Source organism: Pinus tabuliformis, chromosome Q, assembly GCF_031772625.1.
Source record: "Pinus tabuliformis cultivar Carrire ecotype Pingquan chromosome Q, CPIR1, whole genome shotgun sequence".
NCBI classification, from domain to species: domain Eukaryota; kingdom Viridiplantae; phylum Streptophyta; class Pinopsida; order Pinales; family Pinaceae; genus Pinus; species Pinus tabuliformis.
The window spans coordinates 1,214,901,987-1,215,046,165 of NC_142296.1; the positions used below are offsets into that span (position 1 = coordinate 1,214,901,987).

At 37.4% G+C, this 144,179-nt stretch overlaps 1 pseudogene; it reads right to left on the reverse strand.

The window, feature by feature from the left end:
* Window positions 1–5,250: 5,250 nt before the first annotated feature.
* On the reverse strand, window positions 5,251–119,343 carry LOC149224149 (bifunctional dTDP-4-dehydrorhamnose 3,5-epimerase/dTDP-4-dehydrorhamnose reductase pseudogene; annotated as a pseudogene).
* Window positions 119,344–144,179: the final 24,836 nt, after the last annotated feature.

The window sequence follows — 144,179 nt, forward strand, 5'->3', positions numbered from 1 at the left end:
TATTGAATCTCATTTTGAAGTGAAGTTCATATAATTATAACTAGAAATTGGATCAGACGTTGAAAAATAAATGTCGTGAGTCTGTAGCATATGGAAGAAGAGCATAGATGAAGAGACATGTGATATGTTATTTGATGCAAATGTTGCCTACTTTGGAACTGTTTCCTTTGTAACATAAATTTATGCCTCCACACTTAGCAATGTTGAGTGAGAAATAAACACCAACCTTACAATAGGTTTCCCAGGGCCTACATAAATGGAAGCTTGTTTCCCTCAACCTTGTTTTAAAATTTAAAATATTAAACCTTAAAATAATATTCCATGACATGTTGGCATAGGAAATAACAATTACTTGAATAAAATGAACATGAGACCATTTTTATTAGGAAAAGATACCATAATTAATTATTGAACAAATTGATTGAATTTATACCTATCTTCACACGATATTACATGATAAATCTTCTACCGTCATTTTATGAATCATTTAACCACACATGCACTCAATGGTATCAATATTGTTGGAAGCAGAACAATCCTATATTTCACATCAAATGAAAATTTAAGGTCAAAACAAATTTAGATTCTATCAGCTTTTCAATTTAGATGAGGATAAGGAAAGTTGTAATATAAATAATTACAAATGGTCAATATAATAGGTCTAATTGCATTTAATATAACTTTCACTATTTATCCAATATAACATTCATGCATATTGATCATGGGAAAAACATTGATCCATATTGGTCACTACATAGGATTTGACTCAACACATTTTACAGTTACAAAGAACATGTTCCTAGAGAACAAAAAATCACATGCAACTTGTACTTCATATATAATTTAGGAGCAGTGTTAAGAGCATAAATGAGCCATGGTCAAGGGTAATTTGCAAGGTGGATTGGAATGTCTATCTCAGATCATGCATGTAGTGAACCATGCTTACCTGAATAACCAATACAGAAGATAAATGGCTTTGATCAACATTATGTATGGTTCAATACGAGTTATAAATAGTAATATTTTGGATTTTTTTATTACTTAACATTTTATTTTGAGAAGAATCAAATAAAACAACAACATAATTAATTATTCAATACCCTTTTCAAGTTAACAGGACCAAAACTACAAGAAATAGTCATTCTCATTGTACTTATAAATTGGCAAACACAAAGAAAACAATATCTATGATAGGATATGAAAAGATTTTGTTATAAAGTGCCATCAACCATCCATAACTACAACCATGAATCCCCATAAGATTTATTATTTCACTAGCTTGTGCTGTATAGCTTTTGGTTAGCTTGTCCTGCTTGCTTGTTTGGCTTACAACTTGGTAACCATTATTTATATTATTAATAAACCTTAGCATGATGTTTCACTTAATACCTCATTTACTTCCTTATGCTTGGTTGGCTTACAAGTTGGTAACCATTCTTTATATTATTAATTAACCTTAGCATGATTTTTCACTTAATACCTCTTTTACTTCCTTATTATAAGTGTCTAATATTTTCATGCTGACTAGTTGTAATCAAGCATTTTAGCTATAAATGTAGACTCAAATTTTACCTTGCATTCTTATTTTGTAGAAAATTGTAGCTAGAATACTATTGGATATGAAGGTGTAGGATATTTTTTTATTGGTATTAGATGTACACTGGGAAATGAAACTGACATTTTTTCTAGCAAATGGTTTCCCAGTGAACTCAAACTCAAATTGTTGTATCAATAAATATATTAGTTGAGGGAGGTATACTTAACTATGGGAAACAAATGTAGATTAGGCAAATTGGTTATTTGGTTGATAAAGAGAATGTTATTTGAAATATTAGCCACTTCTATCCTACATGATGGCTACAATCCCTTTGGGGAGGAACCTTATTAAAAGTTATATTGCTAAGAATTGAGTAAATCCCCAATTTATTAATCTTCAATACCATAAAACATTTGTTGATATGTGGAAGTCAAGTAATCCACACTATCATAAAAAATAAGAGTTGTGATGAAAGAGGGAAAACTAATAATGAATGTATCAGCATGAATCCTTGAACATATAGTCTCACTCATTGATACAGTAATGTTCTACATAATAGTTGATGAAATATGTACTTCTTTTCAACTTCCCCAAATTGACAAGTTGATTGACCTTCATGGGACTATGTGGAACTCTAATGCCAGATCTCAGAGAAGAATTACCTAGACAGTAAACACCCTAGCATTTGGTGGCCTCATTATTGGAATATTTCATACATGGCAATGCGTATTAGGTTGTATTTAGCTTTTGACCTTCCATTTGGAGACAACCTAGAGAAGTGCAAACTTAACTAATCCTAGTCATATAAGTCATGGACAGAAGACGTACTTAATAGAAGAAAAATTCATGGAAGAAAGTCTATAATAATTATAAGATAAGATCATGACTAGATTGAAACCATAATGATTAAGAATATAGACTAAATGGACTTTTAATGTCAATCATAAGTTAAGCAATCTTTCCTCACCTTTTCAAAGGATCAAGAAAGCTAAGTAGATCGGATGTAATTTAAAGTGGGCTAGGGGTAAAAGCACAAGATCTATAGTAAGTTATTCAATAAAATCCAAATTCCATGTTTTCATGGAATATTCATACTTATATTAGCATATGAAAAAGCAAATTTCCCACCCCATAGGCATTCATTCAACTAACTTGTCCAACCAATTCAAAAATCAGAATGATATGTATCTTATCAGAAAGAAAGCAAAAATAAATGACTTGTGGGGAGCCAAGAACTATGAGTAATTTAAAAAACCAACTTCATGGTAGCATGATTCTGTAACACAAAATGTTGACCTATAATTAGCTGCAAGATGGAAATTCTCTAGCAACTGGGACAAAACACAAGAATCACAACTCATATGATTTATCCAAATCAATTTCCTTAACAATATTCTTCCTACCATTATTAAGACTATTAGAGTAAAATTATTCCTACCATTATTTAGACTGATAGAGTCAAATTATAGAACATATGCCTAAATAAAAAATCCCTTTAGATAATGCAGATACATAACTGATGTGTAGTTTTTGAGAGACAATTTAACCAATAAGAGTGATTTTCTTCAAAAGAACTAATGTATTCCAGTGAACTTAATAATGCTATTGCATTATGAACTTGAGATAAATTAATGTGAAGGTGATATTATTTGAATTTAAAATTTTCTCCAGGCAATGTAGGTACCTTTCACGAGAAAGGTGTTGGAAATAATACTTGGGGTGCGGGGGTGAATCAGTATTAGCAAATCAGTAATATTTCATTTCCATATTCTGATTCATATACACTACTTCAGTGAATGAAACTTGCGTGTATATGCAACTGTATATAAGGCAACTAAGGTATACCCATTAAACTTATAAATTAGTTAATTCTTCATATGCTGATCTTTAATCTGTGCATCAGAACCATATAGACAATAACCAGGAGCAGTAAAAACAAAAAATATATTCACACACATGAACACAAGATATAAGGTGGAAACCCAATGTGGGTGAAAACCACCTCCTGCAATTGTCTCTATCTTCCTTTTATTAAGAAATTTATTTTTACAATATTTTGTACTGGTACAATCTTATGCCAGTACGCATGCTTCTACCTACAGAAGGCTACAACCTTCTCTCGTCCTCCAGCTTCTCGTGGAAGAGAGCTACAACCCCATAGCTCTTGTACTAACTAATGTAGCAGTATGTAGGTGCTAACCTACAGAAACCTAAAAACCTTCTCTTTTCTTCCAGGGACCACGTTTCATAAATTTTCAGACTGGATCCACAATAACATCAATCAAACATCAAATATATATGCATCAACCAATCTCCTTTGCACCAATAAAAACTGAATCAAACAATCACTTCTCTAAATGTTGTAACTAGAATATAGTAATAGTAACCAGAACCCAAGCCAGAACCCAGAACACTGCAATAGCAATCAGAGGTGGCTAAAGCTTATTTTATGAGGTGTACTCTACTTCAATGTGACGAACCTGCATGCATATGCACTTGTATCAACGCAAACCTACATATACGCACTTTTGAAATGTCGAACGAGTGTGTATACGTGCCTTTGCTATAATGAAGTTGCGTACAGATCTGTAAATGATGATTTAACCTTTACAATTATTCAGACATCAGTTATACCCAGATCATCATATTTACAGATTACGACATTTGCCAATTATTCATATAAAAGATAAAAACCACACAAAGATACTTTTCTTCAAGCCTTAAGATCTTGACCCATCAATAGAACTTATCCTTCATCAAGCGCTCGGGTTCAACCTTGATTAAGATCTAGCTGTGCACCATAACCCAATAACATATAATCTAGATCTTTCTCTTCATTAGATATTCAATTCATGAGTTCCTTTACCTAATGATCTTCTCCTCCTTTTATAGTCTTAGGCCTTACTCAATACCATGGTCCAAAACCACTTAGAATCAATACCTTGGACCAAATACCTGGGGTCAACACATCGGACAAGATACCTTGGACCAATAACATGGATCACAATACCATGGACCAAATACCATAGACCAAAACCAAGTTTTCCAACATGTACACCTTTCCTTTTTTGAAAGTACGCGTGTACACTATACGTGCCCTTTGGTCTATGAACCCACCTATGCACACGGCTTGGTCAATGGGCACCTACGTATACCTCTCTTTCTTCATTATATGAGCCCGAACTGTGATCTGTGGTCTATGTGAGTTGCCATCAAGGACAACACCTATGTCATAGCACCAAATCTGTGTCATAATGCCAACAAAAGGGAATCCCTAGAAAGTCCACTAATGTAGAATTCACTGGAGCCCAAATAAAATTTATCAGAGAAAAACAAGTATAAAATAATATTTACACATACGAAGCTTGAGTAATTACTCTATAAAAATGTGAGAACTTATTTCATACAAGAGGAACAATATTGTAAAATATGAATATATTCCAAATAGTAGAATATATCTAGAATACCTTAGCTAGTCAGCCCCTCTGTTGGTCAAATAAAATGTAAAATAAGAAGAAGAATAATATAATATATCTATAATAACCTACCTAATATTATGCTACTTTTCCGAGCTAAAAAAATTAAAGTGCTAGACGACCTTGTGAATGGTCCCCAAATTAAGCATATGGATGCTTTGCCTACATAAGGCGAGTAAAAATCTACGACAACAAATGAAAAATTGTTCTTCGTGTTGGGCTCAAAGAATATTGATCTTAATATTTTAGTGATAGAAACCATGGAAATTCCTTCTTCAACTTTGGGGCATCTAGTCCATTACTACTTCAAGGAGAAATTACTAATTTTTCTTGTTCTTCAAGAGTGAATTTTGTCCACTTGAAAGCGGAATCAATATATTCTCTATATATCTACAAGATTTCCTTATGGCTCATAACACCTAGGTTTGAAAAGTTTCATATGCCAGTGCAATTCGTTTCTTCCATCTCAATCATGATTAACATCATCTCATGAAGGTATATCATATTGTTTGGTATAGTTACCACTTTCTCATATCGAGTGAATTTTGTGATGAAATTGTGAGGATTACTCATGTCCAAGGAGATGGGCATCCTAACCCTAAGAGTACAAACATTTTCAATATTTTGTAGGATATCTTCAACCTGAATTCAAAACCAAAAATTAGTTCATCAGCTATATAGTATACCTTTACTAAAGATTAACTTAAATACAAAAAGTGTACATATGAATAAAATATCAACATTGACATAGATATGTTCAAAATGGGCACATGAAAAATACAATAGAAGTAGAGGATCACGCCCTAAGAATACCATGAGAAATAAAAATAGACCAATCCCTAAGTATTCAACTAGAAAATCATACTAGATGCCAATGTAAAAAATAATGGAAAGGAGTTATAGCCACTATTGAATGAATACAAAACAATTAAAGAAAAACTCAATTCAAATGGAAATTTCATGTAGAATAACTAACCAAAGTGTCATTGTACTCTTCTAAAAAATTGATTGAAAATGGTTTCCATCAACGTTGACCCAAATTTGTCTAAAATCAGCTCATAAAAAATGAAATAAAAGCATAGGAGTTCTTGAGAAGACCATCAATAATACTCTTGATCATACCAAATGTTGATGCACATAGGGCGTGGTTCTCCTCACTACTGCATTGATGCAATGCCATAAAAAAATAACTTAAAAGATTGTGTCATGTAAAGAAAGTAATTGAAGAAAACAGTACTCATCGATACAAAATGCTGGAACAAAAAGACCAAGATTGACCTGGATTTGTTTAAAATAGGCACATGAGTAATGTGATAAAAGAAAAGTAGACGATGAGAAATACTCTTGAGCATACTTGATACCATTGCAATAAATATGGGATGGGATTCAATAAAATAGAATGCAACACAAACATCTAGGCCATAACTCCAGAAACATTTTCATATAGTAAACCAATTAAAGAAAACAAATTTCCTTTTATAAAATAGGTAGAAAAATGTTGAAACCTAAAGATTCCTAGATTGGGCGAAAATATTACCATGGTTTTGGTCTTCGAATAGAAGGACCCAATGAAGTTGGGTTTGTCTTCCTTGATAAATCCAATACCATTTCCTTCAAGATGAGAACAATCATATTCAAATAAAGCTAGTTGCAAAATTTACAAGAAAATACCATGCTTCTTGTAAATATAAGGTGCATAGCACAATACTGAATGTTATTATTATCCAAGATGGTTACACGAAATTACCTGAAGGCAAGGTAGACTCAGATATGAGACTTTTTGTAGGAAAAGCTGAAGAAAAAAAAAATGATCAACATGCACAAGTCATTTTACAACCACCTGAACAAATTTTCACTTGGAAACCATATATTGTACTCTACCTTGGAAAAAAAGGATTTATTAGGCAAAAATAAGGAAATCCCCTAAATTCTCTAAGAGAAAACACATCATTCACTATGAACCACAAACCAAGTAAAATCATACAGAAGGCTCCTTAAAACATATTGATTGTCATTAAAGCCATTAAAATTACATGTATAATAATCGCCATGCATTTGGAAACCATTCATTGTACCTTACCTTTGCCAAAAAAAGGTTTGTTCACTAAAAATATGGAAATCCCCTAAATTTTCTAAGAGAAAACTCGCGATCTGTTATGAAACTAGCTCACAAAAAGATAGAAAATAAATATCAACGCCTTAGAAATCAGCCTCTTTGAGTTGGAAACCTCCTTTACATTACACAAATGGAAAATTCTTGGATGATACAATGACAAGACCTCCTTTCTATATATAGGAGTCTAATGGGTCATAATATAATCAGAGCCAACATAACAATAATAATGTAAGGACACAATAATAACAATAGTGGGCTTCTATGGGGTAGAATAATGGCAATATGGGGACTACATGGGCACAAAAATATAATAAGGGGGTTGTAGTAATAACGATAAGGGGTTACACTAGTAGTATAGGGACCTAACATGCCTCTCTCCTTCAAAAAGTGTTGTCCTCAATGCTTGAGTAGTTCTTGATGCTTCTGTATAAAATTCTTGTCCTCCCATGTGGAATATTTAGTGGGTAAGTTCTTCCACTTTATAAGATAATATGAAATTGATCGATTTCATAGCTGTCGGGTTCTAGTTTGTGTGACTGCTCCAGGTTCCAATATGATTTTTCCTTCTTTGTCAAGTTCTGGAAATATTGTTTGAACTGGGACCTTCTGCAACTTTTGAATCAGTGGCCACACTTATTCATCCTTCTTCCATTCATCCCTTGATTCTTTTATCCAATCTGGTTGGATAATAGAAATATCACAAAACAATGTTTCCAAATCCTCATCCTTTCTTGAGAGTGCATCTGCAACAACATTTTGCTTCCTGTCTTTGTAGATGATTTGAAAGTGATAACCCAACATATTTGTGACCAATTTTTTCTATTCTTCTAAAGATAATCTTTGTTCTAAAAATTATTTCAGACTATCATGAGAAATTTTTACCTTCAAGTGCCTTCCCATTAGGTAAGGTTGCCATTTCTTAAGTGCATGTAGTATTCCCAATATCTCCTTCTCATAAGTAGCTTGCTTGATATGTAGCCATAAAAGTACCCAATCTCCTACATCAAAACTTCTTTCACTGCGATGTTGACCAGCCTCTTGTTTTATTTGATTCTACACCAAAGTGGTGTTATCCTTTAAAAGTTGGAGAACTTATTGTTGATGCTTGATTTGATCTTTCATTGCTTGAACCTTTTTCTTCTTGATATGTCCTCTATCTTGTGAGCTTTAGGAGTGGTAATTTCTTCCAGTGCATTATAAGATATGGTCGGATTCATTTCTTGATGCTCGATGTGATCTTTCACTTCTTGAACATTTTTCTTCCTGATACATCCTTCTATCTTGATAGTATGAGGAGTGGTAATTTCGTCCAATGCATTACAAGATATGGTCGGATTCATTTCTTCTTTCTCGATGTGATCTTTCACTTCTTGAACCTTTTTCTTCTTGATATGTCCTTCTATCTTGAGAGTTTGAGGAGTGGTAAGTCTTGCCAATTATTTACAAGATATGGTCGGATTCATTTCTTCTTTCTATAGGGTTGGTTCCTAGTGTATATCCCCTTCTTTTGATGTTTCTTGATGCTTTCCTTCCTCCTCTTCATAATATATGTAAAATAATTTCTTCTCAGCACACTTATGACCTTTAGTGTATTTTTTATCACAATTGTAACAAAGCCCTTTTTCTCTTTTCTCTTCCAACTGTTGTGGTGTCAACCTTGTAGGTTCTGGAAGGCTAGGATAAACAACACTTCCATATTTATAGTTGTTAGGGGTAGACTTCCTTGTTTCCATAATTTTTCTTTCCACCTTTCTTTCCAACTTGAATGCCCTCTCCAATGAATCAGGTTCCCAACGACGAACCTCATGTTGAATGTTATCCTTTAAAGTCCCTATGTAGACATCAATCCTCTACTTCTCTGGAATATCACTTTCCCTTACCTTCAATTTTTGAAATTCCTCAATGTGCTCTACCATTGAACACTTTTTTTTGAGATTTATCAATTAGCTAAAGAAGGTGTTTCTCTTTGTATCGTCATAATTTGCTATCATTTCCTCTATGAAAATTGACCATGTAACAATTGGTTTATGAGAACAAAGACCTTTATACAATAAAAATTGATTTGGATCTAAATATGAAGATGCAATATGTACCTTTTGTAAAAGTTGCACCTCATTTAGATCAAAATATTGGTCCATCTATAGTATCCAATTTACTAGATCCTTGCCATCACACTTCCTCATATTGCCTTTTCTTTATTTTAGGAGCTCGATCTTGAAACGATTGTAACTTTTTAATTTCAGATCTCCAAGTTCTGAAATTGCGTCCTACAGTAACCCTATGAGGCCTCTTTCTAACCCTACAAGTTGGATCGTACTTAGATTCCCGAAGGAAGAGTTATGTCTAATCTCCCACAGTGACATAGTTATGGAGTAGTTCAGTAGAGCGAATTTGTACGATGTGCCACGTGTCACTGTTTTGACCTTGGGTTCTAAAACTAATACCCAAGAAAATAAAGTCTGTTTCCTTTTTGTCAATTTTTACGAACATTGAATCAGATGCTTCGAGAGAGAGTTATGATGATTTTCCCGAGGTGACCTATTTGGTATGTAATTCGGGAGCCTGTAGAAACCCTAAATTTATTGAACTGTATCTCTGAAAATATAACGAAAAAACATCTAAAATTTGAGGCCGAGCTGCACCACGATTGCAGCTAAAAAGGTTTTTAATTTCAGAGTCTGAAACTTCGTAGAAAATAAATTATAGGGAAAATTCAATGATGACCTGTTTGAGATTGAATTTTAGAGCTTGCAAAAACCCTAACTTCCTCAGATCATATCTATGATAATATAGGGTGACAAGATCTAAAATTTGGACCCAAGGTCCAAAATGATTTTGGCTCAAATGAGTTTTTCTGTTAGCTTGTGAAACATTGTAGAGAAAACGTTATAGTGTAAATTCCACAGTGACCTATTTGTAGCAACGAAACCCTATAATCCAAAGCTCTGCTACCAAATGTTCTTAAACCAGCTCACAAAAAGATAGAAAAGAAAGATCAACACCTTATAAATAAACCTCTTCAAGGGGGAAACCTCCTTTACATTACACAAATGGAAAATTCTTGGATGATACAAATGACAAGACCTCGTTTCTATATATAGGAGTTTAAGGGGTCATAATATAATCATAGCTGACATAACAATAATAATGTAAGGGCACAATAATAAAAATAGTGGGCTTATATGGGGCACAGTAATAACAATATGGGGACTACATGGGCATAACAATGTAATAAGGGGGTTGTACTAATAACAATAAGGGGTTACACTAGTAGTATAGGTACCTAACGCCATCCACTCCAAACTGAAAACCATCTAAAAGAAAAAAAAATGCTCCTAAAAAGAACTTAGCCAACAATAAAACCCTTCATATTATAAGTATATCAATAGCCTTATCCAAGAGCTGGCTTGGAAACAAGAAAATCACATTTTTGTTTCTTCAGAAATTCTTCAAATTTAATGGAACTAAAAGAAAATCAACAAAATATTTATAAGATATAAATTCCACAACAATCCATCTTCAAATGCAACACTCCTAGACATAGATTGTTGCATTTCAGAAAACTAGTAATCATGAGACATGATAAAAAGGAAATATAAACATACATTTTGCAAGTAGAAAAAAGTTATCTGCAATAAAATAAGCAATATAAAACATTCTAGGTAAGGTAGATTGCCAAAACTTCCAAATTTTAGAACATTTGAGAGGCTTGGGAATTATACTAATCTCAAAGAGAATGAAATGAATAAAGAAAAAACATTAAAGCATGGAAACAAAGTCACCTTATTAATTCATCTTGAAGGGATTCGTCTTGTTATCTCCATCCATCATCTAAATTTAGTAAACTTTTGTCGAGAATGATAGCTTCCGGATCCAAAATTGTAACATCAGGTAAATGTGAAGATGGATCGCCATGATCAAGGGTTTCACACCTTATTGAACTATCCTCTTCAAGATGATGGATCATCAGCACTAGGGGTTCTAATGTAGGAAATCACTAATTTATGATTTTTCTTAGGTTAGCTTAAAATTGTAATTTATAAAACAAGCATATTGATATTGAATATTCTATGGAAGAAGTCAAAAAAATGGAATATTACTTCACCTTCCTTGGTCCACAACTACACTATACACAATCACTAGCAGTGATAGTGTAGCTCCAATTGGCAACAAGAAAGTGGGAATATGATGAATATTTTGATATGCTTGATGCACAATTTACTTGTAAAATTTGATCTAACAATGTGAGAACCATGCCATGAAGCATGGATACCCATGCCACACACACACCATTCCGTGAAGCATAAATAACCTTACCACATAAGAAAATATCTAGAAGCATGCCACGGTCAATATTTATATAGACTAGTAGAAGATCGACAAAGATCAATTGTGTTGAGTAGTAGCGGAAGGAGTTCTTCTCAAAAGGAACATCTTAGGATGTAAATATAATAAATTACTTAAATGTAATTAAAATATTAATGATTATAGATTATAATGGTTATATTTATTCTAAAAGAACATTATGATCATTGAATGATTGATAATACTCTCATCGAAATAAAAATCACTCTCAACTAATTTAAAGAATGGACCAATATAATATCGTGATAATCATACATAATATTTTGAAAAGATTAAAAATATAAAGCATTTCAACAATGTTTAGAGATAATTAAATAAATAACTTATTAATTAAATACTATTTTTATTTATTAAATAATATTATTAGTTTGGAAATGGATAATTATTGCATCCAGAGGTGTTGTCGAGTCTAGTGTGGTGGAGACGTTGTAATGTCTTGTAAACATTTTGATTTAGCTAGAATACAATAAAAATAAAAATAAAATAAAATAAAATAGTTGAAAATCATAATTATCGATAAAACATTTTGACTTGGTCAAATTATATAAAACTAAAATTAAAATAAAATATAAAACATACAATTAATAATTATAATTATAATTAATCAAGACTAATAATTAAGACAACCTGGATTCATGTTAACTCCTGATCTACCATGTTCCAAGAGGGATTAAATTTATTGATATGAAAATCTCTTTTGGAGGGAAAATAGATTTGATCCCTCTAGCTTGTTAGATCTAGAGGTAAGATGGATTTAGGTTGGTTTTGTGCCAAGTGGTGCTCTCCAACCCAGTATGGTAGAGATGTTGTAATGTAATGTAATGTCATGTAAACTTTTTGACTCGGTTAATAATAGTAGTAATAGTAAAAATAATAATGAATAATAATTATAATTATCAATAAACCATTTTGAATTGGCCAAATTACATATAGATAAAGAACATAGTAAATATATTTATAATTATAATTATGATTAATAAAAATTAATAATCAGTAATTAAACCATCCTACGTCCATCTTAACTCTAGATCTACGAAGAGTTGAAAGGGATCAAATATCGTGATATGCAAACCTATTTTAGAGTGAAAGGAGATTTTATCCCTCTAACATTTGGTAGCTATAGAGTTATTGTTATGAAACCAGCTCAAGAAAAGATAGAAAAGATAGATCAACGCCTTAGAATTCAGCCTCTTCGAGGGGGCAACCTCCTTTACATTACATAAATGAAAAATTCTTGGATGATTCAAATGACAAAACCTCCTTTCTATATATAGGAGTCTAAGGAGTCACAATATAATCCAGCCGACCTAACAATAATAATATAAAGCCACAAAAATAACAATAGAGGGATTCTATGGGGCACAGTAATAACAATATGGGGGAATAGGGGCACAACAATATTAATAAGGGGTATAACTACAATAGTAATGGGGTAATCACTAGTATTATAGGGACCCAACATGCCCCTCTCCTTCAAAAAAGTGTTGTCCTCAACGCTTGAGTAGTTCTGGATACTTCTGCATAAAATTCTCATCCTCCCATGTGGAATCTTCAGCGGATAAGTTCTTCCACTTGATAAGATACTCTGAAATTGATCGATTTCGTAGCTGTCGAGTTCTTGTTTCTGTGACTGCTTCCGGTTCCAATATAATTTTTCCTTCCTCGTCAAGTTCTGGCAATATTGTTTGAACTGGGAGCTTGTCACCTATAACCTTCTTTAAACATGAAACATGGAAAACTGGGTGCAATCGAGAAGCTGCAGGAAGCTCCAATTTGTATGCCATAGTACCAATCTTTTGCAACACCTTGTACGGACCATAATACTTTGGTGATAATTTATTATCCTTCTTAGCTTGCTTGAGGGACATTTGCTTATATGGTTGTAGCCGTAGGAATACCCAATCACCTACATCAAAACTTCTTTCACTGCGATGTTGATCTGCCTGTTGTTTCATTCTATTCTGTGCCAACACGAGGTTATCCTTTAAGAGTTGGAGGACTTGTTGTTGATGTTCGATGTGATGTTCCACTGCCTGAACCTTAGAATTTTCTCTTAAATATGATGTGATGGATGGTGGTTGATACCCATAAAGTGCCATAAATGGGGTCATTTTTGTTGCTGTATGGAAGGAAGTGTTATACCACCATTCAGCCAGAGGCAACCATTTGACCCATTGTGTCTGTTTATCAGATACAAAGCAACGAAGATATCCTTCCAAACATTTGTTTACTATCTCAGTTTCCCATCAGATTGAGGATGATAAGATGAGCTATGAGCTAACTGAGTACCAAGACAAGAAAATAATTCTGTCCAAAAATTTCCAGTGAAAATGGGATCTCTGTCACTTACAATAATCTTTGGGTTTCCATGTAGCTTTTGAATTGTTTCCATAAATGCAGTAGAAACTGTACTGGCTTTAAATGGATGTGATAATGCACAAAAGTGTGCATACTTGGTAAGTCTGTCAACTACCACCATGATGACACTCTTTCCCTCAGACTTGGGTAAACCTGTGATAAAATCCATTGAAACCTCCTCCCAACGTTGGCTTGGAATGGATAAAGGTTGTAATAGACCCGGTGTCTTAATTGTTTCAACTTTATTTTGTTGGCAAACCAAACATTCCGCCACAAACTTTTGAATATCTGATTTAAGGCCATCCCAAAAAAATTCCTTCTTAACCCTGTGGTAAGTTTTTAAAAATCCTGAGTGCCCTCCTAAGGGAGAAGTGTGCAATTCCATAAGAATCTTTTGTTTTAGCTGGGAATTCTTACAGAGGTATAAGCGATCTTTGTACCATAACGAATCATTTTTCCAGCTAAATGTATCAGAAGTACTGGAATCTTGTTGTAGCTTTCGAATAAGTGCCCACACTTCTTCGTCATTCTTCCATTCCTCCCTTGCTTCGTTTATCCAATCTGGTTGGATAATAGAAATGGCGCACAACAATGCTTCCACATCCTCATCCTTTCTTGAGAGTGCATCTGCCACCACATTTTGCTTCCCTTTTTTGTAGATGATTTCAAAGTCATAACCCAACATCTTTGTGACCCACTTTTGTTGCTCTTCAGAGGATAATCTTTGTTCTAAAAAGTATTTAAGGCTATCATGATCCGTTTTTACCTTGAAGTGTCTTCCCATTAGGTAGGGTCGCCATTTCTTAAGTGCATGGAGTATTGCCAACATTTCCTTCTCATAAATAGCTTTGCTTAAAAACTTTCCCTTGATTGGACGACTTTCAAAAGCAATGGGTCTTTCATCTTGCATTAGAACAGCACCAATTCCATTTCCTGAAGCATCACATTCCACAATAAAGGTTTTTGTGAAGTCGGTGTAGCTAAGACCGGTGCTTGGCACATTGCCTCTTTAAGATGTTCAAAGGCCTTTGTTGCTTCCGGAGTCCATGAAAATGCATCTTTCTTCAATAATGTTGTTAGAGGTGCTGCTATTCTCCCATAATTCTTAACAAACTTGCGATAATACCCTGTCAACCCAAGAAATCCTCGCAGATGCTTTATGGATGTGGGGATTTTCCATTCCTTAATGGCTTTAATTTTGCTAGGGTCTACCTTAACTCCTTCATGAGATACAATATGACCCAAATATTCCACCTCCTGGACTCCAAAGAAACATTTGGATCTTTTTGCATATAATTGTTTCTCCTCCAATAGTTGTAGCACCCTGTCAACATGTTCAACATGATCCTTCCAAGACTTGCTGTAGATTAGTATATCATCAAAAAATACTAACACAAATTTTCTAAGGAATGGTTTGAAAATTGAATTCATCAAACCTTGAAATGTTGAAGGTGCATTGGTAAGGCCAAAAGGCATGACCAAAAATTCATAATGACCCTCATGAGTTCTAAATGTTGTTTTCGGAATGTCTTCAATCTTCATTCTGATTTGATGATATCCTGAACGAAGATCCAACTTGGTGAAGTAAATTGATCCATGCAATTCATCCAGTAATTCATCAATGACAGGAATGGGGAACTTATCTTTAATAGTGAGCTTGTTGAGCTCCCTATAATCCGGACACATGCGCCATGATCCATCCTTCTTGTGCACCAATACTACTGGAGCAGAGAAAGAACTTTGACTCGGTTGAATTATACCAGCCTCTAGCATTTCTGCAACCATACGTTCAATTTCACTTTTTTGGACATAGGGATATCTGTACGGCCTGATGTTTGGAGGAACACTTCCTGGAATCAGATGAATAGCATGATCATGATCACGCATAGGTGGGAGACCTTTGGGAGTCTCAAATACCTTGGAATGATTGTCCAGGACTTTTTGGAGATCTGGAGAAATAGATGATTCCAATGTGGAAACATCTAGCGAACATAATTGTGCAATTACACCTCTTTGCTCCTTTTTTAGAAGCTTTGTCATACCATTAGAGCTGATTATCTTTCCTGGTTTCCCTGCAATACCCCTTAATTCAACTTCCTTTCCTTCCGTAGAAAATTTGATGAAAAGTTCTTGAAAATTAAAAGCTATTGTACCCAAGGATTGTAGCCATTGGACTCCTAGTACAACATCAGCACCTCCCATTGGAATGGAAAGCATTGGGCTAGTCAATACATATTCTCCCATGGATAGCTTGATATTATGGCACTTTCCAGAGCAATTTATTGTTCCTCCATTTGCAATCATCACTTGACACTCTGGTGCTGGATATAGGAAGCAATTCAATTCTTTTGCTACCTTACAATGAATAAAATTGTGGGTGCTTCCTGAATCAATCAACACTATTACCTTTTTCTTCTTGATTTGTCCTTCTATCTTGATGGTTTGAGGAGTGGTAATTCCCGCCAATGCATTACAAGATATGGTCGGATTTATTTGTTCTTCATCTAGGCTTTGTTCCTGGAGTATATCCTCTTCTTTTGACCTTTCTTGCTCCTTTTCTTCTTCCTCTTCACAATCTATGTAGAATAATTTCTTCTCAGCACACTTATGACCTTTAGTGTATTTGCTATCACAACTGTAACAAAGCCCTTTTGCTCTTTTTTCTTCCAATTGTTGTGGTGTCAACCTTATAGGTTGTGGAAGACTAGGGGCAACACTTCCGTCTTTATAGTTGTGAGTGGTATGCTTCCTGGTTGCCATAATTTTGCTTTCCATTTTTCTTGCTAACCTGAATGCCTTCTCTAATGAATCAGGTTCCCAAAGGCGAACATCATGTTGGATATTATCCTTTAAAGACCCTATGAACACATCAATCCTATGCTCCTCTGGAATATCTTTTACCCTTATGTTCAATTTTTGGAACTCCTCAATGTGCTCCATTATTGAACCCTTTTGTTTGAGACTTATCAATTGGCTAAAAAAAGTGTTGCTTTTTGTATCCTCATAATGTGCTATCAATTCTTCCGTAAAAATTGCCCAAGTGATAAATTGTTTACGAGAGCAAAGCCATTGATACCATACAAACTGATTTGGTTCCAAATATAAAGTTGCCATACGTACCTTTTGTGTGTTTTGCACATTATTGAGATCGAAGAATTGCTCCATCTGTAATATCCATGTGGCGGGATCCTTGCCATCAAACTTCCTCATATCGATTTTTGGAATATGGTGGGTCTTCGATCCAACATTAGAGTCTATGGAATCATGATTAACATTTCTTTTGTTCACATCATGAGTTTCCTTTACAACCTTTTCACCATTAGTAAGTATTTCTTGTAGAAAATTTGTCAAATCTGTCTTCAAATCTGCCATGTCTGTCTTCAAATCTGTCTTTGAATCATCCATCTTAGCTTCCATGCCCTTTATCTTAGATTCCACACCATTTATCTTAGCTTCTGTTAGCTTTTGTGAGCGTGACATTTGTTGCACTTGTTCTTGTAATTTTGATATATCATGTAGCATTTCTTCCTCTTCTTCATGAGTCATGCTAGAGCTTTCAGGTTCCTTACTAGGTGTTTGCATTTTCTTTCCTCGGGGCATCAGTTACCGATAATAATGCTTTACTATGCCCTTTGAATTCCTTCAAACCAAGCTTACACAAAAATTTAAAAAAAAAACTACACACCTTTTTTCACTTTGTAGAAGCCTGATATTGAATCTGATGTATCTCTGTAATTTCAGATCATCCAGTTCTGAAATTGCGACCTGTAGTAGCCTTCTGCGTCCTCTTTCCAATGCCACAAGTCTGACCCAAATTGGATTCTCCAAGGAAGAGTTATGCGAAATCTCCCACAGTGACTTGATTATAGACTAGTTCAGTAGAGCGAACTTGTACGACGTGCCACGAGTCACTGTTTCGACCTTTGGATCTGAAAAATGCATACAAGAAACTAAAGTCCGTCCTCTTTCTGTACCTTCTTACGAAATTTCAATCCGATCCCCAGAGAGAAAGTTATGACGATTTTCCCCAGGTCACCTGTTTGGAATGTAATTCAGGAGTCTGCAAAAAGACCAACTTCCTCAGATCATATCTCCGCAAATATAGCGCGAAAAGCTCTGAAATTTGGACCCAAGGTTCAGCGCGATTTCTTCTCAAATGGGTTTTTTTTTGCAACTTCTGAAACGTCACAGAAAAAAAGTTATAGCGAAAATTCCACGATGACCTGTTTGGAGCAGCGAAACCCTAGAATCCAAAGCTCTGATACCAAATGTTATGAAACCAGCTCAAGAAAAGATAGAAAAGATAGATCAACGCCTTAGAATTCAGCCTCTTCGAGGGGGAAACCTCCTTTACATTACATAAATGAACAATTCTTGGATGATTCAAATGACAAAACCTCCTTTCTATATATAGGAGTCTAAGGAGTCACAATATAATCCAGCCGACCTAACAATAATAATATAAAGCCACAAAAATAACAATAGAGGGATTCTATGGGGCACAATAATAACAATATGGGGGCAATAGGGGCACAACAATATTAATAAGGGGTATAACTACAATAGTAATGGGGTAATCACTAGTATTATAGGGACCCAACAGTTATGATGGATCTAGGTTGTTAATTTAATTACTAATCACCCCTTTTTAAATATAACTAGTATGATAATTAACTATCACTTAATTTATTCTTAAGAATTTAATATTACCAAATCACTTGGTTAAATGTGATTAATACAATAATTGACAATTACATGAATCCAATGGATATAATGATTTGATGTAGAGTATGTTTGACTTAACTATCACCAAGCTCCCTAGTTAAGTGTGGTTATCCTCTAAATGTAATATTAATACTACCAATTCACTTTTTTTAAATTTTATTTTATTTTCAATCACATTAAAAAAATAACATGAAGTATGATAAAAGTGATTTCATCTACCACGATGCGGGTGGAAAATTAAATTAATAGTGGGATTAGGGGAAGAGTGAGCCACCCCACTAAATCCCAAGGTCGTTAAAGGTAGTGGGGGGTGATGTGGCATTCTCCTCTAATGTAGAATGAACATGATCAACTTATATCAATCATTTCAAGCTAAGGAAGGTGATTGAAGGTCCTCCATTGTGGTTGTTTGTTGTTGATTGTGGGTTGGTGTTCGGAGGAGTGAATTTGTCAGACTTATGGGGGCCCTAGAAAATGATTAAGGTTCAGTGAAAATCCTATTTTCCTATTATACAGCCCATGTTGCATAGACTATCAAGGGGAAAAGGGGCATGTGAGTGAAACATGGGGCTGAATACCTATAAGGTTTAAGAATTTTAGGGAGGTACAATGAGATGAGTCCATCCTCCCTCTAGTGGTGATGGTATCGTAGTCATGTTTCTCTCCTCATAGACGAAGGCCTTGGAGGGAAGTTGGATTTCTTTCTCTACTTGTATCTGTTGTTCTATTTTGGTGTTCTCTAGATTTTGTGTTTAGTTGGACTCCCTAGAGTGGTTACCATTGTGGTATGGTTTCTTTGGCTCATTAAATTATTAGTCTTATGTGGTGGGAGAAAATTTATAGGTACAAGTTTGGGCCTTTAGGCCATCCTACCTGGGACATTTCTCTTAATGCGACTTGGTAAATATGAGAAGGGGATAGCCACTCATTCGTTATAGGTCACTGTAGAAGTCATAAATCTTGTGAACTCTGTTACTTTCCTAAGTTCTAAGTGTATCTGTGGGAATGGGACCATGACGCCCGTGATCCAGGTGGATATTGGTGGCCACCCACCAATTCCACTTGGACCACCGCCATTATTTCTTTCGTTTTTTTAGTTTCCTTAATTATAGCACAATTTACTATTTTTAGCAATTTTTCAGGTCCTAAACTTCCGAGCCATTTTGAGGCCCTAGACGACGTTTTTTTGGAAACTACCACCAACAATTTTTTTGTCTAAAATCTTCTTTTCTATCATAGTCCTTGATGAGATCTTTCCAATGGGTTATCATGCACGTCAAACGGAGATAATATGACCAAGTCATGACCCTAGGAACTTGGCTATCCAACTCACCCCAACGAGGCCCATAAACTCTTGGTGTTACATCTCCTCGGGTTAGGGTTTTGGCTATTTAGGGTTCGCTATTATTTTTCAATAATAAGGCCCTAGAGCCTCATTGTGAGGAATTTCAGAGAGATGTAGCCACCATATCTCTTCTCAGAGATAAGCTACCATCGCACTAGCTGGTTTATTTCCATTTCTGTTTGTAAGCATATTTCAGTATTTTACATTAATGAAGTGAAGTATTATTTTGCTTCATCTCTTTGTTTATTGTTATCTCTATAATTTGTTGCGTTCCTGTTTTAATCTGGATTAGTGGTATTAGAGCGGTCTACTTTTTTTCTTTGTTTTTCTTTGCATGTCCCCAATGAGATCAAGATATAAGGAGTTAGGGCTTGAACTGGTTGAACCTTTACAAGACCAGCCTCGCAAATCTTGACTGCCTCCCATGGTAGATGAAAATAAAGATGATGGGGTAGGATATCATATCAAAATCTTGCTCAAAGAAGCCCTTGAGTGACAAAGGAACACGATGATAGACAACTTTGTCCAGATCCTTCAGCTGCGACCCAGGGGCAACACATCGGCTTCCAACAGATACTCTAGAAATGCCACACCATTTAAGGTACATGTTAATTTTGAAATCCCCATATTCGAGGGTCAGATAGATGTAGATGCCATCGATAAATCGTTAAATCTAATTAGGGGTTATTTTTCTATTCATGATTTTTCCAGTGGGGAAAAGATTACCTTCTTTCTTCTCAAAGTAGCCCCCCACGTCAAGGACTTATGGCAATCCTATTGCGAGAAGAAGGATGAAAGGAAAGCCTCACTATTTTCAACCGCACCCACCTGGAATTCATTCTAGGATGCCATCAAGGAGCAGTACTACCCTGTCAGAAGCTATAATGATCAATACATAAAGTGGACCACACTGCGGTAGGGAAGGGACCAAGACGTGCCAGAGTTTACCAATATTTTCCATACCCTTCTTGCAAAGTTTTGGTATTAAGAATTCATAGAAGCATTTGATACTCAAATACTGCAGCTGCCTACACAAGTACATCCTGGAAGAAATAGAATTCCTGAACATCTCCTTGCTTCGCATGGCATACCGATATGCCGTCAAGGTTGAGCAAACTTTTAAATAGAAGAAGTGAGACTTTGGATTTGTGAATCTGAAGCAGGGGAAAGGTGCCACCAAACTACATAACAAAGGACAAAGCCAAGGTGAGGTGGCCCAAGACAACCTGCCAAAGCTACAAGCAAAGAACAATGCCGCAAAGCTAAAAGAGGACACAGAAAAGCGGTGTGAGTTCCAGAAGAGCTCCACTCACAACACGAGTGTTGGGCCAAGAAGTCACTGGTGGCCAAGCATAAGGTTTTAGAATCAAATTTATGTTCCAACTTTGATTCAGAACCCCACAAGGGGAATGACAAAGGGAAGAAGATTATCGATGCAAAGCCCAATGCCACCATTGCCACCACAAAGATCTAGAAGGAGTGACCCAGAGATCCAGAGGAGGAGGAGTGTCTCTTCCACTCCTAGATGTGCATAAAGGGCTCCTCACTATAGCTCATTGTTAATAGCGGGAGCCAAAAGAACCTCATTTCGGCAGATGTTGTCAAGTGGATATGCTTATTGACCACAGAACATCCATAGTCGTACACCATCGGGTGGCTTTACCAAGGACAAGATCTTCATGTGAGCCAGCAATGTCGCCTTCTATACAACATCAATACCTTAATAGATGAGGTATTGTGCGACATTTCCCCCCTTGAAGTTTGTGATGTATTATTAGGACAACCATACTTCTGGAAGTGACATGCTGTGTATGAATCAAGGCCCCGTGCTATTATTGTTACTTTGGGAAATAAGTTGTACAAGATATCGGAGGTAGCACCACTTACCGCCATCTCTTTGGTGACTACAAAACAATGCAGTAAGCTCATTTCCAAAATCGAGAAATTTGTTTTCCTGTTGATATGCCTTGAAGGAAAGAAGAAGACGGTGACCATGACCTCCAGACAGGGACCCTCCGCACGACAGCTACAAATGGACAAGGTCGTGGAGGAGTAAAATGACATCTTCACCTCCCCCACATGGGTTCCTCTACACTGTTAGGTCAAGCAATCCATCGATCTAACCCCAGGTGCATAGCTACCCAACGGACCAACCTATCAGTGCTCCATTCTGGAGAACGATGAAATCAAGAGGCAGATTCAAGAATTGTTGCAGAAAGGTCACATCCATCCGAGTTCATTGCCCTATGGGATCCCGATCATGTTGGTACAGAAGAAGGATGAGAATTGGAAACTCTGTATTGACTATCATGTGTTGAACAAGATAATTGTCCATAATAGGTAACCGATCCCATGGATTGATGATGTCTTGGGCCAATTGAAGGGGGGAAAATATTTAAGCAAGATTGGTTTGAAGCCAAGATATCACCAGGTACCAATCAAACCCTCCGATGTGTGGAAGACTACCTTCAAATCCAAGGAGAGCCTTTTTGGATGGTTGGTTATGCCCTTCGGATTTACAGATGCTCTTACAACCTTAATGAGGCTAATGGATGACATCTTGTGGCCATTCACCAACTCATTTGTAGTGGTATAATTGGATGACATCCTGCTCTTTAGCCAAAGCTAGGAAGAGCACCTCCACTACATCTGATAGGTTCTCCAAACACTGCATTCCCCCATTCCTTGGCCTGCACCCAGTGTTGAATGTGGACTGCCTTTAGCCATACTTTCCACCATTACTAGACACATTTGACATTGCAGAATAGCTCACACCCACAGAGTTGAATCCAGATTGCATGGAACAAGCTGTAACTGATTGGATTATGGACACACAGATCAAGCACATTTGCTAGCAGAATATCCAACTGTATCAAGTTGTCAAAGCAGGTCAACTCCTTCACTAGGGCAAGTGGCTCACGAGGGACCAAGTTCAGCAGAAGTTTCCTCATCTCATGGAGGAACTCAACGCAATGGGGACCATTTATTCTTAATGAGGGAGGAATGATCTAGGCGGTTATTGGTGGCCACACACTAATTCCACTTGGACCCCCACCATTCCTTCTTTCATTTTTTTCAGTTTCCTTAATTGTAGCACAGTTTACTATTTTTATCAATTTTTTGGGTCCTACACTTCTGGAGCCGTTTTGAGGCCCTAAACGACATTTTTTTGGAAATCTACCACCAGAAAAATTATTTCTAAAATCATCCTTTCAGTCGTAGACCTTGGAGATATCTTTCTAATGGGTTATTATGCATGTCAAAAAAAGATAATATGACCAAGTCATGACCCCAGGAAGTTGGTTGTCCAACTCACCCCAATGGGGCCCATAAACTCTTGGTCTTACATCTCCTCGGGTTAGGGGTTTGACTGTTTAGGGTTTCCTCTTATTGTTCAATAATAAAATGGCCCCTAAGCCTCATTGTAAGGGAGTTCAGAGGGATGTAGCCGCCACATCTCTTCTCAGAGATAAGCTACCATAATCTTAGCTAGTTTATTTCCATTTCTGTTTGTAAGCATATTTAAGTATTTCACATTAATGAAGTGAACTATTATTTTGGTGCATCTCTGTGTTTATGGTTATCTCTATAATTTGTTGCATTCTTATTTAAATCTGGATCAGCCCGTCTCGTAATTGATATTCATTGTTTAGTCTTTTTCTTTCGCTGGTGGATAGGGTTGAGATTTCTATTGTGATGTTTTCGACCATGACTTTGATGTGGCTAGCTTTGTTCTTACTAGTTCGAAATACATTCAACTACCCTACTTACCTGAGTTCCTCAGGTAGGTTAGCACGTTCATAATTAATGAATTCCCAAGGGCTATGGCTCCTAATCTATTATGGATACAAGTCTCTCATCTTAGTGAATAGTCTTACGTTCTCTTTGTACTTCTAGTTGTCTTAGAGTTTTGGCTAGTGAGGAAATGTCATGCCAACATGGCCTTGTCCACCATTGTGGTGAGGCTAGAGGTTAATCCAGTCAACCTCCTCTAGAGGTGAAAATTCCACTAGGTCTTGCCCCTACCTAGGATCTTGATCCTCCTAATTAACATGAAGAACAACATGGCTAAGAGCGATTTGTGTGCCACACTAGACATTATCAATAAACTTTTGAAGTGTTTATAGAAATTCTTACCATGAATATGAAACATCAAGTTTGCATTGAGTATATCACAAATGGTGTACATGATGATAGAAATGAACACATTTCCTTCATGAATAATCTCCAACAGAATCAATGGCACATGTGACATAACTTGGCTCATCTTCAACAAAATCAATGAATCTTAAAAGAAATCTTGGATTTCATGGATGGTTTCTTGAGTCATATGGAAAATCATGTACCTTGTGTTTTTCATCCACATCCCCCCTCATTCTTCATCCTAATGGTAATCTATTGTGTCTTAATCTTACTAGTTTTTTGGTACCATGTCCGCCTTAATTTTTGGATAGATAACTATCTATATCTCACAACTAACATTTTTGGCAATTTCCTAATATGCAAAAAATCTCATAGGAATGTGGCTAATAGCTTTTTGTTAATCTGTGGATTTAATTTTGCCTCATATATGAAAAAAATATGACTTACAAAAAAATTTGATATTGTTTATTTTATCTATCTACTATTATTATTTTTAAATTGGAAGAATTAGGAAACCTTATTTCATTAAAAAAAATTCAAAATCAAGATAGACACACTACCGCTATATTTCTGAATCATACTATAAATACCATTTAACTACGAAATCAACTAATATTCTCTTACAATAATTTTAATTATCTTTGAAATGAATTGATTTATTGATTTCTTAAATGTATGTAGTGTTAAAGTTAAATAGCACACTTATCAACTTATATTATTAAAGTATAAATTAAATTTATAATAGATGCCCACTTTATATTCAAGAATTTACATTGTACTAATGTTGGAGAGTTAGCTTTGTTAGGATGGTTCAAGGAATCCAATGTGTTGGCTTTGATGTCAAATAGGATAAAAATGATGTATACTATGCTAACAATGATGGGAACTAGGTCAAGATTGATGTGCATGGAGTATCAAGCTTAGGGGAGTTCCGTGGTTGCTACAAGAATTTGTAGAGAATCATCATAGTAGTAACATGTTTAAAGAGTGTGCCCATTTGGTTTACCTTAGTTTGTACAAAGAGCATGCAAGAGTGAAGGCCTAAGCTAAGGTATGGCCAGGCGAACATGGCAGAAAACGAAGAGGTGGAAAGCGTTTTATTGTCTATAATGAAGCCACCCATTAACAATTTAGCCTAGAGGCTCTACCCTCGAAGGTTTCAAAGGACGCATAAGAAGACCATGAGGGATCATGTAAGGAAAGTATGATATTAGCCTGATATGTTAGTACAAAGGACACATGGCATGTAGATTCAACAGTTCTAGGTACCAAATTAGGCCAACAATATGTGACACATGGACAAATCCTGAGGCATCATGTTGCAGTAGTGATTTAATCATGATGTCATTCTTGGGGCCTCATCTCAAAGGAAATAAAAGGGCGTAAGGGATAAAGTTGCAGGTTGAATGACTAAGGGGACATGTAGGAATTACAGTGGCTACAACAAGTTAGCTCGATGGGATATTGATTGGTCCATAAGGGAAGTGCATCCCCCAGTAGGGCATGTCATCCCTGAGGCCTAAGCCCATAATGATTTAAGGATCATATAGAGGAGGCATTAGGATATAGTGGTGGTTGTGTCAGAGAATAAGGCCAATGAAAGAGGTGTCGGTTAGGCCCACAAAGCACATAAGACCGTAAGATTTACTCTGGAGAAAAAAAAAAGGTGCGTTGGAAGATTTCACTAGGATTATAGAGCCCAGAGACTAGATGTACAAAGAGAAACTAAGACTTGGGCATGGAAATTTGCAGTGTTAAATAAATCCCTAGCGGGCTATAAAGAAATGAACAGGTCAACAACTACTTTGGTAGGAATCCTCCATTTTTGGCAGGTTTTCCAGATGTGATTTTGTGCCACACTTGTGGATTAGTTGGTAGTTGTTTAAAAAAAACTAAGATAGAGCATGAAGAACAATAGGGATAGATTATCGAAAACAAATGAGTTAATAGTTAGATCAGAAAAATTTTGTCAATGAAATTGAATTAATACATCAAAGGACCACAATTTGTAGGAGTAATTTATGAGCCTGATTTATACAGAACATGGTATACCTGAGCTTCCTTACACGACATAAAAGAATTCAATTGAAAAGAATGGTAAGTGGAAAAGCTAACCAGAGACCAAGAGAGCCATGCCTTGAGTACAATTTGAGTTTTTTGGGGAATTAGAAGAATGGAGAGCATTACTATGACACATATTTTTAACCATGAATTAATTCTCAACATGGAGAAATGTTGAGGTGCCCATTCTCATAATTAATGTAGCTACAATGGCCAATTAATTGGATGCATCAACAAGATGGACAACCATGTGCTTGAGTACACTCTGGGGAAGTGTGTGATTCATAGAAAGGACTTCTTCATTCCATGTGTTTTAGAGGAACAAAACCAAGGATTGTTGTTGTGGAGATGTGTGTGGGGGAATACAACATTATGAAGTGTATAGCTGAGTTGAGAGCTCTATGATTGTGCTACATAGAGAGGCTAAGCATTCCTTTGTAGAAGAATAGGGTTGAGAGATAGAGAATAACGTGTAGAATATGTTGCAAAAATGATGAAGGTAGAGATTTTAGTATGAGGGCCGAGAGTTGTCTATGTGTGCTGCTACAGAGTGAGTGAAATGTGTAGAGGAAAAAATGATACAAGGACATTGTAAAGTGAAGGTCGTAGAGGAGAACAAAGAGCTAGAATTAGGCAGAGTGGTTTCCCATAAACAATGAGCATTAAGTTGCTTGTTGAATGTGGGTTGGAGCCTATAAACTAGGGATTTGGTGTTTCCAGCTGGTGGTTGTCTAAGGAGATATCGGAGTTTGGCTCCCCTTGCAAGTGGGTTCTGGCATAAATCCATATGTTGGTGCTTCATGGTAATTTGACCAGGTGTTTGCAGAAGAAAGGAGTTGGTGCTCCCTGCTAATGACTATCAACAAATAATCAAATGGAGCTGGTGGTTCCTGCTGGTGGTGGCTCACAAACAAATTGATGTGTTAGAGTAGGAACTAATATTTACGTCATAATACAAATAATATTTGGTGGTTTTTCTCTCAGAAAGGTTTCCATGTTAAACCTTGTTATATGGTTCTCATAGTGTATGTGTTCATGTGTTGATTTGTATTTCGGGTATATGATATGTTGTTGATGGTCACACGAATAATTTCAAAGTTTAAATTTTGAATAAAAATTGGTAGAAAAATTTAAAGTTAGCTTAAATACTGATTCGACCCCCCTCTTAGTATTTGACATTGTTTTCAACAATTGGTATCAGAGGAAAGTTCCTTTAGGACCAACTTAATCACTTGAAGGTAGACCGAAAGGAAACCATGGCTAATTAAGATTGGATAAAATGAGAGGGAGTTGCATTTTTTAATGGATCATACTATGAGATATCGAGGATTATAATGGGTGCTTCCTTAATGGCCATCAATGAATTTATTTGGATACATGTAGAATATGGAAATAAGAGTAAGTCTAATGTACAAGCCAATGAGGTTATCATGAAAAGTATGTCAAATCTAGATGCTGATAAAGTGAGGCATTGTGAGAAAACAAAGGAAATGCTAAAAAAATTGCAATGTCTATATGGAGGAGTGAGGTACACAACAATAGAGGAAGTTTATCAAACTTGTTGTTCAAGAAATGAACTTGAATATGAAAAATATGGTACTAATGAGAGGAAGAGAAGGAAGGATAACAAGAAAGCGTCCCATAGAAGATATGATGAGAATATTGAGGATATTACTCCCAAGAGAGGAAAGAATCCCAAAGAGGAGATGCTGAGAAGATTGAGGATATTCCTCCCAAGAAGAAGAAAGCATCCTAGAGAAGAGATGCTGAGAAGATTGAGGATATTCCTCCCAATACAAAAGTTGTTGATCATCACTCCAAGTATTGTGAAGAAGAAGAATTGGATGAATGGCAAGGCTGTGTGCAAGGTAAGTTGTTTTTTGTAATAAATGATAATAAATAGGTCATTTATATTCTATATTGTCCTAGGCATTATCTGAAGAAAATGATAAAAATGAATATTGTATTGATGTAGATAGAACTACTTTAGTACAAACAGAAAATGTGAGATCCTCTAAAGAATAAGAGAGTATATCCCATGAAGACAATAGGAGTATCTCTAGTAGTGGTGAAGATGGAATACTTCTGATACATATGGAATATTCCATTCACATAGAGAGGAATTTAGATCCCTATGGTGGCCAAACTATCACCTCTTATAGTGAAAAAAATGATCTAGATGAAAGGATCTACTTTGGAAAGAAGATACGCTCTGATCTAAAAGAAACTGAGGACCTATCAAAGGAAAATCTCAAGCAAAAGGAGCAATGACATGAATATGAGCTAGGGAATGATAACTTAAGTAAAACAAGTATTTAACTAAATGCATAATAAGAAGAGACTATCAAACTAAATGGGGTGTTGACTAATCATTTGAATGAAACAGAAGCACACTTTGAGAGGCTATAAACTAAAGTAGTCTCATTGAGACATGACCTAGAAAGGGAAAATAAAGATTTTTATCAATATTAGAAGCTTGAATAGTTCATGAATGCTTTGGGTGAGATTCTTGCTATGCAAATATCCCCTCTCATAAAGGAATGTTTAGGCCTCAAATAGGATTCAAGCTCCAAGAATGAAAAGGTTGTAGGGTCAACTACCCAAGAAAGGGAGTTGAAGGTCCCAACAATGATAATAGAAAATAAGTTGTTGGACAACACGAGCACTAAGGACACTAGCAAAAGAGAGAAAAGCCACAATAAATAAGCATGGAAGCCAACAAACCAAGTGGCCATAGAAAGTGAATGAATAATATGTATAGGTCCTTACCCACTCATGGGCAAGTCCCTCATAGAAAAAATATTTTCAATTGTCAAAAGCATTTTCATGTCTATTTCTTTTATTTCAACAATCATGGGCATAGAGTTGTAGATTACAGATGGAAATAAAGAAAGAAAAGTATGATGGGAGGTAGTGACCCAATAAGGAAAAAATTCCCAGGTGCAAGCATGATAGTAGAAATAGTTCATTTGAAAAGCAGTTTGTCAGATATAGAAATTCGTTTGTCCCATTCCTAAGCTACATTGTATGCTACAATTGTGGTAATTTTCAGCACAATTGAGTAAATTGTAGGTATAGCAAGGTGAGGCACACATCTCATAATATGCATGTTCATGTGGAAACTCAATCATTAAGAATAAATTAGAAGAGTAGATGATTAATATTATGTCTTCAATGCTCTATGTCAAAAGGATATGCTAAAAATAGAACGAAATAATAAAGGAACAATTTTTTCTCTAAAGAAAAACTAGTGAAACATGAAAAGGGATAATCCTCATAGTTTAGTAATGAGTCCCTCTATAATTGCTATATGCAATCAGTGCAAGCCTCAAGTGATGAATGGGAGCAACAACCCAATCAATTTTCCCTTGGAGTCAAAGAAGAGAGTTAGTGAAAAGAAGACTTGAGTGAAGAAAGAGGAAATAAAGGAGGATTTCCCTTAAGACATGCGCAACTAAGATAAATCCTAAATGAAAGTAAATAAGAAGCTAGAAACTAATAATCCTATCAAGACTCGGTCAATGAATATGTGTCAGAAAATGGATTACTTTCTACTCAAGGTGAGTAGATGCTTTATTTGTCTTCAATGGAGGAAAAGAATGGCCTCAGAGGTGGCCAAGTAAGTTAGGTGAAGGAATAATAAAGCTTATACAAAGAGATGCATTTCAACCATAGAAGTGGATTTCACAATATTTTGTGTCTATATAAGAAGTGAAGTTGTAGTAGTGGAAATTTGGAGTATCAAGGGTGCCAGAGTTTAAATTAGGTCCACAGGATTAGTCCCCATGAAGAAGCAAGAAGGAAGATGCAATGACATTAAGAATGAGAGCGAGAATTAATGGCTTAGTGAGAGTTGATTTAATAGCATTAGCACACAATGATTTTTAGTCTTAGCAAGAAATATTGCTTAGGAAATGAGACATTTGCATCTTGGGTGAAATACCCTTATTTCATCTAAGTTGTGGTTTTGATTAATATTAACAACCTTATCTTTTTCTTGAAAGAAAATGGTACCTACTTTGCATGTGCCTTAGCTTTCAATTGGAATGATTATGTAAATTGTTGATCTTTGCTTTATGTGGAGTAAGGTTTCCATGCAAGCGGACATTTCTTTTTTAGATGGAGTCATAAGAGTTTTCCTAGTACATTGTCCAATTTTTATCAACCGTTTGGTGCAATTGATATTAGTTACACAGCAATCCCTCTCTATAGGATTATGATATCAGGGGGAGAAGTGAGTATGTTCCCTTTAGAAGAAACAACAATGAAGAGGAAGCCCAAATGAACCAATAATGGTTTTTATTTTCATGTAGTAGCAATACAATGTGCACTTGTAATTAGTATGAATTCCTTTTAATTTGTACAAAACATGTATTTGAAGGAAGAGTTTTTCAACCAACAACATAAGGTGTTCAAGGAAGAGGTAATATATGTTCAAGGAGAGCATATCATATATGTTCAGGTGCTAGAGTAGCAACAACAACTACAAGAAGAAATAATCACATATTTTGCTAATGTGTTGTTTTTAAGGTGTCTTTGTTTATGATATTTGTAGTTGACCTTCAATGGCATGGTTCAAGTGCCAAATCATGAAGATAACATCCCTTGAGAACATAAGTTTTCATAGAATAATTAACATTAGCAGCTAGACCCTTAATCATTAATTGAAAGGGGGAGAACAAGCAACTTGCAGCACTTTGTCATTGATGTCAAAGGGGGAGAGTAAGTTGTTGACGACTCATGCAAGGAGTAGTGTGGAAGTAGCTTGAGGATTGGCCATAAATCTGGAGAAGTTATGAGTTGTTTCCATAAATGCTAAAGAGGTAAATTGTTGGACAACTGACATTATCAGGATGGTTGGTGCCTTCCAGTGTGTCATTAATGTCAATGAGGTTAGAATTATTGTCAACTATGCTAATAATGATGAAAACTGGGCTGAAATTGATGTGCATAAAGTGTTAAGCTCTGGAGGAGTTTGATGGTTGTTGTAGGATTTTTTAGAGAATCGTCATAGTAGAAACATGTACAAAGAAGCTATGAAATATTATAGCTATCATGCTTTTTTCGTCTGATATTTAGATGAGTTTTTTCCTCAAGAGATCAACTTTGATGCTCTTAGAAGTGGGATAGTTGGATATGTAGAAAGAGATTTCCAATGGTATGTGAAATTTCACAAATGATAGGCTCATGGAGTGTAAGTCATTTCCAGTAAAGGTCAAGACCCCCAAAATCAAATGGCTAGAGCTAAGAGTAGTTGGAGGACACTTTGGAGCAAGTTTAATATTATTGGTGTCTCCAAACGTAGTGGGGAAATTTAACATAGTGGCTAAGCATTGAATTAGTAAAGGGTGGCCATACAACATAGCCTAAACATCATATTACATCGTTTGGCGGTGAAACCATCACTTTATACAATATTAGCAGATTTTTCCTTGGAATGAACATAAGTGCACATAAATATTTAAGGGTAGGGATGACATTAGTAAGGTGAACATGGTAGGAAATAGTGCATGTAGAAGGAGCATTGACTGGAAGTCTATATAGTGAGGAGGTCCCACTTCATAGCTCAGCTTGACGATTTTACCCTGGTTGGTTCAGAGAGTGCACAAGAGTGAAGGCTCAAGATTAGGTACAGTTAGATGAATGTGGTGGACAACGAAGAGGCTACAAACATTTTATTGGCCGTAGTGGAGCCCCTCCTTGGCACTTTATCCTAGAGGCTCTACCTTGGAATGTTTCAAAGGATACCTAAGAGGAGAATAAGGGATTATATAAACAATGGATTATCTTAGCATGACTTGGTAGTTCAAAGGATATGTGGTAGGAATATTCGACATTTTTGGTTAACAAAGTGGACCAACAATATGTGACACATGCAATAATCCTGAGGTGCAATGTGCAAATAGTGATATAAGCATGACGACATCCATGAGGCATTACCCTGAAGGAAAAAAAATGACACATGGGAGAAAGCTACGGGTTGATTGAGTAGCTAGACACATAGGCAACACAGTGGTTGTGACTGTCATTTCGACAGGATATTGATTGGTCCATAAGAGTAGCATAGTCCCCATGGGGACATTTCATCCCTGAAGAGTGAACCCATAAATATTTTAGGAGCATAGAGAGGGAGAAACAAGTTATCTAGGCATTAGGATACAATGGAAGTTGCATGAGAGAAGAAGGCCAATGAAAGAGGCATCGGTTGGACCCATAGAACACTAAGCACATAAGGCTTACCCCAGAGAAAAAAGAAGGTGTGCTGCGAGATTTGACCAAGATAACAATGCTAGGAGACAATATTTTTTCTAACATTGGATGGTCTTGTCAAATAAAATTAGCCACACCTAGGTCATGGTTTTGTGGTGATTTTGTGTATTAAGTGATGATGGGTCTTAGGGAAAAATACAAAGGAAAGGTGCGAGGAGGAGAAATTCAGAGGCTAAACTAGCCCATAACTCAATCTTGTGGGAAACATATGATAGAGGATATTTAAGGGTTGATGGATGTAGATTAAGCCCTCTGGATTGTAGCTCAATGGGATCCAAGAAGAACTTTGTCAATGGTTTTTTGAAATTTCTACAACATTTTTGTATGTAAAGTATCCATAGGCCTACAAGTTATTTGTAATGAAAAATGTTGTAGATTATGGATTTAAGCATAACAGGCTACACATGATGAAGAAAGGATTTGACTTCATGAGCATGTGAAGACCTTGGGCATGGAATTTTGCAGTGGTAAGTAAATCCCTAGAGGGATATAGAAAAATGAATGGGCTGGCAACTACTTTGGTTGGAATTTTCCATTTTTGGAAATTTTTCCGTACATGGGTTTGCACCACACTTGTGGATATGTTTGAAGCTATTTAACAAAAAAATAAGGTAGAGATTGAAGAAAATTAGGCACATGTTTAGAGAAAATCAATGAAATGACAACTAATTCTTCAAATTGGTGTCAATGGCATTGAATTAATACAATAGAGGACAAAGATTGGCAGGAGAACTTTATGGGTCTAATTTATAAAGAACAAGCAATCCTTGAGCTTCCTTACATGAAACAAAGAAACCAATTGAAAATAATGATACTTGTAGAATCTTTAACAACAAATCATGAGAGTCATGTCTAAAGTACAATATCAGGTTTGTGGGTAATTAAGAAGAATGGAGTTCCTTGTTATAACTCATAGTTTTGAATGTGAATTAATTCTCATCACATAGAAATGTTGAAGTGCCCATTCTCAAAATTAATGTAGGTATGATGGAAAATTAATTGGATGCATCTGCAGGATGAATAACCATGTCTTTGAGTACACTCTCAAATAGTGTGTGATTGATAATAGGGATTGCATCATTCCATGTGTTCCACAGGAACAAAACCAAGGATTGTTGTTGTGTAGAGGTGTGTGGGAGAATGAAACTTTTTGAAGTGTAGAGGTAAGTGGAGAGATTTGTGAGTGTACTGGAGAGAGAGGTTGAGCATGCCTATGTAGAATAAAAGGGTCGAGAGAAAAGAACAATTTTTGGAATATGTTTCAAACATGATGAATGTAGATAGCTAATATGAGGGTCGAGAGGTGTGTGTGTGTTCTTATACAGAGTGAGTAATATGTGTAGAAGACAAGAGTGATACAAGAACTATGTAAGTGAAGGCTACAAAGGATAACCAAGAGATAGAATGAGGCAGAGTAGGTTCCCATTAATAGTGATAATTAAAGTCCTTATTGAGTGTGGGTTGGACCCTACAAATGAGGGAGTTGTGGCTTCCATTTGGTGGGTGTCTAAGGAGATATTGGATGCTACTGCCTATTACAACTAGGTTATTTCATAATCCCATGAAGTTAGTACTTCATGGTAAGCCGATAAAATGTATAGATAGGAAGGGAGTTGGTGCTTGCTTCGAGTGGGTGCTCACAAACAATCAAAGGGGATTAATGCTCTCTGTGAAATGTGGCTCAAAAAAAAATTGTTGTAATAAAATGGGAGTTCATATTTACATCACGATACAAACAAGATTTAATGGTTTTCCTCCTAGAAAGGTTTCCAAATTAAACCTTGGTGTCCTATATGTGTATGTTGATCATGGTGTATGTGTTCTTGTGTTGATTTGTATTACTGCTATATGATATGTTGTTGATGGTCACATGAGTACTTGCCAAGTTTGAATGTTGAATATAAATTGATAGCAAAAACTAAGTTTAGCTTAAATACTGATTCACCCCCTTCTTGGTATTTAACATTGTTTCTAACAACTAAAAATATATATTTTATACTAGTTTGTTGAATTTATTTTTGATTTTATGAATCAACTCAATTATATGTATACACACACCCAAACACACACACACAGATATATATATATATATATATATATATATATATATATATATATATATATATATAAGAAATTAATTGAGTTAATAAAATGAAAACCTTATTTAGCAAAGGGAAAGAGTTGTCACATACAAAAATAATAAGCCACATACAAAAATAAAAATATATATAATAAAAAATATTATTTTCTTATTACTTTTTATTATTTAATACCATTGAATGGTAAAATAGATAATAAGTGATTCTTTTTATATATGTATGAGAGAAAAATATTATATCTCATTTTTTTATCCCATGTATAAATAATTATATTGTGTTTAGGGATGTGAAATTAAAATATTTTATATATTTTTTTGAAATGAAGATTTTTTTTTTTAGAATAAAGATATCATATTAATTTGAGATACAATATTGATAGTTTTTCTTGGCTTACCACTACAGAAACCAAACTAGTAGCATAAACTCAAAACTTTGATATTGTCTCTATTGTTCCTAAATTGATGATCAGATAACATACAACAATAAGTAAGAATTACATAAATAGCACTACACATACTATCAATTATGGCTAAGTTGAAAAAAAAATATGAATTCAATCATGAGCTATGAGAAGATTTATTTAGTTTTGTTGAGAGTGTAATCAGGTGGTGGTGGTTCCCCACTAGTATCTGATGATGAAGGGTTAGTTCCAATGATCTTCTTAATCAACAATTTGATCTTCACATCCACTCTTTCCATTTTATCCTAAAGGTTAACCATGCAGATGATAATCTCTTGCTAAGTATTTTCTCAGTCACTAAGAACCCTCCCCATGAGGGTTGTAACATGCCACTACAAATTAATTGTTTACATATAAGAGGATGTGCTAGCCCTGTTAACATTAATAACATTAAGGATCTAGTCCATAGGTTTTCATTGAACTTACGCATCAGGAACAAAACAACAATGCTGACTAATTTGGTGTTCAATATATGAGATTTCCCTTTGAACAAATTCAGGTGTATTTCTTTTGTACCTCTCTATAGCCCCTTTGGAAGAGGCTTGAGAATGGCTACCACATAGCTTAAAGGGGATAAGAATGCAGGGAGGGGGAGAACTAGGTTATCCTCTACGACCTCTTGTTGTAGGGTAGAAAAAGTGATGGTAAATGATTACAAAAAATAGTATTAAAGTAGAGTATATCTGGGGGAGAAGGAGGGGGAAAGATGAGGTTGATAAGGCTAGTATATAAGGTAGAAGGCAGAGAAAAACCCCCAAGTTATAGAGAGGGAAAGGCAGGATCACCAAGAGGTGGATGCAAGGCATCCCTCTAAGAACTCCAAGCCAATGTGAGGAATAAATAACCAAATTCCAAAGAAATGTATAAGAGAAAAATAGGAAAAAATAGAAAATTGCCAATCTTGTAATGAGTTGCAAGGTATTAGAAATAAGTGACTGAACATAAGCGCGATATATCCATGAGAAGGAAAAAACCATAACAATATTTATATTGTCCAAATACTTATATGTATTTCCGGAAGAAAACCTTAAGATTCAATGATTCCCCTAAATCCACTGTCATAATGAAAAATTGGTGCTTCAGAGAAGAAGGTTCCATGATTGTGAGGTTAAAAAAAAATTCTAGTTCCTTCACTATATTATGGCTCCAATCTTGCCATTCCATGACCATGATTATAACTCTCGGTTCTCAAGTGTGTGAAGCTTCACAAAGACATATATTAACATGAACTCGCACAAATGCAAACCTTGCAAATTGAAACTTGTCATATTTGAGAGGACCTTCACGATGGCAAGCTGGCCTTATAGGATGTCAAGTAAAGATGACATGTATTCCTTTATTAAACCATTGTTCTATCATTATTTCCCCATTTGTTCGACTAATAGGAACCCAGCATGGGGGGTGGTGGTGAAAATACATTATTTAAATGTGCAAGTAAAAATACTCTTCTCAATATGGTTTATAAGCAATCTCTTTCTTTTCCTCTATCACACATATAAAATCATGTATGTTCATTATTCTTTCAAAATAAGGATTTTTAATAGATTACTTGAATCTATTAGTAGAAAAGTACGTTTAGTGTGATTTTACGCAAATAACATATTATAAAATTCTTATACATACACATATAATATAAAATCAAAATATATTCTGTTATAAAATTGAAGTACATAACAATACTCCAGAGTTAGAAATATATTTTATCATAGTCTTTGAGATAAATGAAGCACAAACAAATATAAATTTGAACAATACAGACGTGTTAAAACATAATATAGAGGTTTTTGCATAAAAACAATATAGAGATGCTTTATATTTGTTTGTGATAAATATTTACCCCTATACCTAGTCATAATATAGTAGAAAATAATTAAATGAGGATCTCATAGTTTAAGTGGCATACATTTTGTGTATAAGGGATGACGTGGGTGATTACCAATATAGACTATTATTCCAATAGCTCTAGAGTTTCTGAATGTCAAGTATTTCTTAATAATGATGTTATGAGCTCAAAAAATGTTTCTTAATAACTGGGTTATGGGACATGCTTATATTACTATCTAGTGATTTTATTGAAGAATGAGTTAAAGGAGGTAGAATAATAAAAAAATGGGTATTTTATAAGCTACATCTCTATGATAATTATAAGGCAAAAGGAAGCACCTAAACAATTTCTTAGTTTATTTTTTTCTATTTCACTTTGATTGTTAAGAGAGGGTGTACCAATTTGCTAGGGGGTGAGTGCTTGTGGATGATTAAATGTTTTTTTAAGGAACGCATTTGTAAAGGTCACTTGTTCAAACCCCATGTGTGAGCCCGTTAGAGCTGTCACTGGCTTACCTTGTCTCGTATGGTTTGTGAGATCTTATTCCGATATAAGAGGCTGGACAGAATGTTTTCGAATGATGTGATTGTGGGTGGTAGGGCTAAGTGTATGTTATTAATTTCCCTCCACAAAAAAAAATAGAAAAATAAAGATATTCCAATAGAAAGTTTACTTGATATAATAAAGTTATGTTCATTTAAGTGATTAGTAAAACATTAATTAAATATATAAAAATAAATACAACTACTTGACCAATAATATAAAATGGAATCAACTTGACAATATTACTTGATTTAATTATAAACAACATATCTTTTATATGGGTCTATTAAAACCATTTCTAATTCTCTTTGATGTAATTGTAAACCATATATCTTTTATATGAGTCCATTAAAGCCATTTCTAATTCTCTTTACAAATAAACTTGTATATATAAAAAATAACAAAAATCAAAATAAGAAAATGATTATTATCTTTATTCGCTAATTGTTTTTAATAATAAAAATCAATTTATTATTAACAGTCAAATATTTCAAAATTAATCATATCTTTATTATAATGGTACACTCGATATCAAAATAATAGGAATGGAAGTACTTACTATATTTTTTAATTATAACAATCCCTTTATAATTAATAATAAAATATTTCAAAATTAAACATCGTATTCATTATTTATTATAATATAATTATATCCCTCGACTTTAAAATTCACCACCATCACATCATATAAAGTATAGTATAATAATAATGATATGAAATAATTTATTCCTTAAGAATTATTGATTTCAAACTGTTTATTCAATCAACTATGTTTACAACCATCACATCATATACAGTATAGTATAATAATAATGATATGAAATAATTTATTCCTTAAGAATTATTGATTTCAAACTGTTTATTCAATCAACTATGTTTACAACGAGATGGATAAAGGTGGACCAATGAGACATGCGGTAAATTTGATCATATACAATTATTTGAAGGTACAAAAGCGAGATTAAATTAATCTAATTATTTCTAGGCATTAAACTGAAATTAAATTGCACTTTCATTGTACCATTCTTATAATGGAGTTCACAAACACAAACCTCTTGCATGCAACAATTATTTTGGAGTTTCAACTCGTGTTTGTGCTAGTCAATTAAAGTGAAGTATAAACTAGAGGAAATCTTACTATTTAAGATCTCAGCAAAAGTTTCTTGAAGGCTCCACCCAAATATATAAACATAGGGAGAGTAAATTTCCCAATCAAACGTTTCATTAGTGCACGAATATGTACGTTCTCCAAAAAGGTGAAAGCATCCCACAAAACTAATCAAAAGTTTCAATAATAGATTACTCTGTAGTGCTCCATTGCGGGAAAAGCATTACACAAAACATGATTGTCCGAGAAACGTATGAATGACCCCACCTGATTAAAAGTGACACTCTATTCCAAATATAATGAGTAAAAGCAAGTTGGCAGATAATTAACTATTTTACTAAAGCTTATATTTTCAATATAGGCCTATGTTTGTTGTTTCTTTTTAAAGCTTTCTCTAGAAATTTATAGATTGATGTATATTTATAAATTTGTTTTCATTGTTTCATATTGAGGTGATTTTTAGATAAAAACCATATAGAATATTGACATGATTTTACATTTCATGCTTTATTTTTATGAAATTTTAATTTTTAAATAAATATCATAAAGTTTATTAAAGTGTAATTTAATTAATAGATAAAACTAAAATGATTTTTTAAAGTATTTTTAGGTTTGAAGAATAATGAGTTTAAGTTATTTAATTTGTAAAATTCTAGCGTTTCAAAGATTTTAAGAATATGCTGAAATTATTTATACATTCAAAACATATTTTAAATAATAAGAAATCAAATTTTAACCCAAAATTTCTAATAAAAAACCACTATATTCATTAATTAAACTATAATAAATTATTACAATTTAGTTTTTTATTAATTAAATTATACAATTAAGAACCTATTTATTTTATTAGTAACAATTCTATAATTTACTGGAAATATTACGAGTTACATTAAAATTTATTTGGGCTTTAATTTGAGTTTATATTTCTTTTGATAGTTAAAAGTTAAAGCACTTAAGTTTGAATAACATTTCTTCTTTAATATCGGGGGTTACTATTATAAGTTCTTTTTTTTTAATGAACTTGCATATTTATGAATGTCTCTTGTTTGGAAATCTATAAAACCTGTCACCTTTACAAATCCATCTAATTCCTGAGCAATAATTTTTTTTGAGAAAAGAAGAGTTCTAGACTAACTTTTCTTTGTAGGATGAAGCTAATAAGAATGCTCCATTTGAAGCAGTGCATGCAAGTATGTTTGGAATTGTTTAACAAAGTAAGTATTTTGTAATATATTATAATGTTAATTAAATTTTAATTAATATTAATAATGTGGATTATTTTATTATTAACGTTGTTTTTTTTCACAATGTTAATATGTTTCTTAAATTAATAGTTAAATATATTTATTAAAATAACAAATTTATATATAAAATATTTTAAATCTAAATATAAAAAGTAAATATATTTTAATAATTTGAAAATATCTATAAATTTATTTCTAATAAAATTCTTAAAACAAATTATATTATTAAAAATATATCTTTATTTTTAAATTAAGTTAAATTATTTTTTATTAATTTTATTTAAAAAAAATATAAATAACTATAACACACAAAATATTGTAATATATGTCAAAAATTCTATAATCCAATAGCCCATCCATTTTTCTTTTTAGACTTTCTAGCATTTCCTTTCAAACATTGTAATAAAAAAATTTATGCGTTAAAACATTTCCTTTAAAGATGTGTAATAAATAAAAATATTTTGATGTGTTAAAATTATTTGATAATATTTTAATACTTTAATTATTTTTATGGTCTATTTTAATGGGATAAATTAATATTTTTTATTTATTTAAATTAATAATTAATATTTAAAAATCCTAATTTAATTAAAATATAAATACATTGAATTTATATATATATATATATATATATATATATATATATATATATATATATATTAATTAGATTTAAACTCTGAAACAGGGTAGTCGGTCGGATAAGTCGTTTTTGTAGACAAGACCGACCTCCCTAGTATCTAATGATTTCTAGCGACAAGAAAACCAAACAAATTCTCTCTTTCTCTAAATATGCAATTTATAAATAAAGGCAAACATGTGTTTTAGGCCTACCTCGGGTCCAGTGCTAGTTTGTGGAAGCCATGCTCCGTTGATCCAAATGAGCTCCCTTGTAAAGAATTTACAAACACAAACAAGCACACACATTAAATAGCACCTGAAAAACCAATATAATAAAGCATATTTATCATGATGATAAAGGAATTCATGAAACAAACCATATAAGACAATTTATTGAGAAAAATAAATCTGATTGTATTAACTTTAATCAAAGAAGAACTTTACAACCTTAGTGCCTTGACGTTGTACAAGCTCCTCCTAGGGTCCAGCAAGAATCTCCTCTACTTTGACAAGTTTCACTCTCTTCCCAATGAAGCCAAAAGGTATGTAATCTCTCCTCTCAAGCTCAACTAGGAAGTCTCAATTCCAACAACATTTACCCTAAAAAATGTTCAGCTTCTAACCTCTCTAGCAACCAGCCCAGTGCCTTAATTTATAGTGCAATGGAGGGAAGTTACTAGGTCCACCTTCAAAGGGATAAAGCCCTCCTTCAAAGGGATAAGCTCCTCTCATCAAGGGATTAACTCCTTTACTTTTGGGATGCATTAACCACCTAGGAGCGAACCATCCACGTCAAGATTCCTTCTAGAATCATCTAGAATTAACCCAAAGTGATTTTTTAAGAATAAACTTGCGCCTTTTTGACTTTTACAGGGGTCCACACCCACTCCTTTAGAGACAGAGCGGGCAGGTCCGCAGGTAGCATGACCAAGGGGTGCCGGACCGCAGGCAATGGTAAGAGAAAGTGTAGAACCAGAGTTTTATAGATTTTCAAAGACTTTCTCTCATTTCTAAAGCTTGACATGAAGAGTTGAGGTTTGAGACCTACAAAGGAGGACAATATGAGTGGTGATAGACTCACACTGACTGCAGAAAATCATGGTGACACTATCTTGTGTAATAGATTGCCCCCTAAAGTGCGAAGTCTGTAGTAGATGAGGATTTCATTTATCATCTAAGAAGAGTGAATTAATTTATCATTTCGAGGATCATCTTGTGGAGAGCCTGGTTGGAACCTGTAAAAACATTCAATATAAAATATATATATGAGATCATATCATCGTTGAGGTAGGCATTCCCATACTCAGATCAAACCTGACTAGGAAACTAACTAAACTGCTATGATATAGGAATGATCTTGCAATACATCACAAGTATGGACACACGTAGACATAGTATGGGCACAACCATCTGTCTATGAATAGTCCACTGTATAATGAATACAAAATTCCTTGCAACCTGGATGGTGGAAACTAAATCCATGGTCTTGATTTTCACTTCCCGAAATAGTACGATTCTATCCATGTGAATGAATGTGTCGAAGTCGAACATGGAAGAAACCACTTGATTACCAGTCAATGATGTAAACTGTTAAAAAGTGTGAGAGAAACCACCATTAATGTCAATGGATCTCAAAGTACTGAGTACAATCCATGAAATGTGAATAGATGTGTTGATGTTTAACATGTCATGGAATCCTTTGATCGAAGATCAATGATGCAACCTATCGTCGAAGGCAATAAACCTGTCATTGAGGCATGCAGATCCCAAGGTACTGATGATTTCTAGATCATCTTTCTAGATAATGAACTGAAGTCGATAGAAAGCGATCCGTCGTAGGCAAGCCCACAACACGAAATCATAGATCAAGTTTGAAGAAATATAGTTGCAAGGACTAACTCAGGGATGGTCAAGATGGATGACAGATATTTTGTAGATGAATGGTTTATTTGCACTGACCTCTTGAACACATAACGACACTATAGATGGTTTGGTGACAATTGACCTAAAGTTAATACCTAGAAACCGGCTGAAGACTTTCAATATGGTTTGATTAACTATTAGGCAAAGGATTTCCCAACCCAGGTGAATAAAAAGTGTTGTGTTCAAGAGTGGTTAAATGTTTACTTTACTAAGGCACAAAGTATGAAAAACAGGCTCATTTTTCTCTCTTTTCCCCCACCATTTCTAGCAAGTACCTCTTCATTTTTAACAAGCTTGAGGAGGATAATGTTTGCTTGATTACAAGCTCATCCTTCGGACGAGTCCAAGTTAGTTTAAATTTGAACCCTAAGAAGGAGTGGTCCATTCCTGTTTGTAATTGAACAGGTCCTTTACTGTTAAATTTTAACAAGTCCAGTATAGGAGAAACTCGACGTTTTTCAATTTTAGAGAGTCTGAAAAAACTTAAGAAAACTCCATGGTTGTCCCTTTCGTAAATTTGTGTCTCCCAAGTCCGAAAAAGAATAAAATAATACTTGAGAGAACCGCTTGATCATTACGACCAAGGAGTACTTTCCATAATTAGTGTCTCTAATCCGAAAAAGTAAAAAAGTGATCAATGACATGTCGTTTTATAACCAATATCGGATTTGAAACGACAAAAATCCGGCAATCTTTTCATGTTTATACGGTCAGGAGAGAGATGTAAGTAGATCGTCCTTGTAATTCCATTTTAAAGAGTTTAAAAGAAAAAGCTCGACAATATTTTCATATTTTACGAGTCAGAAAAGAGCTTAAAGAGGACTCGTCCTAGGGGAACGAGTGGTATAAATGGTGGCAACTGGTTCCGGCAATGGAGGAACTGCTCAAAACATGTAATGGTTAAGAGGCTGGCTAATAAAACCACTCATAGATATGGTCCCTCAGGAAGGGTAAACAACCAAGTGAAAGCATATGATCAGCCAAAGAGATGGGGGCGATGGAATGAAAACAACCAAGGCTCATCTAATAGAATTTAGCAGAGAAAAATGGCAATCACGAGATGTAAAATGAGTATGAGTTCATTTTTACACAAGCTTGAACCATAAAGAACTCTGTTTGGATTTGGTTTCATGTTTACGCAAGCTTGAAACAAAAAACTATGCTTGTTATAAGTCCGCATGCCCCCAGCATAATGATGCAAAACGAGGTACATGCCCCCCAAGCTTCATTGCATTCAACCAGGTGGATGGAATGAAGCTTTACTTTCAATATCTCGAAAAGAATCGACTTGAAAAGGGAGTTGTTTCATTTTCTCATGAGGTTGACCCAGGAAAAGAAGTATCCTCAAAACCCTTGTTTCATTTTTTAAACGAGCTTGACACAAGATAAGGAACTATGCTCATGACTGCTTATTTCATTTTTTAACGAGCTTGACACAAGACAAAGAACTATGCTCATAACTACTCTCTACAATCTACCTAACAAGGAACTATGCTCTAAAATCCTTTATTTATTTTTTAACGAGCTTGACACAAGACAAGGAACTATGCTCTAAAATCCTTGATTCATTTTTTAACGAGCTTGACACAAGACAAGGAACTATGCTCAAGTCCACTCTCTACAATCTACTTATATAACCTACTGGTTCATTTTCTTTTAATGACGTTGACATAGGAAAAGAACTGTCCTCATACCTAATTCATTTTCTAATGAGGTTGACTCAGTAACAAGATAACGAGGTTGACACAGGAAAAGAACTCTCCTCATACTCACTGATTCATTTTTTAACGAGGTCGACACAGTAAAAGGAACTTTCCTCGAACTAACTAATTCATTTTTTAATGAGGTTGACACAGGAAAAGAACTATCCTCATACCTGATTCATTTTTTAACCAGGTTGACTCAGTAACAGGAACTATCGTCTGACCAACTGATTCATTTTTTAACGAGGTTGGCATAGGAAAAGGAACTATCCTCGCAGTCACTGATGATGGCTTCCAACTGGAAGAAAGACATGTCAATGGACACACCTTGATCATGGCTTCCAAGAGGTCTTCATCAGAAGGAAGAATAGATCTCTGGAAGGAACACATGTCAAGGGACTCAAAAGGGATAAGAACATCACGTTCGAGAAATCCCATAGAGTTTTACATGTCAATTACCGGATCTAAATCAAAGGAAGATGTGCAAACAGTGAGAGGCTCACTTACATCAGTAAGTAAAAACATGGGACTAGTTGCCACATAATTAACCCGTGGCGGGGTAGATACCACTTTAGAATCAGGAACATTTAGGGGTGTCATATTATTCGTAGTTGAAACAAGACTACGGAATGAAACTTGGTCTACAGTCACAATATTTCTATTGGGAAGGAAAGACATCACACGGAAGAGTGTCGATACGATAGCTTTCATTGCATAAACATGGTCTTGCCCAAGGAGTAAATTGAAATCCAAGGGACCTCGAACTACCATAATATCAATACAGACAGTTTTACCTTCCAAGGTAATAGAAAACTTAGGAAGGATCCCTAAAGGTTCACTAATGGTTGTGTTAAAAGCTTTCAGATTCTGCGTAATAGGCGCAAGCTGAGGGGAACCCAAAGATTTCCAAGCAGTTGAGGATAAAATACTAATAGAAGCACCTTCATCTACCTGTGCGTGATGTATGTCCCTACCACCAACCTTGAAAATTATTTGGAAAGGGATGGAGGAAGGAAGACGAGGTTCTGGCAATATATTCCAATCAAAGGAAAAGACCTCAGTACTTGGAGGGGGTCCTGTAGAAATAGGTGAAATGCCCGCCGGTATAGAAGAATCTGATGTAACAAGAAGAACCTAAGCGGTATGAAGTTCATTCTCTAAAGGGAGAGTGTGATCGACCCAATGTGAAATTGAATCGGCCACTTGATCAACTAATGGATCATCAACCTGAGTGATATGAGTTTCACTCTCCAATGGAAGAGTGGGATCGACTGTACTTGAAATTAGATCAATCACTCCGTTAGTTGGCGGTATGTTGGGAGAAAGTTTATGGTAACTAGTTGGAAATTCTTGCCATGGAAGAGTAAGGTTTTCCAACCAACTTGAGGCTTCATCCATGTGAGGGAAAATGTGAGTTTGATGACTCCCTTTGCATAGCTTACAAGGAAACCTAACTTTAACCTTTTTCCCTGGAACCCGACTATCACTGGTTGATGGATCAATGGAATGTTGATGAGATTTTTCTGGCCATACTTCCAAGACCTTTGCAATACCAAGACAATTGATAAGGAGGTGGTCACCCTTACAAAGCCTGCAAGGGTATTTTGGTTTACGATGCATGTTGGAGGATTCCTCAACACAACTAACACTTACAACCATGGTTGGTTGGTTGACTTATTTCTTATCATGCTTCTTCTTCTTCTTCTTCCCTTTCTTCTTCTTCTTAGCCACCTGGTTACTAGCATCAAGGCTTTTACCAAGCGAAGAGGAAGAAATGGATGATGAAAAATTAGGTGAAGAAGGTAAAGGGTCAACAGAAGGTTGGTGACGTTGAGATGATGAATTTTGTTGAGGTGAAGCATTTGGTTGAGGTGGAATAATTGGAGTATTTGAGGCCAACGAAGTTGAAAACAACCATATCGGTAAACCTATTGTAAATCCAGGTAATGAAAAAGTAGCCATATAAGGAGGACCAACATTTCCAAAGTAAGGAAAAGTAATAGTATTCTCATTAAGACGGGTTCCTTGATTGGTAAATTCCGGAACAGTTGCCATTATATTCAACTTCAGTGAATTTTATTAACAATTTAAAACTAAAATTAACAATTCACAATTCACACCTAACAATTAAAATTCACAATTCACACCTATGGTCTCTAAAAGTAAAAACAAACAAATTAACACGCACTATCAAATCTAGGAGTCAAACCACACAAAAACAGTAACTTTCCGTAATAAAAGCACTGGTTGATGATGAATTCCAACGTCGCAGAATTCAATACAAAAAGGGCGATTGGAACAGTTACCCCAACAACCTACTTAATGAAACAGACTGGCACAAGTTTCTTCACAAAACCGTCTCGAGTGAAGAGAACCCCCTAGAGAGTCCAAGTGAGTCTAGTCGACGTCTGTTCCAAGTACAGTGGGATCTACCCTCCATCTTCACCTTAGGAAAGAATCCTAAAGATTATGGTCACTATGGCTACCAACAAAAACAAATATACCTGGGGGAATAGTATATGATCTGATACACACGCAAGGGCAGAGTAGCGAAGCTCAATCCCCTTGAAGGCTCCTTGACATAATCCAAGTTTACCAACAAGTGACCCCAGGCTCCTCGACAATGGGTAATCCGATGTTTACCATTTTTAATACGTGTATATCTACTATCGTTCCCAATGGGGAAGGATTGATTGCCTCACTGGTTTAGATATGATCTCGTGCTTGATTCCTTTAAGAGGAGCTTCCCAGAGCATATATGTAACAATTGGAATTTCTTTCCTACTGCAAGATCGACTACTTGTTTGTTTTACTGTCTTGGAGAGTTAACTAAAACCTATTCCAAGACACTAGCCTAAGCTATATTGGTGGAAAGAGCCCTAAAAATGTAAAAATTACTAGATGAATTTTAATTAAGTGATGCATTATTTAGGTTGTTATTACTCAAAAGGATAAATGGATATGAAACCAATGGTGTTATGACCGACCCAAAACTGAATGAAATCGAATATGATAATATAATCTTTTCAGTTCGATGAATCCTAACTAAAGTAATGAGAGAGTTTCCATTCACTTCCAACAATGCAAAAAATTGACCACTAAGAGAAAATATAACAAATTCTCTAATGCACTAATTTCATCAAGAAAAACTAATGCAAATCAATTCCAAAATAGTTTTTATTTTTGTTTTTGTGTGTTAAAAACAAGCATAAAAATATGTAAATTCAAATCAAAGGAAACTGATCTAAATCTACAATTGATTTTTCAGAATGTAAACTATGCAATTGTAATCTATGCACAATTCACTTGAAAAGTATGAAAATGTCATCTATGCACATTTTTTATTCATATTCTGAAAATGAGAATTCTAATTATTCAAATGTGATCTATGCAAGAGAATTCTCAAACACAAGATGATTCTAATGTAATCTAAGAACCAATCAAGTGCAAGTCAAGAAAATTGGGTGAGAGTTCCAAAGATCAAAAAATAAAAACACTCAAAGGTGATTAACACTCATACACAATTTAGCGATTAACACTCATACACAAAAGCAAGAAGATGAAAAATTGTGAAAGGACTGATACAAACCTCCAAGTAATGACCAAAGGAAATCAAATTAATAATTTCTCAAAAAAGAGACTCAAAACACCCAATTAACTTAATGGAGATTGATGACATGAGGAATTTGTTGAAAGAAACTCATAAACAAGGCTTTTTGACAGAACACATGCAGATCTGGGTAGAGGCTAAAACACATAAACAAATCCTAAGCTTAACTGAATGAAAAGATTTTATGTTTTTTCAAAAATTTGACAGGGTCCGCATCCCCCCGGTATAAGTAGGTGCGGTACCGCTCTATGTGTAAAGCAAAAGTGCGGGTATGTCCGCACTGTGTTACAAGCAGAGGGTGCGGTCCTCTTCCAAAAGTAGGAAAAACAAAAAATAATTCAAGATCTACTTAACCTACCCAATCCCACACACATCAAGCCAAAAACAGAAACAAAGATACAGTTTCTCAAGTCAAAGTAAAAGCAAAGGAAAAGTCAAAAAATCAAGTCCCCAGTGGAGTCACCATTTTGTCAGCCGGATAAGTCGTTCTTGCAAACAAGACGAGCCTCCCTAGTATCTAATGATATCTAGCGACAAGAAAACCAAAGAAATTCTATCTTTCTCTAAATATGCAATTTATAAATAAAGGCAAACAGGTGTTTTAGGCCTACCCTGGGTCCAGTGCTAGTTTGTGGAAGCCACGCTCCATTGATCCAAATGAACTCCCTTGTAAGGAATCCGCAAACACAAACAAGCACACACATTGAATAGCACCTGAAAAACCAATATAATAAAGCATATTTATCATGATGATTAAGGAATTCATGAAGCAAACCATATAAGATAATTTATTGAGAAAAATGAATTTGATTGTATTAGCTTTAATCAAAGAAGAACTTTACAACCTTAGTGCCTTGATGCTGTACAAGCTCCTCGCAGGGTCTAGCAAGAATCTCCTCTACTTTTACAAGTTTCACTCTCTTCCCAATGAAGCCAAAAGGTATGTAATCTCTCCTCTCAAGCTCAACTAGGAAGTCTCAATTCCAACAGAATCTACCCTAAAAATTGTTCAGCTTCTAACCTCTCTAGCAACCAGCCCAATGCCTTAATTTATACTACAATGGAGGGAAGTTACTAGGTCCACCTTCGAAGGGATAAAGCCCTCCTTCAAAGGGATAAGCTCCTCTCATCAAGGGATTAGCTCCTTTAGTTTTGGGATGCGTGAACCACCTAGGAGCGAACCATCCACGTCAAGATTCCTTCTAGAATCATTTAGAATTAACCCAAAGTGAGTTTTTAAGAATAAACTTGTGCCTTTTTGACTTTCACAGGGGTCCGCACCCACTCCTTTAGAGACAGAGCGGGCAGGTCCACAGGTAACATGACCAAGGGGTGCGGGACCGCAGGTAATGGTAAGAGAAAGTGCGGAACTAGAGTTTTATAGATTTTCAAAGACTTTCTCTCATTTTTAAAGCTTGACATGAAGAGCTGAGGTTTGAGACTTGCAAAGGAGGACAGTATGAGTGGTGATAGACTCACACTGACTGCAAAAAGTCATGGTGACAATATTTTGTGTAACAAGGGTAATATGGAGAGATATTATTATACCTAGGGTGGGCATCAACACAGAAAAAATGAATAAATGTGAATGAACATGGGAAAGGATGAAGGCATTTCGATGGACACCATCCTGGAGATGAAATGACTAAATACAATGTGCTGATAATGAGATTAAATAAAGTGTGTTTTCAAATAAGTTGATACATACACATATATTTTCACCAAGATTCTCCATGTACATGCAACTGGCTCTCTCCCTCAATGTTTCGACCATTTATATTCATGAATTGTGTATATTTGTTGGGATTATTTTCCCATGCTTTGACCAATGAGGTTCTTTCTCTACAAGACTCATAGCGAAATTAATTGAATGTGTTGGATTCCAAATTCATTTAATCACTTTGTTAACGGACCTACAAAATCAAAGATCTCTATGAGGAAAAGAGAAGGGGAGAGTAAACATTGTTATATGTTGTTGAATCGAGTGCTCAATTCAACAACATATAAAAATGTTTACTCTCTCTTCTTTTCCTCATAGAGATATTTGATATTATAGATTATTTAACAAAGTGATTAGATGAATTTGGATCTTTTTTTGACCAAGTTTAATTGGCTTTTTTTATATTTTGAGTTTGGATTACTCTTCTACCCTATCAACCATATCCATGTGCATTAGAAACACTCTCCACTACAACTCTCTATGCTTGAATGTATAGAGTATTAAATTATTCTTGATATGCCTTTTGAAGCAATGCAACTCTTCTTTCTAATGTTCTAGGGGCATTGAAGGGGAAAAATTGATTTTTTCAAGGGTTTCCATGAAGTTGTTGTTTCATTCCAGCCTTATTTTTCTTCTTCTTCTCTAATGGATTTAGGGAATATTATTTTGAGCTATCATATACAATCCCTACTATACAGAGGGGGTGAAGTGTGTTGAACCTGTAAAGATATGAAACAATGACAATTAGATATATATGATATACATCAATGTGGTAGGCATACCCATACTTGGTATTAAAGGAATATAGGATCACCACCAACAATATAGAGTATATACAATCATGAAGGAGTTATAATGTGGCTCATTGTCACTATATATATACATATATATGGTTCTAAAAATATAGAATAAATTATTCACCATAACCTGCGTGAGGAAACATAAATGATCATGACAGTCAAAATACCCAAGGTTTTTGACTTGTCTCAATGGTACAAGCCTACTACATGAAAATGAATGAGATGATGTCGAGCATCTAGTGGGACAATATCATTAGTAGGCAATGATGTATCTTATCAATGGATGCAAGGGTGACCAATAACTAGTATAATGGTTCCTAAGTTACCTAATACATTCTAATGAGCATCAATAGATGATAACATCTTAAATGCTCATAGAATAAGTTGACAAGGGCTAATGAGGGAAATCCACTAATAACTGTGAGGAAGCCTTCCACTGAGGATTTCAAGCTCCAAAGCACTCACATTTTTCTATATATACATCCTAGATAATGATTTGATTTAAATTGGAAGATATATGGTGGAGGTGGGGCATAATGTATCTTCCACCATTCGACATGAAATTAACACCAATATGAGGATAGTGAAAATTGATAATGAAGTATGATACACAACTAACATATGGACGATTGAAAAAATAGGTTAAATGATACTATAGATGGATGAATTTTAAAAATACATAATGACATGATACAGGTTTGATCTTGGCATTTCGGACGAAAGAACACCTTGTAGGAATAATAGTGGCATAAGAGGCATCATCATAGTCGAGGGGACTCGAAGTGTAGCTTGTTGGTAAGATATTGAATCAATAAAGGAGTGACTCAATAAAAGAGTGACTCAATTCATGCTAATGGTTTGGTTCCAAATCTAGAATACCAATCGTAAGAGGTTGATTCAAATAGCGCCATATTCAGGGGAAATTCATAGCTACGTTGGTGAAGAAAAGATAAAATAAAATTCCCACCTCCCATTTTTTCTAGATGATCATCTTCATAGTGTTATGAGAACGAAAGATAAAATCAGTAGGATGGATGGTGTTTTTTATTTAGTTGTAATGAACCTCAAGATGAGTTAAAATTATATTGATATTTATGTCCTTTTCATGAGATATTTTAATGACTCAAAAAAAGAAATAAAAGTGTACTCATGTCGTTATCATAGACTAATGAATGTAGGAATGGGAAAAATGATTGATTATTGGCTTTAATCATTAATAAAAAGTAGGAAAGGGCATAAAGAACTTGGATTTTTCATAGGTTTAATCATCTTGAAAAGAAAAATAATAGAGGCTTACGAATTTCATTATTTAACAAGAATGAAATGATTACCAAAAGAAAGCTTATTCTAGATAGGAAAGTGGGCTAAATATATGATTCTAGATCCGAGGTTAATGGAACCAACATAATAAAATTAATTAGAAAGAGGTGAAGTGTCTCGCAAATGTAATCCCCTCATCCTAATGATGAACCCCATTATTATGCTTGAAACATCAATAATCATATGAGTAAGCTGTAGCTGTTTTGGACACATGGCGTATATAGGTTCTTAGAAGGGGTTTGCGTGATAGGGTAAATAAATTGGGTGAATTATACCATGGGAAGCAGTATGATAACATACAATAGTGATTAATGTGATTATTTATTATAGTAACAACATTTACACTATGTAATTGAAGTTACAATGGTTGCAGTTTGTGATTGTTGTGACAGGGATTGTTGGTTGTGTGGCAGAGTAATGGTTGTAAGTTCTATAATTATAAAGAGAATATTGGGATTATGTGTTGTGACATTCCTTTTGATACCAGATTAAGTGATATATGATGACAGTGGATCTGCTATGCAAATTATATGAAATAGAGGTCCACAAGGAAGTTGTAGAAGGAGGTGGGTGCTTTCACTGAGGTTTGAGCCTAGAGCAAGTTGGAGGTTAGTAATTATCTAGGTTATATACTTAGTGAGGTTGGAGCCTAAATCAGGTTGGATATCACTCATTGTCGAGGTTGGTGTCTCAATCACGTTGTATCCTACAACGAGCGTCTTCTTACATTTTTTAAGGTTGTTGCCTCAATCAGGTTGTAGGCTATTGCAAGTAGTAGCTTTCATGCCTTGGGGGAAGATTCCTCTAGTATGTCATATCCTATGAATTTATGTAATGAATAGAAGGTAAAGAAGAAGAAAAATTGCATTTTTCTTCCATATTATTTTCCATGTAAAATATTGTGTCCCTTTGATGTAATGGCCTCCTCATTCACTATAGATATGAGGATAGATTCAAGGTTTTTTATTGTGTTTATTGATATGTTACATGTGGTTATGATTGATTTATACTTTTCTAATTGATGAAATGTTGTAAATTGGTAAATAACTGAGATATTGGAACACCTCACCCCCTACCCCCCTTAGTGCACTCTTGGTTCTAAAAACTATTTATACTCACAAACATAAGGATTAGAAGTTATTACATGAGTACATTCAACCAATATTCCCTATAAAGGTTATCCCTTTTTGTTATAAGTGAATGAAAAATACATATGTAATTGGGAGATATAGACACCTCCACCAGGGCTATAGATATTTGCTAGTAACAAAGAAATTTTTATAGACTTAGGGCTAACCTAGTGTGTTAAAATACATTTACAAAGACAAATTGTGTTATATCATCTTCACATTATTCTAGTGGTAAATGTAGGTATACTTTCTAGGGCTATGGATGCCCATTGGGAGTGGAACAAGCCCTTTGATGTTAAGGTGACTATTACACCATGGGTTATGGAAACTCTTTAGTAGTGTTGTGAAAATGAAAAGGTGAGGGAGTGTAATAATATGAATATTTATTCTATTTCAAAAGCATTAAATCCATCCTTCGAATTAAGTCTATTATGCATTTTAAACTTGTCACGAGTAAATGAAGATACATCACACACTACTTTGAGTTAATATGATGAATAGTTGGAATTTGACCTTTAATATCTAACCATTTTGATTAATTACCTTAATTAATAATGTAGTAAACTGAAAATATCAAAAATAATGTCTTTGGTCTTTGTAATAACTAGAATCATCACTCATAAAAAACTAGGACCTTCTTTGATCAATTGCCATATTATTCTTGTTATTGATTTCTTAGTACATTGATAAATAAAAGATTTGCTCATGTACTGGGTTTCTATATTTATATTATTTTAAAAGAATAACATTTTCTACTTTTTACACATAGTTACCTTACATCTCTAAAAAAAATTAAGGTTTTGCCTCTTTATGCATTAGCATTTCATTCTTCTCCCTCTTTGCATTTAGAATATTTTGGAATATAAATGGAGTACTCTCACTCTTAATGATGGAATTGGAATTATTTATAATAGTCTTATTATTATTGATAGGATAAAATAATTTTCTTATGAAATAATATTTGCTAAAGATATGATTTTGTCTAAGGAAAAAACTTTTCTAGCATGATTGTAAAGCTTTTATCACTGTAGCTATATTTATGGAACAAGGTGGATCAACAATGTAGATATCCATGTTAGAATGGTTGTATTATATTAAGATCTATGATTATTTATATATTAGAAGCTTCAAAATCAATCTTTATTAATATCTAATATAAGAAAAGTATCTTTAGTTCTCAACTGTAATTTTCTATCAGTGATTATGAGATGGTATGAATAGGCTTTAGAAACAAGTAATTGTAGTGAAAAATATGGTCCCAAAATTACAATAACTCCATTGAAAATAACATAAAGGAACATGGTATACAATTCTTGGTGCTTAATGGGGAGACATCATCTCTAGTTGGAGCCAAATGTTGTAGCTCAATTTTATCCTCCTAAAATTTTAATTGAATTTCTATAAATTTTCCTAATATCAATATTAATATCAATATTTTCTCATTGCCCACTAAACCAATTCCATTTCACCTCATAGTTACAAAATTTTCCCTCTCACTAGATGAGTCTTCTCATCACTCTTGACATATTTAAGTGATTTATATACTTTACTTTCAAATATTATCTAGATTTTCGTACTTAATAAATACCTATAAAATTAAATGTACGATGTAATATTCTTTCATCGTTAATATCTTACCTTTATAAAAAAATTTGCGTTAAAACATTGAAGTATGAAAATATATTATTTTCTTCCCAATGATAAATTTAAGTTATTCTTTTTACACTCTTCGTGATCACTTACATACTTACCTCTTATATATAATTATGTGTATTAACACATTTACATATACACAGAAATAATTAATATGAGAAATAGTAACATAATACAAAATATACGTAAAGAAGCCAACTTAATTTTTAAGTATCCTTAGCACCATGTCACTTGCTAGTATTTATCAATATTAAAAAGTAAATCGGTACCTAATATCTTTTCCATTTTATTAAGTATATTTATGTTTACACTCCACCGTAGTTCCATTATATTTTTCTTAAAATATTAGTTAGATATTTTTTTATATATACACCATATATATTATAATACTAAAATTATATAATATAATACAGATTATAAAAAGTAAATACACACATACACATGCGAAAAGAAATGTTAATTTCTAATTCCTTAGAGATAATAAAAAGATATCAATATAATATAATATTATCTATATATATATAAAAGATAAACCTATCTCATTTTCTGTGTATAGTTAAACACTTTAATTTGGCGCTTGATAACCATACTATTATTTTGAGTATATTATTATTTAATCAAATTGATGTATTTTCAATATCGATGTGACCATTATCGATTCATAATTGACCATATCATTTTGGATTTTTCCCAGGCATTTATTTTATTCAAAGAACGTGAATCAAGTAAGTGAAAACTTATTAGCGAATATATCCTTTATTATAAGTGCAAAATAATAATTTATTTTGTAATATTAAGTTGATTTTGAATAACTATATGACAAAATAAAAAAAAATAAAAAACAAAAAATTAATAAAAATTTTGATAAATTTTAAATAAATATATTTCTCTTTTATTATAATTAATTTTTAATTAAAATATATAAAAATGATATATCATTATTAGTCATAATATGATAATTAATATTAAATTTTAATTTTTAATGATATTAAAATCCATCAATTTAATAGAATATGAATAAAGATGAAGCTACCTTGAAGTTCTTACCATGTTGGTATATTACTAAAATAATTAAAATTAATAAGAAAAATAAAATACTTATAATTATATTTTTAAAACGTAAATACTATCATTATCCTCTATTTTTAAAAAAATAGTCTATTTTATAATGGTCACCTAATGAGTAAAAAAATAACTTTCCAAAAATATATAAAAGAGATTCAAACAGGGAAAAAGGGTTGGGCCTAATCGTGAGGACACGATAAGAGGACCTATTTTTTAAGGATCATCGATTATCCAATGCATTCGATTTAGTTTCCTTATCATGTATTTGTAAAACCTTCCTATTATCAGACCACCTTTTATATTATAAAAAGTTCTTCTATGCAAACATAGAGTTTTTATATAATTTTTGTTACTGAATAACTTGTTTTCAAAGTCTCATTTTTTTATGAGTTTTCTTTCAATTTTTTTAAATTTCTTTTAATTTATAACAACAAAATATATAGTATTTTATGGGTCATGTTAAACGATTGTTTTAGGGTTTGAATAATGTGTTTCTTATATAGTATTTTATGGGTCATGTTAAATGATTGTTTTAGGGTTTGAATAATGTGTTTCTTAGAAGTTTTTTTTAGGTGTGATATGTATTATTTCTTAATAATATGATAAATATGTTTTCTAAAGGTTAGATTTTTTAAAAATTAAGATTTTATTTATGAGTTATTAATTTAATATGAAAAATTTTATTTTATTGTATTTTAAGTATATGATTAAATTTTTTCATATTGGCTTCATATATATTTGTTATTAATAGGTTCTAGGAGTGCATCCCTCCAAAATCTTCTTGATTTTGTATATCTTGATTTATAAGAATAGTAATGATATTCTTAGTAGCATTTTTTCTTCTTAATCTTCTACCTGATAAGTTTGAGGTGTTCACATTGTGGGATAATGGCGCCCATTGGAAGGGCATTGATCCAAAAATTAGTTTCAAGTGTACCATTGTCCCTAAACTATTCAAATATCCAAATTTATATTTTATAACCAATCTTGAATCTACCCATTTCAAATTTCTTTGAGAAGTTATTTTAAGGTAAATTAGAAAAACTATTAAGCATGGTAAATTTTCACCCCCTCTAGTCCACGCACCAACTTGAGGCCTAAAGTGGGGATGTTCTTCTAACCTCCATACAGTGTATTGGCATTATTCACTATAACACAAATTAGTTTGGGAAACAACACCAGGTACTAGAGGAACACCCCGGTTGTAGTCACCTATGAAAGCTCCCTAAAATAATGGCCACCAAGGTTACCACAGCCAACCAACTTGATGGGATAGTAATGGGTTGTGAATGGAGACCCCCATATGTGCATATTTGACGCCAAGAAAACCCAATGACATGGGTATATCACTCCATGGATTCTAGAATTACCTCATGCTTCACCGAGTTGTGTTACAAGGTTTTTCCATGCAATGTTTGATTATAAATAGGTTTTCAACCCCTAACTCAAGTTTATAGTGTTCTTTTCGTGATTTTGGAGAGTTTAATCTCCAATATATTCCAAGGACCTAAAATCTTAAGTCAATATGATTGTATTATTAAAGAAAATAAAATTATTTAGTAAATTTTATTATCGTTTATTTTAGTGGTTGTTGATTAAGTTAAGGGTAGTGTCATGAAACAGATGTTATTTTATTGACTCTTCAATGAAATATGTGTAAGTTATATGTATGCAAATTTTCACTTTTTAATGAAGCCTAACCAAAGTAGGCTTAGATTTTATTAATGCATACATGAAATAAGGTCCTCTCCACACCCTCATTTATCACTTTAAATACCTACCAGAAGATTTGAAATGAAACATACAAACAAACCCAAAAAATCCAAAAGAATGTAAAGAAAAATAGCACCAAAAATTTAGACACCATACCTACTAGAAAGAAAACATTTGAAATAGAAATCTAAATATTCAACTTACCAATCACAACAAAAATGGGTGTAAGAAAATGGTTCCAAATTTGGACAAAAACCCTAATGTCTATGTAGGAAATCAAACCTAAGACTAGATTTAAAATCTTTAATATGACTTCAAATACAGTAATTATAAGTAAATTTGAAATGAATTGACCTAGTGGAGACATTGATGGACAAAATGTAGAACTTACCTATGTTTTGGGATCAAAACATTTAGGGAGAGAAAATAACAAATCCATTAGGAACGCTTCAACGCTCTATCAAGGGATTGCTATAGAATTTAAATATTTTGTAATGAATGGTAGAGGTGATTGGAAAAGGCTTGAATTCCATTTCAAGGATCAACAAGAGAGTTGAAATGGTTTTAAACTTAGTTCTTTAATTTTCAAGATAAAATGTTTAGGCTTGGTCCTTAAAATATACTTAGTAAACACTCAAAGAGAGGAAAAAGTAAAGAAATAAAACATATGAGCAACTAAAGAAAAAAAAATAAAGCTATTAGAGCTTTCTTCACTATGGCCACCAATTCTATTTACCCATATTTTACTTTGTTGTTAGAGTACTAATCACACAACCCAACCCAAGGCCCATGTTAGATAGTGGCACTTAGAGTCACTATGACCCCTAATGACATACATTCAATCAAATAATAATAAATATGAATATATAGGTGGAGAATATTTTATTTTTGAAGGTTAGTCTTTGCTTCCTTTTTTGGGATGATAGCTCCAAACATATTTTTTGGTTTTCAACTACACTAAAACTTGTAGGCATCAGTAAACTACAAAAACCATACAATTAGATCGAGTGGGTGGTTACCTCCATGTTCCTACGCTATGATTTAGTCCACATGATAAACTCCTAGAAGTAAAATCCTTATTCCAACATCCCCCTTTTGATGTAACTTAAGGAAATAAAAAATTAGTCAAGCTTATCATACTATGTCACTACAAGGAAAACACCTTCTATCAGAGGTTATAAAAAAGGTTTTTAGTGTTATGAAATTGGAAAAATTTGTCAAAATAAACATCTGCCAAAACATTTTTTTTGTGATAACGAATGTGTTAGTGAAGATTTTAACAAAAAATTGTCACAACTGAAAAAATTTAGGCAACCGAAGATTTTAGGAGATGTTTTTTTCTTGTTGTGATTCATGGAACAAGTAGCACTAGTGTGTTACATATATAAATGCACTGGGTCGGATATATGACTAAAATAACCAATTTGTTGAATCCAAAGTACACTAGTGAGTTATATATACAACACCAATTCTTATAGATAAAAAATGTATGTGACATTCATGTAAGCAACAACCCTAGGGTACACAAAAAATAGTTGATGTGTCGATGCTTTAGAATAAAATTGCATTGTCAATGCGTATAGTTTGTATAAACACCTTGGTGTATTAGTAACATAAAAGAACTAATGCTTTTATGTTTCATAATGCTCCGGACGTAATAGAAAAAAAATTCAAGGGACATTCATGTAAAGAATGACACTGGGGCACACAAAAAATATTTCCAATCTCGGTGCTTTCATTTAAACTTAGAGCGTTGATGTGTATCATTTGTATAAATATACCAATGCATTTGTTATGTAAAAGAACCGATGTTAATCTTAATAATGCACTAGGGATGGAAATAACATTTTGTAGGACAAGGTGTTAGTTCTACAAAAGCACTTGTACGTTAAGAATTTCAATGCACTGCGTGTGTTAATTACAAAAAATACCTGTGCTTGAAGAGATAAATGCCCAAACCTTGTTGTTTCTCAAAATGACACCAGTCATGAAAAATGATGTCATCACAGTGATTTTATATAAAATAACACAATAGTGTATTTTTATTTTATGGGCACATGAGTTTTTTGTATGAGATAATATCTTTTTTGGAAACATCGACCTATGAAAATGGAAATATTATAATCTTTTAAATATGTTATTCATTGAAAAATTGACATATGTCTTATAGCAGTAGTTATATAAATTAAAATTTGATTAGTGCACTTGTATATGATGTTTGGATTAATTTGTTATATTACCATATTTCACATCTCTTCATTAGAATATTTAATCATCTATATATTTATTCAGTGGTGCAACATTTATATTACCAATTTTCACCAAATGCTTTCATTTTACCTTGTGGTTAACGATTAGTGATTTGTTGTATTTTTAATGATTAAATGAGTATTTAATATGGTTTTATAAACAATGGTTTACTAATTTTGTTATGTGGCCAAGAAGCATCTTCCACTATGAAAGTTTCTATCTATGTACCAGTTCAACAGTTTGGTACTTAATTCCACACTTGCACAAAGGGAGAGCAAAAAAATTCAAAATTATAAAATATTATTTTCTTTCTCAAAGCGTCGTAGATAGGGTGCTATATGGTCTTTATATGATGGTACATGCATTGGAATATACCCATATCACATTAGTGAGATCCTAGCACATGATATAAGCTACAACCAAAAATAGGTAACAATTTTGAAACTACCATGTTTGGCTTCGATGTTTGTGCGTCTCGTGGTGAATTGCAAGAATCCAGAAATTGGATTTTTGGAAAACATAGAAATTTACTCGGATCTCAATCCATTTTAAAAATGAAATACAGTTGCAGAGTTATAGTAGGTTCTTTCAAGAAGTTTGGTACAAAATTTGTATAAAACCTAGATTTGCAAAAGTATCTAAACAATCATATTTGGGCGTAGTTTCCAAGGCCATGGAAATGAATCAGCAAACTCAAAGAGAGTTAGTTGTTGATAATATGATACATTAGGCTCCCTTGAAACAATTCCTCAAAATACATCATGGTCAAGAAGATATGGTTGGTTCTTTAACACCGATTTGTATAAAATTACAAAAAAATAGATTTTATATAATGTTGTAGATTCGTTTTCTGAGTTTATGGGATTGGATATTATCCTTCCTCAATGGAGTTTATGTATAAAAAAGACTAAAATGGTAGAGAGGAGGAGGAGAGGATGCCAAGATTAATTTTATCGTCATTTTGATTTGATATTTTGTAATAGAGTTGAACTTTTGTTTGTAAGTTAAAGTTGATATTCTTGTAATGAAGATTGAATTGTTGAAGCTCTGTGCATTATTATTATCTAAGTTAGTTTCCAAGCATGATTTTAGGGGGGAAGTGCCTGTCAACTCAGTTAATGTCCTAGATTTTATTCGTACAGTAGAATGTTAATCAGATTCAATTTCTTTCCATGCATTTTGTTTGATATTTAGATTCATAAATCTCAATTTATATTCGACTTGCATTTCGTAGCTGTTATTATAGTAATTTTAACGTGATTAGATTCAAATTGGTTTTTCTCAGGCTTAAGTGTCGAAATTTAGATTGGTTTCTTAACACATTTCGGTATTGAGAGTTTCAATTTACAAAATATATGTACTTAATTCAGTACCTATTCAAAATTTCAATAACAAAACCTTACGTACTTAATTCAGTAGTAAGTTTTGTACTAGAATTGGGTATTAAAAAATATGTAATTTGTAGTTTAGGATTCTTTAATTGATTGAATCTTTGCAACTACCTGGTAAAATATTCATATAGCGAATAAGAACCTACAATATATATCTCTAAGCTTTCTTAGCATTTATTATTTATATTTTGTTAATGATTTTATTGTGGTTTATTGGTTTTTTTCTTTATTTTGCCTCGCATGATTTTTGTTATAGTTGTCGACATTTACTTTTCTACAATCTACTTTCTTGCAACATGTTTAATGGGTTTTATCCACTAGAGGATTACAACCACTAAAGTCTCAAGACCTAATAAGCTACCTAAATAAAATGACATGAACATTGTTTATCGGTATTTATGAAAAATTATGGTTTGAAACCCAATAAGCATTATAGTCCCATAGTCTAGTGACAAGTTACAATCCTTAGTGGTTAATTCTTTCAAGTATTAGTTGTTAGGATAGGTTAGAATAGGCTCTAATCCTACATTTGCTTAGTTTTTTCTCTAAGTATTACGATCTCGGATTCGATAATTAAATGTTGGAATTATAGTACATATAATTCCACCAACATTTTTGGTGCCATTGTCGGGGACGTGCTAAAAGGATTAGAGCATATTTTCTTTCACATTTTTATTCATAATATTAGTTGCAAGGCAACTAGATGGAAAAGAAAGCTGGTAACACATGAGTTAAGAGCCATGCATCCACTTTGGGTTGGGACAGCTCCAAAGTTTGGTTGTATCTAATTAATTTTCTAAGTTTCTTTTTCATCCGTGTAGAAGTAAGGATGGGATCCAAAAACTCTTTATGTCTTTCTTTCTCCTTCTGAGTGTGTTTTCCTTTAGGTTGATTCATGAAAAGAAGAGGAGCCTAACTTGTGTGAATAGATAACTTGGTGAAAACAAAGCCTTAGTAGCATGGTGTCACTTCGAGTACATGATTGGTTTTCTTGTATCTATTTTAAGTGTGTTTCATTTTTATTTCTTTGGGATTTTTAAAATATTTTGTACTTTAAGAACGCCATACACTAATCCATGTGTGGAACAGGGATTGGAAACCAAGAAAACAATGCTCAAGCATGATGAAAAGTTTGAAAGAACTTTCTCAAATCCTAACAGCAGTTGGGATTTTTGATTCTAAGGAAGAACAAATCTTGTTAGCAGTCAAGAACTTATCTTCCTCCCCATAAGTGATTTTAAAATAACAATTCCATGAACCACATCCAAAAAAATATCTTCATCCTTCCAAACTTGTTGAGGAAAATAAAGAATCATGGACAAAATCCAATGGATAAAAACCTATGATTAAAGAATTTTCGACATTTCTATCTGTGGATCATCTAAGCACACAAGAGGATAGTCATCTCATAGTGGACGATTTGCATGGCATGGTAAAGGAGAATATGCTAAATGAGCGAAATACCAAGGTACACTAAGAGAATTTTGATTTTATTGAAAATTGGTTTCAAGAAACTATAAGTCCATACCACTCCTTCATTCTTCCTTACTTCTTCACGTCATCACTAAAATAACTAGTTCTTCATACTTAGGTATGAATTGAAGATTATATTCTAAACTTGAGTATGAATGCATTTTTATAATTTTTACACACGTGGTTACACTAGAAATACTCATATACTTAAGAAGAGGAATTTTTTTTTCTCAAGTAGAGTAGGATAATAAATAAATAAATAAATGTTGCATATAATAGCTAGTTTAGTTCTAAAATATTCTCCATTATATTTCTCATTTTTTTGCATAAGTGGTGATGCTAACAGCTAAACAGTAGTTAGTTGAAAATTGGAGATATATGTCCATATTTCATACTTTTGTTGGGGTCTCTTTTAGTTGCATATTGTTTTAGTGCAGATTGCCACTCAGTCTTATTTCCAACTATAGCATGGTTCAACTATTACTTTGCTTTCCCACTTATTATTTCTTTCTAATAGTAAGATTTGTTTATAGTTTTTCTTTTCAATAAAGTAATCTATGAAAATTACGTTTGGCATCTTATGTGAAGTTGCAAATGATTACATTGCAACATTGTCTGATATTGCACATCAATTGTCTCATAATACTCATAATTCTGGTACAAATTTGATATTTTACAACACAAAGCAGGATTCAAGGATATTGTTCATTTGGTATTCTTAAAGACTGGAAGAACATTTTCAAAAGAAGAAAAGACATATTTGTCAACATAATGGAACACTTATGGGAGTATTTGATGATATATTTATGTTTCCTTAAGTAGTTAAAAATGATGCTTTCATGCTTTGTCATTAAAGACATTATCTCATGAAGATGATTGAATGAAAAATATGTTCCATGAATGTTGAATCAAATAATAATTCTAAACTATTCATAGCTTAAATAAAAAAAAATTTAATTTCATTTTCCTTATTCATATACATTATTGATTATCAATATCAAATTGTTGCTCAAAATATAGTTACCAAAAAATAGTAAGGGATAACGAAGTTAAGAAATTCATATGGGGATACCAATGAAAAAAATAAACTTGAATATTATAATGAAAATACTAAAGCAAGATATTTGAGCATCTTTATTAAGACTTGCAGAAGAATTGATGAAGCCTCTACTCATTGTGGAACACTACTTTAAAAGAAAGAGTATATGAAAACTATGATTCGTAGGACTCTAGGTGTCTTTTGGTTATTATTTGGTTAGCATCATCCATCTCACATCAAAATTTCTCATACATGCTATGTCCTTTGAGTGCATATGCTTACCTTATGCATCTAAAACATTATCTAGGTAATCTAAGTAACACTGAAAGGCGTCATCCTATGCCTTTAAGGGGCTTTCTGAAGCTGCTCCTCCAACAATGAATTGCAAAAGAAATATCCACAATATAAAACTAAAATCATAGCGAATATGGGACTAGAGCCGTCAACATAAAATAGGTTGAAGATGCTAACCCTTCAAGGCTATGGACGTCTGCTGGAAGTAGGTACTAACCTTTGATACCACTAGGGAAATCCATTGGGCCTATGGATGCTCGAGGGAAATGGGGCATTATTCCTAAATAAGTGTCAACCAAACCAAGTCTTTTTTCTACACGTATGATGGCTACTCTCTAGTCTTGCAATAAAAAGGAAGGATGTGTGGATGAATTCAACGGTAAAAACAAAATCCATAGATTTGTTGCTAATGAATGGCTTGAAGGTAACCTTGATTCCTATAGCATTGGTTTTTCATACAATATCTAAGATTTAATTGTCCTAGAAGTGGTACCTACGATCAAAGAGAACTAATAAAACTCAATTGCAAAGCTTATCTATAGTACTTGGATAAATATAATACTTTGGGATTTGGTTAGTAGTAATTAATTTTTCATATGTTCATCATTTGTTTTAATCATAAAAATCCTCCCACCTACAAATAAGAAGAGCCCTTTAAATTTATAAAAGGTTTATTTTTCTTGAGAATGAAATTGTTCGTGATTAATGAAATAATATGTAATGAGTGATTTGGAATTTCTTTTATGCTTGGTGTTATTTTAGCATCATTTTAATAAATCTAAGATGAATTTTTTTCTTTGGTATTCATCTCATTAGTTCCACTATTGTTTTTTTAGATACCTTTTTTGTATTAGAGCCATCTCAACATCTTTCCTCACTTATTCAGTACCTCATCATGTTTGCATGCAGACATGAAAAACCTCAGTCATGGGTGAATGGTTGGTGGGACATTTTCAACATCTTCAGTTCATTCTCTTCAGCTTCCTTCAGCATATCATATCAACAATCATCAATTCCCACTCTTCTAGACTCTCATCCCTACTTTGCTTCATCTTCATCTCCATACAACTTCCTTTGTAGCCTGGAGTACAAATTCTAAGAGGTATACTTGAGATAAAACATGTTTAAGGGATATTTAACTCATTAAAATTAAAGGAATATTGATTATCAAAAACTTCATATTTATTTACCTTTCTTAAACCACCATTTCAAAATCCATTAATCGATATTCTAGTTTCCAAATCCATATTTATTTAGCCATTAACTTCATTGTCACCTTATATCATCCATCATTCCCTCCTAGTCCATATATTGTTTGCATGAGGCCAAGCAATGTTTTAGGCATGGGGGTATGTTGGGCCCTAGATATATTATCGCATTGACTACCTAAACATTTCATCTACAAGCCATATTCATACCCTTACAATATATTATGTAACTATTATACTACCAATTTTCACTAATTATTAATGATTTATTGTATTTTAAATGATTAAATGATTTTGTATTGTGGGTTTACCAATGAAGGTTTACTAATTTGGCTATGTGTTCAAGAAGTATATTCAAATACAAAAAATTCTATCTAAATATCAGTTCAATGGTACAGTAATTAGTTTTGCACTTTCACGAATGGAGAGAAAAAAGTCAAAATTATAAAATATGATTTTCTTTGTCAAATCATCGTAAATTAGGTGCTACATGGGCTTAATATGATAGTACATTCCTTAGAATGTACCATCTATAAAAACCATGGTAAAAACTCCATGTAAAAGTATATAAGACCACGGTTGATGGGACATATATTCCTAGTTGGATGTTGGGAAAGTCATCCTAGTGTGGGTGTTCATTTGGTTGTTTATGGCTAATGAAATTACAAAAGGAAATGGATAAGGCTTTGGAAAGGTAAAATGGAAATTTTGACACATTTATTTATGAAAATAATGGAAATTATGTCAAAAAAGAGGTGAAAGGTTACACGTTGCATGTGAGGAGGAAATTGAAGGAAAATAATAGAAAATGAAGAAAATAAAGGCCTCATTCATAAAAAGGCTTCTGCGGATTAGTTGGTAATGTTTTTCCAGTTTAGCATTGGATCTCTCTCAATATTCTCTCTCTCTCACTCACTATTTGGCACTTAGATTTTCTTGGAGCAAGAAAGGTAAAGAAGACAATAGGAGGTAAAGATCAAGCAGGGAAAGGTAGGATCAAGAAACAACAACAAGTTTCATTTTAGGTACCAACTTGCATGTGTATTTTCATTGCTAGATTTGGCATGGATGGAATTTCATGTGGTTTTTTTCTATCATAGAATGGGTTTTTCTAGGTGTAATAGTGTTTTCATCCTAGCCTTTCCATTTCTAGATAGCCATTGTGTGATGGGGTTCTCATGTTGTGGTTGACTTGGGTTTGCCGGATGGGTTCGAAGCTCAGTGGGGTGGATCTCTAAAGGATAGATAACATGGCCTAGTGGTCCCTGAACCAGACTATGGATCATGGTAAAGCCACTGTCCTTGTGACCCCTGATCCAAACTATGGGTTGCGGTAAATCTCGGATTGTGTTCCCTCGATGGTCCTAGGAATCCTTTCTGATGAATGGTAGGGTATATGGTAAAGCCAAGAGGTGGCTTTCTCTCCGTTGGGAACATTAATCTTGCATTTGAGATATGTGGTAAATCCTAGAGAGTGGGTCTTGGTTTAGGGCCTTGTGATCCGAGTTTGGATAGTGGTAAAGCCTGAGAGGCTAGGAGATAGGAAAATTCCTCACAGTGTATGTAAATTCGGTTGAATCCATGCTTGTGTGCTATAGTGATCGAGTGGAGATCACGGTAAATCCTATTATGATGTGTTCATTTTGTTGGCCTAGTGATCTAGGATGGATTATAGTAAAGTCTGGTTTCTATTGAAGTGAGTGAGGTGGTTTAGCCTCGGTATGCCTTGGATGGTTCTTTTGGTTTGAGTCCCACATTGTGCTTGGAATATGGCACAAGGGTCAATGTTTGAAGAGATATTTGGCTCAGCCATTGTATGGTTAGGTGGAATGTTGTAGTCCCACCTCTAGTTGGTTTATTGCATTCATTAATGAGAAAAGCTATTCCCTTGATTTCATGTGTAAATGCATTGATGTAGATGTGGATTTTGATGGTTGATATGTTTATGGTAATTTTGTTCCTATGTTTTTGGTTATATGTTTCTTTTATGACAACAACTATGTATGGCTCTCAGCATGTTTTTACTTGTGAATGAATGGATAATGTATATATGGCCTAATAGATGATAATAAAATAAATGACATGAGGAAAAAATGGTTCATAATGATTCTCATATAAGTATAAGATCCCTACACTTAATTATGTTGTTTACACCTATAGGTTACATGTTGATGATATGTTTGACGAAATGTCTGTCATGGCTAGTAGGGGTCTGGTTATGGTATTGTTAAACTTATTACTTTTGCATCATTGTTTCCCTGTACGTTTACTGATTCTAGGCTATCACTCCATTTTGGGAAGTGACCTGGGCTCTGGGCCTAAGAAAGGGGCTTAAACCTCAAGGTCCCTAGCACAAAACTGGAAAATTTAGTCTCTAGTTGATGGAAAGAAAGCCAGTGAGAGTGACTTTTGTTTTCTGGTCACTCCCTTGCCCATAGAATGAGAGCGACTGTGGCCTAAGAGATAGAGAACATCAATAGGACCTAGGAACAAGTTGTCTGAGTGGTTGACATGTCTCATGAGCATTCTAAAGCTAATGTTGGATGACTATGTGTAATGTTTCCATCGATTCCACTTCCTTAAGGTTAGATAGGAGGTCAAAGCCGATCATATAGATTCTTGTCTCATGTTTACCCCAATTGGCATAGTTACGTGGGTAGAAGTGAGAGGAGGGTGTTACACCATCTCACACATGTGGGATCATAGGACATGATTTAAGCTACAATAAAAAATTCATAATAGTTATGAAACTGACATATTTTTCCTTGATTTATGTGCATATGGTGGTGAATATCAAGAATCTGCAAAATGGGCTTCTGAAAAATCGAGAAATTTACTTGGAGTTCAATTTATTTCTCAAAATTAAATATGGTTGTAGAGTTACAGTATGCTCTTTGAAGTAGTTTTGTTTGAGGCCATGGAAGTGAATCAGGAAATTCCAAAAGATTTTTTTGTTGATAATATGATGCATTAAGCTCCATTGAAATATATCATCAATATACATCATGGTTGAGAATGTATGGCTGGTTCTTTAACACCAATTTGTAGAAAGTTACAAAAAAAAATATTGTATAACTTTGTAGATTCGTTTTTCGAGCATACGGGATTATATCGTATCCTTCCTAAATGTATTTTATATATAAATAAAGCCTCAAAGGGAAGAGAGGAGGAGGAGAGGATAGAGAGTGGAATTTTATCATCATTTTGGGTTGATATTTTGTAATAGATTTGAACTTTTGTTTGTAAGTTGAAGTTGACATTCTTGCAATGAAGATTTAATTGATGAGGCTTTGCATATTATTCTAATATAATTTAGTTTCCAGGCACATTTCCAATGCAGGAAGGGCCCCTGAACACATGTAATGTCTCGTATTTTATTCATAGAGTAGAATGCTAGTCAAATTTAGCTTCTTTCCATGCATTTTTCTTGATATTTAGATTCATAAATATCATTTTATATTAGACTTGCATTTCAATTCTGTTAGTATATTAATTTCAACAAAATTAGATTCAAATTGATCTTTCTCGGGCTTAAGAGTCAAACAAATTTAAATTGGTTTCTAACCATGTTTTGGTAGTCATAATTTAAATTTATAGAATTTCATACTTAATTTGATACTTATTTAGAATTTCAATTGCCAATATTTCTGTACTTAATTCGGTACGAAGCTCTATACTAGAACCCGATATTAAAAAATATGTAATTTCCATTTTAGGATTCTTTAATTGATTGAAGTTTAGCAACTACTTGGTAACATATTTATACAATGAATAATGAACTACAATATATATATATATATATATATATATATATATATATATATATATATATATATATATATATATATATATATATATATATATATAGATAGCATTTATTTTTTTATATTTTTTTAATGCACTTCTTGTGGTTTCTTGCTTCATTTTATTTATTTGCTTAGCACACGTTTTCTTATAATTTCCAACATTTACTTTTATGCAATTTACTTTTATGCAACATGTTTAATGGGTTTTCATCACTAGAGGATTATAACCACTAACGTCTCAAGACATAACAAGCTACATAAATAAAACCACATGAATGTTTTCTATCGGTAATTATGAAAATTGGTGGTTTGAAACTCAATAAAAATTAGAGGCCCACAGTCCAATGACAAGTTACAATCCTTAGTGGTTAATTATCTCTAGTATTAGTTGTTATCATAGGTTAGATTAGGCTTTAAGTCTTACGATCCCAGATTCGATAATTAATGGTTGGAATTAGAGTACATATGATTAGTGCATTTGTATATGATGTTTGGATTACTTTTTTATATTAACATATTTTGCATCTCTTCATTATAATATTTAATCATCTATGTATTTATTCAGTGGCGTAACATTTCATAATGACATTGAATAACACAATAGAATAAATTAAAATGTACTTTATTATATTTCAATAAGAGACTCTTTGTCAAACAAAATTGGATTGTTACCGGAAACCTGTTATCTTTCAGTTGGGGCTCTGGATCCATTACATTCAACAAAATTCCTGATTTTCATAGAAAATTATTTCAAAAAAGACAATAAGTTGCATTGATATCCAAATAGATCACCATTCTTCATTCGAATTGTTGTCAATGCTCGAGATACTTCCACAACTTGGGTTATTTGGAGGATTTTTTTTTTATTTCATCGTTTGTTTCATCTTCTTGATCTTGTTCAATCTAAAAAGATAAAAATAAAGTTTAAAGAGTGTATCTACATTGGAGAGAATAATAAAAATTGAAATAAATAATATACAACAATGTAAATTGAATATCAATGTACCATAGCAACAAGTGACTCATAAAATGTGCACATGGTTTCAAAACCAAGTCTTGCTTGTTGCAACAAATCTTCTGCTGACGTAGTTCCACACTTTGTTTCTTGCTTCTTTTAAACCCCATTATAAATCGTAGATTTAATATAAAGGAATATTTTTTTGTAATTTTTAAATTTTTTTAAATTATAAACACAGAGAAATAAAACAACATAGATACTTACAAATTCCACAATTAATTTTTTATATGCCAACATATACTCACCACTCTTATTTAACACAATGTCAATCAATTCTTCTAATCACTCTTCTTTTTATATTAGTGCATATTTCAAGACATTCAAGGATGGTTGCTGTAAAGCAACTTAAAATATAAAAAAATGAAACCTTTAGTTTTTATAAGGAAATATTAACAATTACTCACAAACTTTGAAATCAAACTTTTCCTTCTTTGTCATACTATTTTATGTTTACATACATTTGAAGCATATTTTTGCTAATATGACTCCTTCCGTGATGTAATTATGTCCATTTATTTGACCATCTACTTGTACATTAATTTGGACATTCCTACTCGCATGTTTCACATATTAGATCGTTCATCATTTGAGATTTTCATAATATTCCTGAGAAATGTAATAAAATATATTTATATTGATATATGAAAACTAAATATAACAAAATTGATATCAATAAATGAATGGTTCATAGTAATATATACATAAAAATATAGAAAAATATTTTAATTAGGAATATTACCTTTTGAATGATTTTTTTTGTTCTTGTATGTTTTTTCTATTGCAAGTCTGACATGTTCCATTAACCATTGCTTTGGAAATTCTTTTTATAGTTTAGATATATTTTGGTTCTTAAAATCATTAGATTGACTTTTGTATTATAAGTACAGAGTACATCTATACATTCATTCCACTAGATCCCTCATTATTTTGTAAAAAAATATCCCCCTTTAATTAACCTCCACCACCACTTCAGATGAGCTAAGGACCAATTCATTGTGATTTACATGTTCCATAATTTTTCTTTTCTTAGAATGACATTGCTTTTTTCCTTTATTGTTTCTCCTTGTAGACCATTAAACATATATGAATTATTATATTGCTTGAAACATGTTATCTAATATTCTTAAGTATATTATTAATGAAAAATATCATATTGAATAATATATTTTCATTCACCATATTCATCATTCTACAATTTTTCTATCTCGTTTTTACACTCTTCCAGACTTAGATTACAAACAATATTATTGAACTTCTTCATTTTGTGGCTTTGCATGACACACACCAACCAATACATATTACTTAAACTTACATATAGTTCAAACATATTAATTTTGTAAATAGTTTACAAAGAATTTTCCCTCTCTACTTTTTTTATGTGCTATCATTGTGTCGATATGTATTTTGTTTACATGACACCTTATTAGACATTTTTTATCAATATACAACCTATACCATTCAATATAGAAGCCATTAAATATACTTTGCAAATAAATCAAATAATTCTCAACCCAAAAGCGTTCTGGTAATAGGTGTGTTTATCTTAATAAATGCATTGGTGTGTTTATCCCATTAAATTCACTGAGCGCTTAATTGTTTAGGACCATCATGATTTATTTTTTTAATATTTTTAAATTATAATGGTGTGATTTGTAATGATAAATGCACCATAGTGATTTAATGATGCTATATGTTAGGTCCCTATAATACTAGTTATTCACCCATTACTATTGTCATTGTATCCCTTATTGTTATTGTTGTGCCCCTATTGTCCCCATATTGTTATTATTGTGCCCATAGAATCCCACTATTATTATTTTTTTTCCTTTATATTATTATTGTTAGGTCGGATTTGGTGATATTGTGACCCCTTAGACTCCTATATATAGAAATGAGGTTTTGTCATTTGAATCATCTAAGAATTGTTCATTTGTGTAATGTAAAGGAGGTTTCCCCCTTAAAGAGGCTTATTTCTAGGGCATTTATCTATCTTTTCTATTTTTCTGTGAGCTGGTTTTATAACATTTGGTATCAGAGCTTTGGATTCTAGGGTTTCGCTGGTCCAGATAGGTCATCATTGAATTTTCACTATAACTTTTTTCCGTGAAATTTCAGAAGCTAAAACAAAAACCCATTGGAGACAAAATCTCATTGAACCTCGGGTCCCAATTTCAGATCTTGTCTCACTATATTTTTAGAGATATAATATAAGGAAGTTAGGGTTTTTGTAGAACCTTGAATTACATTCCAAATAGGTGACCTTGGGAAAATTGTCATAACTTTAGCTCTGAGCATTAGATTGAATTTTCGTTAGAAGTTATAGAAACAGAACATACTTTAGTTTCTTTGGGTATTATTTTCAAAACATAAGGTTGAAACAGTGATCGATGGAACATCGTACACATTCCCTCTACTAAACTAGTTTATACTCAGGTCATTGTGGGAGATCTGGCATAACTCTCCATTAGAGAATCCAATATTGATCATACTTGAGGGTTTAGAAATAATACTTAGAGGGTTACCACAAGAAGAAATTTTAGACCTTGGAGATCCACAATTATAGAGATACATCAGATTCAATATCAAGCTCCTACAAAGTGAAAAAAGGTGTGTAGTTTTTTTAAAATTTTTTTCATAAGCTTTGTTTGAAAAGTTAGTTTGAAGGAATTCAAAGGGCATAGTGAAGAATTATTATCAGTAATTGAAGCCCCAAAGAAAGAAAACAGAAACGCCTAGTAAGGAACCTGAAATCTCTAGCATGACTCATGAAGAAGAGGAAGAAATGCAACATGATATATCAAAATTATGAGACCAAGCCAACACATTTCACTCACACAAAAGGTAATAGAAGTTAGGATGGATGGTTTAAAGAGAGACATAGAAGCTAATATGTATGGAATGGAAGCTAATATGGATGGTTTAAAGAAAGGCGTAGAATCTAAGATGAATGACATGGAATCTAAGATGGACGGTGTGGAAGCTAAGATGGATGTCGTGGAAGCTAAGGTAGATGATTTAAAGAAAGGCATGGAAGATTTGAAGAAAGATTTGACAAAGTTTCTACAACAAATGCTTACTAACGGTGAAAGGGTAGTAAAGGAAACTCATGATGAGAACAAAATAAATGTTAATCATGATTTCATAGACTCTAACATTAGATCTAATAAAAACCATGTTCCAAAGATTGATATGAGGAAGCTTGATGGTGAGGATCCTGGAACATGGATACTACAAATGGACCAATTTTTTGATCTCCATAATGTGAAAAACACACGAAAGGTACGTATTGCATCATTTTATTTAGAACCAAATCAATTTGTATTGGATTGATGGCTTTGCTCTCATAAAAAAATTGTCACTTGGGCTATTTTTATGGATGAAATGATAGAAAATTATGAGTATACAAAAGGAAACACTTTTTTTAGCCAATTGATAAATTTCAAACAAAAGGGTTGAATGATGGAGCACATTGTGGACTTCCAAAAATTGAATATAAGGGTAAATGATATTCCATAAAAGCATAGTATTGATGTGTTCATAGGGACTTTAAAAGATAAAATCCAACATGAAGTTCGCCTTTGGGAACCAGATTCATTGCAGTAGGAATTTAGGTTAGCAAGAAAAATGGAAAGCAAAATTATGGCAACAAGGAAGCCTACCCCTCACAATCATAAAAATGGAAGTGTTGCTACCCCTATCGATCCACAACCTAGAAGGTTGATACCACAAAAATTGGAAGAAAAAAGAACAAAATGGCTTTCTTATAGTTGTGATAGCAAATAGACTAAAGGTCATAAGTGTTCTGAGAAGAAACTATTTTACAGAGATTGTGAAGAGGGGAAAGAAAAGGAACAAGAAATGTCAAAAGAAGAGGATATACACCAGGAACAAACCGTATAAAAAGAAGAAATGAATTCGACCATATCGGGTAATGCATTGTATTGAATTACCACTCCTCAATCTATCAAGATAGAAGGGCATATCAAGAAGAAAAAGGTAATAGTGTTAATTGATTCGGGAAGTACCCATAATTTTATTCATTGTAAGATAGCCAAGGAATTGAATTTCTTCCAATATCTAGTACCAGAGTGTCAAGTGATGGTTGCAAGTGGAGGAACCATAAATTTCTCAGGAAAGTGCCATAATATTAGGCTATCCATGGAAGAATATGTATTGAATATCCCAATGATTTCCATTCCAATGGGTGGTGTTGATGTTGTACTAGGAGTCCAATGACTACAATCCTTGGGTACAATAGCTTTTAATTTTGAAGAACGTTTCATGAAATTCTCTTTAGAAGGAAAGAAAGTTGAATTAATGGGTATCGTAGGGAAACTGGGAAAGATAATCAACTCTAATGGAGTGAAAAAGATTCTAAAGAAATAACAATGAGGCATAATTGCACAATTATGTTCACTAGATGTTCCCACTTCGAAATCATCAATTTCTAGAGATCTCCAAAAAGTCTTGGAAAATCATTCCAAGGTATTTGAGACTACCAAAGGCCTCCCACCTATTCGTGATCATGATCATGCTATTAATTTGATTACAGGAAGTGTTCCACCAAACATCGGGCCTTACAGATATCCTTATGTCCAAAAAAATGAAATAGAATGTATGGTTGCAAAAATGCTAGAGGCTAGTAGAATTCAACCTAGTCAAAGTTCTTTCTCTCCTCTAGTAGTATTGGTTCATAAGAAGGATGGGCCATGGCGAATGTGTCTAGATTATAGGGAGCTCAACAAGCTCACTATTAATGATAAATTTCCCATTCCTATCATTGACTAATTCTTCGATGAATTGCATGGATCAATTTACTTCACCAAGTTTGATCTTTGTTCAGGATATCATGAAATCAGAATGAAGACTAAAGACATTCCAAAAACAACATTTAGAACTCATGAGGGTCATTATGAATTTTTGGTCATTCCTTTTGGCCTTACTACTGCACCTTCTATATTTCAAGGATTGATGAATGCCATTTTGAAACCCTTCCTTAGAAAATTTATGTAAGTATTTTTTGATGATATACTAATCTACAACAAGTCTTGGAATGATCATGTCCAACGCGTTCACATAGTGCTCAAACTATTGGAGGAGAATCAATTATGTGAAAAAATATCCAAATGTTTCTTTGGAGTACAAGAGGTCAAATATATGGGTCATATTGTATCTCATGAAGGTGTTAATGTAGAGCCTAGCAAAACTAAAACCATTAAGGAATTGGAAATCCCCACATCCATAAGGAATCTAAGAGGATTTCTCGGGTTGACAGGGTATTATCGCAAGTTTGTTAAGAATTATGGGAGAATAGTAGCACCTTTAACAATATTATTAGAGAGAGATGCATTTTCATGGACTCCAGAAGAAATGAATGCCTTTGAATATCTTAAAAAGGCAACGTGCCAAGCTCCAGTCTTAGCTACACCGGACTTCACAAAAACCTTTATTGTGGAATGTGATGCCTCAGAAAATGGATTTGGTGCTATTTTAATGCAAGAAAAAAGACCCATTACTTTCGAAAGTCATCTAATCAAAGGAAAGTATTTACACAAAGCTATTTATTAGAAGGAAATGTTGGCAATACTACATGCACTTAAGGAATGATGACCCTACCTAATGGGAAGACACTTCAAGGTAAAAACAGATCATGATAGTCTTAAATACTTTTTAGAACAAATATTATCTTTAGAAGAGAAGAAAAAATGGGTCACAAAGATGTTGGGTTATGACTTTGAAATCATCTACAAAAAAGGTAAGAAAAATGTTGTGGCAAATGCACTCTCAAGAAAGGATGAGAATGTGGAAGCATTTCTTTGCGCCATTTCTATTATCGAACCAGATTAGATAAAGAAAGCAAGGGATGAATGGAAGAATGACAATGAAGTGTGGGCACTCATTGAAAAGATAAAACAAGATCCTAATACATCTGATACATTAGCTTGAAAAATGATTCGTTATGGTACAAGGATCAATTATACCTATGTAAGAATTCACAACTCAAACAAAAGACTATTAGGGAATTGCACACCTCTCCCAGGAGGGAACTCAGGATTTCTAAAAACCTACCATAGGGTTAAGAAGGATTTTTTTTGGGATGGCCTTAAATTGGATATTCAAAAGTTTGTGGCAGAATGTTTGGTTTGCCAACTAAATAAAATTGAAACAATTAAGACCCCGAGACTATTACATACTTTATCCATTCCAAGCCAATGTTGGGAGGGGATTTAATTGGATTTTATCACAGGTTTAACCATGTCTGAAGGAAAGAGTGTTATCATGGTGGTAATTGACAAACTTACTAAGTATGCATAATTTTGTGCATTATCTCATCCATTTCAAGTGACTATAGTTTCTACTACATTTATGGAAACAATTCAAAAGCCACATGGAAACCCAAAGATTATTGTAAGTGACAGAAATCCCATTTTCACTGCAAAATTTTGGATAGAATTATTTTCTTGTCTCGGTACTTAGTTAACTCATATCTCATCTTATCATCCACAAGCTTATGGGAAAATTGAGATAGTAAACAAATGTTTGGAAGGATATCTTCGTTGCTTTGTATCTGATAAAAAGACACAATGGGTGAAATGGTTTCCTTTGGTTGAATGGTGGTATAACACTTTCTTCCATACTACAACAAAAATGACCCCATTTGTGGCACTTTATGGATATCATCCACCATACATCAAATCATATTTAAGAGAAAACTCTAAGGTTCAAGTAGTGGAAGATCACATTGAGCATCAGCAACAAGTTCTCCAACTCTTAAAGGATAATCTCACCTTGGCGAAGAATAGAATGAAAGCGCAGGCAAATCAACATCGCAGTGAAAGAAGTTTTGATGTAGGTGATTGGGTATTCCTACAGTTACAACAATATAAACAAATGTCCCTCAAGTAAGATAAGAAGGATAATAAATTATCACCAAAGTATTACAGTCTGTACAAGGTGTTGTAAAAGATAGGTAGTATGGCATACAAATCGGAGCTTGCTGCAGCTTTGTTATGGGAAAATTTAGTGTCTTTTCGAACGACTAACCCCTAGACCTATTAGCAAGTCTAGAACAAAAATTAAAGTAATTCCATTGCTTTTCCTATAGCTAACAGATAAAATAAAGAGGATCATAAGTACCAACCCGTATCTCTTGCTTGATCCCTCTTCCTTTTGACCACTTTCACCACTCCCTTCCATACTTAACTCACTTGAAAGGTACCTTCACACAAGCCGAGACAGAAAACCATCAAAGAATACATATTGATCTTTTAACTAAACATATTATAGAATCAAAAGTACAATATACATCACATGAACACATGAATGGAAAAATCATAGAACTCTTTATTCATAGAAGGAAAGATTACAACCCATGTAGACGCATGTCCGATTTAGTGTCATCCTTCTAGCTTCAAATCCTTCACTCCTCATGAAACAACAATTTGACATGATAACATTACTCTCTCTACTAATCTCATTCTAATAGCATTTCATTAACTTATGAAGTTCCAACCTTAGACCAGCCTTGAATGCCTAGTCCTTTTATAGTTAAACAAAGGAAGTTAGGCCATTAATGGCCCTCATGAATGCTTTGCCATATTTGGAAATTGGTTCCATTGAGGAAGGGATAATGGATTAAGGTTCATTCATCTCCTTCCTCATCCAAAAGCAAGCCCAATCCTTCTAGGAACCTCTAGAAGCATCCACTGGATGAGAAATCCAATGGATTCATTTGAAAAATTCGATGGATCTTGCTCATCGTAGGTGAAACAAAGGCTAGGTGTGATGCATAGCACCTAGACAGTGTAGTGCCTACCATTCATTACAGCCAGATAAAAAGCCACCTGTGATGATCTCCTTAGGGACATTTTTTGGATGAATGGTGTCATCAAACTCTTGGGAAGCAAGCATGATGTAGTTTAACTTCATTAAGGAATGAAAACAACTGAATTAGGGGTTGATAGACCCTAGTAATACAAATCTAGAAGTTGGGGTTGATGTGCCCAAAATTTCCTATAACAGATGCCTCCTAAAGCATGAAGTTGAAAATAACAATGTCGAGTGACGTGCTTTACCACATTGGAGAGAATGTTTTCAACTAGAAGGTGACCTACACCAGTTACAATACAAATATCTTGATACTTTGATTTTTTCTCATAATTAGTTGAGGGAAGGCATACCCATGCTCAACTTTATAAACTTTCATTACATGTACAAATATAGTTTTCTATAGATGTAGATCCATGAATGGATGACAATGAATGTAAGGCCTTTGTACATTTGATATAGTACTCCTAAAAAATATACGACAGCTTGGATGGATGAGAATAGATCTGAGGTCTTTAATCTCGTCCAATATTTCACTCAAGTACAAGTCTAACCATGTGAATGGATGATTCAAGGTCGAGCATGGAGAGACATTGTTTGATTGCTAGCTAATGATGTAAACCATTAACAGACACGAGAGGAATCACTGATAATGATAATGACCCTCAAAGTATTGTAGTACATTTTGCAAGGTGTGAATAAATGATTTGATGTGGAACACCATACGAAGTCTTTCGGTCGAAGGCCATTGATGTCAACCTATTGCCGGAAGCGAGAGACCTGCCATTGATGTATGCAAGCATCAAGGTACTGAAGGGCATTTCTAAGTCAACATATTGGATGATGTGCTGATGTCAACAAGAAGCAACTCATCATAGGAGGGCCTTGATGTATCCCACATCAACGACACGAAAAGAGGTAAATGATTTTTGAGATAAAACATTGACTGGCGACACAAGGTTCAAGAATGGCAGGCATGAAAATGAAGGTTTAATATATTGTAAAGGATTAATTTTTGAACTGAATGACTTCTCTTGAACATATCAGTGACACTAAGGTGAATTGGTAACATTGACCCAAAACAATCTGATGGATGGTATGATAGACCAACAGTGTGATAACCATCAAGCTAAATGACCCAACCCACATAGTCACAGTGATGAGGTGAAAGTGTCATGTTCAAGAGTCACCTGCTATCAGAATGGTTTCCCAACTTTTTCCATTTTCCCCAGTCATTTCTGACTAGTACCTATTTATTTTTATCAATCTTGAGGAGGATAACATATGCTTATTGTATAATTCCACCCTTTAGGTGAATCCATCACTATTTGATGTTTTAACGACTCTAGTGAAGGTGAAACTCAGTCCTGTCTAGATGGACAATTTTGTCTCTATTTGATGTTTTTAACGAGTTTAACGACAAAGATAACTCGGTCCTTTTCACATTTAGAGAGTCTGAACAGGGACTAAAAGGAAACTCCAAAAGTTATTTTTCATACATTTGTCTCTCAAGCCCAAAAAAGAATAAAACAATACAAGAGATAACCTATTGATTATGTCTGACCAACGAGTACCTTTTTTGTAGTTAATCTATCTCCGCCCGAAGAAGGGGTAAAACTATACTAAGTAGATATCAATTCTAATCCATTAACGAGCTAGAAACGAAAAGTTATCAACAATCTTTTCATATTTAGAGAGTTTAAAAACAGCTTAAAGAGGACTCCATTTTGAGGAACGAGTGTTTTCTAGGATAGCAATTGGTGCTTGTGATGTTGGAACTTCCCAAAACATGCTGATTTATGTGAAGAGGCTGGCTAATAAGACCACTCATTGCAATTGTTCCTCAAAAAAGGGTAAAAAACCAAGTGAAAGTGTATGATTAGACAAAGGGATGGTGGCAATGGGATGAAAAACCGAGGCTCTTCTGACAAATAAGGCTAATAGAATGGCAATCACAAGGGTTAAACTAGGAATGGGTTCAGTTTTAAACAAGCTTGAACCATACGAAACTATGCTTGGATTCGGTTTCATGTTTACACAAGCTTGAAATGAAAAACTATGCTTGGATTTAGATTCATTTTTACACAAGCTTAAACTGAAAAGCTATGCTTGGATTCAGTTTACATGCCCCCAGCATGATGAAAGGGAGAGTCTCATGTAACCCGATGGAAATTGTTGCAGTGAAGCAGGATGGTTATCCAATACCTTTCTGGCTTTGTCCAGATAGATAAAGGAGAATGGGGTCATTCCCTTGACATAACCTATAGGGAAACTTAACTTTACCACTAGGTGCATGCCCCCCAAGCTTCATTACATTCACCTAAGTAGACTACTCATGGCTATCAAGTGGACGGAATGAAGGTTCTTTTAAGAGATTAAGTGAAAGACTCGACTGGAATTCTACGAGATCTACTCAAAGACTCAAATTGGAACTTTGCTCCAGGGATCCTTGTTTCATATTTTAATGAGCTTGACACAAGACAATGAACTCTGCTCAAATTCCTTGTTTCATTTTTTAATGAGGTTGACACAAGACAAGGAACTATCCTCATGGGAGTTGTTTCATTTTTTAATGAGGATGACATAGTAAAAGAACTATTCTCGTGGACCTATTTCATTTTTCAACGAGGTTGACATAGTAAAATAACTATCCTCATGGACCTTTGTTTCATTTTTTAACGAGGTTGACATAAGAAAAGGAACTATCCTTGGGGACCCTTGTTTCATTTTTTAACGAGGTTGACACAAGAAAACAAACTATCCTCAGACACTTGTTTCATTTTTTTATGAGGTTGACAAAAGGCAAAGAACTATCCTCGGAGACCCTTGTTTGATTTTTTAACGAGGTGGACACAAGACAGCAAACTATCCTCGGATTCAATCACAACTCAAAACACGTCATGAAGGACATATTGGGTTCTAATGCCCCCAGTACATGATGTACAACATCACTAAATTGATCTTCAGTTGATGTAGGTATGGAACAGGTTGCTAGATAATTAACCCGTGGCAGGGACGATACCATTGGTATAAATGGAACATTTAGGGATGATGGATGACTAGGAGCTATATTTTGACTGGGAAATGAAAGCTAGTCAACGGTGACAATTCTGCCTTCATGCAGGAAACAAATCACTCGAAAGAGTGTTGAAACAATAGGTCCCATTCCATAAAAATAGTCACGCCTAAGGAGTAAATTATAATCTAAAGGTCCTAGGACTACCATCACGTTTAGATAAAGGGCTTTTCCCCCCAAGGTAATGGGTAACTGAGGAAGGATCCCTAATGGTTGACTGGTTCCTCTATTAGAACCCAACAGATTCTATGTAAAAGGCACAAGCGATGGCGAACCAAGCACTTGCCAAGCAATTGAGAAAAGGATACTCACTGATGCACCTTCATTTATAATACTGCCAAATACAATCATATTACAAACTTGTACTATGATTTGGAAGGGCACATACAAAGGAAGGAAAAATACTACCAGTTAATTCCAATCAAAGGAAATGACTAGACTACTTGGAGGGGGTACCGTAGAAACGGGAGAATTAACCCCTTGAGTTATGGGAACTGGAGGATTTTCCTCTTGTCTTGATGGAACAGGAGGACTCCACCCAAGCTCATTTGAATTTGAAGAAACAAAAAGAACTTGAGTGATATCATTTTCACTCTCTTCGGGAAGGGTATGATTTACTGAAGGTGAAATCGGGTAAAATGTTGCCTTGAACTATTGATTTTGGTCGAGTATAGACTCATAGGATTCGCTTTCAGAGAGAGTGGTTTCGACTGATGGTTGATTTTGGTTAGTCAATTCATCAACTAGTGAAGGATTTAGGGAAAGTTTCCTATAACCAGATGGAAGTCTTTGTGGTGAAGTAGGACGGTTATCCAACACTTTTTTGGCTTCCTCCAGATAGGTACAAAGGTGAATGGGGTGATTCCCTTCACATAACCTACAGGGAAACTTAACTTTTCCCTTCTTTCCATGAACTTTACTATCACTAGTTGATGGTATGTCACCAACATGATCTCCAAAGGTTGGTGACACGGGACAATGTGAACAAGAAGACCATTCTTCTAATATTTGGGGAATATTAGGACAATTCTGAAGAAGATGGTCTCCGGCATAAACTTTGCATGAATATCGAACTTTGTGAGGCTTAATAGATGGTTTCTCATCAGATGTTGCATTCAAAGCAATGGTTGACTAGTTGCCCATCTGCTGAATTTTCTTCTTCTTCTTCTTCTTCCCTTTCTTCTTCTGCTTAGCCACTTGGTTACTTGTACCAATACTTTCACCAAGCGAAGAGGAAGAAGGGGAGGAAGAAGGAAAAGGGTCAACTTTAGGATCAACTAGAGATTGATTTTGTCTAGTTGGAGGAGTACTCGATTGCAAATAAATCATGACATTTTGAACCAAGGAGGTTGAAAACAACCGTACTGGCAAGCCAATGGTAAATCGTGGAAGGGACAATGTAGCCATATATGGATCACCAATATTTCCAAATGGAGGAAAAGGACTAGGATTCCCATCAAATGGAATTCCTTGATTGGTGGACTCTGGATTTGTCGTCATATGTTTCAACCTAAGATCAACAATAAAACACGTGTGGAGGATGTTATCCGTGGTCAATTAATTTTTACGACACTAGAACTTAACTTTACTTTTTCATTTTTTAAGAGTCAAGAAAAAGCAAAAGATGACTCTAGTTGCTTTTGTTGTTTAATGAGCTTGAAAGGACAAGTGCTCAGATGAACCTTTTCTTTTAAGGAGTCGAAAAGGAACAAAAGTGACTACTCTGGAGATACTAAGAAAGAGGGTTTACCAAACTAATCACAAAACTGCAATATACACCTTCGTGGTAAATTAAAGAGAAATTACCATGGATTTACTGTACGATAGTCAGTCTTCTTGAATGCTATGTTCGGTGCATTGTGATCAGTAAGGCGACAGACTTGGCTTCCTAGGGATAAAGGATTTCAACCTATTGGGGTCTCCCACTATATACACAATGGTACAGGGAGCACAAGTCCATGCTAGTACTTACCTATTTAGAGAAGAGGAATCACCCAACCTCAATGAAACGATAGCCACTAGGTTTTAAGATGTCAAAACACGTCTCTAGCCTAGATACCTCTAGATGTTTGTGTTAAATTCCAATGCGTTATTAGGTTAATTGAGGTTAATTTTAGGTTGATCTTGCTTAAAATTTTCCTTTGGGTTTCACCACATGATGTTTTCCAAAATTCCTAAGAATGCAACTAGAATGAGAAGAACTCTTTCCTTTTTGACAATGAAAATCCTAGCTACAAGGGAAAGAGCAAACAAGTACTTTTTGGATCAAAGAACACAGTGCATTCACTAATGCATATCCCTAACCATTCCTTTTAAGCACACACATTCAATCTCCTAAAATGCAATTACATATATTTCTTTTTCTTTTATGTTCTCCTTAATGTGAATTATGCACTAAGAAAAACAAATGCACAATGATTCAAAATATATTTTCACGAAAATGTCGATTTATGAAAATTTCTCTTAAAGGTAAAGGAATACCAAATGATGCTTTCAACTTTAAGGAAACAAAGATTTTCGACACTTAAAAATGAAAATATGAATCAGATGCACAAGTACACCAATGGATTATTTTAAGAAGGAAGATTTTACGACACTTCAGAACAATTGAATGAAACTACTTTTGACTAAGGATTGAAAAGGATAAACAAATACATAAACAAACATTTAACAATCCAGTCTAAAATGGGTCAAAACAATGAAACAAAGACTACTTTCAGAGATAAGAACTGATCTAAATCCAACAGACAATTCAAACAACTGAAAATTGACTTAAGGATTCAACTCCTAGATGGGAAAACTACTCCAAAAGGAACCATCGTAGCCCATAGTGAGGGACAGTGTGATGCATAGCATTGTCTCAGTTCATAGCATGCCATTCATTGCACTGTCCCTATTACACAGCCGCGATGATTGTAGAATGACAATTTCATGCCCAAATTGATTCAATTTCATTGAATTCGACTTAAATTCGATGAAAAATAGAGGGTAAAGTATGTCAAAGTGTTTTAAGAGATGGATTAGCTATTATAAGGGATAAAATCGTTCCCTAGTGGAGTCGCAATTTTTCTATGAGCAACTTTAGTGTCTTTTCAAATGACTAACCCCTAGACCTAGTAACAAGTCTAGAACAATAGTTAAAGTAATTCCATTACTTTTCCTGTAGCTAACAGATAAAAGAAAGAGGAGAAAAAGTACCAACCTATATCTATTGCTCGATCCCTCTTCCCTCTGACCGCTTTTGCCACTCCCTTCCATAGTTAACTCGCTTGAAAGGTACCTACACACAAGACGAGATAGAAAACCATCAAAGCATACATATCGATCTATTAACTAAACATATAGAATTGAAAGTGCAATATACATCACATGAACACATGAATGGAAAAATCATAGAGCTCTTTATTCATAGAAGGAAATATTAGAACCCATGTAGATGCATGTCCGATTCAGTGTCATCCTTCCAACTTCAAACCCTTCACTCCTCATGAAACAACAATTTGACATGATAACTTTACTCTCTCTACTAATCTCATTCCAACAGCATTTCCTTAGCTTATGAAGTTCCAACATTAGACCAGCCTTGAATGGCTGGCCCTTTTATAGCTGATCAGAGGAGGTTAGGCCATTAATGGACCTCATGAATGCTTTCCCATATTTGGAAGTGGTTCCATGCAGGAAGGAATAATGGATTAAGGTTCATTCATCTCCTTCCTCATCCAAAAACAAGCCCAATCCTTCTAGGAACCTCTAGAAGCATCGAATGGATGAAGAATCCAATGGGTTCATTTGAAAAAATTGATGGATCTCACTCATCGTCGGTGAAACAAAGGCTAGCTATGATGCATAACGCCCAGACAATGTAGTGCCTGCCATTCATTGCAGTCAGATAGAAGGCCACCTGCGATGATCTCCTTAGGGACATTTTTTGCATGAACAATGTCATGAAACTCTTGGGAAGCAAGCACGATGTAGGTTAACTTCGTTAGGGAATGAGAAAAACTGAATTATGGGTTTATAAACCCTAATAATATAGATCTAGAAGTTTGAATTGATGTGCCAAAATTTTCCTATAACAAGCTTCCCGAGTGCACCGAGTTTTCCATGTTTCATGCTTAAACAAGGTTATAGGTGACAAGCTTCCAGTTCAAACAATATTTCCAAAACTTGATGAGGAAGGAAAATCATATTGGAACCTGAAGCAGTCAATGAAATCGATCAATTTCAGAGTATCTAATCAAGTGGAAGAACTTACCCATTAAAGATTCCTCATGGGAGGATGAGAATTTTATACAGAAGAATCCATAACCACTCAAGCATTGAGGACAACACTTTTTTGAAGGAGATGGGAATGTTAGGTCCTTATAATACTAGTGGTCCCCCCATTACTATTGTCGTTGTATCCCTTATTGTTATTATTGTGCCCATATTGTTATTATTATGCCCCATAGAATCTCACTATTATTATTTTTGTGCCTTTATATTATTATTGTTAGGTCTACTTTGGTTATATTGTGACCCCTTAGACTTCTATATATAGAAAGGAGGTTTTTTCATTTGAATCATCTAAGAATTTTTCATTTCTGTAATGAAAAGGAAGTTTCCCCCTCAAATAGGCTTATTTCTAAGACGTTGATCTATCTTTTCTATCTTTTTTTGAGCTGGTTTCATAATAGGTGTGTTGATACCTTTTATTAAACTAGGATCAATGATGAATATACTAGTAAGAATTGACAGTAATATAATATACTGATGTGATGTATTACAGAGGGCACACTAGTGTGTTATATTACAGAGGGAGCACCACGAAACATATAGTCATTTTTTAAAAAAGTGGAGAGGGCCAAAAATGTTTGGATCTAATTCAATAAATGATTCCCCTACTTTACATGTCAAACGCCTTACATATAGTAGGTACACAAACAAATTAAATCTAAAATGCCTAGAATTAAAAACCCTAATTGTGAAGTGGTAGAGGTAGTTAAACCCTGAGGTGATATTTTACAGGAAGAAGCGACGGTTTAAGGTAATTATAGATTTTTTTTTAATTTTAATTAAATTTAGGTAAGAAAAAAGAACCAAAATTATTTTACTAGTAAAATATATACTAAATATTTTATTATACATGGTTTTTATTTTTATTTTTTTTCTAAATTATGAATAAATTTGACATTGTTAAACATTTTAATGAAAAGTTTAATTTTTTTTCTATCTAGTGTTTTGAGTGAATCACTGTACCTTTCAAACTTTGATCTTTTTGTGGTTCCACAATATTTTGTTGCTCCACAATACTTCCAATATGTCTCTCTTGCAAATGTTCTCTCTTGAAATAAAACACTAACATAAATTTTAATTTTTTGTATTACTAAAATAAGAAATAAAGTTTAAAATTTTTACTATGCAGGGTTTTGAGTGAAACACCATATCTTTCATCTTTTGATCTTCTAAATAGTTTTTTAGCTCCAAAGTATTATGCTACTACACAATGGTCATTGTATGTCTCTCTCGCAAATCACTCCCTTGAAATTTTGAGTAAAATAATGAAATAGTGAATAATTTTTTACTATTTAAAAGACTTTATGAAATTAAATTTTGAAAATTAAATTTCCAAACATTTTTTTATTTGAAAAAAAAGAAAAAAATCGCGCTTTCTGTTGGAGCAAGATTATTTAGAGGTCTCTGTTTCAGCCGTATGTATACCCCACGAAGATTGTAGACCCCTCCATGTGGGCTATTTATTAGGTGGATGATCTGACAGTAGAACTTATGTTTAGTTTTGGGTTTTTTATCCTAGAAGGCAACCCCTCTCTTTATATGAGGGCATTGTATTGAGGCTGGGTAATAGATGTGTATTCTCCAAGCGAGAAACAAAGGGGTGAGATTGTGAGAGAAAACAAAAGATATTACAGTGGATCTATTGTAGGTTGTGTCGCTTCTTTTTGCTAGATAATAGAAAGGAAGGACTGGCTGTTCACGGTGGAGGTAGCCCAAATTGGGTGAACCACGTATATCCGTGTCTCTCGTTTTATGTGTTTGTTGTTTTTCTACATATTATATGTCTTGCATTTCTCTGTCATATATAATCTTTCTCTAACACTTTCTTTTTCAATTTTTCCATACATCAGTGTTTTCAATGGTAAAGTGCATGAGTGTGTTTATAGGAAAAGTGCATGGGTGCCAATTTTTTTCATTGCACCGACATGATGCAATCTTGTTTTCAAAATTCCAAAGTGGTGCGATTAAGTTTTTTAACACAACAGTGTAGTTTCTATTTAAAAACATCAGCGATCTAATTAGTATAAGAGCCCTGAGTTGGTTTATTTTGTTTTTATTTTCTAAAATCTAGACATAGGTGTGTAGTAGTGTTTTTTTTTCAAATGCATCGGTGCATCTTTGTACAAGAGCACCAATATGATAACATAATTTTTTTCGCAATGTTAGAAACTAGTGGGAGTATTATTTAAATGCCTTGGTACTAGTATTTAAATGCATTGATGCGCTTTGTTCTAATAAGTGCATCATTCTAGTTTAAAAACTATGAAAATTTATTTTCATATCAATGGAATATTAATCTCAAATTATCCTTTAGGATGCATCCACATGAATTATAGTAGTTCATTGTATATATTTTCCACTTAAAGTCACCTTATTCTTGAAAAATTGTTTGAAAACTATATTGAACTTTGGATTGTGGTTATATGGTTCTCAAGTTTTATTTTAGATGTGCATACAAAATGTTATTTCTAATTTTTCGCAAATGCAAGGATAAAATATCAATAATATCAAATCGTCAATTCTTAAAATTCCAGCTTGTTCGATATTGTTGATCAAAGTCCCTCATAGTGTTCTCACTTTCCATCTATAGTAAGTTTAGATTTTATCTATACTTCAACAATATAATTCAATTATTTTTAATCCATGTCAATTTGAAAAAAATATATCCAAATTTGTAGGATCCTTATCCAGAATCATGTTGACATGCAGAAAATATTCCTCCATTTCAAAAATGTTGGAAGCTCTTATCATGAGTAGCATATCGCAAGTAGTTGGTAGATGAAAATTGATAGCCTCTTTACCCAACCAATTGGAACATGACATCTTTTAGTTGCAATCTTAGATCAATGATGGTATTAATTGTTTGGTATAATATAATTTCAAAAAACCAATTACATTGACGTGGTTACCAATGTCATTGATATTGTATGAATTATGTTTAATATTTTTTGAAATTAGGATTCTAGTGATGATGAGCGACTCACCTACCATCTTTAGGTGCACCCCACTACAATGTCAACTTGAGGGGATGTTGCATTAAGAGAAAGAATCAGAGAGGAAGCATACAAACAATGGTTGAATCAACCACCTATTCAATTCTCATTATGTCCAAATTCACCAATTTGGAGTGACTATAACAATAGTCATTCTTTATCATAAATCAGCAATGGAGGCAAGTAATTAGAGGTCAACATGGATTATTACTTATGGGATACAATTTCCATGGATGAAATGTTTTTAGATGCATTCCAGAATGATGAGCGAGGGGATGATGCTCTTATAAGTGATACATTACTCGAAAGCCTGAAATTTTCTTCCATCAACCCTCTCTTTGGACATAGAAGTAAGTAAAATTATAGTCATATGGGGACAATGATGTTGTTGTAAAATTTGAAATCATATGGTCCTCATAAGATATTGAGGCACATGCCTATAATCCCAACAATTCAAACTCTTTCGTCGCAAATAATTTTCTATGTTGCAGGGATGGCATGGTGGTGGGGTCTAGTATTGTAGAAATAATGCTGCAACTCCTGGAGCTTCCTTCTCTAATTTTTTCGACCCGGTAGTTCGTAACAAACTTGGAAGCGACGGTGCTGTATGCACAAGTACTAGCTCTTGTCGCAGCTGTCACTTGGTCAGATGGCACAAGTCTGCTAGGGCTCAAGCCAACTTCTATATGTTCTCAGAAGAAGCTTTTTAAGTGATGAACGAGAGCTATCTCAAAGGAAATTAACCTACTTTGCAAGAATGAACTGAAAGCCAACAAAACATGGAAACCCTAGTAAACCCTAATCTGACCAGCTTAATCCTTACGATGCAATGGTGGGAATGCAACTTCTAAAAATGATGTCATTACTTCTAGTGAGATGAGATGCATGAGTTTCAACTACTTCCATTTGGAGAGAACATGTTTTTGTATTTTTGCTCAAGTGGTTGGAGTGACTGTGCTTCTTACTGGGTCTTGACTGTGCAGGGGTAGTTCAAGGGGAGGAAGGCTTGGGAAAGGTCAGGAGGACTCTGAGAGGTTCCAGGGGATCCCTAACATCATTCCACAGAAGTTCACAACGTTCAGGTGCCTGGAAACCGTGTTTGCAAGCTTCTACAGGATGTCTGCAGGGGATCCTACAGGAAGCTCGGGATTTCTACAGGAAGTCTGCTAACTTCTACAGGATGTTCTGCAGTCGGAGTTTTGGGTGATGGAGGAGTGAATGAGATGTATGGGTGGATAGGTAGGATGAGAGGGGAGCTTGTGATGGCTTATGGACAGAGAGATGAGATGGAGAGGGGGTGTGTAAAGCTGGTTGGTCGATAGAAGGGTAGAGGCAATGGAAGGCCGAAAAGATAAAACAACGTGGATAATAGAAGAGTTGGTGGGCAAAGGATCTAGCTGGGAGGTAAGGAGATGGCTTAGGCACAGCTGAGAAGGATAAGGAAGTGATAGAGTGGTGCTGCGCAGTGTAAATGAAACAAATCACCTCTGTCTTGCACAAAACCGAGAATTCATCAACCTATTCTAACTGTTTTATTAAAAACCAAAGAACAGCGATGTAAGTTAAGAGAGAAATCGTGCATGGTGCTGAAACAAAGAGTTATTTCTCAAGATCTAAATGCATGGACACTTCTACCAATGGAAATATTACTTTAAAGCTTGCATGAACATGTAAAACTGCGTTTTTTGGTGGTTGGCACGGTCTACACACCCAATCTCTAAACATAGGTGGAAGTGAGTGTACGATCAACCTTTTCTTGGAACTTTGATGAATTCTAATCCTCCTACTCTAATCTAAACTACTGAAAGCACTTTATCCATAAAATCAACCTACTTAATCACATCAAGAAATTCGAATCAGCAGACTGTGTTTTCCAAATGCATGTCAAGACAAAGAAATGAAATGCTAAAAGGGAAGACAAGTAACAATACAAAGAAAGGAGACCTATTGCTCTCAGGTTGGGCCCAAACCTGAGAGCTATAGCTCCTCTAAGAACTCAGGATTGAACTCAAATCTGCCTGCCTTTTTATTAAAAGATCATAATCATAAGTCTAACAACATGCCAAAAATGGCTTCCAAAGAGAAAAACAGAGCTATAGCTCGTGATTCAAAATCTGCAACAAAGGTTCAAAAGTCCCCATCGAAGGCTACTGCCTCAATATTTATACATTATGAGGGCCAAGCTGGCCTCGTAAATTAGTGGGGCTTGGCTGTCCAACTAAAAGTAAACTGTTGTTCCTGTAGAATCCGTCGGCTGCCTTCTAGCTCGGTGGTGATAGCTGTTGGAGCTCGGAGTTGGGGTGGAGATCACGAGGAAGGTCATTCAAGGCTATGGACAACCTTCCTACAAACCCGCAATGCCACCTTGGTTGTCTCCTTGCCTCCATCTGCGTGGTTTTTGCTCCATTTAATGTCAAAAAAACCTGAAATAAACATGTATTAGCCACATAGGCATAATCACTGCCCTCCTTCCTACAAATAACATGAATATACTAAGAAATGATGCATAAGTGATAAAAAATGAAGGGTTGAGCAAGGTAAGTAGGCCAAATGAGCCCAAAATGTTACCAAAATTTGGGGCTCATCATCACCCCCAGCTAAAATATTTTCTCATCCTTGAGCAACTAGTCCAACTCTTCATCCTTCATTGCCTTTACTGCCACCCTTACATCCCAAGCCTCTGTAGTAGTGTCCTCCTTGCTGATATGAAACCCAACACTTCTGTTTACCTCTTCCCACTGTTCATTATCATCTTTCTCCGTGCTGCCTTCCATCAATCCTAGCAGCAGTGGTGGGCTTAGCTTAAGGCCAATCCAGCTGGCCTGGAGGTTTTGCATGGATTTCTTATAGAGGGCCACCCATACCAGAGCTTCCCTCATCCGAGTTGGGGTATGGTACTCTCAGATTTTCAAACTGTGGGCCAATGTATTCCATCTGCGGATGCATGCTTGGACAGCGTTGTCTCCTAACAGTCTCTCCATGTCCTCAAAATGAGCTATGGCTTGGGCCTGTTGATTAATATATCTTAATGAAGCTTGAGGGTCAGTGGACAAATGTTGGTGTGCCGAGATTAGTGCAACTGGATCCCCTGGTTCTGGTCTGATGAGCAATGACTCGTTCAGCTCTCGGTTCATGACCGCTTTGGCTTCTGCTGCTCTTTTTTCCTCATGGTTCAGCCATGAGGCAAATGCCATTAATTGCATATCTCCCAAGGCCGTATTGGGATCCCATGAAACTACATTAGGCAGGGCCAGATTATGGAGGTAGAACTCCGCTAATTTGGCCTTATCCTCTGATGAACTAGTACTGCATACTTCAGTGAATTGCTGCGGGTCTTGGAGCTAAGAGATACCTCTTTGCGCCAAGGTATTGATTTGAAATTGTAGCCATTGGTCTTTCAAGTACAGGCCATAGGATTTGGCCGGTTGTCTGCATTGGATAGCATCCATGGCCCAGCTGGCCATGCAGGCCAATTGTGCCTCTTTCTGCTGCAGCTGTTCTCTGAGAGCTTGCACCTCAATTTGTGCTTGCCGTTCTGATTCCTATAGATGTGTAGTTGGCTCCCCAAGACCGGTGTTCAGTTCCTTTTTGCCTTGCTGTTCTGCTGTGGTGTCCTTGGAGGATGTACCTGTCCCTGCCCTCAGCTCCTGTAGCTGCAATCTCAGCTTTTGGTTTTCTTCCTGTAGGAACACTCGTTGGCAATTTTCCACGTGTTTAGCCATGGACAATTCACTTCTGGCCTCCTTGAGCTACTCCTTCAAGGGACCTATGTCCGCCACACCCTTTGACTTGGCTATTTTCATCCACGTGTGTGTATGGACTCTTTCTTCCTCCAATGAAAAAAACAGTGGCACGGTAAATTTATGAGGTATAATTTTGCCAGCCTCTAAAAAGTTGTAATATGAACTCAGACTTGGCTGAGGGCTGGGCTCTGGTATATTCTCTTTCTCCACTTCTTTTGGTGGCTCTACTTCGCCCTCCCTCGGTGGTGATAAGGGTGCTTCTCCTTCCATTCTCTCAGTTTCTTTAAGCCTGGCTAAGGTTTCCTGTAGAGAATCTTCAGCATCCTGTAGCCGAGCTTTTGTACTCAATTCGTCTAACCTTTCTTTCCAAGTAGTTTTCTTCGGGCTCCCCCTCTCATAGCTGACTGATATCCTCGAGGGGGACCTTTCCTTGGGCGAAGTAGGGGCATCTTCGATAATGATTGGGTTGCTGGATGGAGGCTGTGGCTTGCCCGTCTTTATTCTCACACTTCCTCTAGCTTTAAAATATAGAGGGGTCTCCCTCTTTCTCTTCTCCTTTGGCTTAGGAGGTGTGCTGAGGGCGGCCAGCACAGCTGCTGCCTCCCTTGCAAGAATGTCAGCTTTCTTCTCCTTGGGTTTCACTTTTTCAGGACTTCCTGTAGAAGACCCTGTTTTAGTTAATTTTGGGCTTACTGTAGAAGACCCTTTTTCAGTTAATTTCGGGCTTCCTGTAGAAGCTAGTTTCGGTTTTCCTGTAGAAACAGGTGTCACCGCTTTGGTTTGTTTTGCTGCATGAGTTTTACTTTTTGACTTGGTTGCGGTTGCTGTCGAGGCACTTTTGCTGATGTGGACCTTCTCAGCCTTGTCCACTCTGCTTTGCAATCTTTTCTCTCTTGCCGTCAAAATGGGTGTGTCATCTTTCTCTTTGGCACCCTTTTTCTCTTGTTTCTTCTCTTGCTTTTTCTTCTGCTCCGTGGTCGGGGTCTTCTGGCCTTTTTCTTTCTTCCCTGCGGGCACTGACTCTTTCTCCTCACTGCTAGATGAACCGAGCTCTTCGGTCAGCATCTTTATATCACCATCCTTGGTCAAATTTCTGAAGGCTTCCCATGAGAGAGGAACCTTGTATGTGTGGAGCGCATCCTCCATGAGGAGTTTGATGAGTCCATGGTGGGCTACCTGGTCTGGTGTGCCTTCTTTCAACTTGGTGGCACACTCAATCAGAGACTGTAGTAGAAAGTAGGGGAGACTGAGTTTGTTTTCTATAGGTAGGTCCATCTGGTGCCTTAGTTCCGTGAGTAACCGAAAATGGTACCCATATACAATGCTAAAACGACCTTCGCAGGTGATGTACTTCATAATCTGCAGGCTAACTTCGCTCCATGGTGGCAGTAAACTAGTTCTACAGACCCCATTTTTATCTTCTGAGAATTCCTCCTCTGGTGGAAAGAATTCTTTCTTAGCTTGTTGGCCCAACTTCCTTTCTTCTTTATCCCATGGTAATCCCATTGGGAGCTCAGTAACTCGACTGATGAATTGTGGGGTGAGTCTGAGACTCAAACCCCTGAAGTTAACGGTGGCCAATGTTTTGGATTTCGGCTTCAGAGCTTGCAAAAACTCCTCTGCCACCTCGTCGTCATAGGCCTGCAATTTGTCACAGAAGGATATCCATTACGCTCGTGTGAAGAGCTCCACCACCTCAGGATTTTCTCTTAACTTCGTTGAATTAGTTGGTTCCCTTCTGATGAACCCACCCGGCATGGTGAAAAACTGCTGCGTTAGCTGGAGGTGGCGAATGCGGAATAAATTTGGCCTGCTGGGACAGAGCATAGAATTACGCCTCTGTCATGCATATAATTCATGAAGCTTATCCCCTGAGGACCTTAACACAGCTTAATTACACTGACATCCTGTAGGATGACAATTCATGCAACGGCAGACAATATTTGCAAAAATTTTCTACCACCAGACTGTAGACGTCGATTCTGCCACCCTCAAAACCAATTGCATGGAGAGTTCAGGCTTACCTTTTTAATCCGCCACCTTTTGACGTGAGGAACCCGATTTCCTGTAGAAACAGCTTTCCTGTAGAAGCAGCGCGCGAATTCTGGAGGATACTGCAATGGGTCTGCTCTCTTGGTGTTGCTTAACAGGCGTTCGAATGGCCAAAGACTTGGAGTGTTGAGCTGCAGAGGGATCCGGATGATCACTCGAGTTTCAAACGGTGAGTTATAAATGCATGGGGTGGCAATCTAGCTGATTAGATTCGAATTCGGCGGAATCCATGGCGCGGGGGTGAGCTATCCCTGCCGGACCGTTGGACAACGTCACTCCATCATTCGTCTGCAAGTTCCCTTACTACCGCATCTTTCCCCACAGATCCGCCGCCGTCACTTCTGTTAAAACTCATTTTTCCCGACGGGATGGCTCTCACGTGTGCACTGCTTGTTTCTTTTGCCACGACCACCGCCCAAACATATGACTAGACCACTAACTGGTCGACGTGGCCAGTGGAATGCCCATACAACCGCTCAACCCGTTCACTTCACACTTGCAAACATTTTCAAAGTAAAATTCATGCAATTTGACGGAAGAAAGGGTCGAGGCACTTACCTGTGCGGCCGCAACACGATTTTTCGGCTCTTGGATGACGATGAGTGGATTTATTTGCTGCTGGTGGATTTGCACAGGCCCGGAGGTTCATATTCATAGGACGCTAACGATGAATTTGATGCTTCGGCTGCATGCGCCCGCGTGATCTTTGCATGTTGCAGGCGGTGGAATGGTGTGCACTCCAGCGGGCTTAACTGTTACGGGACTCCTGCAGGATGTCCTGTAGCAGTTTTTCCTCCTCAGGTGCATGCTTCCTGACGAAGGCAATGGCCTCAGGATCACGGTCACAGAGCTCATGGATGGCTGGGATGGATATGGTATGACATCTCAGCATTTTTTCATTTTAAAAAAATTTCTTTCTCTTGATAACTCAATGATCTACTTTGATGGTGCAGGTAACTTCATTGCATGTCGACAGGGGTGGTAGAAAGAGGTGACAGCAGTGTGTAAGGGTGACAATAGTAGCTTGCATGCGTCCAAACCGATCCTTGGTCATTAGATCTCCTCATACAATGAATTCTGGGCCGTCCCAAACTTCTACAGGAAGTTTCCTGTAGAAATACAGAACTTCCTGTAGAAAGTTTGCACCTTCCTGTAGAAAGTCTGCACCTTCCTGTAGAAAGTCTGCATCTTCCTGTAGAAGACTTAAGCTATGATGAAATCGTGCCCATACCTTGGAGAAGATGAGTATTCTTGGAGGAGGTGCTGGTGAGGTCTCCTGGCAGCATGATAAGGATCCTTGGCTTTGAGTTGAGAGACCTCCTCTCCTTCATAGAACACCTGCAACCTGCATGCATTTCCACATTATAAACTTGTTGTCCCTGTCCTTTTTTGCTTATTGTTTTCTCTTTTTTTTTTTTTGAAAGATAGCAAGGGCGCCTCAATGAGGTTTTCACCCTTGCCATCTGCCTTAAGCGCCTCAGAAAGGTTTTCACTCAAGGATCTTTTTCAAATCTCTTTTTTTTTTTCTTTGAAAGACAATAGGGGCGCCTCAATGAGGTTTTCACCCCTACCACCTGCCTTGGGAGCCTCAAAAAGCTTTTCACCCAAGGATCTTTATTATTATTATTATTTATTTTTTTTAGATCTTTCAGGGTATGCCCAAAGCAGAGGCAGAACCCTTCTCTATGACCAACACTGATTTCTCCATAGTTTTGATGAACTTTTGTCTTGAGAGAGGTTTCCTGTAGATCTTCAGTCGATGCCCATTGACAAGCATGGGGATGGCTTCCTCATCAATGGTCCGAATAAGAACAGATCCATTGTCATGACATTTTTCCACTGCATATGGTCCCAGCCATCTGGTTCTCAGCTTCCCCTTGAAATCTTTGTGCCTGGAGTCATACAACAGTGCCCAATCTCCTGGTTGGAATTGCTTGTCATGGAGGTGTTGGTCATGCCACACATTTCTCTGAAGTTGAACCACTTCTGAGTGAAGGAGTGCCTGGATCCGGTGCTCGTCCAGTCCATTCAGCTGCAATAACCTTTCTTGTTGTGCATGGCTGAGATCCAGGTCTAGCTGAGCTGCCATCCTCAAAGTGTTGTATTCAAATTCAATGGACAGCAAAGCTTTCTTCCCATAGACCAGCTCATAAGGTGTGAAGCCGGTGGTGGTCTTCCAGGTGGTGTTGTAAGCCCATGTGGCCTCAACCAGGCGATCAGCTAGTAGGTCTTCAATTAAGTTGGATGTGAACTGGCTTCCTTGATCGGTGACCAGCTCTCTTGGGTAGCCAAATTTGTAGAAGATGTTTTCTCTTAAGAAATCAGCCACCTTTTCTTCTGTTGCGGCTTTGATTGCTTTAGTCTCTGCCCACTTTGTCAGGTAGTCAGTGCACACAATGATGTAAGACCTTTGCCTCGAAGGAGGGTTGATTGGACCCACAAATTCCATACCCCACTTCTCAAATGGCTCAAGAGTCACTTGAGGTTGGAGAGGCATCTCATCCCTTTGAGTTAGTTTCCCCATTATTTTGCATCAGTCACATTGGCTGATATACCTTCTGACATCTTGATGAAGTGCGGGCCAATAGTAGCCTGCCTGCAGGATTTTGAAGGCAGTCCTCTTTGCTACAAAATGTCCTCCACAAGGCCCATCATGACAGGTGAGGAGGATATCAAAGACTTCCTCCTCCCTTACACAATGCCTTAAGATCTGATCAGGGCCAAGCTTGAACAGATTTCCCCCGATCCAAGTAAATGAGGCACTTTTTCTGATGATTCTGCTCTTCTCTCTTGAAGATAGGTGTGGAGGGAACTGTGCTGAAACAAGGTAGTTTGCTATATCAGCAAACCATGGAGAGAGTACTGAGATATCAAACAGATGTTCGTCGAGCATCTGGTCATCCACTGTTCCATCCTCATCTGCAGACAAATCCAATCTAGATAAAAAGTCAGCAACAACATTTTCTTTACCCGGTTTGTCAACAATGGTCAAATCAAACTGCTGCAACAAAAGTAACCATCTAATAATACGAGCATTTACATCTGGTTTATTCATTAAATATCTAATTGCAGCATGATCCGTATGTACAAAGGTTTGATAGCCAGTAATATAATGTCAGAACTTGTCCAGTGCATGGACCACATCCAAGAATTCTTTCTTGGTTACAGTGTAATTCAGTTCAGCTTTGGACAAGTTTTTGCTAACAAAGTAAATGGCATATGGAAGTTTTTGTTCAAATTGTCCTAAAGCTGCCCCTATGGCTTTGTTCGAGGCATCAGTGTGGATGTGGAAAGGTAGGGCCCAGTTTGGACCTCTCAAGATTGGGGCTGACACCAACTTGTCCTTTAATTCATTCAAAGCCCTCTGACAATCGTCAGTCCATTTAAACTCCACATCTTTTGCCAACAGGCCAAACAATGGCGAGGCTAGCTTGTTGAAGTCTTTAATGAATCTCCTGTAATACCCTGCTAATCCTAAGAAACTCCGAACATCCCTTACCTTCTGGGGAGGTGGAACCTTCTTGATGAGAGCAATTTTGTTAGGATCCACTTGTAACCCTTGGCAAGAAATGGTATGGCCTAGCACGGTCCCTTCAGTCATCAGGAATTCACATTTTTCAGGACTAAGGGACAGGTTCATCTCAATGCATTTGGTTAGGACTTTTCCAAGATTAGACAATGCTTCCTGGAAGTTGGACCCATAAGGAGTGAAGTCATCTGTATAGATTTCCACCGCATCATGGACCAGCTTCGAGAAGATGCTCAAGACAGCTCTTTGGAAGGTAGCAGGAGCATTGCATAGCCCAAAGGGAAGAACTCGGTAGGCAAAGGTACCCCAAGGACAAGTGAAGGTGGTCTTATCTTGGTCTTCCGGGCTGATTTGGATTTGGTTGTACCCGCTAAACCCATCCAGGAAAGTGAAGAACTTCTTTCTTGCCAGTCCATCCAACACTTGATCTATGAAAGGTAGAGGGAAATGGTCTTTCTTGGTAGCTTTGTTCAGTTCTCGGTAGTCCACACAGATTCTCCACTTACCATTTTTCTTGGGAACCAACACCATAGGGGACACCCATTCACTATCTGAGATGGGGTAAATGAATCCGGCATCCAACAGTTTTTGCAATTCTTCCTTGACAATGTCCTTAAGGGCTAGATTTATTCTCCTCTAAGGTTGCCTAACTGGTTTACAATCCTCTTTGAGGTATATGTGATGGGTACAGACCGAAGGATGGACTCCTTTCATCTGCTTATAGCTCCAAGCAAAAGCATCTAGATGACTGGCCAACAGGCTACACAGCTCCTTTTCCTAGGAAGGAGATAGGGAGGAGCTGATCTTTAACGTTCTCTCAGGGCCGAACTCCACATTCTTGACTCTGGGAGTGACAGGGTTGGTGGCACAAAGGTCCACTAAGGTGCTGGCTTGGGCATCCTCCACCAATTTCTCTAAGGATAGTGCACTGGGAGGTGGATTCTGGATCAAGGTCTCAATCAAGTCATCCTCGGTTGGGGGGTCTCTTCTAGTGGTGTCTAGGGTGCACAAAGGTGCTGAGTACACCTCATCCTCTTCCCCTTCCTCCAACCACATTGGTAAGTCATGCTCTAAGGAGGGTTGGGCAGGAGGGTATAGGACTAGCTGCTTGGACATAGGACCATTTTTGATGGTCATGTTTCCTGCACGGCAACTTATGTAAGCATCTACAGTGGCTAACCAAGGCCTTCCCAAAATAAGAGGATATCCAGTAAGCTTTGCCTTGGGTTGCAGAACCAAGAAATCTGCAGGGTATTCCCAAGAGTTGACAGAGACCAAGACATCCTCCACAATCCCTTCGGGAGTCACGGTGGAGCGATCTGCTAGATGCAGGAATGTCGAGGTCTTCCTCAAGGAACCCTGAAGATTGAGTTTGAGCATGGTATCCCTGGTCATCACATTAATGGCAGCCCCCAGATCAATCAAGGTGTGAGGTATGATGGTGCCATTGATGTGGACATCTACTGCAGGACTCCCAGGATCTAGGTACTTTGGACAGATGACTTGTCCTAACATAAGGTCAGATAGTTGTCCTAAGACATTGATGGTTGAAGCATCTCTCTTTAGCCTGCCTGGGTGTTTGAAACACTTTTCCTTAACCAGTTTGTTGTATATTGGCACATCCTTGATGGCTTGGAGAAGTGGTATTTTCACACACAACTGCTTGAGCTCTCCTAGAAGCTCATCCTCCTCTGGGTTGGGTTGTGTGGTGGCTGTTAGTCTCTCAGGAAAGGGTGGAATAGCCTTTGGTTCACTTTCCTGTTTTTCCTCCTCGTCCTCTGGGGGAGGAGGTTGGCGATCCAGAAGAGTCTTTCCAGATCGAAGATTGATCTCCTAGATCTCCACAACATAGGTAGGGCATGATGTTTCCCCAGTGTATACCTGTTGGCCCTGTCTATTGTTGGGGTTTGTGTTATAGACATTTTTGTGCCTTACAACATGAAGCATGAAATGTCAATAATCTAAGGGATCCAAAGTCCCCAAACATGTTGTTCCTACCCCTAGAGGAAGAAGGTCAGCAAACCACAGCACTGAATATCAGTTCTCCACCTGAAAACACTCAAAAACAAGCTAATTCTGGATCATGTCAACTGCTCCACTGAGCATCTGCGCTGAATGTCAACTGCTCCGCTGTGTACCTGCGCTGAATGTCAACTGCAAAGAAGGCTACCTGCGCTGGGCGAGTTTGGCCAAGTGGCACAGTCATTCCTCAAGGTGTCAATGCTCAAGAAGCTTCCAAAATGACACTTGGATCAGGGAATTCGACTGGTGATGAGTAAGAGGGTCTAGATCTCCAAGTGGAAGTAAGAACCTCCAAGTGGACTCAATAACTGAAGAATAACTGAAGTGGGAGAGGACACTAGTCAGCTTCATGCCAGCCTCAAGCTGACTCATCCTTTCTCCAAAACTCCTATATATAGAGCTCTCTCATGAGGTCTAAGGGGGCTGGAATCTTGTGAATGTAAGGAAGTGCTGTTGGTTTGAGTATAGAACTATTGGGTGATTTGCTTTGAAGGAGGTGAAGAGGAGATTTCTTTCTGCTAAGAGGTGATGTTGGATTGGGCCTTTTATGGTTGTATCACTTCCTGAACTTTACTTCTTCCATTAATAAAGCATTTGAGGTTCTTCTATATGCATGTGTCTCAATGGTGTATTGTTATACTTGTGTATTTGATTTATTCTAATCCTTGAATCAATTATGAATGTATGCTTCTTGTAGTTTCCCTCTCTTGCCATTTTGCAGGATCTTGGTGTAGCTGGGCCAGTGAAAGAGCAAGGAGCTGGGAGCAAGCAGCAAGGAGAGAAGATTGGATCAACCATTAGCGAAAGACATCGGTTAGTGGATCTCTTTCTCCCCTATTTTACTTTCATAAAGAAGAAATCTTAGATAGCTTTGCTTCAATTGTTGCTGAGGTACTATCACCCTTAGAGTGGGATAGGGTCATTCTGTATTGGATACTTTTCCCAACAACAAATTGGCAACTCCGTTGGGGATCGTATCTTGTTGGTTGTTTGTGTTTTTGCTATTGATTTCATAAACACAGGGAGTACCGAATCGAACTGCATTTGGATCTTTCAAATGCAAAGTAGAGGGCAGCTACTCTAGCTTAGTTTCTGGGCATGTTTATGATTTGAAGAGTTGATCCACAAGGACTCTGAACAGCTCTTAGTGATAGCTTTTCATGCTCTTTTTCATCCCTTAGTGTGTACTTGATTGATAGCTTCTGATTTGGCCAAAAAACTGTGAATTTTTTAGCAATCTATGACCCGGAAACTGAGAAAAACGAAAGTTTATCTCTTCAGTGCAGGCACTGTGAAGGCAGTCTGCATTTCAGCGCAGATCCCGAAGGGGCTACCTACGCTGAATGTCAAACTGACAGTGTACTACCTGCGCTGAACCAGTTTTGCCTAGTGCTACTGGGGTTCCCTGCTGTTTATTGCCCTGTTTTCATCCTTGTTTTTGCAGCCTGTTGTCAGTCAATGTACCTATCTGAAACCAACTTTCCTTGCCACTATTCCGCCTCGATTGTATAAAGAAACTGTATTTGTTCTTTGTGTATTTCTTACATCATTTGCAGTTTCCCGTAACGAAAGTGAACTAGTCTTGTTGTGGCCTCTTAGATCTAGACTTGTAAAAAGTGTCGTTTTGATCTTAAGAGTTAGTTTGTTTGCTGTTCATAGCTGATTGAGCTTTTGCTTTCGTCATATGGTTTGAATTTATATATTTCTAGTGTCGAAACAAGTAAATCTTAAGGTGTCTTTTGATTTTGGACAAGCTTGTTTGCTTTCACTTGAAATTGAATTCAAAGTTATACAACAGCTTTCTTTTTGTATTACATCAACATTAAGAAAGAGAAAAGAAATACCTGCATTGTGCATGTGCATTTTGACAGCTTGCATGTTGATTTAGGGAAAAGTGCATTAGTGTGTGCTCTATGATCTGTGTGAAAAGATGATGTCTTTCTTTTCCCTCAGTAGTTAAGATTTTCAAAGTTGAAAGATTGAAAAGCTTGCTTATCATCTTAGACTGCATTTAGGAGTGTTATCATACATCTCGTGGTGATCCATAAAGGCAAACTGCTAAACAAGATCAACCTTAAAATAAATTGAATTTACATAACAACGCATTGAAACATAACGCAAACACATAGAGGTCTAAGCTAGAGACGTGTTCCGGCGTCGTTAAACGTGATATCTTAGCGTTGAGTGGTTGGGTGATTCCTCCACGGTGAAGCGATAAGTATCAATACGGACTTGTGCTCCCACGTACCGTCGCGTATATATTGGGAGACCCCTATAGGACAAAGCCTTTATCCATAGGAAGCCGTGTCGGCCGCCCTACTGATCGCAATGCAGTGAACACAGCATTCACGAAGATCGACCACTCGTACCGTAAAACGTATTCTGTGGTTTTGCGAAAAGTTTGGCACACCCTCTGCCTAGAACTCTAGAGCAGTTTCTTTTGGCCTTTTTCAAACTCTATAACTGAAAAAGTCCACCTGAGCATTTGTCACTTCGGGCTCGTTAAAACATCGAAGGAGACTAGAGTCATCTTTAGCTTTTTCTCGACTCTTAAAAAGTGAAAAAGCAAGTTGTGTCTAAAGCGTCGTTATAAAATTTATTTTAAACGGAACATAATCACCTCCTATTCTTGCGTTGATCTGTAGGTTGAGAACATGGAACGCCCCAACCAAGGAATTCCACATGATGGAAATCCTAGTCCTTTCTCCTCTTGGGGAGAAGTTGGTGCGCCCCACATGGCCACATTGTCGCTTCCAGGACTGACAATTGGCCTGCCAATTTGGCTATTCTCAACCAATGTAGTTCAAAACACCATGGTTCCTGAACAGTCGAGTCAACAGTTAGATCAGTCTAGAGCTGCCCACCAGCCTTCTACTTCCTATAACTCTTCCTCCAATCCTTCATCTTCGCAAGGTAGAGCCGGCAAAAGCCAAGCTCCCATGGAGAAGAAGGAGAAGAAGAAAGAGCCTAAGGCGACTGGGGGCAAGCAAAAGACATCTGACAAAAATCCACACACAGCACAGACCGGGCCTAAATCGCCATGTGTCATATGTAAAGGAGACCACTTCCATAGAGATTGCCCCTGTATTCCCTGGACACTAAGGGACTGGTCCCCTCGTTTGCACAATTCGGGAGCATCAACCTCTGATAGCCATGTTGATTGCTTACTATCAACCAGTGAAAGTGAAGGTTCAAGACAGAGAGGGGGAGCAAAATCCCCCTGCAGACTATGTAAAGGCGATTACGCCATCCACCGTTGTCCCTTCTTAAACGAGGCGAAGAGAGTTTTGGAAGATCGTCCAGTTTCACCATTGAGACTTCCTCCTGGATACAAAAAACTCGTGCCAAGTCCTTCGCTGGTTGAGAATACAGTTGGCCCGCTCACGTGGTTAGCTGAAGCGTCAGTGATTGAAAATGAACCTACTGAATCCAGACCGGACGAAAGTCCAAAGGTCGAAATGGCAGTTGGCCCGGTTCCGCCTTCAGAGGTTTCATCTTCAAATGACACCGTCACTGAAGATTCATCTTCAAATGACACCCTCACTGAAGAGAATAAGGATGACACCATCCAGATTCTTTTCATCAACACAGACTCTGATGAGCATCAGGGCAATGCTCCCATTCCTTTATCGCAGGAAGGAACATCGTCAGGGTCATATCCGGCCGTATATTCGGTCCCACCACCAAGCAATCTGGTTGTGTCCTTTGATTGGAACCAACTAGGCAGACCCCGGTTACTAGCCAGTATACCATTCAGAATCATCGTCCAAATATACAGAATGATAATGGCTGGAACTATCATTGATGAAGGGGCATCTGTGAGTATCCTTTCCTCTATTTCTTGGAAAGCACTGGGTTCCCCGGCGCTTTTGCCTGAGATAAGAAATCTCTCGGGTTTCGATAAAGGAACCAGTCGACCATTAGGGATCCTCCCCAATGTGCCTGTTACATTGAAAGGGAAGACCATTCAAATGAACGTGATGGTCGTTCAAGGACCCTTGGATTATAACCTACTCCTTGGACGAGACTATATATATTGCATGGGAGCAATAGTCTCCTCACTCTTTAGAGTAATGTGTTTTCCACACGAAGGGAGGATGGTCAAGCTCGTAGACCAACTTTCATTTCCGGGATCACGCATCGCAAATAGTCACATACCAACCCTGAATGGTCTATTCAATCAAGAAATGTCTCCACCCCCAGTCCTCCTTCCCGATGAGTGCGAATGATTCGGAAAGATGGGACTGGAACCCAAGGGGCATGCATCCTGGTTTGCTTCGGGCAGAAGAAACCCTGGGTATAAGGTAGAATTTCCGCGAGAGAATATGACTAGTCCGTACCCCGTCCGTGGATGGAAGAGGGGTTGTTCTAGAATAGGATTCTTTTGTCAAGGTTACTTGCTTGACAAAGGTCATTCACCATTGTCTACTTCGGCAGACAGTGCCGAGGAAATGTTTTCGTTTGAAGAAGTTAACAAAACAATCTTTGGGTAACCAGAAAGAGGCCAGCCTCACCCTTTAAAAAAAATGTTTTAACGGATAAGTAGGGGCAGCCTTGAAATTGTACTTTATACCTGGGGGCATGCAAACCTTTTGGAGTGCAAGCTAAGAGCGGTTATTTATCTGTTTTTGGGATTAGCCGTTTCCGAACTTGCATAAAGAAAGGATGAGAGGGAGCATAGCTTTGGTAAGGCGCCAGCTCTATAAAAAATGGGATCTTACAGGGGACATTTCTTATCTTATGACTGGTATATCGAGCAGTTTTACCGTGGAATTTATGCTCGTTAAAAAATAGAAAAGCGAGATTCGAGCAGTTTTACCGCGGAATTTATGCTCGTTAAAAAATATAAAAGCGAGATCCGAGCATTTTTAGCACATAGTTCATGCTCGTTAAAAAATAAACATAAGATTGAGCAGTGTTTTGGCGCATTCAAGCTCATTAAATAAAAAATGAACCTATCCGGTAAATAACCATTGTGATTGTAAATTTATTAGCCACAAAAAGCCTTGGTCGTGTTTGCACCTGTCACCTCCATTCCATTTGGCCGATCGTTCACCTCCATATGATTGTTTACCTATTTTGAGGAACAGCTGTGAAGAGTGATTTCACTTAGCCATCCTTGTGACACTGCCGTGATTGGAAAATTCGAACCTGTACCTGGAATCTGCTGCTATCCCTGTTTATCACTCGTTCCTCAAAAGACGAGTCTTCTTTGAGCTCTTTTCATCTGACTCGTAAAATATGAAAAGTTTGCCGAGTTTTGGCCTTCCAGCTCGTTAAAATGACCGGAAGAGCTATCCCTCCTCTAGATTTTAATCTTTTTGGACCTGAGGGATTCTTACACAAAAAGGTCGAGCGCTTGTTTTATTCGGCTCGTTAAAGTTATCGAAAACTCATCCCTTCTGTATTGTTTTATACTTTTTTGGACTTAAGGGATTAGATGACGAAAAAGGAATTTTGGAGTTAACTTTCTGTACCTTTTCAGACTCTCTAAAAATGAAAAGGATCGAGTTTTCCTTGTCGTTAGACTCGTTAAAATGATTAAATAGCGACAAACTTGTCTTTAGACGAGAACGAGTTTCCCTATCGCTAGGCTCGTTAAAACATAGCGATGGGCTTGCCCGAAGGGCAGGTTATAGAACAAGCATATGTTATCCTCCTCAAGCTTGACAAAAATAAAGAGGTATTGGTCAGAAATGACTGGGGAAAAATTGGGAGAACCTCAAAGCTTTAATGGTAGCAAGTCGCTCTTGAACATGACACTTTTCCTCCGTATCACATCGGGTTGGGTTGTTTCATTCACCGGTCTCATCACCATGGTCTTCGCCAAACCATCCACATTTGGGGTAATGATACCGATCCATTGCATCAGTGTCGTTATATGATCAAGAGATGTTGTTCAAAAAGAGTCAACCGTGTCCCATCCACTGCCATACATTATCCTTCATCCATCCATGATCACCACCCTGAATCATATGTCACAGATTGTTTTCACCTACACTAAAATCATTAGCCTCGTTCCATGTCACTGATGTGGGATTCATTAAGGCCCTCCTTTGGCGGATCGCTTCTTGTCGACTTCAGCTCATTATCCAAGAAGTTGATCTAGGAACAAACCCCTCAGTACTTTGAAGCTTGCATGCCTGAATGGCAAGTTTCTCACTTCCGGTGATAGGTATACATTAATGACCTTCGAGGAGAAGATTTTGCGTGGTGTTTGAGGCCAAGTCCTATATTCACACCACGTGAATTGTACTGCTGTACCTTGAGGGTCATTATCATTATCGGTGATTCCTCTCGCGCTTGTTAACGGTTTACATCATTGACCGGTAATCAAGCGATGTCTTTCCATGTTTGACTTCAGCGCAATTCTCACATGGATCGACTTGTACTTAGAGTGAAGATTGAATGAGTTTGAAGACCCCGGATCTAGTTTCATCCATCAGGGCTGCGAGATATATTCAGGAAATATAAAGACATTTGACATGTACATCATTGCAGTAGATGATCATCCTACTCCAAGGATGATAATTTCAGCAGAGAATTATCAGTCTACCATCAGACGATCGTCTGTTCTATGTACCAAAATGAATTTATAAAGCTGAGCATGGGAATGCCCACCTCGGCTAGATCATGAAAGCAGAATGAAAAATAATGTATTGTATTGTATTTTGTTACAGGTCACCTCTCAACGATTGAATGAACTTCGGATCCTCCTAATAGAGCATTTCACCCGATAACCGACCTCATACTTTAGGGGGCAACTGTTATAGACATTTTTGTGCCTTACAACATGAAGCATGAAATGTCAATAATCTAAGGGATCCAAAGTCCCTAAACATGTTGTTCCTACCCCTAGAGGAACAAGGTCAGCAAACCACAGCACTGAATATCAGTTCTCCACCTAAAAACACTCAAAAACAAGCTAATTCTGGATCATGTCAACTGCTCCACTGAGCATCTGCGCTGAATGTCAACTGCTCCACTGTGTACCTGCGCTGAATGTCAACTGCAAAGAAGGCTACCTGCGTTGGGCGAGTTTGGCCAAGTGGCACAGTCATTCCTCAAGGTGTCAATGCCCAGGAAGCTTCCAAAATGACACTTGGATCAGGGAATTCGACTGGTGATGAGTAAGAGGGTCTAGATCTCCAAGTGGAAGTAAGAACCTCCAAGTGGACTCAAGAACTGAAGAATAACTGAAGTGGGAGAGGACACTAGTCAGCTTCATGCCAGCCTCAAGCTGACTCATCCTTTCTCCAAAAACTCCTATATATAGAGCTCTCTCATGAGGTCTAAGGGGGCTGGAATCTTGTGAATGTAAGGAAGTGCTGTTGGTTTGAGTATAGAACTATTGGGTGATTTGCTTTGAAGGAGGTGAAGAGGAGATTTCTTTCTGCTGGGAGGTGATGCTGGATTGGGCCTTTTATGGTTGTATCACTTCCTGAACTTTACTTCTTCCATTAATAAAGCATTTGAGGTTCTTCTATATGCATGTGTCTCAATGGTGTATTGTTATACTTGTGTATTTGATTTATTCTAATCCTTGAATCAATTATGAATGTATGCTTCTTGTAGTTTCCCTCTCTTGCCATTTTTCAGGATCTTGGTGTATCTGGGCCAGTGAAAGAGCAAGGAGCTGGGAGCAAGCAGCAAGGAAGAATATTGGATCAACCATTAGCAAAAGACATCAGTTAGTGGATCTCTTTCTCCCCTATTTTACTTTCATAAAGAAGAAATCTTAGATAGCTTTGCTTCGATTGTTGCTGAGGTACTATCACCCTTAGAGTGGGATAGGGTCATTCCGTATTGGATACTTTTCCCAACAACAGTTTGGGTTTGGTTGAGCAGGCATTTGAGGTTGCCTTGGAGGACCAGGAGGTAATGGTTGAGGTTGAACTGGTGGTGGAGGAAAAATGGCGGGAGGAGTGTTGTACTGGGGCCTCCACCCCGACTGAGGTGCATTCCATTGAGGCTGTGGCTGGGCATGTAAGTGATATGAATGAGTAGTGGGGTGAGTAGGGTACTGAGGTGGATAAGACCATGGAGGAGGCATAGACCAGGAAGGATGAGTAGGGGGACCCCAGGAAGGCATAGGAGTCGATTGGTTGGGGATGTAATAAGCTTGTGGTGCCCCTTGCATCCCCTGCTGGTATGGTCTAGGTCCTTGTGGCCTCCTTTGGTTGAGGAAATAGAGAGGTTCAGTGGGGGCTTCTGTCCCTTGGTACATGGCTTTAAGCCTAGGTAAGGTTGGACATTGATTTGTGGGATGGTCCTCCTCACAAACGAAGCACACTTCAACCGAATGCAATGGGCATTCGTTCTTAGGGTGTCTCCTTGTACATCTAGGGCAGAAGATAGCCAAGGCCCTCTCAGCTTCTTCCTTCTTCTGCTGGATCCTGAATGTGTCAAGTTGCATGGCAATGGTCTGTCTCACCTCACTCTTAAGATCTTCTAATTGATTTGCAAACTCATGCTTGGAGAAAGGAATACCAGCTGAGAGGAGGTTTCCTCTACCTCGTTTTCGGGCTGCCCTAGAGTGGTTTCTAAACACAGTCTTGATGTCCTCATAAGGCAGTTGGTAAATATCTCCTCCAGCTAACATGTGAAGGGTATCTAAGAGGTCTTCAAAGACTCCTCAGAGCAGGACCAACTTGAGGGATTCAGGGTCAAGTGTGCACCTGGCCCGTTTATAGCTAAGTTGGAACCTCTCCTCATAATCCTCTAAGGACTCATCATTTCCCATGGTCATCCGAAAGATTTCTCCCTTGGTTTCCTTGGACCTACAGTAGTCCCGGTACTTGGTATTGAAAGCTTGCTGCATCTGAGCCCAAATGGTGATACTATTCCGAGGTAAGCCCATGAACCAGCGTAATGCTACATCCTTAAGAGTTGAAGGGAAGAGTTTCAGCTTCTGCTCATCTTCAGTATAGTCATAGGTTCGACAAAGGATAGCAAACTCAAACAGGAAGGTATCAGGATCTTCAGTAGTCAGTCCATGGAACTGAGGTAAAGAGAAGGGGCTAATGTTCTTCATTTTCATGTCTCCATTGGTTTCTCGGATGGGGAAGGCACCTTCTATTCTCTCATCTTCTCCTCTATTGTCAGCCATAGCTTCAGATGGGATGGTCTCTAATTCTTCTTCTGCTATAGGATCTTCGTATATCTCAGGAGGTTCACCTATAGGTTCTTCTGGATCACTGTCACTGAAGAAGAGAGAAGGGTGACTCAGTGATGTGGTGGGGGTGTTGGGTAAGAATTTGCCTGTTTTATCTCGATTCCTACGAGGCATGAAATGGAAAGACTTTTTTGATTGCTTTTGTTTTTTCTTTGGTACCTGCAAAACTGAAACAGATTGATCTACAACTAACTATCTTGCTGAAATAAAAATGCAGAATTGAAATGAAAGCAAGAAAAAACTAATCTATTTTGCTCAAATGGAATTGCAAGAATGGAAATGCTAGTCTATGCTTGCAGAATTGAAATGCTAATCTATGCTTGCAAAATTGAAATTGTGGAATTGAAATGCTAATCTATGAAAGCAGGAAATGTCTATGCTACTTTTGCAGAATGGAAATGAAATAAACTACTTGGCAGAAGGCGAGAGTAGGAAAATAGAAGAAAAGCAACAATTACTAATACTCTGACGCTTCCCCGGCAATGGCGCCAAAAATATGGTGGGCTTCAGTATTGTAGCAATAATGCTACAACTCCTGGAGCTTTCCTTCTCTAATTTTATCAACCCGGTAGTTCGTAACAAACTTGGAAGCGACGGTGCTGTATGCACAAGTACTAGCTCTTGTCGTAACGGTCACTTGGTCAGCTGGCACAAGTCCGCTATGGCTCAAGCCAACTTCTATATGTTCTCAGAAGAATCTTTTTAAGTGATGAATGAGAGCTATCTCAAAGGAAATTAACCTACTTTGCAAGAAAGAACTGAAAGCCAACAAAACATGGAAACCCTAGTAAACCCTAATCTGACCAGCTTAATCCTTACGATGCAATGGTGGGAATGAAACTTCTAAAAATGATGTCATTACTTCTAGTGAGATGAGATGCATGAGTTTAAACTACTTCCATTTGGAGAGAACATGTTTTTGTATTTTTTCTCAAGTGGTTGGAGTTATTATGACTGTGCTTCTTACTGGGTCCTTGACTGTGCAGGGGTAGTTCAAGGGGAGGAAGGCTTGGGAAAGGTCAGGAGGACTCTAAGAGGTTCCAGGGGATCCCTAACATCATTCCACAGAAGTTCACAACGTTCAGGTGCCTGGCAACCGTGTTTGCAAGCTTCTACAGGATGTCTGCAGGGGATCATACAGGAAGCTCGGGATTTCTATAGGAAGTCTCCTAACTTCTACAGGATGTTCTGCAGTCAGAGTTTTGGGTGATGGAGGAGTGAATGAGATGTATGGGTGGATAGGTAGGATGAGAGGGGAGCTTGTGATGGCTTATGGACAGAGAGATGAGATGGAGAGGGGGTGTGTAAAGCTGGTTGGTCGATAAAAGGGTAGAGGTAATGGAAGGCCGAAAAGATAAAACAACATGGATAATAGAAGAGTCGGTGGGAAAAGGATCTAGCTGGGAGGTAAGGAGATGGCTTAGGCACAGCTGAGAAGGATACGGAAGTGATAGAGTGGTGTTGCGCAGTGTAAATGAAACAAATCACCTCTGTCTTGCACAAAACCGAGAATTCATCAACCTATTCTAACTGTTTTATTAAGAACCAAAGAACCGTGATGTAAGTTAAGAGAGAAATCGTGCATGGTGCTGAAACAAAGAGTTATTGCTCAAGATCTAAATGCATGGACACTTCTACCAATGGAAATATTACTTTAAAGCTTGCATGAACATGTAAAACTGCGTTTTTTGGTGGTTGGCACGGTCTACACTCCCAATCTCTAAACAGAGGTGGAAGTGAGTGTACGATCAACCTTTTCTTGGAACTCTGATGAATTCTAATACTCCTACTCTAATCTAAACTGCTGAAAGCACTTTATCCATAAAACTAACCTACTTAATCACATCAAGAAATTCGAATCGACAGACTGTGTTTTCCAAATGCATGTCAAGACAAAGAAATTAAATGCTGAAAGGGAAGACAAGTAACAATACAAAGAAAGGAGGCCTATTGCTCTCAGGTTGGGCCCAAACCTGAGAGCTATAGCTCCTCTAAGAACTCAGGATTGAACTCAAATTTGCCTGCCTTTTTATTAAAAGATCATAATCATAAGTCTAACAACATGCCAAAAATGGCTTCCAAAGAGCAAAACAGAGCTATAGCTCGTGATTCAAAATCTGCAACAAAGGTTCAAAAGTCCCCATCGAAGGCTACTGCCTCAATATTTATACATTATGAGGGCCAAGTTGGCCTCCTAAATTAGTGGGGCTTGGCTGTCCAACTAAAATTAAACTGTTGTTCCTGTAGAATCTATTGGCTGCCTTCTAGCTCGGTGGTGATTGTTGTTGGAGCTCGAAGTTGGGGTGGAGATCACGAGGAAGGTCATTCAAGGCTGTGGACAACCTTCCTACAAACCCGCAATGCCACCTTGGCTGTCTCCTTTCCTCCATCTGCGTGGTTTTTGCTCCATTTAATGTCAAAAAAACCTGAAATAAACATGTATTAGCCACATAGGCATAATGACTGCCCTCCTTCCTACAAATAACATGAATATACTAAGAAATGATGCATAAGTGATAAAAATGTTGGCATTATGATTCAAGTGTTGTCCTTGATGGCAACTCACTCAGAGGTTGGTACAGTTGCTCAGAGGTTGGTACAGGTGATGGCACTTAATCAGAAGACAGATCTTAGTACAGCAGGCCAAGAAAGTTCATACACGCAGGTTCATTAAGCCCAAGTCGCGTGTACACGCAGGTTGGCTTCAGTAAAAGAGCGTGTATGTGAAAACGTACCTTTGGTCCATGGCGGTTAGTCCTTGGAAGTTGTGCCTATGGTTTTGGACCATGGCGTCTCGACGGACGTGTTGATCCCTAGTTTTGAAGTTGATGGTATTGTGTTACTATGGTTTTGGACCGTGGTATTGTAAAGGGCCTAAGGCTATATAAGGAGAAGATCATTAGGCAAATGAAGGTAGGAAAGGTGCAAGAGTGTGTGTGAGTGATGAAGATCTGAGGAAGTGTGAGATCCAAGTGCTGGTTATGGGTTGGTGATCTGAACCAAGGTTTCACTCATGTGGAGGATGATGAATGATGGAACGAGATCTCAAGGCTTGGAATGATTATCTTCATATGGTTTGACTGTGGATAGATCAGATCTACTGACGCATGTTTATTATTATGATCTGGGTATGTTTTGATGTCTGATATAGCTGCAGAGTTATAAGTTAGAATTTGCAGATCTGTACGCGGGTTGGCTTTGGTAAAAGAGCGTATACACGCAGGTTGGGTTCATCCAAGTAGCGTATACAATGTGAAGTATGATATTTGAAGATGAAGTTGGATCTGGTTGTTGTTATGTTGTCTGGTTGTTGTTGACAGGGTTACAGTGATTCAGAATTGGGTGTTTCAGTGATTGATGATGCAGGTTGTTCTACAATGGTGATTGTTTCATGGATCCAGTATGAAAATGTATGAAACGTGGTCCCGGGAAGATCGTAGGCCGGCACCTACGTACTGGTAAACATATCAGCCAGTACAAGAGCCAAGGGGGTTGTAGCTCCCTTCCAGGAGCAGCTGAAAACGAGTGAAGGTTGTAGCCTTCTGTAGGGTTGGCACCTACGTACTAGTAAATGGATCGGCTAGTACAAAAGCTATGAGGGTTGTAGCCCTCTGCAGGTTGCAGCCTGCGTGCTGGTAAATGACTGCACCAGTGCATTGTAAAAGAAGTTTCTTATTAAAGAAGAAAGAGACGAATTGCAGCAGGTGGTTTTCACCCACATTGGGTTTCCACCTTATATCATGGTGTTCATGTGTGTGTGGCTCTTGTGTGATGTTCTGTTATTCTGCACCTGTTTACTGTTAATATGCTTAATAATGATCTGATGCATTTACTGAAGATTAAGATAACTGAATTATAAGATCTCTGGATATACGCGAGTTTCATTAGACGCAGTAGCGTGTACACGCGGGTTCACTTAATTTAAGTAGCGTATATGTTTCTGAGTATGAAATTGAAAAAGTTTGATTGATCTGATAATACTGATTCACCCCCCCTCTCAGTATTATTTCCAACAATTGGTATCAGAGCAGGTCCTTCAGAGAAGCTTGATCGCTTGAAGGAGATTCGTAGAACAATGGGGAAGAAAGCACGTCAGAAGAAGAAGGCAGCTCAAAGGAACAATGACAACCTGCCGTTGAATTCAGATCCTGAATCACCTCAGAATGAAGATGGACAAACAAATGAAGCATCAGATCAAACCATAGATCAGCAAGATCTACCTAGCAAAAAGGAGAATGCCCTCAAAGAAGAAATCATCAAATTAGAAGATCTGTTGGAATGTGCCTCCAGAATTCGAGAAATGCTGCTAGCACTGAATAAAGAGCAAGAAAACGAGATCCTCAAACTAAGACATCAGTTGGATGAAGGAAGGAAAGCTGAAGAGACCTTGAAGAAGCAATGTCTAGAAAAAGAAGAACAACATCAAGTTGAGGTAAATATCTTGAAAAGTAAATTAGAAGAAAAGGATAAACTATTACGATTTCAAGATAGTACTAAGATCTTGGATGATATTCTTAGTAGTCAAAGGTCCCCTGCTATCAAAACTGGTCTTGGTTTTCATGAGTCTATTGAAGGTGAATCTGTTTCACAAAGTAAGACAAGAATCTCTAATGCAAAATCTGAAAGGCTCTACAAGGAGATGAAAGGTCAACCTCATCAACAATCAAGGAAAGAGACTCCTCAAAGAAAATCTTTTACTCCTCCCATGAATAATGTTGAATGTTATGTATGTCATAATCTTGGACATGTTGCAGCCATATGTAGAAGAAGAAGGTTTCAAGACCATCATACAGAAAGATCATCACATTCAAGGTACTTTAATGGATATTGCTTTTCTTGCAATATATTTGGCCACAAAGCTGCTGATTGCTATAAGAGGAATATGAAACATGTAAGATGCTATGCATGTAACAAGTTTGGACATAAAGCAAGAGATTGCAGGAACAAAGCTCATGATAAGAAGAAATCATCAACATGCTTGAAGATATGGAAGAAGAAGGAAGTTCAGCCAGAAAGATGTGGCACAGCACAGGGTACTCAGCACAGCACAGACATAACAGACTCAAGGGGAGCTGAAGATGTAAAACTTCAGTGTTCTAATTATCATACGCAAGTTTCATGAAGTAAAGCCGCGTATATACGCGAGTTTCACACTGAAAAGTCGCGTATATGTCAGTTTGTGAAAAAGCAGTGGGGACAGACTCAGAAAAGGGGTCTGATATGATCCAGTCTAGTATATGCTCTATTGGTTAACAGTTACAGTCTGCTGAGGATGTTTGGAAATGTTTTGATACTTGTAAGATGCTAGAAGTGTTTAATCCTAACTTGATGATGAGATCTTGATGCTTATTACTGATGTATGCATGATCAGATCTAACTACAGATGGCACAGGCTCAGGGGGAGCATATACTTCAAATAATGCATTGTTGGCATTATGGTTAGAAGTTGTTTATAAAGTCTATGAAGCTAAATGATACATCTTGTTGTTTGATCAAAGGAATGGCATTGCAGGCTGATGGTACAGATCATATATGATGAATGATAGTCATGGTCTTGAATGAATTGCTGGTCCTAGAACTTGCATCTACTCAGGGGGAGCATGGATGGATTGATACAACTTGGAGCCCATTCAGAAACTTCAGCATGTATCTCTGTTGTGATATCTCTTTTATGGTGTCAAGGTCATGTAACGGCCTATGTTGGTTTCCCCACTATGCCTGGGATGAATGATGTAATGTTCATGTCTTATCATGAGTAAACTCTTAATGTATCTCCACATGGTTAGGTGGATGAGTCAATATTGGTATATCCCCACCAGTTTGGGTGATGAATGTATGTATTGAGTCTTTTGGTGATAGGAAGGTCTTCTATGGAGTATAAGTCTTTGTTCTTCTTGAAGAACATCTTTTGCAGATCTTGCCTACAGTCAAAGGGAGCATGAACAGCACAATTCAGCAAGAGTAGGATGGATAGATTGGTACACTTTGGCATACACAAAGGGGGAGCACATTTGGAGATTGCAGCAGGTACTCAGGGGGAGTATGGACAGCAGAAGGTATACCAAAGAAGAGAATATCTTGGTTCGCCCTTTGCCCTTGATGTCAAAGGGGGAGAGTGACTTGGTGTGGTGGTTGCCATCAAGTCCAAAGGGGGAGATTGTTGGCATTATGATTCAAGTGTTGTCCTTGATGGCAACTCACTCAGAGGTTGGTACAGTTGCTCAGAGGTTAGTACAGGTGATGGCACTTAATCAAAAGACAGATCTTAGTACAGCAGGCCAAGAAAGTTCATACACGCAGGTTCATTAAGCCCAAGTCGCGTGTACACGCAGGTTGGCTTCAGTAAAAGAGCGTGTATGTGAAAACGTACCTTTGGTCCATGGCGGTTAGTCCTTGGAAGTTGTGCCTATGGTTTTGGACCATGGCGTCTCGACGGACGTGTTGATCCCTAGTTTTGAAGTTGATGGTATTGTGTTACTATGGTTTTGGACCGTGGTATTGTAAAGGGCCTAAGGCTATATAAGGAGAAGATCATTAGGCAAATGAAGGTAGGCAAGGTGCAAGAGTGTGTGTGAGTGATGAAGATCTGAGGAAGTGTGAGATCCAAGTGCTGGTTATGGGTTGGTGATCTGAACCAAGGTTTCACTCATGTGGAGGATGATGAATGATGGAACGAGATCTCAAGGCTTGGAATGATTATCTTCATATGGTTTGACTGTGGATAGATCAGATCTACTGACGCATGTTTATTATTATGATCTGGGTATGTTTTGATGTCTGATATAGCTGCAGAGTTATAAGTTAGAATTTGCAGATCTGTACGCGGGTTGGCTTTGGTAAAAGAGCGTATACACGCAGGTTGGGTTCATCCAAGTAGCGTATACAATGTGAAGTATGATATTTGAAGATGAAGTTGGATCTGGTTGTTGTTATGTTGTCTGGTTGTTGTTGACAGGGTTACAGTGATTCAGAATTGGGTGTTTCAGTGATTGATGATGCAGGTTGTTCTACAATGGTGATTGTTTCATGGATCCAGTATGAAAATGTATGAAACGTGGTCCCGGGAAGATCGTAGGCTGGCACCTACGTACTGGTAAACATATCAGCCAGTACAAGAGCCAAGGGGGTTGTAGCTCCCTTCCAGGAGCAGCTGAAAACGAGTGAAGGTTGTAGCCTTCTGTAGGGTTGGCACCTACGTACTAGTAAATGGATCGGCTAGTACAAAAGCTATGAGGGTTGTAGCCCTCTGCAGGTTGCAGCCTGCGTGCTGGTAAATGACTGCACCAGTGCATTGTAAAAGAAGTTTCTTATTAAAGAAGAAAGAGACGAATTGCAGCAGGTGGTTTTCACCCACATTGGGTTTCCACCTTATATCATGGTGTTCATGTGTGTGTGGCTCTTGTGTGATGTTCTGTTATTCTGCAGCTGTTTACTGTTAATATGCTTAATAATGATCTGATGCATTTACTGAAGATTAAGATAACTGAATTATAAGATCTCTGGATATACGCGAGTTTCATTAGACGCAGTAGCGTGTACACGCGGGTTCACTTAATTTAAGTAGCGTATATGTTTCTGAGTATGAAATTGAAAAAGTTTGATTGATCTGATAATACTGATTCACCCCCCCTCTCAGTATTATTTCCAACAAAAAAATGAAGGGTTGAGCAAGGTAAGTACGCCAAATGAGCCCAAAATGTTACCAAAATTTGGGGCTCATCACATGGCTCACATACAAGTTAGTTAGGAGTTGTGTGAATCCTAATAGATTCAATAGCCATGAAGCATATAGATGATACATGGCTTGAAAAATTCAAGGATGGAGTATGAAGTCTATGACTCTGTATAGCCATGGATGGTGTCAATCCATATTCCCTCCAAATAACCAACAAGTTTTTTGGCCTATAGTAGTGATCAATAACAATATTCCTCCATGGTTTTCCATGATGAATGATCATCTTATGTTGGCTCACATAGTCCCTAGTAGAAGATAAGTGAATAATATGTCTATCTACTTAGAGTGATTGCTAGATAAATTGAAGGAATTATGGGAGGGGATACATGTGTACGATGTATCAAGGCCCATCACAACATAGAGGAGTTTTACGTTGTGTGGTATATGTGCTTAGACCATGCATGATTATCGAGGCCTAGGAGTGTGCTCTAGTAAATTACATTTTTATTAACTTGTTTATATATATATAACTAATTGTTTTCATATTTATTCAATTCGCTATAAGTGTTCTAATCTTAATGGTATACAATAACTCTGCAGGTTTTGTAACAAAATGGGATCATGGATGTAGATGGTGTGGACCTTCTTTGAAGGATAGGTTATCCGACCACATATGAAAGTGACTATATGATTTCTCGAGGGTATTCCTCTTAGAATATCACCCATACAAAAGAAAAATAGACACTTTTAATGGTAAACTAGAGAGAACCCAAAGTCCTGAAATAATGACACCAGTTGAATGGCTTGCAGAATAAGAGAGAGAGAAGGAAAAGGAGTTTGCATGAATTTTGATTCGAAAGGGAAGCCTATGTTCAATGATCCAAAATTCTTCAACACTTTTGTTGAGAAATTGAGCATTCGGATGAAAAGGAAATCTATGTTTTATGAGCTCCCATGTTAGGAGCACCTTAAGATTTCCCACTTACTAGATCTCATGGATATATTTAAAAATGTTTCATATTCTTTATGGAGGCACATATCATCAAGAGAAAGAGACACATTCGATGTTAGGGGAGATATTATTTCTTTAAAAATTAAAAAGAAGCATTGGCCAAGACAAGAAACTAGAGGAGAGGTCAGTCCCTCTTGATCTATCAAAGAAGGCAATTTCCCATGTATTTTAAACAAAGATGATATTTATTTGGCGAAGGATGTTACAATGAGTGTGAGGGTGACTTCTTTATATGGGTCTTCAATACAACATTGATTCACTATGGAATACCATTTGTCAGGGTTAAAATCACATCACCATTTGAAGCTTCTAAGAGTATGTATGTCAAAAACATGATGTTATTATTTTATTTTTATTTTTATGTAATGGGATATTTTATAGTTAATTTTTGTACAATGTACTATTTACTGTGTAGTGTGATTATCCACTCCTTGTGTGAGGGTGTGTGAACCATGTGTTGGCTTATGGGGGCCTGACTCGGGTTCAACATTAGATAGCCAAACAAATCCCTACACTACTGGGCCTTTCAGCATCAACCCGTGGAGCACGGACTGAAGTCTCACCTGAAGCAGTATGGGGGGATGTTGGAACCAAGTTTCCGCACCCTTGAGATGGATGTGATGTCAGTTTGTTCCAATTATACCTTGCTCCACACATGTTGCTTATCCCTCTTTTCTACCCTTCAGTACCCTTGCAAACTATTACAATCGGCTTCTATGTAGCTCTAACCAAGGGATGATATTCTTTTGCGTTGCTAGGGCAAGGAATTGTGATATTTCCCAAACTATGCTAAGGATATTACTTATGTTATTAACAGACCTTCGTTACCTTCATGTAAACAATTATTCTTACTTGAGTTCACTTAACCAATATAGTTATACACATCCGTGCATCATATAAGCATTAGAAATGAAGTTCATACCCAATATAACAGATGCATAAATAGGAAATAAAGACACAAAAATTATAGAATACTTCTCTTTATTGATAATTCCAGATGATTATAGACTCGACTCACCTTGCGCACTCAACTGCAATGGTCTGCGCACTCAACTACAGACTTCTAGGCCTTTACACACTTAGCTGCAGAGCCTCTACCTATGCTACGACCTAAACTTAGACTTCTACTCCAAAGACATTACTCAATTCTTCATCATTGATTAGTTATCGATGCCTTAACTAACTTAGAGATTCGATCTATTTATACAATCGCATGGTCCACAAACCATGGGTAGATATTTTACAACCGACATTACATTATCAAAATGAGGGAAAGCAACCCTATGACCCTTTAACAACTACATGCTCCGCGACCACAAAATGTAGAGTCTTTACATTAGGATTAGAAAAGTTGGACCAAAATATGGGCTTTAAGCCCCAAAACTATTGTTGCTGGATCCCACACCCAACAAGCCTCGAACACAAACATCGTGACACACCCTCGAGTCACTTTGTAGGTACAAAAACCTTAGCACGAAGACCTCCCAGATCTATTTGGATCGCTGCAACTTCAGCAACGCACTAAGTGGCTACCTGCTAAACTTCCTCTACACGTTGTTCGATGACCAATGCTACTGAACTACTGCCCTGAATCCTCTGTTGAGTTGCTTGCAGTTGTGCAAGATTTGCTTCAGTGGAGGTTGTAATTGTATAAGCCTCATTCATCCATGGTTGTAGGCATCGTTTTAAGACTTCTTCCTCATGCCGAGTGACATCCACATGTTCCTTCAGTGCCTTTGCCTCCTGCATCCTTGTGAGCCTCTGTGTAACAAAAATCATCTATGCGGTCCCTTTTACCTCCTCATACTTTTTTTGTAGCTCGCGCACCTTTGTCTCTAAGTGCTCTACATTTGGGTCCTCGTGTAGGGTGGTTAAGACCTTGAATCACTGTTTGAATAGCTACATGCAATCTGTCACTACACTGTCAATTGTTGTTGTTGCTGTTGTAATAGTAGTGGTTCACTGTTCCCTGATCTTCGGCGATGTTGAAGGTTGAGCCTTCAACTGTGATTTGTAGGTTTAGCTCTATCTAAACCCTAGCCATCTCTCCTCTATCATCGTGCACCCCTGTGGCCAATTTGCGGACGCACACCTCCACCGGTTCTTCTGCCTAAATGTCCAACTCTGGGACCATCCAAAAAGCTTCCTCTACAACCTACATTATCTTCCTGTTCTACTCCACTGCTTCATTGCATTGTAGGTGCAACTTTTCAATTTTGATGTGCTGCTCGCTCATCACATATAGTGCGTGGCTCTCCTTGGCTCAAAGTTCCGTGGTGACTCCATCCTGTAAGAGATAGAGCGTCTCCCAAGGGAGCATGACCATATTTAGCAAGACCCCTTTCAAACTACTGACCATGGCCCGGTCGGCCTCCTTTTCTGTAGTAAGTGCCCGATCTGGTAGCACTATCATGTTGGTCACCCTTGTGAGCAACATTTCCTTGGAAGTCGAAGTATCGGTCACGATGCTGGTGGACACTATGCCAGCGTGTGGAGTACGTACCTGCAACTCTTGCAACTCTGTCTTGAGAGCCCCTAATACCAACTGCTACCATTCTTCAAATTGTTGGAGGGCCTCCATAGTGACATCCCTCACCATTTCGTCGATGTCATGCAAATCTCCCTCAGTGAGGGTGATTGGGTCAAAGGACGTTTCGAAGGTCTTGGTTTTCTTCCATGGCACTATCTTCTCTTGTGGCCGCAGACGCTTGAGCTGGGTGGACATTGTTTGTGGGTCTGTGCCACGTTTTGTGTCTGTCTCTAGTTTGGACAAAGCTAACTTTTGTCCTTCACACTCTCCTCGTATTTTTTGTTGTTCCTCCAGCTTCGCATTGTTGTGTGCTGCCTAAGCCTTAGCCTCGCCTTCCTTTTCCTGCACTTCTCTACCAGTTGCGCCATTCGAAGCTTTGTCCCTTCCTTCTTGCGTTGTGGGATATACTTGTTCGTTTCGACCACGGAGCCAGCTGGAGTGTGCCACTCTAGCGACCAAGACGTAAGGACTGCGAATATCACATTGTCAGTCACTAGGTATGGTAAATCATGCCATGTCTTTGTAGGGTCCTTCCTCACTATGATGAAGACATGGTGGAAGTCTGCTTTGAACTCTGGAAAGCTCTACAATCTATTGTATACTATGGGTCACAACCGTTGCTTGCGATTGATCCCCATCCAGATATTCATTTCCATTAATATCCAATATCTTGCTCTCCTTTATATTTTGCATGTCCCTGGTCACCCACAGCAAAGCGTACTTTTTTGCCTCAGGAAGGTCTAGCGCGACCAAAGGGAACTTGCTGTCTTCGGGAAGCTCCCATGCCACTAGTACTATCGATAATAGGAGCAATGCGTAATAAAATGTTTTACCCTGCTCCTCTGCCTCGCGACAGTTCACAAGGAACTCGTCGCATATATAGTTTGCCCACTTCAACTGGACTCCTGTGAATTTGGCTACGAGTGCAACCACAAGTGTAGGCACCTCATCTACACAACACTTTCACATCACCTTCCCTACTAGGATTTGTGTCGCAACCTTGGCGGTAGGGTTGTTAATGCGAGAGATGGCGTATCTTCACTTTTTCTTTTCCAACCTGAACCTCTTCTTCATTGCTTCCTTGAGGGGCAACTTGCCACCTTTTCCTTCAGAAATATTGGTTGGATCCTCCCCGGAGTAGGGCAACATGTAATTCGGTGAATCAGATGGTCTATGATGGGGATGGGCTGCTCTAGCCACAAATACCCATCATGCACCAACTAGACCAGCTGCCTGATGACGAAGATGGTCACTGTAGTGCAATGGTAATGCGGTACCCAGAGTAGGTTAAGCAAACCGAATTTCTCTACACCTCTAAGCCATGTGCGCAACTGTAGTTGAATTGTTCCAACCTTCTCATCAATCCTCTGATGCATTAGCTTCACATCAATAAATGCGGGAAATTCTCATGGTTTGCGAGGTACCAATATTCAATTTTCAACAGAAAACCAGCCCCAAGTGCGGTCCATAAAAAATAATATCATCTGGGAGCAGCGGAGTTTGCAGAGAGCTCTTGCTCTCATCTATATCCTTCGACACCTTTGCTTTACCCTTGCGCAGAGGAAATATTCTGGCAACCAGGTAATAGGGTCTGTGATCAAGATTTAAACAAGAACACAACAAGTTACAGAGATAACCATAAACACAGAGATGTAATGGAAATAATACTTCATTTCATTAATGTAAAATACTGAAATATGCTTATAGACAGAAATGGAAATAAACTAGCTAGGGCGATGGTAGCTTATCTCTAAGAAGAGATGTGGAGGCTACATGCCTCTGAACTGTGTTACAATGAGGCCCAAAGGCCTATTTATTGTTGAAAAACAATGGAAAACCCTAACCATCCAAAAACCTAACCCTAGAAAATGAAACGCCAAACTATGGGCCCCTTTTTGGGTAAATTGGTACATCAACTTCCCGGGGTCATAACTTTGGCACCTGATCTCCGTTTGATCCGTACAATATCTCATTAGAAATATCTATCTGAGAACTATAACTTTGGGAAAAGCAACATCAGTCCACAGACCCATGTTGCTCCCTAATTTCCCAGAAAATGTCGTTTAGGGCCTCAAAATGGCTCTGGAAGTTCATGACGCAAAAAACTGCTAAGAATATTAAACTGTGCTACAATTTAGGAAACTAGAAAACTGAAAGAGAAAGTTGTGGGGGTCCAAGTGGAATAGGTGGGTGGCCACCAACATCCACCCGGATCATTATTTTTACCTTAGGAAGCAATGGTACCCATTGCTTTGGGTTCCTCCATCTACTGAACTTGGTCCTTGGTGAGCCGTTTTGCAATATCTGATGTGTCTAGTAATGGTGGGAAGCATGGTTGAGGGTGGTACACATTGAACACTTGATGCAGGTGAAGGAATGAGGAATTATTTTGCTCCAAATAATTGTTTCCCAAAGCCTTGGTAATGTTAAGGACCATTTCGGAGTGGTCTGAGCTTCGAATGGGCTCTTGTAAGGCATTCTTTCTGCATATGTAACTGAACTTTGTCACCCACCTGAAACTTGTGCAGTGCCCCTATGGGCGAGGGGAAGTTGTTCCTGTGTTCTTTCATGAATGTATCCCTCTGCTTTTGCTGTTGCGTGTAGGAACCATTCGTGGTGTCATGGATATGGTGACGGTCTTCCCTTTAATTTGGGAGCGAACCAGATAGAAAATAAATTTCCTAGTCTGTGAGATGAGCTTGCTGCCTTTCTTAGCAGTGATCAATGAGGTGGCAATAGGTGGGGCTACCTCCGGTATCCTATATAATGAATTTCCAAAATAAATAATAATAGTGCGAGGCCTTGACTCATACACAGCATGTTGCCTCCACAAGTATGGCTCGCCAAATAGTACATCACAAAAATCCATAGGTATTGGCTTATTTGGGCCTGACCCAGGTTTGGAAGAATTATTTAGCCAAATAAATCCCATAGCTACCGGTCATTCCAGCAACAGTCCCCGGAGTGTGAATTAAGGTCTCACCCGAGGTAGTAGGGGAGGGTACTAGAACCATGTTTCTGCACCCTTGGGATGTGTACATGTGGTTTGAAGGTTTCGTACACCATCCTCAACATCGCGCTGGCTTGGTTCGTGTAGATATGATACAGAATAATCTTTACTTGTGATTAGTGCACTGGTTACAAATCTAATCTATTTGATGAAGTATTACTTATCAAGGTATATGAGCAAACATTTATCAGATTTATCCAGTTCTCGCACTTAAATCAAACGATGATTCACATGTATTCAAAAGGTAAGCATATGTCCATAGATCAAACAGTGATATTAACCATACAAAAGCTAGATCCTTGATACTTCAGATTTAACACAGAATTACCAAAGCAGCTTATCTTTATTTACTTTCTTCACCAATACATCCAGATCTGCCCTGCGCACTCAGCTGCATGGGGTCCACACACATAGCTGCAGACCCTTCTAGGTCTCTATGCACACAACTATAGGGCCTCTATCCACCACCCAAATGCTCCACTTGGACTTACAGATGCATACAAATTGTTCTCCTTAAAAACGCATTACATTTAGATCCAAGATCATACACTAAAACTTAACTTCCTCTACCCATAGAGCCTCGCTCTATTTATACCTTTTCATGGACCATGATCCATGGGTGGGCTAAATCATCTTACATTTCTTTACATTATTTTTGGGCAAATTACCCTTTGACTTTAACTTATTACCATTCCCGCTTCGTGCTCCTTATGGAATATTTACCCTCACTTTACCCAAAATTGTAGGCTTCGTGCCCTTCACCGTTGTGTGAGGCTTCCACTACCCAACAGTCCCCCAACACAATCATCGTGACTCATCCTGAGTCACTCAGTTAGTGCGGAAATCTTTGCATGGTGGTTAGTCAGCAACTTCTACATCTCGTCGGTCTCTACAACAAATTTTGTTGTGAGCCTCTGTACCTTTTCGAAGTGAGCTGCTGAGGCATCCCTATCACTTGTAGCTGCTTGATTTGTCACACATACTGCTTGCATCTATGTTACCTTGCCTTCAATGGTTGTAGATTTGTTGAACGCTTCATCGAGCCACGACTGCATATGTTCTTTCAATATTGCCTCGTATTGCTGCAGTGCGTCAATTTGGGCTTTGGGATCCCAGACCTCCTTCATTTTGGCCAACCGCTGTGTGCCAGTGACCATCTGTGCAACCCCATGGGCAGTGTCATAGGCCCGCTGTAACTCACGCACCTTGGTTTCTACTTTCTGAATAGTGGGATCCTCCTGGAGGGAGGTGAGTATCCCGAGCAAGTAACCAAGTAGTCCCAAGCATTCGTGAAGAGCACTATTCATCATTTCTAGTCCAGCTACAACTTCACCACGGTGGTGTTCCCGTTCGGTTGGAGGTGTGGGAGGTCGGGCCTTGAGATGGAGCTCTGCAACCTGTAATGTTAGTTGCTCCTAGTTTCTTGTGGCCTCTGCTTGGGCAGTGCGAAAGCCAACTTCCATGTGTTGAATCTTGGTAGTTGGTGGGAGGTCTCCGAGAATGACTAGCTCTAGTACTGTGCTACATGCCTTTGTCACAGCTTGTTCTACTTCCCGATACTATGCGGCTAGGTCCTCGTTCTAGACAGTGACTTGTTCTAATTTTTCCTTCTTCTCTGTCAATATGTGGAAAGCGTGACCTTCACGGGCTCGAAACTCTTGAGCTACTCCCTCTTAGAGTAGGTATAGTACATCTCTAGATATGGCAGGTAGATTTAATTCCCAACCACATTGTGTGCCTACTGCTGTGGCTTGGATAACACCTGCTGGAAATGGTAGGGTGTGTGGCGTGTCTGTGCTAACCATATGTTCGGCAACGGTTCTATCATTTGCTATTAGTCGGGTGACCCAACCCAGGGGTCACTCTTGTAATGCCTACAATTGTGTTTTGATCTCCCCCAACACAGTTTTTTGTTTGGGGATTAGTTCAGGCAACACACTTGTAGTAACATTGCTTGCTAGCTGGCTACTGTCCATGAATTCATTTTCTAGAGCCTTCGCTATTTTGGAAACTTTCTGGGTAGTTGGTGATTCTTTGGCACAAGACCGCTTGAGGTGTTCCTACGTCTCCAATTCTAGTTGTGGGTCCTATTCCAAGTCTATTCCCTGATCTGCTTGGTTTGCTTCTATGGTCGGGCTCGTGGTAGCTTCTTGCTACCCAACTGCTTGTTGTTCCTAGTGTGCCTTCTCTGCCAGTTGAGTGAGGCATTGTTGGCATTCCTTCTTCTGCTATTCTACTGCCAGCCTGTTGAGAACAACCTTGTATGAGGCGTGCCATTCTAGAGGCCATGCTGCTAATACAGTGTAAATGGCATCATCTAATGCAAGAAATGGAAATGTGACGTATGATCACTCTGGATCCTTTCATGTGTCGATATACAAGTGATGCATGTTTTCTTTGAACTCGACCATGCTCTAAAAAGTATTGTAGATTGTGGGGGACATGCATAGTCTTTGAGCAATAGGTGTTTGTATCTTTCCTTCCATGAAGGTCCAAAATGCTCGGATCGTGGAAACCCTTGTTGCATCCTTTGCAACCCAGAGCGAAAGATACCATGCAGCTTCAGGTAGGCCATCATTAAGGCTGGGAAACTAGCTCTCGTGTAGTAATTTGCCTATAATTAGAAGGATTGATAATAAAAACCATGAGTAATTGAATGTCGTTCCTTTGAATAGCTGCATACTTTCTTCTTTTTGTTGGTTCAAAGCGCCAAAAGTCCAGTGCTAGCCCCAAACCATGAGATTTGAAAGAACCCCTTCCCTCCATTTTCAGTTCATTCGTGGCGTCGAGTTGGAAGATCTTTGCGTATCTCATCCAAAACTTTCGTCTTAATATCCTGCCGCCTGCTTCCTTCTAACGTGATCAGTACTTCCTCTGAGGGCCAATGTGGCTAATGGTCATATTTTGACTTTTACCTGTGGTAGCACTATCCTTGGGGCGCAACTGTGAACTTGGGGATTTCCCAATTTGGTAAATAATCCTTTTGCTGCGTCGTTTTTTCGTAGACTGGTTTATAGTCCCACGCCTTTTTTCAACTGCATGAGGCGCTGAGACTGTTGATTCTACTACTAGTTAGGTTCTCATACCTTTCGTGTAAGTTTGAACTATCCCTACTAGCCTAGGCTATGAGCACCTCTGAAGCATTCGGGTCATTAGTCTGGTGTTCACATTCTTCTATGAGTGCGGATGCAGCAATGTTAGTAGGGTCGCAGAGTGTGCCTGGGCTACACTGCTTCATATCGCACTTTTATTCTTCAGTCGTAACCCTAGTTTAGCAGTGTTAAGGGTCCTGCGGCCACTTTGTCTTTTCTGAGCTTCCTTTTGTTGTTTATTGCAGGCCTAGCAAACCCATAGTATTCGCAACTTCCTTGAGCCCCTGCTAACCTTGGCACCGACCACTTGGGCACCGGTCTTTTGGGGTGGCTTCAAGCTCCTACTTCTAATATGGGTGGATGTCTGCACCTCGGATACCTATAGCCTATGATAGCAGAGAACGATTACATTTTTTCACTATTCCAGCCATGTGCACGCCTTTCTTCGACATCTACGCCCTGTCATTCGTGTCTTCACGGTTTCACCCTGTCTAGAAGCAACATTTGTGCAGGATGGTTTCACAGATACCTCCAGCTATTCGTTTGCTCCTATTGTCACCGTCTTATTACAATTTAGCATGGTTACTTCATGCAGTTGGTTCTACCATTGTTTAGCATCTTCATCCTAGGCCGATGTGCAAGAATTATCGCGATCCCATGAGAGTTGTCCATCTGCAGTCAGATTGACCCTGTCCCGATCTTGCATTGTAATATAGTAGATACAGTCCAACTATCCATTGCTATCTTCTTCACACATGGGCTCAATATATCACGCCCCTTCTGCTCGGTCCAATGGGACCACCACGTGGAGGGATTTCTTCTGGAATGTAATTTTTCGTTTCTTGAGGTTGATGATTCCATTCATATCCATTGCCTAATCTATCCCTAGCAGAACAGGATACGAGTTACTATCATCCACAATTTCAATGACCTAAAAATCAGTCTAGGTGTTGGTGCCATCGATATCTACTGTAATTCCATGCAGGCATCCCATTGGTGGAATCTTCTGTTGGTAAGCCATTCGTAGCTGAATTGGTGACCACTGCAGTGGAGGCCTACCCATCCATTCCAAAGTCTGCTTCGGTAAGACATTCACGTTAGACCCCAAATCTAAAACAACCTGATCCATCTCACAGTCTCTGATCCAAAGAGTTAGCCACATTTCCCGTCCAGTGTGCAAAGCATATTTACCTAATTTTTGGATCATTCGCAGTTCATCCACTCCCGCGCACTGAGTTATCAATACCTATAGCCCCTTTACTGCTTTAGCATCCCTGAGTAAGTTCATGTAGGTTTCCAAGAAGGTCGTTATCACAGATGCATCCGTTTTTGACCCGAATTGATCCTTACTCCCTAACGTAGAAGCTTCTGTGAAGCTCTTCCTGGCTTCCATAAAGGTTTCCTTCGCACAGGGTTCAACCTTCATCATCTGGACGTTTTGAGTGGGGTTGGCTGGAAGCACCCCCTTTTCTCGCATCTCAGAAATCAACATGGGGAAATCAACTGCTTCGTGGTCAAATTGGTAATAGTAAGGACAACAGTCTTTGGTTGCATTCATGCAATCTCGCGCATAATGCACCGGCCCTTAAAAATTGTAGCAAATTAATTTCCCTCATTCCCATCGAGGTCTCATGCCTCCACGGCCCCGTCCATGTCCCTGGTACCCTTCCTGCATGAAGGGCATGATGAGATCCCACCTGCACACTTCTATTTGAATCCTATAAGTAGGTGTTTGATCCATCAACATTTGGTAACTACGAAAATTTCTTTCTTTGTGTCCCATCATTCTACGAAAGTTACAAAATAATGGTTAAGGAGGGGGTTGTCTTATGTTTGGAAATAGGTGATAATTGTTTGTAGCATGCTTTCCTCCCACCTCACAGATTGCACACCAGAGTGTGGGCACCATGGTTGGCCTAGCTTGTACCTCTGGTCACAACATTATTGGCCCCCCTCCTGCCACAACGGTCACAAAGGTTGGGCAATGGTCCTTATCGTGGCCCAGTCCCTTACATTTGATACACCATACTTCTTCCCCTACCTCTGTCCTAGGCGTCTGTCCTTGTTTCAAGATTCGCATCTCTAGACATAAGTTTTGTATTTTCACTTGGATTTGCTGGACTCCCAACCCTCGATCCTTTATTGGGGTTTCGTGCAACCGCATTGCTGCCTTCAGCGCTTTAGCTTGGGTTGAGATATTTTGTTGCAACAAAGTTGATATCAGATATGGAATTAATGATGAATAAAACCAAGCGCGATTCTGTGGATCCATCAGTGTCATGTTGGCCTCGCGGATGGTGCCTTTCAACCTCTAATCTAAATCCCATGGGGTTTCACTGGCAAACATTACAATTTCCTTGAACCAAATAATTAACTGTGCTTCCGACTTGGGTCACCCAAATTCCTTGTTTAGTGCCTCTTGGATTGTTGCCAGTCCTTCATTTGGATGATCACTTGAATATTTCATGTACCAGATCAATGCGCGGTCTTGTAGCGCGCTAACTAAGGTAGCCTTCTTGATGTTATCATTTATGATGCCCTAAGCGTCCCATATAGACTTTATCACAAACCAGAACTGGTCTAGTTCCTCATTTCCTATCCCCTTAAATGTTGGCAGCTGGACTGCACTCGCCATCCTGACTTTTGGTGGTGGTGGGGTTGGGGGTGGGGTCGGTGTTGGGGTGGAAGGAGTTGATGTAGGTGAAGCAGGTGGTGGCATGGACAAAGGTGGTATTAGTGGGAAGTGTTCCATGATCAACTGGACCGCATTCCCCGGTGAGAACCTCGTGATCTCCTCCTCACCTTCCCCGGAAATAGAAGCTAAAGGACTGTTCTCTACACCTCCCATTCTGCAGTAACCTCTTTCGTTCTGTGTTACTCTAGACATAAATAAACGTGCATGATCTGTTTTTCACACAATAACATCTTAATCCAAGTATTCAATGATTTGAGATACCTACCCCGAGGTCCTTTAAGAAACAACCTTTCTGCTTCGGTATAGCTTACAGTTGTATCTATCACGAAATTTTTGATAAATCCTCCTACTACCTGATCTAGCCAATGATCTACTCTGCACGTGATTTTATCCTCTGTGGCTTCTAGCTTGCACACAAGTTCCAAGGCCCACACAATAGGCTATTCCAATATGCACCTTCCCACACTGTTAGCTAGCCTTGCAATCCACTTGTACAATTATACTGGAAATGATGCGAAGAATATTTTGTGAATGTCTGTGAATATATAGCAGTCACACCAATCTTCCTCTGATACTTGTGGGTTTCTGTTTTCCTGAACTGTGACCTCGAGGAGTTTCAGATCCCACCACTCTTCAATATCTTTCTTTGTGGGGTTCCACCGTACCCACATCAGACACCCCTTAGGTAGATCCTAGTCCCAGTAATGGAACCATTTGTTGGCTTCTATGGGCCTGACCCGGGTTTGGAAGAATTATTTAGCCAAACAAATCCCACAGCTACCGGCGCTTTCGACACAGTCTGTGGAGTGTGAACTGAGGTCTCACCCGAGGTAGTAAGGGAGGGTGATAGAGCTAGGTTTCTGCACCCTTGGGATGTCTAGATGTGGTTGGGAGGTTCTGTGCACCATCCTCAATGTTGCACTAGCCTGGTTCACACAGATCTGACATAGAATAATCTTTACTAGTGATTAGCACGTTGGTTATATATCTAATCTATTTGATGAAGTATTACTTAGCAGGGTCTTTAAGTAAGCATTTATTAGATTTATCCAGTTCTCACACTTAGATTAAATGTAGATTCACATGTATTCAAAAGGTAAGCATATGCGCATAGATCAAATAGTGATATTAACCATACAAAAATATAGATCCATGATATTTTAGTTTTAATGTAGAATTACCAAAGCAAATTATCCTTATTTACTTTCTTCACCAATACATCCAGATCCACCCTGCGCACTCAGCTGCAGGGGTCCGCGAACATAGCTGTAGACTCTTCCAGGCCTTTGCGCACACAGCTACAAAGCCTCTATCCACTACCCAAACCCTCGACTTGGACTTATAGATGCTTACAGATTGTTCCCCTTAAAAACCCATTACATTTCAGATCCAAGATCATACACTAAAACTTAGCTTCCTCTACCCATAGAGCCTCGCTCTATTTACCTTTCCATGGATTGTGATCCACGGGTGGGCCGACTCATCTTACATTTCTTTACATTACTTTTGGGCAGACTACCCTTTGACTTTAAATTATTACCATTTGTGCTCCGCGCTCTCTGCAGAATATTTAGCCTCGCTTTACCAAACATTGCAGGCTTCATGCCCCTTGACCATTGTGCGGGGCTTCCACTACCCAACAAGAGGTGCAACATCACACAATACCTCGTCCATGAAGGGTTTGATTTTGTAGGGAAGGAGACACTTCTGGTGAACTCAAAGATCTCATCCTTGGTGAAGCCAACTGATACTTTACGGTTGCGGGTGTCGTGTAGTCGGTAGGCACAACTACTACACAACCTTTGCTGAAATGAGGTTCTTGTGGCTGCCACTATCGATAATGAATTGTAGTGGCAAACCCTTCACCCACATCTTTGAGTGGAAAATATGGTACCCCTATTCTACATATTTGGGGTAATTCTTCTGGATCTTGGCAGTGGAAATAGTGGCACTGGGCTCCGTGTTAATGATCTACTTCCCTTTTCCATTCCCCTTGTCAGGCTCTCACTCAGGGTCAGAACATGCGTCTGATTCTGAAGCCTTCAACTCAGCCACCGACTAATGCTTGGTTTGACACTCACTTGTGTTGTGAATGGGGCTCTTGTGGAACTCACACCACTTTCCTATGTCCTCCAAATTCATGGTGTTGTTCTTTTCTTGAAGCTTCGACGAGCTGTCTTGGGTCACCCAACCTTGGCTTTGTCCTTTTGTCTTCGAATTCGCAAATCCAAAGTCTCGGTTCTTCTGTTTAAAACTCTGCTCGATCTTGACAACGTATCGGTACACCATACTGAGCGAGGACATGTTTAGGAATTCCATCTCTTCCTGGATGTATCTATGTAGGCAGCCATGGTATTTGAGTACCAAATGCAGCTAAGAATCCTTGATACCCAACTGTGTGTGAAGGGTATGAAAAATGTTTGTGAACTCTATCACATCTTGGTCCCTTCTCTACCACGGCATGGTCTACTTTATGTATTTGTTGTAATAGCTTTTGACAGGGTAGTACTGCTCCTTGATGGCATCCTGAAAGGAATTCCATGTGGGTGCGGCTGAAAATAGCAAGCCTATGCTTTCATCCTTCCTCTCACAGTACGTTTCCCACCAGTCCTTGACGTGGGGGCCTGCTTTGAGAAGAGCGAAAACAATATTTTCCCAACTCGAAAATTCATGAACAGAAAAATAACCCTCTAGAAAATTTAACCATTTATCGACGACATCTACATCTATCTGTCCCTTGAATATGGGGATTTCAAAATTAGCTTGTACCTTAAATGGTGTGGCATTTCCAGACTAGCTTTTGGAAGTCGATGGCTTGCCCCTGGGTAGTCACTAAAGGATCTGGGAAAGGTTGTCCATCATCGCGTTCCTTTGTTGCTCGAGGGCTTCTTCAAGCAAGATTTTGATAGGATCTCCTGCCCCCTAGTCTTTCTTTTCATCTGCCATGGGAGGTCATCAGGATTTGTGAGGCTGGTCTTGCAAAGTTTTGACAAGTTCAGGCCCTAACTCATTATATCCTGACCTTGTTGGGGACATGCAAAGAAAAATAGAGAGGAAAAGCAGACCGCTTTGATACCACTGATTCAGATTTAAATAGGAATGCAACAAATTACAGAGATAACCATAAACATAGAGATGTAGCATAAATAAGACTTCATTTCATTAATGTAAAATACTAAGATATGATTACAAACAGAAATGGAAATAAACTAGCGAGGGCAATGGTAGCTTATCTTTGAGAAGAGATGTGGTGGCTACATGCCTCTAAACTATGTTACAATGAGGCTCAAAAGCCTATTTATTGTTGAGAAACAATGGAAAACCCTAACCATCGAAAAACATAACCCTAGAAGATGAAACACCAAACTGTGGGCCCCATTTTGGGTAAATTGATACATCAACTTCCTGGGGTCATAGCTTTGGCACCCGATCTCCTTTTGGCGCGCACAATAGCTCATTAGAAAGATCTATCCAAGAACTATAACTTTGGGAAGAGAAACATCAGTCCATGTGTTAGCTTTGCTACATTTTGTGACATTTAATGGATGGAAAGCAGGTGTGGTAGTGTTGTTTCATGCTTTATGAAGGGTTGCAGCAGTCGTATTCCTTTTCTCCTTCATTCTCCGTATAACTCCATAGCCCCTGTTTTCCCAGTTGTCCTTCGGAATTCTGCATAGTCCCGTGTTCCTCTAAGCACTGGGTGCTAAGCTTTACCCATAATATGACCCAAGCATGTGACTCCGTGCACCATAACCCACTTTTTCCTTATCACTCTGCTTATACCCTTATAACCCCTAGCACTAAGGTCTTAACCCTCCATAACTGCGTGCATATGCAAAAGTGCTACCGCCAAGACCCTTTCCCCATCACATCAACCAATAAGCACGTGCTGTAATACCTGAACCATCTGATCATTTCGCATGGATCTGAAGATGTTTGTAGCTCCCGTCCATGCAATCTGCACGCATGTTAGTCCACAGGGAAAGCAATTTCCTGTCGGACCTACCTGCCATGTGTCTCATTTTTGTTGGATCGCGCAGTCGCATGCGGAAACCTCTCACCTCCGATAGGAGATGCGGGGAAACCGCTTTCCGCCATCCCATACGACCCCTGCTCATTAACGCTTGTGCAGTTCCCGCGCCCGTCAGCTGTTGGATCTTCTGCCCGCGATCCAACAGCCCTCATTCATCTACTCCCATTTTCTCCCGATAGCCACTCCAATGTGATCTCCACCATCCGTTTACTTAATCCAATGGCCAGTATTGCCTCCCCATCATGCCCACACATCCGTTGCGCAGTCTTGGTGCCCGACCTCTGCCATGTTTTCAAAGCAAGAAGCAGGCGAGAACCCTGTGCCTTTACTCCTCAGCTACCTCATTCAAGAGACAACATGGTCAGGGAAGGAAAGTATTGCCTCGATTAGTTGAATTCATTTACCAGTTATGGATTTTTGTTCCATATGGTGCTCCGCCTACTCAAGAAGGACAACAGAGTACTAGAAAGGCAGATTTCATTCATTAAAATACACACTTTGTAGTAGAGACCCATATCTAATTGTAAATGTGGTTGGTGATCCATTATGACCCCTCCACGCATAGCATAGCAGAGCGATTGTGTAAACAAACTCCATATATACCCACAAACAAGATGTAATGAAGGTTGAGGAATGTTATTTTTGATGAAAAGTTCAACTTCTGGAGACTATAAGTACTGTGATAACTGTAGCTTCTGGTCTTCATTTTCAGCTAATGCAAGCTTCTTTTGTTGTTAATTGCTCACTTTCCACTTCTTCTTCTTTGTTCCAAGTTGTACTTGTTATGCATTCTTCATGTGCTCTTGATGTTTAGCATTAGAGGGGCTGTCATCCCACCTCTGTGTTAGAATCCAGTATGTATCATTGAATTTGTATGTAGGTTTCTGTTATTTTAATGCCAGAGAGCTGTCATCCTATCTATGCATTAGGAAATAGATTTTCAAGCCTCTTTACTAGTTGCAGCGGGCCATCACAGGGTCATGTGCATCTGCTGGTGTGATCAGTATTCTCCATCATCACAATTTCTTTAAACTGTGTGTAATTGGTGGTCTAAAGCCTTGTAGTTTGGGGGTGTTCACCCATGTCTGCATTAAGCAGAGTAGAAGTGGTTATTTGGCTTGAATATGCATCATTTCTTCCATTCATCCACCATTTTCCAACATTTATGTTGATTTTGTAATGTTACCGAGCATCTCTGATATACAACCTAGGAGAGTTTCTTGGGGTGATAACATTAATTGGCGTCGTTTCCAGGGAGAGGAGAATTGAAGCTCAGCTTCCCTGAGACAACAACACAGTTCTAGGTTTGATTATAGACAAGGTCTGGGCACATTTCTAGTTATAGTCGTCTATATGGCGACTCCATTGTAGGAAGACCAACCTTTGGCGACTCCACATCGAAGTTCTGGCTCAGTTTGTCAGACATACTCGAAGAAATCCTTAGAAATCACTAGCTGAACCAGTGCCTGACCCTGAGAGGACTTTCAAATCGAAGAAATCATCAGAGAAAGGGGCATAAGGATCAGGTAAGCCTAAGAAATCTCATGCATCTCTGAAAGATAAAGTTATTATTGAAGATATGTAGTTTGAAGATTTAGAGCCCAGCACTGTTAATAAGGAAATTCCTACAGAGATTAATACAACCCCTTTTGTAGTTAGTTCCCCTTTGAACCTTATTCCAAAGAAATCTTCCCCTACTATCCAAAAAATCCTTTTTTCTCTACCATCCATCACATTACTTCCTACCATTCAATATGCCAGTATTCTTCCACATACCCTAGTCATGGTAGGACAACAAGCACCTATGAGAATAGAAATAATTGTAGCTGCCAGATATGGACCTTTGGTCTTTCCTGTCCCTTTGAATCCTATGACTGTGGAAGAATATTAGAAGCATATGCCTAAGTTCACTGGCACAGAGGGAGTAACAACAGAAGAACACCTAGAAGCTTTTTATAGTTATGCTGATAATTTAGATATAACGGAAAATGATGTGTGGATGAGAGTTTTTGTTTAGAGCCTTGATGGAAAGGCTAGGAAGTGGTTTAGAGAATTACGCCAAAGATCTATAACAAATATTGAAGCCTTAGATGATGCATTTTTGAAGCACTAGGGAGATAAAAATGACTTGTTGTATTACCATACTAAGTTTGGTAACCTGAAGAGGGAAAATGGGGAATCATTGTCTGATTTTAATAAAATATTCAATCGTATGTATAGTAAGATACCAGTTGAGGTAAAGCCTACCCCCATGTTTGCCAAACTCACTTATGCCAATGCTTTTGACTCCGATTTTTTCCTATTGTTGAGAGAAAGGAGATGTGCTACGCTGGCAGACATGCAGGATGTAGAACTAGAAGTAGAGTCTAATATCATGGTTGCAGAAAAGCTTAAAAATCAAGCTGACAGAAGGAGGTAGAGAGTTCAGGTTTCTACTTCTGCTACATCATCTTCAGAGCTTAAATTAGATAAAATGACTAAGATGATAGAGTCATTTGCTGCTGAAATTTTTAAGCTAAAAGTTGAGAAAAATTCATGAAAAACAAGGCAGCAGAATACATTTGCTCCAAGAAATCACAATCCATTCAGAAGAGAAAATGGACAGTTACAAATTATTCGGAGGGGTGAAAAATCAAAAGAAGAACAGAAAGTTAAAGCTCCTTTTCAAAATGTAGTCACGGAGGAGGAACAATTTCAAGATGGGGATGAAATTCACTGCATGGAAGATAAAGGCAGTGCTACATTTTTTACTTTGGCTGCTTATGAAGAATCATTGTTGCAGGAACAAGACAGTCAAGAATGGGATAGAGAAGCTATCCTACAAGCTGAGGAGCAACGAAGATATAACCTGAGGTCAAATGCAAAAAATGTCAAAGAGAATCCTGCCCAAAGAGCTGTTGTCCAAACAGAGTCACAAAATATCATACAGAGAAGACCATCAACTAATCTAGCCATCCTCAAAGTTCCAGTTCAAGAGGTAAGAGGTTCTGATAAGTTACCTTCCTCTTTCAGCCTTGAGTCAGAAGTTCACAAATTAAAAATATCTATGCCCCTGATAGAATTGGTGAAGAATGAAGTATTTAGAAAGCCTATCCTTGAAGCTCTTGAGCTGGAAACAACACAAACCTCCACTCACTCTATCAATTTGCAAGAGGACAAGCCTACCATTTTTCTTAGCCCCATGATTGAGCCTTCTGATAATAATTCTCCATCTTTCTATGTCTCCTTGACCATTCATGACAAAATCCTCCACAATTGCCTGCTAGACATAGGGGTTAGCCACAATTTAATGCCTAAAGCTGTCATGGAAGAGTTAGGCCTTGACATCACCAGACCATATCACGATTTATTCTCTTTTGATTCAAGGAAAGTCAAATTCCTAGGATTGATTAAAGATCTGGCCATTACCTTAACTCAACTACCCATGAAGAGTATGATGATGGATATTGTGGTAGCAGATGTCCTTCCTATGTTTGGCATGCTACTCTCCAGAGGGTGGATTAAGAGACTAGGTGGGACATTACAGAATGACCTATCTTATGCCACTATCCTAGGTTTTGGAGGAGAAAGCAGGAGATTATACAAAGAAGCACAATTGACATATATCAGTGATGAGAAGAATCCTACCAATCATCTCATATATTCAGTGGATGCTAATTTTAGAGCATGTATTCTCCAAATAGAAGAATCTCAGAAGGCCTCAATGCAGATTAGCAAACCAACAAATCAGGTTGAAGAAGAGGAAGGAGCTCGAGTTTGGGAGATGTTCTTTGATGGAGCATGTTCTAGGGAGACTCCAGGAGTAGGGGTGGTGCTAGTATCTCTAGAGAAAGAAAGCACACAACTGTCTTTTAAGCTGGCTTTTCAAGTCACAAACAAAATATCAGAATATGAAGCTCTGCTATTGGACCTTAATGCAGCAAAAGATAGAGGAATCAAGAATCTGAAGGTATTTGGAGATGTTGATTTGATTATTCAGCAAGTAAATAAAACATTTCAGGTAAAACACCCAAGGCCGAAAGCATATAGAGATGATGTATGGAGAATCAGAGATTCTTTTAATTATTTCTGTATTTCATATATTCCTAGAGCCCACATCATCTTGCTAATTCCCTTGCTGTGTCTGATAGCATGTTTGTCCCTCCCATGCCTCCCAAACTAGTTTATGAAGTCCAAATGAAATACAGACCATCTTTGTCTGATAATGTCTAGCATTGGAAAGTTTTGAAGATGATCATGAGATAAATATGCTTCTGCAAGTCATTGATGATTTTTCTAAAATACATATTGACCAAGATAATGAAGCCTTGTTAGAAAGCCCCAAATCCCAGCTTAGCAATAAAATTGGCAAAAACAACATTGTCCAGCTTCCTAGTAATCATATTCCGAAGGGCCTAATTCCTCTTGAAAAATTGTTTGACCAAAATGATGTTCCTTATAAGGTTGCCCAAAAAGAAGACCCATCTGCAGTCTGTAAGTATGATATAGGGGGTCCAGGTCAGCCTAAATACACAAATATGTCCACTCATCTGTCTGTTGATCAAGGTGCTGAACACTGCAATTTAATGACGCAACTTGTTGTTATGTTTTCCTGGGAGTATAGCGATCTGAAAACGTATGATAAGAACATAATCTAGCATAAAATCCCTCTGGAGAAAGACACTATTCCTTTCAAACAAAAGCTGAGACCAATAAATCCTTTGCTTCTTCCTCTAATTGAAAAGGAAATTAAAGAGTTGTTGGCTGCCAATATTATAGTCCCTCTCATATATTCCAAGTGGGTATCCAATTTGGTGGTAGTGAGGAAGAAAAGTGGAGAAATCAGACTGTGTGTTGATTTCAAAAACCTGAATAAGTGCTCAAAGAAAGACAATTATCCCCTACCAAAGATGGAGCATTTACTGAAAAAGGTCTCGGGAGCCAAAGTAATGTCTTTCTTAGATGGATTTTCAAGCTTTAATCAGATTTATGTGCACCCAGATGATCAAGAAAAGACTGCAATCACCACTCCTTGGGGCACTTTTATGTATGCCAAGATGCCTTTTGGATTGATGAATGTTGGAGAAACATTTCAGAGAGCTATGGATATAGAATTTGTGGGAGAGAAGGGTAAATTTGTTCTTATCTACCTTGATGATATAGCAGTATACTCCATCAACCATGAAAATCATCTGCAACATTTGAAAAAAGTGTTTCTAAAGTGCAGAAGGTTTGGAATTTCAGTCAGTCCCAAAAAATCACAATTTGCTTTAGAAGAAGGCAAGTTGTTGGGACATGTTGTTTCTGCTCTAGGTGTCCAAATCGACCTAGAAAAAGGAAGAGCAATATAGTCCCTGGCTGTTTTAAGATCAAAGAAAGATATTCAGTCCTTTTTGAGCAAAATTAACTTTGTAAGGAGGTTTATCCCAAATTTTGCTCAATTTGTGAAGCACATTACATTCATGTTGAAGAAAGTGGTAGAAATCAAATGGACTGATATAGCAAGAAAATCATTTGATTCCATCAAGAAAGCCATTATGGAAGCTGCCACACTAAGCAGTCCAGATTACAACAAGGAGTTCCATATATTTTCATTTGCCTCTGAAGACACCATTGCAGTATTTTTATTGCAAGCAGATGAAGAAGGTTCAGAGCATCCGGTGGAATTTTTCAGCAAAAAATTAAGGGATGCTGAACTGAGGTATGATATTTTTTAAAAATAAGCATATGCTCTTATCAAATCCTTGAAAGCTTTCAGAGTTTACATTTTACATTCCAAGATAATTGCATATGTACCCTCTACTGCAATAAAAGATGTCTTAACACAACCTGATGCTAATGGAAGAAGGGCAAAATGGATTTCAAAGATGACAGAATTTAATATAGAACTGAAGCCCACCAAGTTGGTCAAAGTTCAGGGTCTTGCCAAGTTATTGGGTGAAGAAAATTGCAAATAATTAGACATTGATTTCCTGTGCTCAATTGCAGAAAATGGTCAGGCAGAAAAAGAGGAAGCAGTTGAACCAGATAGAAAGCAATCAGTGGCCGAGAATCTAGCTTCTTGTAATTGTTATTCTACAATAATTAATTTCTTGTTGAAGCTAGAAATCCCTTCAGAACGTACTTAAAGTCAAACTAGAACTATAAAGCTTAGGGTAGATAAATATTGTGTTAATGAAAATCTGCTCTACTGGAGGGATCCATCTGGAGTGCTTTTGAGGTGTCTGGGAAAAGAACAGTCAAAAGAAGTTATGCAACAATTTCATTCTAGGATGTGTGGAGGGCACCATTATTGGAAAAATACAACCCATAAGATTCTTATAGATGGGTACTATTGGCCCACCCTATTTTCTGATGTATTCTCTTTTGTTAAATTTTGTGACAGGTGCCAAAAATTTGAAGGAAAGCATCAATTGAAGTCCCTACCGCTAAAACCAATTCATGCAAAGGAACCTTTTCAGTAGTGGGGCTTAGATTTTATTGGAAAAATCAATCCGCATCCCAGTGGCCATCACAGATGGATATTAGTAGCCACTGACTATTTTACCAAGTGGATTGAAGCAGTCCCTACCAGGAAGGCTGATCATAATGTGGTCATGAAGTTTTTGATAGAAAATATCTTCAGCAAATTTGGTTGTCCACACAAATTGGTCACAAACAATGCAACAGCCTTCAGGGCAAAAGAATTGGTGGAAATGTGTGATTCAATGGGTATTAAACTGGTTCATTTTACCTCCTACTATCCTCAATGCAATGGTCTGGCAGAATCCTCTAATAAAATCCTAAAAAGGATAAATAAGAAGCTGTTAGAGGAAGATAAAAAGAATTGGGATTCAAAGCTCAAGTATGCACTGTGGGCTGACAGAGTGACCATTAAAAATCCACAGAGAATTCTCCTTTCAAGCTAGTATATGGCACTGAAGCTATATTCCCAATTTAGTTAACTCTCGCTGTGGCAAAATTCCTTCAAGAAGAGCAGAATGAGGTAGAAGAAGTGGCAAAGAGGATCATTGATTTAGCAGAAGTACATCAGATTAGAGAACAACTGGTTGAAAAGGTTGTAGCACATCAGAAAAATATCAAGGAAACCTTTGACAAGAGGGCAAAAATAGATGATTTTCAGGTGGGAGACTTAGTTTTGAAGTGGGATGCATTGAAGGAAAGGAAAGGCAACCATGGTGTTGTGGGGAAAAGTATCCGACTCGGAATGACCCTATCCCTACTCTAAGGGCGATAGTTCCTTAGCAACAACTGAAAGTAAAGCTTTGATATTTTCCTTTATGAAAGTACAGAGAAGGAAGAAAAGATTGACCAACCGATATCCTTCGCTTTTGTCGATCTTGTCTTCTCTCTTCGTCCCTTGCTCACAGCTCCTTGTTCCCTTGCCAACCCAGCTACACAAAGATCCTGCACAAACAAGAGAGGGAAACTACAAGAAACATGTACTCATAACTGATGCATGGATTAGAGTGAATCAGATACACAAGTAAATACAATACATCAATGCAATACAAGTATATAGGAGAACATTCAAAGCTTTATTGATAGAAGTAAAAGGTTCTGAGAAGGTTACAACCATCAATGGCTCCAATCCAGCAGCACCTTCCCAGCAGCAAGAAATCTCCTCTTCTCCTCTATAAAAGCAATCACCCAATAACTCTAACTGTAAACTAACAGCACTTTCTTACTTTGCACAAAATTCCAGCCTCCTTAGACCTCATAGAAGAGCTCTATATATAGGATAGAAGAAGAAAGGATGAGTCAGCTTGAGACTGACATAAAGCTGCCTTGTGTCCTTTCCCTCTTCAGTTAATCTTCAGTTCTTAAGTCCACTTGGAGATCCTTGCTTACACATGGAGATCAAGTACCTCTTACTCATCACAGGGCGAATTCCTTGAACCAAGTGTCAGTTTAGAAGCTTCCTGGGCAGTTGACACCTTGCAGAATGACTGTGCCACTTGGCCAATCTCGCCCAGCGCAGGTAGCCTTCATTGGTTTTGACTTTCAGCGCAGGTACAAGGAGGAGCAGTTGACATTCAGCGCAGATGCTCAGTGGAGCAGCTGACATGGTCCAAAAATAGCCTGTTTTTGAGTGTTTTCAGGTGGAGAACTGATAGGAAGTGCTGTGGTTTGCTGACCTTGTTCCTCTAGGGGTAAGAACAACATGTTTAGGGACTTTGGATCCCTGTAATTATTGACATTTCATGCTCCATGCTGCGAGGCACAAAAATGTCTATAACAGTTGCCCCCTAAAGTATGAGGCCGTTTATCGGGTGAAATGCTTTATCCAGAGGGTCCAAAGTTCATTCAAGTGCTGAGAGGTGCCCTGTAATACAATACAATACAATACATTATTTTTCATTCTGTTTTCATGATCTAGCTGAGGCGGGCATTCCCATGCTCAGCTTTATAAATTCATTTTGGTACATAGAACAGACGATCGTCTGATGGTAGACTGATAATTCTCTACTGAAATTATCATCCTTTGAGTAGGATGATCATCTGCTGCAATGATGTACATGACAAATGCTTTTATATTTCCTGAATATGTATCGCAGCCCGGATGGATGAAACTAGATCCGGGGTCTTCAAACTCGTTCGATCTTCACTCTAAGTACAAGTCGATCCATGTGAGAATTTCGCTAAAGTCGAACATGGAAAGACATCGCTTGATTACCGGTCAATGATGAAAACCGTTAACAAGCGCGAGAGGAATCACCGATAATGATAATGACCCTCAAGGTACTGCAGTACAATTCACGTGGCGTGAATAAAGGACTTGGCGTCGAACGCCACGCAAAATCTTCTGGTCGAAGGTCATTGATGTATACCTGTCGCCGGAAGTGAGAAACTTGCCATTGAGGCATGCAAGCTTCAAAGTACTGATGGGGTTGTTCCTAGATCAACTTCTTGGATAATGAGCTGAAGTCGACAAGAAGCGATCCGTCAAAGGAGGGCCTTAATGAATCCCACATCAATGACACGGAACGGAGCTAATGATTTTAGTGGAGGTGAAAACAAACTGTGACATATGATTCAGGGTGGCGATCATGAATGGATGAAGGATAATGTATGGCAGTGGATGGGACACGGTTGACACTTTCAGAATGACCTCTCTTGAACATATAACGACACTGATGCGATGGATCGGTAGCATTACCCCAAAATGTGGATGGTTTGGCGAAGACCATGGTGATGAGACCGGTGAATGAAACAACCCAACCCGATGTGGTACGGAAGAAGAGTGTCATGTTCAAGAGCGACTTGCTACCATTAAGCTTAGATGTTCTCCCAATTTTTCCCCAGTCATTTCTGACCAGTACCTCTTTATTTTTGTCAAGCTTGAGGAGGATAACATATGCTTGTTCTATAACCTGCCCTTCGGGCAAGCCCATCGCTATGATTTAACGAGCTTAGCGATAGGGAAACTTGTTCTCGTCTAAAGACAAGTTTGTCGCTATTTAATAATTTTAACGAGTCTAACGACAAGGAAAACTCGGTCCTTTTCATTTTTAGAGAGTCTGAAAAGGTACAGAAAGTTAACTCCATAATTCCTTTTTCGTCATCTAATCCCTTAAGTCCGAAAAAGTATAAAACAATACAGAAGGGATGGGTGTTTGGTATTTTTAATGAGCCGAACAAGACAAGCGCTCGATCTTTTTGTGTAATAATCCCTCAGGTCCAAAAAGATTAAAGTCTAAAAGAGGGATAGCTCTTCCGGTCCCTTTAACGAGCTGGAAGGCCAAAACTCGGCAAACTTTTCATATTTTACGAGTCTGAAAAGAGCTCAAAGAGGACTCGTCTTTTGAGGAACGAGTGATGAACAGGGATAGCAACTGATTCCAGGTACAAGTTGGAATTTTCCAATCACGGCAGTGTCACAAGGATGGCTAGGTGAAATCACTCTTCGCAGATGTTCCTCAAAATGGGTAAACACACAAATGGAAGTGAATGATCGGCCAAATGACGGTGGAGGTGACGGTGCACAAACACGACCAAGGCTTTTATGGCTGATGAATTTACGATCTCAAAAGGGTATTTACCGGTTCATTTTTTCTGAATGAGCTTGAACTCTAAAGGAAAGCCTGCTCATAAACTTATGTTTATTTTTTAAGGAGCATGAACTATGCGCTAAAACTGCTCGGATCTTGCGTTTATTTTTTAACGAGCATGAACTATGTGCTAAAACTGCTCGATATACCAGTCATGCCCCCAGCATAACAAATGCAATCGAGGGGGATGCCCCGTAGACTTCATAGGGTCATTTCATTTTTTAACAAGGTTGACATGGTAAAGAACTATCCTTATTTCATTTTTTAATGAGGTTGACCTGAGATAGGAACTATCCTCGAAACTTTAGATCCATTAGAAACAGAAAGTTTCATACTCCACTGTAGCCATTTCTGCCAGATTACTTGGAGACGGTAAGGCGAAAGTACCCATAAATGGAGGGTTCTTTAGGAAGATGAATCCGATATTTTGGAGAGAACAATTGTTCCCATGGATTATTGGAATGCTTCCCATGATGCGAGGTTGCACAACTTCTGCCGAAGTTGTCGTCGAACTGCTTGGTTGATCTTTTCCTTTGCTGTTCGATGACTGCGGATCCCCACAATCTTTTCTTCTTGTCGAAATCAAAGCATCGTCTTGTTGCTTAGAAGTCGACAACATTAGTACTTCGCATCTAGAAGCATCCCTACTATCAACCAGATTTTGACATGGATTTGGAAACGGATCATTTAACACAGCTGGGGTTTGCGAATTCTTTACGAATCTTTTAAGCTCAGCTTTGAATGGACAATCTTTCGTCCAATGATCCTCTTCACATATCTGACACCCTGACGGGGGTGGTTTCCTCTTTCCGGGAGATCCTGAAGAAGTTTTCTGAGGGGATGACTCACCCTGTTTCTTCTTCCCTTTGTTTTGTTTCTTCTTGCTTCCTGGTTGATTGGAGTTTTTGCCTTTATCCGTAGATACAGCATTTACCTCCGAAGCAAGAATCTCTTGATTTGCTTTTTGATTCGAAGACTTACGGGCTTTCTTATTTGAATCCTTTGTCGACTTAGCGTTTGCAGTTCCAATCACGCCATCACCGGCATGAGAGTCACTATTCGATCCGGGAGGAGGAGGGATTGAAAATTCCGGTCTGGGGGCGTCAGGTATCTTATCATAGAGCGTGCCCGACTGAGTATATACTAAGTCCAAATATTGAGCACGAGCAATAACCTGCTCCTCTGTTACGACGCCTCCCTTGGCCACATCTTCTGTTATAGCAGGAAGAAGCGACTTTATAAACCACTCAGCTAATAGCTGATTTGGAACATAGGTCTTTACCATTCTGCGACGACGACGCCACTCATGTATATGATCTGATATATGTGTGGCCGTTGTCTGCTTGAAATTGGTCAAGATCTCTGTTCCAGTTTCGTACCTTATAGGTAACTGAAAGTGTGTTAAGAAAGTCGTGGCTAGGGAACTAAAATTGTCGAAAGAGGCTCTAGGTAATTCAATATACCATTTAGCCGCCGGACCAGTCAATGTCCTCTGGAAAAGGCGAAGCCTTATCGAATCATCATTCAAGGTATTCGACGAACACCACAGATGGAATGTCATCACATGATTTGACGGGTCTTCGCCAGGATTTCCATTGAATTTAGGAATGTCCGAAGGAAGTTTGTGAGGAATCGCTGGCCACCAATGGGCATAGGCGATTGGATCGTTCGTCAATCGATGTAAATCTGGTAATTCTAGAGTTGCCACGAATGGCAACTGCTGATTCAGGTTTGGCGAGGCGTACCCAGGATACGATGGAATCGCCTGAGCAGTAGGCCTTTGCATACCAGCATAATGTAACTGATGTTGATATGACTGATATGGCTGGTGGGCTTGGCCACTGTAAAGTGGTTGATTTAACCCGTTCTGAATATAGGGTTGCCCACTATTCACAAAGATCTGTTGTTCAGATCCCTGGTACACCTGTTGAAACTGAGGTTGTTGGTATTGCACCATCCATGGTTGCGAAGCCATGTTTTGTTGTGCGATACTAACCAAC